Source organism: Manacus candei, unplaced genomic scaffold, assembly GCF_025592945.1.
Source record: "Manacus candei isolate 608988 ecotype Guabito, Panama unplaced genomic scaffold, ASM2559294v1 h1tg000008l, whole genome shotgun sequence".
Taxonomy (NCBI): Eukaryota; Metazoa; Chordata; class Aves; order Passeriformes; family Pipridae; genus Manacus; species Manacus candei.
The window spans coordinates 10,774,642-10,880,165 of NW_026138056.1; the positions used below are offsets into that span (position 1 = coordinate 10,774,642).

General features: G+C 42.9%; 1 protein-coding gene across 3 annotated transcripts; it reads left to right on the forward strand.

The window, feature by feature from the left end:
* The first annotated feature begins 30,128 nt into the window (after positions 1–30,128).
* On the forward strand, positions 30,129–103,015 carry CABLES1 (Cdk5 and Abl enzyme substrate 1). Of its 3 annotated transcripts, none has more exons than XM_051775298.1 (10): positions 30,129–30,998; positions 65,436–65,507; positions 67,787–67,879; positions 74,683–74,760; positions 85,482–85,581; positions 87,079–87,235; positions 88,027–88,130; positions 97,456–97,562; positions 98,461–98,668; positions 100,246–103,015. In XM_051775298.1, exons 1-10 carry the CDS (start codon positions 30,478–30,480, stop codon positions 100,384–100,386), a joined length of 1,581 nt encoding a protein of 526 aa, XP_051631258.1. In that variant the 5' UTR covers positions 30,129–30,477; the 3' UTR covers positions 100,387–103,015. The 3 variants fall into 3 exon arrangements, with proteins under 3 accessions (XP_051631258.1, XP_051631263.1, XP_051631270.1); XM_051775310.1 differs by lacking the exon at positions 30,129–30,998 and adding an exon at positions 46,369–48,412; XM_051775303.1 differs by lacking the exon at positions 74,683–74,760.
* The last annotated feature ends 2,509 nt before the right edge of the window (positions 103,016–105,524 follow it).

A 105,524-nucleotide genomic window follows, 5' to 3' on the forward strand; every position in this document is an offset into this window, starting at 1 on the left:
TACGATATAGGGCATAGACCTAAAAAAAAAATTAAAAAAAAATGTGATCAATTTAACTGTAACACTAAGTAACACAAAATCCTCGTAGGTTGAAATCACAGACCTTGCAGAAAGACAGAAGAAGGTATAACAGTAGGCACTGTCCCCATCCTACTTGCTTAGTTGATATATTTACTTTAGCCTTTCACAGGGGTATATCCTAAGGCATACCAAAGGCATAAAGCCAAATAACAATTAAAATCTTTGGTCATTCCCATATATTATAACACGTGCTGACAATAAATGTTTACACACTGTAGAAGTTCATTTCTTGGAGCAGGCAGTCAAAGAACCCCTGCCAAGGTAAGTCTACTTTCCTGAAAAAACTTTGAAGAAAATTAATGGGTGCTACCAAAAAGTGGAATTCTTGCAGATATGTTGAAAATTGTTTTAAGACAACTGTTAAATGCTCTGAATAAATATTTATCCTTAAAAAAGAAGTTTTTAACACAAAAAGAAGGGTAGGAGACTGCTTTCAACTGGAGTGAATCTTTACAAAGTAGTTGTGTCCACAATAAGAAAAGTTGGAGGCACATCATAACTCATCAAATGTAAAATTTGCTATGAAATAGGCTGTTTGAGAACATTTCTGAAAGAATTAATTATAAATCCTATTTTAAGGAACTATGAGAAAGAACAAACTTCACAGTAAGTTTGTAAAATAAAAGATCAAACAATAATTAGAACATTTAAAGGTAAGATGATGAGAAAAGTGGGATTTTTACAGCTGTGTTCGTTATGGAAGTGCGTAAGAACCTTCCTTTGTAGGGTGGGTGAGCAGAGCTGTTGTAAACTGAAATGCAGAGAAAGTCAATGGCAGCCAGGACTGGAGCCCACTCCCATGGATTGGAAAGTGAGAGAAGAAACTATTAAATCCCTCACTGCAGCATGGAACCTGGCATTCAGAGCAGCTTTGGTGGTTAAGAAGAACAAAGTGACAGTTCTGCCACCAGGCCTTAAAAAAGACTTGAAGGAGATCAGTGGTACTGCAGCCTGAAGAGTTTTATAGAGTACTGGAAAATGGGCTAATTGGTAAGAGTATAACAAACGAGATTTTCAGACCTATGGATAAGTATGATGTGAAAAGATGACACTTTTTAAAGGTGCCATTCTGGTGGTCTTTTGGACTCTGAAGGTGTCAAAGCACGATGCATCTGACAGCTCACAGGAGAACCAAGTCACAAGTCATGGCACAAAGAGTTCTTTCCTAGATATTACCTATTTAAAGGTACATAAATCATCACAGCAGGAGGAAATTACGGTGAGGTTCTGCTAGGTCCCATTTCACTCAGCCTTTTTATGTTTTGAGAAAGGATGGAGGGCAAAGAAGAAAGTTACATTATTCACTGTGCAAGTCGAACTGGGATATAGAAGAGGGGGGAATTTGCAGAGCAGAACCCCTTCACACACAAGGAGGACTGTGAGAGATGCCAATGAAGTCATGAAGTGTAGAAGCAGTAAACAGGAAGGGTTGCTTACCAAGGGGCAGCAGGTTTAGTTACATGCAGAAAGGAGCAAATATTGTCTGTGAGGATATTACTACTCCACTAGAGGACAGTAAGGAACTGCTTTTGTGTTTCAAGCAGTGCAAGAGCTACCCTTTCCCTTTTAGTTAGCCAATTTTTTTAAGACTTCAGTTGCTTTTAAAATTGTAGATTTAAAAACTTTAGATCTCTTGCCTAGCTCTTCTAATGACAGAAAAAGTGTTTCATCTTCACAAGTAAGAGATCACTTTAAAAAATATCTAGAAACAAGAATAGAAGCAGACTGATTTCCCTTCCAAAAAATAAGAGAATATCCTAAAGAAATATCAGTAGTCTCAGGAATGTTTGGGTACCAAAAAGATGAGTGAAATTTGTAAATTTTAGAAGTTCAGTTAAAGACTATTATATGCAGTCACTTCTAATTACAGTTTACCTGCTTTTTTAGCAAACTCTTATAATAGCATGTCTTTAGCCCAGAGGAATTGAAGGAAAAAGGGAGCCAGTCAAGAAAGTCTGCTAAAAAAATAACTTTAAATATTGTTACATTTATAATTAACATTGGCTGTCTCTATCCTCTTCATGGCACATGGCAGCACATTGTCATTGCAGTCAGCTGTGCTGTCAGAGGAGTGGACTGTGGTTTTAGGTGGTTTTTTCCACATCTATAAGCACTGAAAAAGAAAGGAAATTTGGGATAAAACTTGTAGCCTGAAGTAGACCTGTCTCTTTAGAGGGGATTGGGACAATTGCCTGCTGTCTTACATGAAGACAATATTCAGAATTTGAGAGAGTGGGAGAAATTTCTTCAGGTGTGAGTATGCAAAGGAGAATCTCTGAATAGCAGCCTGTTGGGTCATGCATCCATCATCTGGTAGAACAGCCAGGACAGCTGCAGATGTCTTCTAGGTTCCTCTTCTTGTCTGTGTCTTATGAGATAAGGGGAAAATTAGCATAATTGATGCTAGGATTTGTGCCTCTTGTAGATATGTAGATAAATAATGATATGACATTAGCCATGATTGGAAGAGCTTGAAGACTTGACATTCATGTAGTAATAACCCTCAAAGAAACAGTAATACCTAAGAACTCATCCATTTGACATTGAAAACAATCCTCACTGGAAGGGGCTGAAGTGGCTTCTGAAAGTCAGTTTTTCCAAACTCGGTAATTCTCAGGGGTTGCAGCAGAGCTCCTTCTGGACTAACGGAGTACCGTGCATCCATTGCCCCTGGATTCCTAGTGATACTTAGCCTGTGATGTTCAGACACTGGTATGGGCCCAACAATTGTACAACCTTCAAGTCAGTGGCTTAGTGTCATTCCCAAAAACATAAAGATGGCAAGGTGATGGCTTTAGCACTTCCAGAGTGTTATCTGCCGGGTCTGCAAAGGGATCTCAGCCTGAGAAGCAGGCCTTTGTTTAAAAGCCATTTTGGGAGCTGCTTGGAGCACAGAAGTCACACAGATTGTTGGTAAAATGTCCACAGGCAAACTGCATTTCCTGCAGTGCCTTCGAGGCCAACTTGATCATTAGTTGCTTTTAATTAGTTGTGCTTTTGAACTTTGCCTTTCTCATGCAGAAAGGATGAATGCCTTGTCCCTAATGAAGCAGGAGGAAAACAATATCTGTTTGCTGGTAATTAGAAACTCCTGTCAAAAGAAAAAAGAAAAACAATAGAAGAGGACAAAATCACAGGCAGGGGAAGAACAGAGGAGGGAGCAGAAGGGAGTGACGGGGTGCTTGTTGATGGTATCATCATGGTATGGGGTATCAGTGGACTCTTGTTTTTAGAAATAATAAACATTGGCCCCAATCCTCAGAGAAAGGGATTTGCTGTATTCAAATCAATCAGTTGTGAAAAATTTGAAAGGAGCTGATGATTCCTGTGTCTTTTGTGTCTTAGTGCAGAAAGACTGCTCGATCTGAACAGAGTCGGTCTTTGCTTTGTTCCTGCACAGAGTGAGCATAAAATTTCCAGGAGGATTCTCTGTGTGCAAGTATGAACACCTAACTACCAAGGGAGGGAGTGAGACAGTGCAGAAATAAGCCCAAAGTTTACCTCAATGGAAGGTGGACCATGCTTGCTTTAGGTCCATGTAGTTTCTTTGGACAAAAACAAATGTAAAGCATTTTCCTCAGAATTCCTCTTGCTTCTTTAGTCTGTGCTTTGCAGTCTGTGTTCCTGTCAGCACATGGAAAAACTATGTGCTGTAGATGATATAAACAGTGTTATCTTCTGTGAATTATGTTACAGGCTACAAAGTGATGGGTCAGCACAGGTTGGGTTGCTGTGTCGTAGGACAGGGATGTATTATAGCAATACAAAATGCATTTCGATCATCAAGTTTGAATTTATGAGTCCTGTAAATATAGATAAATCTCCCCTCGATGGTCATATCGATAGGAGATTTTTTTTCTGGGTTACAGTTGTCTTTCATCTCCCATTCTTTCAAAATCTGCTTCTCCTCTTCAGAATATTTTTGGCATACGTGTGTGGCTAGACATTTGGCATCCTGGGCAGTGCTTGAGGTGCAAGCATCATCACAGCAGAGCCACATGGACATCCAGGTGGCTGGGAGGAATTACTGTATCATCGTCATTGTGAAGAGAGGCACTAGGAGCCTCCAGTCAAGGGCAGCAGCGCATGTCTCCCACACTTGGCAATGGTGGGAGATAACCCTGCCCAGCAGGAACTTGGAGAAGGACATTTGAAGACCGCTTGTCCTTGGGTGGCTTTTGTCTGCATTCCAGCTGCAGCCATGAACAAGGCTTATCAAGTCTCATTTATAGCCAAGGCTCCTTTTTAGTCACTTATTAGAAAAATTAGTTGGAGCTTCAGGTCAACATGGGAGAAAGGTTTTTCATTACAGAGGGGAAAGCTGATTTAGGCTGAAAGCATGTATTTGTTAGGAAGGCATTTTCAAACCAAATCAGAACAGCAACATTTGGTACATACTTTCTACACCAATAAGTGACTACACTTGGAACCAGCCAATGCACCAGCAAAGTTTTAAATACAATCTGATGACATACATGATATATTCAGACAAGAAAAGTGAGGAAAATTTCCCCAGAAATAATGGTAGGAAAACTTCCCCATCTACCTCTATTCCACCAATTTCTTCCACAAAGATTACTACTTCCATGGGGTGATGACACATATTAATATATTTCAGCTACTGCACCAGAATAAATATAATATTAACCATAATTTGGAAATACAGAAGATCTCTTTTTTTCTCCCTTCTTATTTCTGAGTGGTTTACATTCTTACCTAGGATTTTAAACTTCAAAGTAGAGATCAGTTAGGTCTTTGGATTTGGTTTTTTTTCATTTTCGATAGTCACCAACTTTCATAACTGTTTTGAATGAATTCGTTTTCACTTACTTAATACCTTACCTGACATGGTTTCTACTTAGACAACAGTTTTGTATGGAGAAGGCTTTAAGAAAAAAGCATAGTGATAGAAAGGACAAAACCTTTACATGCCTGTACTCCAAAGCCAGTAGGAATAGACAGGAGACTGTGCTGTGGATCAGACACACATGAAACAAGAAGCAGAGGAGAAAAAATTCAGATCCAGTCATCAGCTCAAATCCATGTGGTGATAAAAGCTGCTCAATTCCCTCACAGTCAAAATTACCAACTCGATGAGTCTTTTTAGAGCAATTTTAAATAAAGTGAGAATAAAATAAGGCTAGATAAGAAAGAAATAACGATTTAGGGACCTTTAGGAATATGTTTCATGTGCTTTACTTGTGCCCTTGGGTAAATCAGTTGTGGGAAAAGATAAAGAGATTAAATACAGTCTTTGAAATTACATTCCTAATGACTCACCATTTCAGAGAGCTTGGGAATTTAAGCAGCAATTGAAAAGAAGCATAAAATGAGAAAAAAAGCTAACATTATCTTGGATAATGTGTATCAGATAATGAGTTGATACTCTTTTAATGTTGAACAGATGTCCTAGAAGAGGCAATTATTTTAATTCAAATTTTCTTTTACTTAAGCTAGTTTGCAAAAATACAGGTGCTCTCTCACACAAATATAAGGATGAATATAATGAGAACCAAGGCACTAATAGTTGCAAATCAGAAAAGCTAATTTCTTATTTCTATTACATGGAAATATCCAGCATCTTAAGTCACAGTAGTGTTCCACTTTGGAACAAAAAGGCAAAATTTTCCATGAAATTAAATCTAAAATAATTGGATTTGAAATATTAGACTTCTTGAAGTATTTCACTCTGTCCTAATGAAATTCAGTTTATATTATTACTGTCAAATTAATAGAGGCTGGCAAGAAACTCAAATTCATCATGACAACCCTCTCTGAAATCACTGTGCTCTTTATATGCATTGCTAAAATGTTTTGCTTGCTAGGTATCAACTGAATACTTTACAGGTTGTTCGCCTGCCAAGCACACTCTATTAATTGCTAATAAATCGTTAAATGCTTGGAAAATAATTCAGAGACACCAAGGGGACTTTTGAAGTTTAATTCTAATACTTTGACACTTAAGCAAGGAAAAAAGGAAATGTAAAAAGTTACAAAGAATATTTTTTTAGCCATACTTCCCTCTAGTTCTCTTTTGGTCTATAATAGAGAAGCACATGAAATCATTGGAAATACGATTCTCTTTTTCTCAAGCCTGTGTTGAAAGAGTTAACTGGTGGTGAGGTCTGTCAAAAAACCCTTTTTATTGCTCAACCTCTGAATATTGAGTATTTTCTTAGTGATTACTCTTGAAAAGTATTATGCATTCCTGAGACAGGAATTGCATATATGTCTCATCTGCTCCATCTTCTACTTTAGTTAAAGGATAGCACTGAGCCAGGGGAGTCGGGTTAGTGGTGCTTACTGGTAAGCCCCTCCACAACTGCACTCATCAAGAGTTAGGCTCTTTGTTAAGGCTCTTCTCCACCCTAAGGATAAACAAAGGAGGCTTTTCTGAAATTTTTGTCAAGACATCAGGTGACCAAACTGTTCTACCATAGCATTATGGAAATATATGGAAATATATGTCTTATTTTTAAGTCATTAAATGTGATCAATATTTTTTTTAAAAGACAGGTATGCGCTGTGGAGACTGGTGGTCTCCAGGCTGTGCCAGCTGTTTAAAGTTACTGCATACATGATCTCCTCACAGAAGGAGATTTATAAAGGCATTTATGTTAAAGCAAATGTGAGCTGCCACTGAAACAATTGTTTGAAAAGTATATTTCCCTTTGTGATGTAAAAAAATTCCCATTTGGTATAAATAAAAATAAATCTCATGGGATTTCTCAGAAGAAAACTTCTGCAGAATCTGTTTATCTCAGGACTGAACTGGGAAGGACATGAGAACAGGAACACTAAGACTTAAGGCATTTATAAATTACCCAGAGAGACTACAAATGATTATTCCAAATGGGTCTGTAAACTCGACATGACCTAATCTAGGGGCTCTCACCCATGTCCCCATAACCCGCGGCAGCTCTTTACACCCGGCAAAGACACCCACTAGCTGTAGTAAGCACTGAGTCATTCTCCTAGAGGGAACTGCCTTCCAGATACAGTTATGAGACTCACAGGAGTCTCCCAAAACCAAACATTTCTTCTGCCGCTCTAATTTGCTACCTAGAGGCAGCACCCCTCTTTAATCTGCTCAACTCTTCCATGTCCTAGATGTACATACCTTTCCAGGAACAAAACTGATGCTTGCCAGCCAAGGGCCATCACCTGCATTCCTGGTGGTAAAATATTTTCCGTAGCAATTTCCCATCTCTCTCAAAATTCTGGATTCAGGCTTTTGGTTCAGACTAACTTGAAAGGTTTTCAAAAGGGGATCTTGTTTCAAAGGGCAAGAGACTCAAGACACACTAAAACATGATGGAGTTCAGCAATTAGAAAGCTGTAATTCTCATCCCGGTGCAGAAAGCTCAGCTGTAGGTTGGGGTACTGGCAAAGGCAATCCATGTGTGGGGAGTTTTGTGTGAAATTACTCCATTTCCCCAGAGAAGCATGTTAAGGATGGCCCAAGACCGTTCTATCAGATCCTGGCCTATTCTACATCCACTTTCAAAACACATATCTGTATTAACCTACTCTGGTGGCTTTCCTTGTACTATCATACAACTGGTGGCTGTTGAATCAGATATTTCAAATTGGCTTAGTGTATTTTAAATCTTAGTTGCCTCTTTTTCTGTATATTTTTACCACTCAGACAAAGGGCACTGCATCTTTTTAATAGATTTGAGCTACATACTAGCCAAGAATAAATCATGCAAGTGGGAAAATACCAGAAATGGAGCGTAGAAAAATAAAATAATGTGATTATGTGTGTGGCTGCTGTCTCTGCAGTTCTCAAGCAGCATGTCTGCTGCTATGCACATCTCATTTTTTTGAAGGTAAAAAAAAGCTACAACATAAAAGACCTGATACTCCTTGGCCATGGTTGATGCCGAAAGGAAGAATTTTTCAAGGAGGATTTCCGAGCTGCCCACTCACTAACCTATTCAGCTTTTTTAAGGCTTTGGGATAATATAGACTCGTTTATTGCTCAGAAGTGGCCTGCATGTAACTTTATATCAAGGACATTTGATGAATTTTCAACATGTGAAATTCCAGGGTTTTCCTGGCCTACTGACAGCCCTTCTGCACTCTTCCTCTTTTACTATTTATGTGTGCATTTAGGTATTTTGGTTGTGTTTTCAGACCATTCCACTTTCCCAAATTCATTGCTGCATCGCTTTTGGGGTCATGGCCAAGCCCACAGTTGTTGTATCAACAAAGCTGCAGCCCCTAAAATCAAAAGATTGCATAAATTTATGCTTTTATTTAAGCAAAGCTTTCAAAGTAACCTGAGACAGCAAAAAGTTTTCCATATGTCAGACCTCGTGTTGTTATGTGACAAAAGGTTCACCACCCCCTAAGAGGAGCACAGAGGGAGGACAGAAGGTGGGGAGTCCCTATAATCTCACTGGGAACATGAGTCCCTCCCTGCCCTTTGCAGAGCTGTCCTGGGGGAACCTCAGCCCCATGGGCCAAGGGTGACATCCATCAGGGTGTCACCTCAGGAGAGCCTCTCCTGAGGGGTTTGGCACATTGTGAGATGCAGGGAACAGCATCTTGGGGTGGAACAAACTTACAGGATGTTATGGGGAGGAATCAAAAGTGGCAAAAGGGAGGGATCATGGTGGTTTGGAGAATAACAAGTGGGGGAGAATTATGGGATATAAGAGACCAGTGCATGCTAACTGTGGCTGGTCACCATACTCATCTGGCTCACCCTGCACCTCATTGCTGCCACTGTCCTGTCTGCTCATTAAACTCTGTTTCCAACTATTTCCCTGGGTAGAGGGTCCCTACTGTTGCTGGCAGGCAAGTGAAATAGGTGGCTTGGAAGCCAGGTATCAAAGCAGAGATAGCCCGGGCCAAATGTTTGTCTGTCCCTGCCTGTGAGACAGCTGGAGGTATTGGCTACTGGCAGGGGCATGGGTTCCAGACCAAGTGTGAGGGAGAGTGTGGGGACTGGGGTTCACTCCGAGATCTGGGTAAGGGGTGTGCACAAAGGGAGATGAGAGCATCCAGGGCCAGCCAGGTAGGCTGTGTGTCTGTGACTGGTTGCTGGAGGGGTCCATAGTTGTGTGAGTGTGTGTGTGTGTGTGTGTGTGTATGTTTATAAACACAAAGGAAGTTTGTGTGCCTGCAGCTGAGTGGGCTGGAGCCCTCAGGGTGGTCCTGTGCCCCCCAGGTGCCAGCAGCTACCAGACAGATTGGATATGTGAGGACAGTTACTGCCTACATGGTGTGTATGTATGTATTTCCCACACATGGACCTTCACGCTGATCAGACACAGAGGAGGGCAGGACTAAAACTGTGCTGCTTGTGCAAGTGCTGTGTTTTCTGGGTGTGCTGGTTTTGACTGGAATAGAGTTGATTTTTTCAATGTAGCTGGTGCGGGGCTGTGTTTTGGATTTATGTTGAGAACAGTGTTGATAACACAGGGATGTTTTTGTTTTTCCTGAGCAGTGCTTACACAGTGTCAAGGCTTTTTGTGCTTCTCATTGCACCCTGCCAGCGAGGAGGCTGGGATTGCACAAGGAGTTGGGAGGGGTCAGCTGGCCACGACTGACCAAGGGTATATTCCATACCATATGGCATCATGCTTAGCATATAGAGCTGGAGGAAGAAGAAGGAAGGTGGGGACATTCAAAATGATGCCATCTGCCTTCTCAAGTCACTGTTAGGTGTGATGGAGCCTAGTTTTCCTGGAGGTGATTGAACACCTGCTCACCAGTGGGAACTGGTGAATGAATTCTTTGTGGTGCTTTGGTCCTGTGAGTGACTTTTGCTTTCCTATTAAACTGTCTTTATCTCAACCTATGAGTCTTCTCACTTTTAGCCTTCTGATTCTCTCCCCTATCATATCAGATAGGAGTGAGTGAGCATCTTAGCTGGCAGCTGGGGTTAAACCACAACACTGGCTTGTGCTGTTTGGCCACATGTGTACAGGTTTTGTGTGTGTGCCAATTTGGAATTCATGCTAAACCTGGCTAAAGACTATTTTTACCTGCTGGGCTGCTGGAGCCAGCAACCCCCAACCCCACATGTCTGGGGCTCTGCCCTGCTAAATGCAGTAGGAATGAATAAGTGACCTAAAGTCTGATATTAAATGAGTTTTAGACTATTTTAGACTATTGAGGTTTCTAAATGAAGGATTTTGTCTCATACAGGGAAGGCTTACAGACACAGGGTCCAGCCAGTCTCTGAGAGTGGCTGCTCAGGATCTATCTCTACAGGGGAAAGTAATTTCTGGCTGCTGCCCTGGCACCTCTAACTCAGCCCCTATGCAAAAATAAGAGAAATAAACTATGGAGGGAGAAACTTTGAGCTGCCACTAGTGCAGAGACTGCAGTTTCTCCCATCAGATTTAACTAGTGCAAGGCCATTCCTCCTGGATGGTTGTGCTTGTGGGTTTCATTGTCTCATGCTGTGAGGAATTGCACTGCTTCCAGCACATGCTCATAAGCTACATGACCTGGGGCTGCAGTTCCCTCCCGCTATCCAGTTACTAGGAATTTTCCAGTAAGTAAGACACCATAAGAAGGTGTCAGTGATAAAAGCCAACCTGAGAAGAACCCTCTCAGTGTCTGAGCGCACTAATAAATCATTTAGCCCAGTACCTTCTAAATACCAGCCCCAAAGCAGCAATATTTACATAAGTTTCTCCAGCTCATGCACAGATGGTCTCTCACCACTTACACTCTGAGAGACCTCTCAGCATGAGCAAGAAGTGCTCTGGATAGGGGACTGGCTCAGGCTATTCACAGGGACGATTTGCGTGCTTAGTTTTGAGTACTGAACAGTGCAAAATAAAACAGAGAGTATTTCCTATGAGTCTGGGAAGTCTGACCTATTTCTAAACAAACATCTGTTTGCTCCAAGCATCAGAACCATAAGCAAGCACAGTAAAAACCTTCTTGTGAAAACAGAGTGATGGAAGGCTTTCAAATCCTTTAAAATTCCTGAGAACCTTTAGAATTCCCAAGAACCTTTAAAATTCCCTTTTGAATTCCTGAGTCATGGTATCAAGTGGAAACATCACCTCAGCACTTGCTAGGATGACTGGCTGTGACTCTGCTTGGAACAACTGACCCACTGCCCGACTGAGACAGCAAACTGCACAGATGCCTTGTGTCCTTCCACCAGGATAACAAAAGACAGTGGAAGCAGGTCATCCTTATCCCCTTGTCTGTCTTTTGGTCCCAAGTGAGACAGTTTCACTTTGCAAGCATTGCTAAGTGTGAGTAGTTGGTCCACACTCTCCCTTTCCCATGCAACACAATTTTTTTAAGAACCCAGTTTTAAGCTATGCATTGATACAAGGCATTCCTATTGCAGAAGACGCAAGCACAGCTGGGGCTCTGACATGATCCTGTGCTGGAGGCTTCAGCTGCAGCCCTAGGTTGAAAAAAAGGGGTAAAAAAAATAAAGAAAGGAGGCAATAAACATGTCTGTTCCAGAGGGCTGTTTTGTAAGTGTCCCTGGGGACAAGCTTGTGTTTACCTGGTGATGTTTGCAAGGTGGGCATACAACATCATTTGGCCTCCTCTTTTTCTCTGTATTGGCATCTCCCGTTAGCTTCTGTCCAAGCTGTGCTCCTGCAGGTGCTTTGACAGGCAGAAAGCTCACTTGGTCAGAGTTCTATCTGTGACAGACATCTGTCCCCATCTGCATCACACTATACTGACATCCACCACCCATGGGCTACAAAAAAGCAGGAACATCCTCTGCCTCCAAAAGCTGTACCATCAGGAGTGTGGAGCATGTCTCAACATGATGGTCCCTCAGCAGGGACTTAGCCTTCTTAGCCCCCACTGACATTTTCAGCTCCCAGATGGATGTGAGTTAGGATTTAATTCCACCCAACAGCCTCGTGATAAGAAAAAGATTAAAACTTGGAGAGGCATACTAATTTAAAAGTCATAACACAGGAAAGGAGGATAATGCACCAGCTCCATGGAGTAAAGTGCAGAAGCATTCCTAGCCCAGAAAAATACTCCAGGGGCCAGTACCACTGTGTGACTTGCAAGACATCAGTCCTATTCTACAGCACTTTGCACACTTTGGACTTATCCTCCTTTTTTTCCAAGGCACCCCTTTCCCTGGCTTGTGCCTGTATCCCCAATCTCCTCTCTAAAGCAAGAGCATTTCTACCTTGCATGAACTCTCTTTCCTGGGACTGGGGGAAGGAAAAAGACCCATGGTCCCTCATCTCTCCCTATGCTTAGATATGCAGTTCCCTCTTCTTAGGTTAGTTCCTTGAGACAGCAGAGCAGCTGTGAACGTGGGTATAGTGAATCACAGAAGACAGTGGAGGGAAGGGAGGAAGGTGCTGTTCAGCAGCAGATGGGCACATGTAGCTTCCAAGAAGACCAACATACACAGGACCCCTGCTACCCCTTCTATTCCTCAGCCTCCTCCATTGGGTAAAGTTGCAATGCCCAGAAGAATTAGATCAGTGGGAAAATCAGAGTTAAAAATGCAGGCATCCCAGCCCTAAACCACTGATTCTTTGTCCCAGAGTTGAACAGCACTGAAAACCTGACAGCATGTGGCAACAAGCATCCCCACTGTCACAATAGGAGTCCTTAAAGAAAAGACGAGACATGGAGGAGCCGCTGGTTTTAGTAGTGGTGCAAAAAGTGCACATTTTGGTAATGGTGAGTGGGCTCAGAGAGGCACAATTTGCTTAACCCTCAGCCTAAAGGAGGCTGAAATGGGATTTCAAATTCAGGTCTGTAGGAGAAGGAGGACTGATTCATCATCTCACCAGTTCCATGCTGTGTGAGAAAGAAACTCTAAAGGGACTAAAGCAGCTGGGTGAGGGCAGATGTCGTCTATGTGTGTGTGTCATCTATGCTTGAGCTGAAAAACTCTCTGTATTGGGTTTGCATGGCAAGGTTTTGGTAGTGAGGAGTCTTCAGGGGTGCAGAAGTTTCCCCTGTGTCCAAGAGAGCCAATGCCAGCTGGCTCCAAGATGGACCTGCCACTGGCCAATGCTGAGCCCAACAGCGACCATGGTAGTACCTTAGGGATAACAAAGTTAAGAAGGGAGGAAAAGTTACTGTGCAAGAGTAATTGCAGCCAGAGAAGAGTGAGAATGTGAGAGAGCAACAACTCTGCAGACACCAAGGTCAGTGAAGAAGGAGGGGGAGGAGGTGCTTCAGGCGCCAGAGCAGAGATTCCCCTGCAGCTTGTGGTGCAGACCATAGTGAAGCAAGCTGTGCACCTGCAGCCCATGGAGGCCCATGGTGGAGCAGAGATCCACCTGCAGCCCCTGTAGGAACCCACACTGGAGCAGAGGGATGCTCAGAAGAGTCTGTGATGCCGTACAGATCCTGAATGTAGCTCAGTTGGTTAGAGCATGGTGCTAATAACATCAGGGTTGTGGGTTTGATCCCCATGTGGGCTATCCACTTAGGAGTTGGACTCGATGATCCTTGTGGGTGCCTTCCAACTCAGAATCTTCTGTGATTCTGTGGTAACTCCACACTGGAGCAGGCTCCTGGCAGGACCTATATCCCTGTGGAAAGAGAAACCCATCTGCTGGAGCTGTTTTGCTAGCATGACTTGTGATACCATGGGAGACCTGTGCTAGAGCAGTCTGTTTCTGAAGGACTGCATCCCTCTGGGAGGGACCCATGCTGGATCAGGGGAAGAGTGTGAGGAGTCCTCCCCCACAGGAGGAAGAAGCAGCACAGACAATGTGTAATGAACTGACTGCAGCCTCCCTTCTCCATCCCTCTGTGCCACCTGGGGGAAAGAGGGAGATAAATTGGGAGTGAAGTTAAGTCCAGAAAGAAGGGAGGGATGGGACAAAGGTGGTTTAAGATTTGGATTTTATTTCTCACTACACTACTCTGAATTGATTGATAATAAATTAAGTCAATTTCCTGAAATCAAGTCCATTTTGCCTGTGACAGTAGTTGGTGAGCGATTTCTCCCTGTCCTTAACTCAACCCACAAGCTTTTCAATGTATTTTGTTATATTTTCTCACCCCTGTCCAGCTGAGGAAGGGAGTGATAGAGCATCTTTGGTGGGCACCAGGTGTTGAGCCAGGGTCAATCCCCCACAACCTCTGCCCGTGCATGTCTTAAGAAAAGGAACAAGGACCTCTCTAGCCTCCACATAATATTCGGTCTGCTTCCTCAGCAGGTCGACATTTCTGGAGCAGGGATTTCTAAAGCATGTACCAGGGAAATGAACAGTGAAACATGCAGGTCAAAGTAAGCAGTCAATACCGTGACCCAAATGCAAAATGGTCTGGCACAGCTTGTTCCACATCAGTGCACTGACCATCCATGCAGGCTGCATGGACAGTCCTCCTCACTGAGAGCCAGGTCCTGACAAATCTCCCCTTTCACCCATATTGCAATTTTAAATCTGAAAGGTAACTTCAGATTTTGGTCCATGTGTTTAAAGATAGCCGTAGGAAGAGTAGCTCATCTAATAGGAGCAGGGGTCCACTAAACCACTGCTGTGACATGAAGAAAGAGTCTAGAAAAGACACGGGTAAAGTATAGCAAGCTTCCTACAGCACAGCATTCCTGCAGTTCGGAGATTTCCTGCACCAGAGGTTACGTGTGGACCATCATCTGAATATACAGCTTACTCTCACTCTCCATGGAGGAGGGAGGCTTGTTTTCATGTGAAATAAGCAGGCACTCCAGTGGAAGTACTAATGAACAAAACATCTCCGTGGGACTGCACCATCTTAAATGCCCTGACACCAAGATTTGGGAGCATCCTGCCACCCTGACAAATGGTCCAGCTTGGAGCCAGCTAAAGCTACAAGTCAATAACAGCATCCCTGTGCTGGGCATTAAAGGAAATATTTCCATATTTTCTCTTCAGATTGTGTTGGGACTGCCTCTATCCTGTAGGGCTGCCTTAGCAATACTTGCTTACAGTAGGAAAAATCCAGATCTCAGGTGATGTCAAGTCCCTCCTAGGTCTTGCTTTAGATCTTGTCTCTCTCAGGCAGAGGAGATGAGCTGTAGGCTCAGCAGCAACTTGAAGCCAGGGAGGAGGAGCAGGCCAGCCAGCAGAAGCTCACAGTGTTACAATGACTTGTGATCCACCTGGAGGTCCCGGGAGGATCTCAGGAAGCATGATGTTCAGCCGCAGAGAGGTGCTTTTCTCCCCGCTGACTACAATGCCAGCTTGGGGCACTGCTGCTTTCCACCGACTGAGCTAATGTTAAAAGCATAGACTGCTTCCTTGAAAAATCCTCAGGGAAAGCAATCTCCTGCCATTATGCTGAGGAGGAGGAGAAGGATGCAATCCCCAAAGAAGCCTTGCTGGTAGTTGAAGTCTGTGCACCAGACTTTACCAGCCAGATTAGGCCACGCAGGGGACTAAATGGGCTTCCTACAGCCCTTCATCTCCTTGGTTTGGCACATGCATGGCTTCAGACACAGGTTTGGATGTAGAAAAGCTAAGATTTGACTTTAATCATGTTTAAGAGAATATAACAAAAAGATGTGAGCATATTTGTTGGGGTTTGAATACCTAATGGAGCAAATAGCAACCAAAACTTAAACTGCTGTAATTAACCACTGTGTAACAGAGATTTACGTTCATCATCAGAGTACTTTTAAAGTAGGGAGTTATCTGCATGTAAATCGTGAGTATTTTTTAGAAAGGGAGTAAACCTAAAACAACTTGATTTGCTTGAGGAACACATTCTGGAAGCCAAATTTCTATTTATTTATAGACAACCAAAATGAAAATATTATGTCTATTTTCATGAGGCAGGCTTAGAAAGAGTCACAGAAAAAGCATTTGTGATGGAAATTTACTGTCCTCTCACTGGGACTGCTCAGACTGTGAGAAGACAAGGGGAGGAAAGGGATATATATGTGCATGTGTGTATATATACGTATATATTTATTGATCTATGTTTAGTGTGTGTTTATTTATATATATTTATATAGAGAAGTAAGAATCATAATAAGGAGAAACCAATATGAATATTTTAGTTAACATGAGAATAAATAAAACTGTTTCTTAGGCTAGAAGGGAGAAAGGTGTGCTCCACAAATGTGTACCTTCTTGGCAGGAGCTGGAGGCTTACGTACTAAAAGTTTTTGTGATGGCATGAATGAAAGACAAATAAATCAAGGCCCCAGTTTCCACCACCATAGTTACTAGCACATGTCCTGAAGACATGGAGAGCAGCTGGGTATGGAGGACCATGAGCAGAGGCCCCATGAGAAGCCTTCAGGGAAGCTATATGCTCTATAAAAACCTTATACGCTGCACTCTGTGTATGTGAAAAGTGATTATAAGGCCAGTTATAGTATTTGTCTCCTTTCCCTGTAATAAAGAGCATCCCTGAGAGAGAGAGAGCAAGAGAGTATCTTATTCAAACTCCTTTGTTCTGCTGTACCCTGTATTTCCCCAGCTTTGGCTGATCTGTCCCACCAAACACCAGCCCCGACCCCCTCTTCCCTCTCCATCTGACCCAGGGGCTCAGTGCCTCTGTAAGGAAAGCCACTGTTGCCTTGCATCCCAAAAAGTCAGCATGTCAAAATATCAGCTGGTGCTTTTTTACTTAAAAAGAGAGGCCCATCAGAGACTGGGTGGATTCTCGGTGCCCACGCGTGTGCACATACCCCGTGCCACCTGCCCGGGTGGAATGGCAGCGGGCAGCGAGGCAAACCTCACGTGCAGTGATGCTGCCTGACTTGTGGAGAACAAAACCCTCCACCAGCTCTTCCAGAAAAGAAAACAAAAGCCTTGAACAAACCATCCCCGGGCCATTTCAGCCAGCAACAAAGCTAACAAGCAAATCAAACAGAGAAATATCCCAGCAGACCTCAACTGGCTGAACAAACAAACGGAGAAACTCAGGTTCCAAAGAGCAGGGGAGCTGCATTATGAAACAAGATTTTTGATACAAAAGGAAGCTTACAGCTATCGCTGGTGATTAGGCACGGAAGAGAAAGGTCGCTCTGGGCGTTAGACCACACTTCACACACACACAGAGGTTATTCAATCAATATTTGTCCTGGAATCACATGCGGCGGAAAAAATTTCAAGTGAATGGTCAGCAGAATTTAATGCTCGTATTCATTCATGTTGTGCTCTTGGATGAACATGTGTTTTTATATCTAGCACAACCTAAGCTTTAGAATCCAGTAGGTTTTTAATCAAAATACAGGAAAATCTTGGAATTAAACACTGTATTTGTATATGCCTTTCAATTACATTTTCAGCAGGATGGGGACCTATGATTTGAGAAGGGAATCTGTGGTAGGAGGGAGATTACTCGCATCTCCAAGTTCTGGACCTAATGAGAAAAATAAATCAGTTAAGGCTCCAGAAAGACAACAGAAAACTGGCCGTCCACAGAAATCTCTCCAAAGCAGAAGGGAGGGATTTATTCCTGCCATCACTGTTCTCTGGCCATGCTTCTGCGCTGACATTAGAGGTTTTATTTAGGGTCACAGCAGTAACAGCGAGAAGATATAATCCTCTGATGAACAGGCAGCTGTTACCCCCCACCACTGTAAAAACGATGATCTCAGGTTGAGGATATTGTTGCCTTGAATCATCATATTTTTTTATCCCCCTCCCCCGGTGAGTTTGCCACAACAGATTGTTTGCTTATATTCAGATCATAAGGCCATGGCTCTATTTTCTCCCCTCAACAAAAGTTAAAGGAAATTTGACCGTAGGTACCCCAACCATGGACTTTAGAATTTGGGTGCAAATAGTGATGATTAAAACACAAATGAAACAAAACAAAACCAGACAAAACTCAACCCTCTTGCCTAGTAACTTAATGACAAAATATGCATGAGGCACAGAACAACATCCATTTCACTTCAGGTTGTTATACACATGATGGGTGGCATTCAGATAACTATCACAGGGGCAGGATGCCTCTAAGTCCTTAAGATTATATCTTTGTGTGAATAAAGTCAGATATTAGTGCTCTCTAGGATTGCATAGGGATTAATTTTAGCTGCATAGGGGATTGCTTGGGAGAGGAGAGTCCCATTCAACAGCGCAGAGAGTTATAGAACAAAGGGTGCTTCAAGGCAAAAGCTTTCAGGGAGAAGTTTATTTTAATAGTCTAGCGGGAAATTCACTGGAAAAACAGCTCTATCAGTCCTGGTCAGGAAGAGTGAGGGAACAGAACATGTTCCTCTGGCAGTCTGTCCTGAAGAAGAACCCGTGCTCCAGCACAAGACGAAGTGTTGCCATGTCCCACATCCAATGGATGTGCTGTCTTCCTTACACAGATAATGGAAAAGAAAAATAAGCTTTAAGTTGGTCACACCGTGTTAAAGATCACTTTGATGGACTTCAAACAGCCTACTGAAATTATCTGCTGTGCTTGAAGTGCCGCTCTGCTTCCAGAGGAGATGCTGCAGGAAGGCAGAGGGCTGAGTGAGGAGCACTGCACAGGTCAGGTACCCCATTCATGAACATGGGAAAGGCACTTTGTTCACATGGCGGTGGAAAACTGGTCAACCCCATGCCAAGGGGGTTTGTCATAGCACCATCCCAATGCATTCACAGGAAAAATCAGTCCTATTTCTCTTGCAAACCATTTTCCTTCACCTGTGCAACTCCTCCCCTCTGAAAACACTTATCCTCAGGGCAGTAGTTCTTTGGGGAGATGAAACTCCCTATTCAAAGTGGGGCACTCTGGGACAAAACAGGGTTTATCCTGAAAAAGGGCTGGCAGGTTTCACACAAGGACTTGCTCTTTCTAGGTTTCACCTCCAAAAGGCTATTGCATTTATATTTCATAACACTTGTAAGGGAATATTCAAAGCAGAGAGGGAAAAGAAAGATCCCCCATTAATGTGATTTGCTACTTTCAGGGCTTTGGCTCTCAGTCTCTTTGGCACTGAGCACTACAGTGTCCTGTCTCACTGCCTGCTGTCCTCTGGCTCTGAACTGGGGCAAAACTGTACAGATTCAGGCACAATTAAAATGATGTTTCATAGGAGTCACTTTTAATGCTCTGTAATGTATTTCCTTAGAGAGCCATAGATTTGGGCTAAAATTACTTGGCTTTAGAAATGTCCACTTCAAAACCAATTGCATACTGAATTTGAGCATTTGAAGTTCTGGGACAAATGACCCTACCTGCATTTCTCTTCCTCTTACCTTAATGGGCCATCATCCTCCTGCTTCTCCCTGCAGTCCAGGTATGCTTTGTACGGAGCAATAAAAACAACATATCCCTCACCTATCTTGTTCTCTTTGGCAAGGAAATACTTAAGACTCATGACCAGCAGATAGCTATTCAAACAAATTCACAACTTAGCAAGCCTACAAAGGATTAACACACCCATGTTTTCACTGTGTGGCTCTCCTGTGAGCTGTAAGTGTTGTTCTAAAGACAGAAACTGCAAATTGTTGTTTCCAAGGGCACAGTATGCTTCATGGTGTAGTATTAGATATTATATTTTGTCCAGCAAAATGCTAATAATGTGTCAGCTAGTTTAACAGTCCTGTACCTTATTAAAAACAAAAACAGGCAGAGGTGACAACACATCACTGCTGTTTAGAGCAGCATGAAATTTAAACCAGGCAATTTGTTGATGTTAGAAAGAGGAATTTCAACAGTAATTGAAATTCTGCAATTTTTTCTCTATAGCCTGTTCCTCTTCACTTCCTTTTCTCACAAACAGGCTTTCTACTCCCAAAAATAAACAATTACTCGGGTGAAACTGTACAGGGAGGGGAGACCACATGACCCCTTTTGAGCTGCTAAGGTGGCCCAAAATACCAGTACCACATAAACCAGTGAAGGCAGCAGATCTCTCCTGAAATGTGCTTCAAATTTCTCAACACCAAGTGTCAATCTTACCATATTGTGACCAAAACCTTTCCTTGGAGATTTTTACTAGTGCCTTAAATGTAAAGGTTTCTTAGGCATCTTTAGAAGTTCTTCTTAGGGCTACATCATCCCCATCTGCCGTAAGGCTGTTAGGGGAAATGGCATTCACAAATGGTCTCCATGCCTTTAGCATGCTGATGGTTCACCCTGGCCACTCTCTGCACCTCAAGTGAGATGCAAGAGAATTTGTACTGATGTCAGAGCAGCAGCAAGGGAAACCAGCTCCTCACAGGGCTTCCCCTCTTGGCCCTTCACCATCTTCGTTGCCCTCCTTTGGATACTCTCTAATAGCTTAATATCTTTCTTACATTGTGGTGCCCAAGACTGCACACAATATCCAAGGTACCAGCGCAGAGCAGGGCAGGACAATCACCTCCCTCGACCAGCTGCTGATGCTTTGCCTGATCCCCACCCTGGGACACAGCTGGCCCTCCTGGCTGCCAGGGCACTGCTGACTCATATTCAGCTTGCCATCGATCAGGAACCCCAGGTTCCTTTCCGTGTGCTGTTCTCCAGCCTCTTGTTCCCCACTCTGTATGTACATCCAGGGTTGCCCTATCCCAGGTGCAGAATCTGACACTTGTCTTTGTTAAACTTCATATGGTTGGTGATTGCCCAGTCCTTTAATTTGTCCAGGCCTCTCTGCAGGGCCTCCCTGCCTTTGAGGCAGTCAACAGCTCCTTCCCATTTAGTATCATCAGCAAACTTACTTAGTATTCCTCCAAGTTCTGCGTCCAAGTCGTTTACAAAGACATTGAAGAGAATTGTCCCTAAAATGGAGACTTGCAGAGCCCCACTAGTGACCAGTCACCCTACCCACTTTGTGCCCAACCCGTGAGGCAGCTGCTCACCCGCTGTGTGATGTGTTTATCATATTCAAGAGAGCTTTGGAGTTTTCTATAAGCATTGCTCCTGCTGCAAGTCAACATTAAGGCAACATAAAACTCTTCAAGTATACAACACACGACTTTGTTCTTCAGAAGACATCTGCATTTAAGGCAAACATTAACATAAAGTCAGACTCTAGAATGCTCCCTCACACAGAATAGTGCTTTAATAAGTAGTACTTAGTAGTACTTTAATCAGTAGTCCCATTAAAGCCTATGGGATTACTCCTGCAGTATGGTGCTTTTCAAAAGGGGCAGCATCATCAGAGTGCAGCTCTGAGAAGTAACACTGTGGTTGCAAGGAGGATGTGAACAAGCTTTTAGTACCTGGGATGTCCTGATTAGTCCTAATGATGGTTTGAATGTAACATTGCATCTTGCCTCATTGGCAGAGTAGAAAAGAACTCTTTCAATTAGTTTTGAAAGTGAGTGAATTTAATCCGAATATTGCAGAATACTTGATATTTACAGAATATTTAGTTTTTTGCTAAACACCAAGTTTTTAGCCAGGACTCATTTGCTCTTGCTACAGAACCCTTTTGCTTTGAGGCAGCCGGTTCTCATAGGAACACAGTCACACTGGCATCATGGAGACCACTACAACATTTCCAAAACCAGCCAGCAGAATAATTCTGCTATGTATTCCTTCTACTGCTCTAGTTGGAGAGTGTATATTATCATAGAATCATAGAATCATAGAATCAGCTGGCTTGGAAGGGACCTCCGAGATCATCAAGTCCAACCCTTGATCCACTACCGCTGCGGTTACCAGACCATGGCACTGAGTGCCACATCCAGTCTCTTTTTAAAAAGTGACCTGCTAGATCTAGTTGGAATTACATCCCCATGGGGCAAAGTTAAATATATATACACATACATACACATATGTACACACACACATTCCTACATAGATAGAGACCCAAAATCTTGTTAATTCTTTCTGGTGTGTATTTGACCTATTTCCTTCTTTTTTTTTTTTTTTCCCCTGAGGGACTGGACCAAACACCAGCCATCTCCAAAGACATAGCAGTAAAGTAGAACTAAACCACTCATTTTTACTTTGGAAGAAGGAATTGCCAGTCTGTCAAACATTTCAACAGAGACACTTGCAGATGTGCCAAGTATGTAACAATTAGCATACTAGGAGAGCCGTACCCTCCTGCTACATGGCCATTTCTTTCAGTTTGCCTTCTGCCCCCTAAGAAAGTTTTATTTTATCATAAGTTTTAGAATGGATCTGACAGACTCTTTCCAGCTCTTATTTCTTCACAACTTAATGGATTTACCCTTTCCTTGGGGCTCAAGGAGGCTTGAATTTTAGTCTTTCAATATGAATGCCGTTTCTCTTCCCTTATTTTCTTCTACACTTGAATGCTTAATTTATTTAACGACCTCATTGATCTCAACAGGAAGATTATTATACCAAAGTGCTAGTCAGTTTGAGCAGAGACAGCAGAAGACTTTGGATTTGTCTTTCCAGGGGACTGCCTTTCTATTTATGTCATTTTCATTTGTTGCTCAAAAATCTTTCCTGCCAAAACATTCAGAGGAAAAATGTATCCTGTTTAGACCAATTTTTAGCAGCTTTAATTGCTATCAGATTATGCAAAACTTGCATGTGGCAAGTTGTGATTATTTGGGGTAGGGCTGAGCTGCTGTTTTCCCCTACAGTGGGAGCAAGCCTTCCCCACCCCACAGGTAGACTGTCCCGGCAGACCCCAGTGAGGGATTTGGGCACCTGTGGTCATTCCTCTGCAGGTAAATTTGCCGTTCCTCAAGTGGGTAGCTGGACTCCCTCCTCTTGCAACGTGAAGGCAAGCAGGAGTATTTGGGAAGTGCAGGCAGTGGCCCCCCAAGAGCACCACAGTGACAGCCCAGGGCTGCAGGGAGCAGTGAAAGACCTCCAGAGGGCTGTGGTGGGAAGGCTGCGACTTGACCTAGCTGTGATGAGAACACCACCCAGGCACATGCTGGCATCGGAGGTGCACAGTCTTTGGCATCTCAGAGGTTTGGGAGGAGAGAAGCTGCCCATCATTCTACTCCCACCCAGCCCGCAGCTGAGGCTGACCCCATATCACCCCACCACCAAGGTCACTGCCAATTCACCTTCCTTCTCAGGAGCCCAGTCACTTGTACCAGCTTTTCTGGTCACCCTGGGACAGAGGCAGAGCTGACCTGACTGAGTTTTATCATGTTGGAAATTTGCCAGTGACAAATATTTATCTGGGAGTATTGCTCAGGGGACCCAGGCAGGACCCGTGCCCCATCCTGGGGGCAAAGTAAAATGGTTGAAGCTCCCTTGAACTCCTGTGCAGGTGGCCCAAGGTGACAGGACACAAGGATGCAGGCACAGGTTTTATTTCCCCCTTACGGTTGCCAACCTTCCACATCAGCCTGCAACGAGCACTACCCACTGAGGATCTCCCTAGTTAAAATGGCTCTGAAACCTTCCCTGAAATTTTGGAGCAAACCAAGTGTAGTGCTTACAGGATATCATGTTGCACAGAGATCAGAAAATGCCATTTTGCTGAATGCAAAAACCCAGCTCCTGCCACCAGTTTTCCATTTACTTCTTTCGTCCACCTTGGAGTCACACTCCTTGAATTTAATATTTTCAAGAGGAAAAAAAAATCCTTTGAAAAAATTTTTTTTTTTGGATATTAAACATTTCCAGTCAAGCTGAACTCATAGGAGAGTCTCTGAAACACTCCACCAGCATGTCCCTCTGGGAACTTCAGATTCTATTTATTTAATGTTTTTACTCATTGAAGACTGTGTCTGAGTAGGTGTCAACAGCATTTACTTTCTCATCCAGCTCGTTGGTCTCACTGTCCTGTGAACTGCAGGGTTTTCTAACCCTCAACAGCCAGCAAACTGAAGGACTTGCCTATGTGAATGTTCCAGAAACCTGCAGCCTGTTTTAAAATTATCCCGAGGCGATTAAAAATTAACAGACATTGTGACGAAGACAGATGTTCTTCCAGGCTTCCCTCTGAAATCTTAATGTCCAGTGGTTCTGTGCTTGATTACAAACTGCCTCAAAATGGTAAAGAATAGGATAAATCATAGCTGTCACTTAATGAAAACCTTAAACCAGCTCTTTTTAGCAACCAGTCATTCTGTTCTATTGCAGTTAAAAGTTGCTTTTTACTTACACCACTGCCTAAAGAGATTTCCAGGTAGACGGGACATTTGCCGATTCCTTGTTTCAATAAAGATGACTCCATTTTGAACCTCACCCCTATATTAATTTATTATGACACTGAAAAAAAAAACCCCAAACAAACTCTGATTTCAAAGAAGAAAACTACAGCAAGATGAGGACAAACAGAGGCAGGGGTTGTTTTCTGTACAAGTGCCCACAGTTTTTGTTTTTTAAGGGAGGGAGGAGCTATGTGGCCCTGTTCCCATTTAATCACTCCAGTAGGAGCCAGCAACAGCCACATTCCAGTTGCAGTTCTGACATGGCCACCTTCCTTGTTTTGTCTACTTATCCTGCAAGCTCACTGAGGCATGGAAGACCATTTTAGCAGCACCCAGTAAAATGTAGCTCCTGGTTTAGTAGGGGTCTTTAAGGGATCCAATAGTATACAGAGTGAAAAAAGTGAGCTGAAGTTGAATGAGGAACTTTAAAAATTCAAGCATGCAAAAAAAGTGAGGAGGAACTTATGCTGGATACGCAAGCCCTCAGCCCCCACACCGTGTGCATGCATTTGACCCGAGAATGGCATTTTTTCCTCCTGCAGTTCATCCTCCACTCTGCTTGTCTGCTCTGAACCCCCAGTCCAGGAGCTGCCTCCAGTGTGCCACAGAGCAGCTGGGAACATCCCTCTCAGTGATCCTGTAGGTCTGGGGACCATATGTGCTCAGCCCATTCAGCAAAGGTGGAAGCCTGAAGTTTGCTCCATGAAGGTATATCCTCACTGTCCGTTTGAGCTGCTAGGCAGAAATAAGTCCCTAACTAGCATATGCAAGCTATGATTCAAAAGGCTTAAAACTGGACAAAGGTGGGTAGATTTCGACAAGAAGGGCACCCCCTCCTCCTTCCCCAGCCCGACTTCAGAGACAGAAGCCCATCTCCTGAATTCTTATCTCAGTGCAGGGGTGCTCAGGTATTTCAAAGGAGAGGCGACAAGAATTTCTAACGTGGGCGAAGTGATGTGTTTTTCTTGGTCTTGCCCCTGGAGCTCGCATATCCATTTTGACCAAAGAATTCCAAGAAATCCTTGGCCTGAATCGGATCTTGCATGGATCTAGCAATGGAAAATGTTAAGTATTCTTAATAAAGGTACAATAAGTTGGAGTAATGATACAGAGGCCAGTTTTGACTTAACTAGACCGCCCTAAATTCTTCAAGAGACAAACAAGTATTAAATTGGCTCTACCACCCATATGTGCACTACTAGCTTACTGATGATCTCAGGAACCCTTCAGTGCAAACACAAACACCACACATGCCGCACCTCCGACAATCCAAAATAATTGGCAGGTTGGGTGCCCTGACCATCCACACCTCAGCTGATTTGCAGAGACACTGTTTCATCTTTACTGAGGGGCACCTGCTTCTGCATGTCCTGCCCCACAGTCACACACACTACTCCAGCCACGATGTTAGGTGGTCACAGATCTCTCCCACTTTCCCACTGCTGTATATGAACTTGGGTTTATGTTAACTTGGCAGTGTTCACACCTGGCACTCTGAAACGATACAAGCAAAGTTAGGTTCTTCATAGAGAGGCAAGTGTGGATCTACACCTATCCAAGGAATGGTACTTTTGGACAAGGTGACACTCTTCTTAGTGTCAAACTTTTACATTTCAAGGCTCATAAAAAATCACCAATGGGAAGCACAAGTACTTAGCATTTCTGAGAATCTGTCTAAATTTACAACAGACTGAAGGTTTGGGCCTGGCACCGAAACAGGCCTTGCTATCCAGATGCAGTATTAGTCTTTTGTAAAGAATTTGTACTGTCTTTATCCAATTTCCATTCTTAACTATAGCTTTCAGTGAAATGTGTTCAAACTCCCCTAACTCTTTTTCTGCCAGACACTCCTTCTAAGCAGGATTTTTAAATTCATATTCCAAATCTTTCTCCAATTTTACATCTGCTTTCCTCTTTTGAAGTGCAATTCTTTTCTGCAACAGAAAGAAAAAAAGTGTTTATACAGATTGCACATTTCTTGTTTCTCTGAAGTCTTGCACAGCAGAAGTAGAGTGCTCACAGGCTATGGGAACTCTGCATGACTGTGGGGATCTGATAGTGATATCCAAGACCACCAGTAATACTGATCTCTGTTCTCACCTACAGGAGTACAGAAGCATTATCTCCATACTACATCTTTGCTGAGCTTTGCATAATAGTGTTACCTGACTGATCACGACAGTCAGAAAACAAGCTTGCCAAAATTACAAGAAACAATTGCATTTACTTTTTCTTCCCCTAGCTGCCTCGGTCTTGCAGCTCTAACAAGTACCAGTGACAATAAGAAACTTGTTTTTGTCACCAAAGCAGGCATACACTGTGCTGAGGCCACTCAAGAACTAGCCTGGTGACTCACGCTGGTGACTCAGGACCAGTTATTCCCGCAGAGTTAACTCTTGGTATAACACAAATCTTGCCTCTAACTCAAATACCGGATGACGTTTTCAATTCACCTGAAAAGATATTTTTAAGCGTGACTTGACAAGCCACTCAGGAGCCCAGCTTTAGCTCAAGGCCTGTGGCCTTTGGGGCTGGCTCTTCATGTCTTGCTGGCTGCATGCTTGCCTTGCAGCAGGACTGCCCTCACACTAGCTAAAGTAAACCCAAGACAACACAAGAATTCCACACTTGGGTTAACCTTCCTCTGAAGGCAAGTATGCAGAGGTATCACTTCTCCAATCCCATTCCTGAGACTGCTAAATTGCTGAGCTTTCATTTTCGCCCAAACTCCCTCCACCCTCTTCAATCTCCTTGAAGACAGCCTTTCCATCACCTGTGTTAACAGGTCCCCCCAAATTCCATGCTGCCTCTGAACACCCACAACTGACAAGCCTCTCTTGCAGCTCTTGGTGTACTGGGTGAAAAAGCCATCATGCTCTATCACTCCCATTACCATTTGTCATCCAACCGCTTACATAAGCCTGTGGCCTCTGAAATAAAAACATTTGCTTGCACTTGAGTCGAACTGGTTGGTTGGAAGAGAACCTGGGGAGAGAAATGATTGGAAAAACAGTCATAGAAGCAAACTTCCAGAATGTGGCATTTTCGTTTTCCTTTCAACTTTCCTATTTCCTTTAGTCAACCACTGCTTCCCCATCAAACAAAAAAGTTTCAACCAGCAAAGTCAACTTGTTTAACATTTCCACATATCTTCCAGCAGACAGGACTACCATAGCGCATTGTAATCACCTAGAGTTTTGCTCAGTACACATCAAGACAACATAATTAACTGGAAAAAATTCACCCTATGTTGTGCACATTCATTTAAATTTGCTACTAAATGCATAAATAGGTTTCTAACATGCCAATTATGTTTGTACTGTGGCACCTCACTTATTATCAAAAATAGCTTCACTTTAGACTGAAAAAGTCATGCTTTTCTTCTTGTATGTGGCTTTCTCAAATTGGTTTATTCTCATGTGCAGTAGAAGGGATATTTTAGCTAACCTTCAGTGTGATTTTTGGAAAAGACAGTTTGTGCACATGCACAGTACTGCCAGAAGCGGTTAGACCATGGGCATCAGTTTGGGCCCATGGAAGTATTTAGGCTGGTGAGCACAAACACCTGGCAAAGTGCCAAAGTGACCCCACCTGAACGAGCCAGGCCAGGAAAGACCTACAATTTATTCCTACCACCCTAATTTTGATGTGACGAGGTTGATAGGCTCAACCATTCACATAAGCGTTCCTGATGTCAGAGACTGCAAAAAACAGTTTTGTGTGCCAAAAAATCAGGTGCCAAAAAGCATTTGGATGCACATGTGGACAAGGGAGGGGATAACATTTCCCTCTGGGACAGCTCGAGAGGAGCTCTAGAACAGAGGTTGTGGCTCCATTTAAAATAATGCTTCCAACAGAGAGTGATTTATCCCATCACAAGAGTAATTTTGTGAAGGAAGTGCACACTTCTGCACTCAAAAAAATTGTCCCAAGTTAAACCAACCTCTGGAACCCCACCTGCCATTTTGGCGGTGGTTCTCTTTCCCAGACCTGTATTTTGCAAGAAGTTAAATCTATAAAACACACTTCATCACTCAGTTGCCATACAAAGTTCTTGAGCTGCAGAGAAAAATACACACTGTTGCTGCTTCCCCTCAGAAATGCAAGAGGAAAAAATATCCCAGTGTATACCTTACGCCACTGTAACAAGGGAGGCCTGAGTTTCACCACCTATTTATTTACCCTCTGGAAGTAGTCCTTGGACCAGAGGTCAGCATTCAGTGAATGTACCAATTATCAGGCTACAGAGCTGTGACTTTTTTCAGTGGCTCAGGAGTCCTGCTCCAAAAAGTCATGAACTCTTTTAAAAGCGGTACTATCTTGAAAGGAGCATGAACTCATCTGTGGGACGTCAAGTGCATCGTTGCCCTGACATCTTGCCCTGACAGGTTGCCCCTGCAGGGTGAAGGCCTCTGGTCAGAAACAGGCATTGCCTGCCCCATCAAAGGATGGTGGCAGGCCTGAAATTCCTCAGCCTTCCTCTCAAAAACAGAAGTTTGAAGGAACCACTTTGCAACCACAGGAGTACAAAGCATCCTTCCAGCAGATGGGAAATGTCAGTTGGGCTTTTCTCTGGAAAGGAGAGTTTAGTACTCTGACCTTCCCACTTCCCATCCAAATGATTCATCCTTGAAATGCCACAGGGACAGGTACACCATTGCCTTCTGTTAAGAAAGACAGCACCAGTGTAAACCTCAAGAGATCTGACTGGTGAGAATGTTCATCTCAAAATAGCAATTACCTCTCTAAGAAGGTGTGATCTGGAAAACATTTCTTTCCTCCATCATTTCCCCTTCCCTTCCTCACTGCTTCCTGCTCAGGATGCTGCCCATCCAGTATCCTTACCACACAAGTAGCACATCCCAGGGACTGGGCCTCTAAATCTGGGGGTTGTTGCACTTAGTGTCAGTAGAGACCGAAGGTTCAGAGATCAGTCCAAGTCACAGAGCTCAGTTCTAAAGTCTTTGAATGCTCAAAAGGTCAGTTTTGAGAAGAACACAAATCTGGGTCCATAACTTCCTCCAACAATAGGATTAGGTTCTCCTTTCTGATCAATCTTTTTTTTTTTTTTAACATCAAACTAGCAAGGTTTTGATAAAATTGTAGGGGATATTGCCATATTTTGTGACAGTTTGGGATGGCTTTTAAATCATCTACCAACTGTAAATGGAATGTAATAAAAGTCACTGTAATGCTTTATGAAGAAAGCGCGTGCTGTTATCTTGCAACAACCATATGTTCTGCTGTTTGTATGTATCTGTTATCCAACCCTTACATAAGCCGTTGATGAAAGTATCATCACAGGACAAACACACTCCTAGCACGGTTGAGTTGATCAAAATAAAGTAATGAAGAAATGAAGCGTTTTGCTGAGGTGAGACTGGCCACTCACCTTCCCAAAGCCGCAGCTGCAGAAGGAGACAGCGTGCAGACCTGTAGTCAGCTGCACATCAGCCATCACTTTGGGGATGTCAGGGAAGACAAAGATTTGGGGCTTGGGCTATATAGGAGAAGGTAAAATAAATACCTGCGCTTTCTCTGGTGTAGGGGAGAGGGAAGGCTTGGGGAAGGGGCTGAGGGAAAGGTGGGAAAGGGGGTGCTTTATTAGCTTAGGGAACCCGTGAGATGTTACTTGCACATGCAGAGGCACTCGCACGCCTCAGACTGCAGCAGGGGCAGCTCAGGCTTGCTGCACCGTGGGACGTGCAGTCGGCAGCCAAGAGCATCCCCCATCCCCGCCTCTCCTCCCAGTCGCCCGGGCACCTACCGCCAGCGACTGCCCCGGGCACCAGCCCCTACCCGGGAAAACCAGCAGGCAGCGCCCGGGCTGCTTGTCGCGGCTGCATCCCGGTGCCGATCCCGGTGCCGCTCCCGGTGCCGCGGGTGGGCCGGGCCGAGCCGCAGCCCTGGGTCCGGTGCGGCCGGTGCGGGGCTCCGAGAGCCATGTGCCGTGTACTACGGGCACAGACTCCACCTTCCTCGGCTCCCGCCCGCCCCCACGCATCCAGGAAGGGAAAAAGAGGGGGAGGAGGAGGAGGAGGAGGAGGGAAGGGGGTGAAAGGGAATTTAAAAAAAAAAAAAAATAAAAAAAAGAGAGAGGTTGAAAGGAGGGAGCTCGCCGAGACCCACCCTTCTCCCTCCTCCTCCTCCTCCTCCTCCGGGCTGCTGGCCGGGCTTTTGTTTTCCTCCAGCGCCCCGTTTCCCACACGTGATTGCCGTGTTATTGCACAGGGCGCTCGGCGGTGCGGCTGCTGCACCTATAAATACGGAGCGGGCGGGCGGCGGGGGCCCGGGGCAGCGCGGCGCGGCCGGGCGGAGCGCACCCCCCGCCACCCCCATGCACCCCGCCGGCACCGCGGCGCCCCTGCCCCGCCGCCCGCCCGCCTGACGGGCCGGCAGCGAGAGGCAGCGCCCGGCCAGCGCCGAGGGGAGGGGGAGCCGGCCGACAATGGCGGCGGCCGCCACCGCCGCCAGCCCCGGCAGTCCCGCCGCCGGGCCCCTGCCGCCGGCAGAGCCCTGCCCCAGGAAAGCGCCGCAGCCGCCGCCGCAGCCGCCGCCGCCGGCGCGCAGCGACCCCCGGCGCAGGCAGGCCGCGCTCTCCTTCCTCACCAGCATCTCCCTCGACGGGCGGCCCCCGCCGCCGGGCAACGACGGCCCCGCCGCCCGACCCCGCCAGGCGCCGCTGCTGCCGCCGCCGCCGCGGCTGGGCAGCCCCCCGGCGGCGCCCGCAGAGCCCCCGGAGGAGGAGGAAGACGAGGAGGAGGAGGAGGACGCCTTCGCCGCCGTGCAGGTGCCGCCCGCCGCCTTCCTGGGAGCCGCGGCGGCGGGCAGCCGCGGCCGCCTCAACTCCTTCACGGCGGGGGTGCTGCCGGCACCCTTCGGCCGCACCAGCCCCCAGGGCATCGCCGGCGGCAGCGGAGAGCTAGGGCAGCCCGGCCCCGCCGCCGCCTTCGAGCTGCAGCGATCCCGGTAAGCCGCGCCGCGGGGATGAGGGATGCGCGGGTTGCGAAGGATGAGGGATGCGCGGGATGCGGGGATAAGGGATGCGCGGGATGGCGATGGGCTCGCCGCTCAGGAAGTACGGGCACGGCCGCCGGGGGAAGCCTTGGGGAGGGAGGCCCGATAGCCGCCGAGCGGGAGCCTCGCTCCGCGGAGCCGGCCGAGCAGCAGCAGCGGCGGTGATCTGCGAGGGTGCAGGGGAGGGTCGTCGGAGGTGCCTGAGCCTCCCGGATCGCACCAGCCGGTCAGTCAGTCGTTCCCGTCTGGGCGCAAGTGGCTGAAAGTTTCTCTCTTGCTCAGCAGTGCGGGCGTGAGGCTGTACAGCCACCGTGCCCCGCTGCAGCCCAGCCCAGCTGCGGAGCGGTTGTCACCGTGTTCTCATGGCTGGTGGCGGATTCAGCCCGCCGTGCTACCTGTCTTATAGGCAGCAGGCAGGGAACCAGCCCTGAGTCAAGTGCACTGCAGTCAGGTCTGTAGCCCACGCGGGGAAAGGAAATCTTTGCGTCGACATCCACGGATTACGGTGCGAGCGCATGGTTTAAGCAGCGTCTCGCTACCACCCCAAATAAGCTCTTTATCTACAAGCACTTTATGTTTCTCTGGGTTGTTTATTGCCGCTGGGTACTCTTTTGCCTTTTAATTCCCAAAGGAATAACCTCACCTGCTTGAAAAGCTGAGATTTTAGGCTAAGAAGGTGCAATCATGTAAAAATGTGCAAATGCATGTGGATTAATTGCTCCACGACTACAAAATCACCTTCCTTCACTTCCTCAACAGCATACTCAGATATCAAAGACAGGGGAAGGGGGGGAGAAGCAGAGAAGAAGCTGGAGGAAATGACTGTGCTCCCTAAGCCCACATCGGCTGCCACTCCCACATTCCCCATTTGCCACACTCCCTTCTTGTTCCTCCCTTGGACAAATAGGTAAACTTTGAGTCACATGTTATTGCAAGGGTTTATAAGGGTAATTGAGCATAGATCGCTGTAGAAAAGTCCCTTTCAAAACTAACCAGCTTGGAGAAATTGGAGGTATTCCAGGAGAAAGTTGTCTTAGCTGCATGCCCCACTGTTGGTTGGGTTTTGCCCCTCCTATTTGGATTTTATTGGTGGCTTTTCAGGTGCTGTGCTAGGGAGTCTCACATTCCCAAGTACAATGCCTGCTGGTGGGCTACCACCCTTCTTCTAGTCACGTGTCTCTCAAAACATTTTCTGCAGTGACAACCCTCTAGTTGTGCTGTGGATCAACAGCACAGCGATGTGACACACACAAGCTCGTGCATTTTAGTCTCTGCCCTCAGCCTTGTGAGTGAAAAGTGACCCACAGACCATGATTTGGGGATTGATTTTCTACTCTTGAACTTTTTACTTCTTGGTGATACTGCACATGGCAGTACCCTCTTAGTGTTCAAGAGGCTGTATTCTGCCTGGCTTTCTAGTTAGTGAGTTTATTATTGATGCCGGATTCATGCAGGTTACCTTTCTAGATTCCCAAGGATCCTCTTTGGTCTTTTGTGCTTGCAAGCTTTGATCCTGTGCTCAGCTCTAGGAGCGATGCTCAGATCTTAGCCCTTCCTCTTCAGGCCATTATTTTCCCTTACCCCTGTTTGCCTCTCTGAATGTTTTCTTCTACAAGTGATACTTACTTTTTTTTTTTCTGTTACATGAGAACAAGTTGGAGTTTAAGAGGGAAAGGTAATTACTGTTCATGTTTACAGCCTAGAAGTCCAACATCTTACAAGTTCAGCTGTACTGCTAACATGCAAACAGACTGAATGGATAGCCCAAGTCCATGGCAAGGGAAATCACCTAAGGAAACCTTGTCAGGATGCTCCTCCAGTCCTATAGCAGCCGTTGTTTGTGCTGTATATTTTATTGTGATGTAGGATATAAGGAAAGTGCTTGTTTTCTCATGCTCTTTTGTTTTCTTGAGAGCTAGATTCAGTTGTGGCAGAGACCTTGCATTACTCCACTGACAAGTGTGAAGCTCTCTATTGTAGCACTTGCTTACAGCTAACACTGGTACAGGAGAACTCTGGCTAATGTCCTTACCTTTACTGGCTGTTGTGGCCCTGCACATATGCAGCCCAGGGCAGACTTTTGCCTGCCTTCAATAGCTTTCTTTCTGTTCTGGAAAAGGTATATATTTTTAAACATCAGGATGGACAGCTGCAGACCATGGAGGTTGTACGGAGTGTTAGCTCCTCATCATCTTAATGAAAAGATGTGGTAGAGGCTCCAGTTGCTCGGTTCACTCTTGGCTGCACAGAAGATAAATCACAGGCATGCACCAGGCTGGTGCAAGCCCAAGAACAGAGAGTTCGAGCAGACCTTCTGCTGCTCTCTTAATGGAGAGGAAGGAGCCAAATCCCCAGCACACTGCCAGCCCTTCTCAGGGTAACAAGGTGGAAGTCATAGCAACTGCCCAGAGACAGGTATCAGCTCACCTGAAGGATGATGTGGAGAGAAAAATCAGAAATTTTTTTTTTGGTAGTTTGTTTGTGCACCTGCTGCCTTTCCTCATACCCTTCTGCTCTCCTTGCAGTGAGCTTGAAATTGAATATGCGTTTGACAGACTCGTCCTCTATGTTGAGGCAGATAGGTTACAATGTGAAACCTTTTTCTCTTACAGTATCAGGCAAGACAGGCTGTCTTATGTTGTTATTTTCATTTAGTTTTCAGAAACTGTTGTGAACATATAATCAGAGTTTCCTGGCTTTTTTGTTTGTGTTAGCAGTTTGTTTAATTGCATACTAGTTTATATTTAACAAGGTTATCATTAATGTGGTTTGGGTCTGTGCTCTATGTGTATTCATAAGAAACAAACCATACAAAAAAAGAACATGGAGCTTCTAGCTGCTCAGAGGCTAGAGTATAATTATATGTAAATGGCAAAAAAAAGGTTTGTTCAGAAGTCAGCTTGTTGGTGCCAAAGGCTCCTGTCTCGTGCAGAAGGAGTTTGTTTCAGTTTGTGGTGAATGGGTGGATGAGGACATGAGGTTACTAGAAACTAGGGCCAGGTTCTGCCAGGGTTTCTTTCATGTCAAATTATCATTCTTCATAGCTTCGTCTTAAATTAACAAGGGACTCTGTGAAGCAAGGTTTCAGCAACATTGGTTTAAAATCATTTCACATTCTCTGATGTGATGGTCCCAGGTACTTGTTTCTGTGTATGCCTAGAATTTTGGTTGCCATAGTTTTCTTTGGGGAAAGTACTGCTGTTTCTGTATGTGGAGTTTCCTTTTCCAGCAGGCCAGGTGGTTAGAAACAAGCACATGCTTTTTTTGAGTTGTTTGTTTTGGTTTTGTCATTTTGGTTTTTGGTGGGTTTTTTCCCTGTTTTGCTAAGGAAGCAAATTGGTGATTGGATTTAGAGTCTAAACATTGCTTACAGTTGCATTGTCTGTGTCACTGTGTTAGGTTTGAATGCAAATGGGCAGGAGAATTCCTTCTGGGAGCAGCAGTTGCTGGGAGGAAAGGAGAGAATATCTGCTGAGTAATTGCTGGGGAGAGGTCCACTCAAAAGGACACTGAAGTTATCAGGGTCAAGTAGATTTTTCTTCAGAATTTATTGACCTACAATAAATCTCATTTCCTGAGTAATTCTAAAATAGTTTTATGATTAGTAAAGCTTGTGAAGATTCAATTTATTTCTACCTATTGGAAAAGACAGAGCTGCATATGGCCTTAGTATTTATGTTCTGGAAATATGTAGTGAAGGGGGATGCTGGAATAGTTCACTTGCCTGGTTTTTGTAGAGCTTGCAAAGTTCCATGAGTTGTTAGTGCTGGAGGAAACCTTCAGGAGTTGAATCCTACCATTTAGGATTTGTGGTGGAGGGCTGAGAGGTCAAAACTCTGTTCTCCATGGCCTTGGGCAGGCAAGCAGTGCAGTCTCAGCCCACCACAGAAGATGCCTCCAAAATGAACACACCAGAGACAAAAGAAAAGTCTCTCAGAAACAAGTGTCTTACAGGCAGAGTCCTGAAAGGGGAGCAGAACAAAGAGCTGGGGGCACCCTCCACACCATGGGGTCATCCCAGCATCAGGAGTTGGCTTGTGAGCTGCTGGAAGCACCGGATCTTTTGTGTGTGATGGACACTCTCCATTCACTGAACGTAAAGCCCTTCAGGCAGCCTGAATTTCAGAATGATGTATACAAGCATAGCATGAAAACAGCAATTTAATGGTCCGAGAAGTGAATGGGAAGTGCACATGCTGAACTAAGTCTTTTCATAGGTGTGTGACCCTGTGTACCACTGATAACTGCTGCCTCTAAAGCAGGGGATGCTTATTTACTTCGGCTGTCGCTTCAGGAAGCTACATGACCATCCTGTGCCAGCCTGAAGGGGGAATGTTCAACAACAGGGTTAAGACTCAGGTAATAAGGGCTGTTTCAGTAGTAGCACACAGTGTACAAGGTCTTCCATGAGCCCTGTAAGGGACACTGAGTACACCCACATCCTTTAGCATGAGCACACTGAGAGGCTGGATCTTCATGGTCACTTAGAGCTGTGCAGGAGCAGTCTCTGACTACTGGTGGGTTTTCTGAGCTGTGTGCATGCTGAGCATGGCCAGCCCCACATTGCATGGACTGGCATCCACCACCATTGGTCTCTGTCAGCCTTTTTGCTTGTTCAGGGCACAGGCTTGTGCCTCCCTCTGTTGCTTCCTTTGAAACTTGTGGAAATGGGGTCATCTTCTAAATATTAGTTGATGTTGACTGGTGGTTCAAGAGTCACTGGTGTATGACGAACAGCATAGATGCATCGGCCTTGTTCCCTTACTACCCAGAGCTTTTAAAAACAGATCCCACAGAAATTTGCTCTGGCATATTTTGGCTCTTACTGTATTATTTAGCAAGCATCTCTGTCAGATAAAAAGGTAATATTCATCAAACAAGGAAAAAAACCCCTTGCTGTCAATTCTGAAGAGTAGAACAGTGGGACAGAACATGGTGTTCATGAGTACTAGGGAATTAATTAGACACCTTCACAGAGGGACAGATCCTACGAGGGAGCTGTGTTTGCAAAGCCTCAGGACTCTGCAGGTTTCAGAGTGAGACAACATTGGAGCTGGATGGGTGAGAGGAGTCTGCCTGGGGGAGTGCACATTAACCCCCGTGAGAAAACCCGAGCTTGTAACACATGAAAAGTTCTGTTTGTGTTGGCCGCATTTGCTGGCCACCAATTCAAACCTTGCTAGGTCCAACTCTGCTGTGGAAGTCCTGTGGTTATACCATGCTGGTGCTTAGCTGGTGTGCTGTGACCCCTCATTAGTTGTTGGGAGAGCGGAAGGAGTGAGACACTTTAGCAGGTTTGCTTATGTGGTTGGTGCATCTTACTTGATCTTTCTCTTTGCTCTTTTCTTTACCAGCAAAGCTCCTGTGCAGGCAGCCAGACTGGCCCTTTTCCTTAGGGGTGTGCTACCCAGCTTTCCTCCTCATGATAATACTGTTGCAAGCAGCTTGAAATGCTGAAGATCGGTAGCAACCATGTGAGTCACCAGCCCTACAGACCATCGCGAAAACGTAGTTTGATGGTAGATAAATAGGATAATGACAGATCATAGTTTGATGACAGCTTTTGGATAGGAAGTATGCTTTAATCTGTAGCTATTATGACTTCAAGAACTCTTCTGGCAGAGGATAGAGCTTGGTTTGGAACAGTTCAAAACACCTAAAACACAAATATGAGTTTCCTAAGTGTGCTCCTTGAAAGGAAAAAAAAAAAAACAGCCTTCTAGTTGTTCTGTGGCTTCCTCATTTCAAAGAAGTAGATACCAGGTGGGCTGTACGGAGGCTCCATTGAGCAGTAAGATGGAAGGTCAAGATGAGAAGCCGGGCCAAATCTTTATTTTTTAAAAAAAAAATTCTCCTCTGTTTTCAGTTACTTGTAGTCTCTCAGGCAAGTTTTCCACTACATGAACATGAAGACTCATCTTCATAATTTAACCTAAAAATGCAGAAGTTTGGCTTTATATGATGGGACTTCAATACACTGTAGGCACCAGCTTGTCCCATGAGAAGTGTGGGAAATCAGATTCTCTTTGCAAATAGGAAAACCTGGTGTCTACAGAAATCTATATGCAAATATCCACAGAATTCACCCCTGAACATTTGCTAGTACCTCTGAGGGTGTACAAATGGCAAACTCTCTTTTCTGGACCCAGAATTGCTATGGACGACTGGGGGGCTGCCACCAGATACCAGGCTTAGCAACACAGCAGGTGCAGCAAGACACAGAGCTGGCTCTTTCATAACCCAACTGAAAAAACCTTTGCCAGTTTGCTGTGAGAAGTGTTCGTTCCAGAAAATGAAAATGACATAATTTGGCATATGGAGAGTATCTGTTTGCTGGCCTGTCATTTGCAAGTAACATGCTGAGAAATTTAAGGAATGGTATTTGTTTTCATAAGAAGGGCTTAGCAGAAGTTTGCTGCAAGGGTAGAGCAGAGAGCTCAACGGAGCATTTAGGAGAAGAAAACTTCACTGGTGGTTGGAGAAAACATGATGTGCCAGTGGGAGACTTTTAGGACTCTAAGCATTTGTTTCTCAGGCTGCAATATGCAGATTTAGAGGGGTACATATTTAAGGAACAGTAAGGTTCCTTTACAGGGGCTACTGTGTTTTGTTCATAGCGACTGCTTTCCTGTCATCAATGCTAAATATCTTTTCTGTTCTCATTATGTATTTCAAAGCCAACACTGCTCTTAGAAGCTGCATTTCAGAGTGTTTGCCTAAGGAAGGTTTTCTATTGTGGAAAATTGACATAAGAATGAAAAGTGAAGCAGAGGCTATCTTCTTTTCTAGAAGTATGTTTAAAAAAAATAGGCTTTTCCCTCATAGATGAATATAAAGGACAAATACATCTTCTTAGCAAACAGTCGTGTTTCCCCCGTGTTGTTACAGATCAGGCTAACAATTTTATGAAATTGAGGTTTGAGGAAAGATTCACTCACCACAACCAAAATGTGTTTTACCTTGTTTGTCTTGGATAGCAGAGGAAGGTATATCCTTTCTTACACAGGATCCTGCAAAGCCTGTACTGTATATTTAGATACATATAAAATTGCTCAGTTAAATCAAGCATCAGTGTATAAAGTTATGCTAATAAGTAAATTTTGCAATATCAGAGATTTTGCTGTATAGTATTGGTGGGATTAAAAACCAGAAAGCTAGATAAGTTTATCATAATTTTTCAGTCAACAATGGATTGCATTTTGGTGCTCTAGAGATAATCATATTACCAAGGTAAATATGATTAGGTTTTCAAATCCTCATGCTGTCAAGGCAAATCAGACATAGGCACATCAGTTTATGGGTAAAGTGTTTAAAAAAAGCATAAATTTTCCCCCAAATAAAAAAAATCCCCTGATTTTGTGTAAAAGGACATGATGACTATCATGATGACTATCGGGGGACATGATGATGACTTCTTTCTGCTCCACATCATGTAGCTGGAACTTAGCTGCATGAAACAAACAGGGATGAAGCTCTTGAGTGTGATTTTCTCTTTCTCTGGGCTTTGGGCAGGATGCTGAGCACCAAGAATTCAGCAGTGCCGTTCAGTTTACAGCCTGCTTGCAGTAAACTGTTTTTTTCCAACCATCCGTGTGCTGTCTGCTGTTTGTGGCTTCAACCATGACCTTGCAGGTCATACCTGCAGATTTTTTTGTGTACATAAGGGACAGAGAAGTGATACTGGGATGTGGTGGTGATGCCAGTGCAGCCTCAACAGGTACCAACCACAGGTGCTGTTGCTGTCCTTGGAGTTGAGCTTGTGTCTTTTGCAGAGTGGGAAGGCTGGTGATGGGTTTCCCTCTATCTTCTTTCTTCTGTGGGGCATTGTTTCCTTTCGCATTGCAGGATGGAGGAAGAACCACTGCAGGTACAGGGTCAGTAATTCCCAGCAAGGAAAGTGGATGGGGGAACATGCGAGAGGCTCCAGTATTCCCAGCATCATTGTTTGTGGTGGATCTGCCACAGGTGGAAGTGCGGGGTGAGGACTCAGCCCTCCAACAGGGTTGGATCACACAAAGGTTAGTGTACCAGAAAGGGGAGAGAAGGAGGTGAGAGACCCTGAAGTAAGCTGTCTCTCTTTTCGACAGGAGGTGTAGATGCTGGCATATTGGCACGGATTTTAATTTCGTCACAATTAAAGGGTCAGATATTATTACCATTGCTTTTTACAGAAATAATTCACAGCACTGGGGCAGCCTGTTGCCCACTGTGGCTGCTATCAGAGGAGTGGATTATATCCCCAGCCAGGTGGGTGCAAGCAGCACAGCTTTGCCAGTCTACTTCAGAGGGAGGCCTGCTGAGTTTGAAGTTTTTTGGGTTCATGATGCTGGAGGGGAGAGGAGAGCAGAGCCTCACTGCCCCAAGGAGATAGGATGTGTTTGGCACTCAGGGAGGATGGTTTTGTCACCTAGAGGAATGTCTGCTTTCATCCATTACCTCCAGCACATGTAGCGATGGAGAAAGAGGAGCCAGGAGATGAATGTCACATAAGGCCCTTTGCATTCAGGCCTGTTTGGATCACATACATACTTTTGTGTATATGCAGATGCAGACCATACCTACAATTCAAGAAGCTGTCATTATTCCTTGTTGACACTGGCATGTGCTATGAACCTGCACTGCCCACCCCGCAATACTCAGCCTGTCTGAAGGATGTAGCATAAAGCAGAAGCTAGATGTCAGCTGTGGTCTGAAATGTGTCTTGAAAATAACTTACTTTTTTTTAACTCACCAACTTTATTCCTTGTGTTTTGTCAGTCATGGACAAAACTTTTATTTTCCTGTTGCTTCTGCACTTGTGTTAGCACCTACAGATCCAACAGGAAAGGATATTTATTTCCTCATTTTTCAGTCAAAGTTGCAGTCAGCTACACCCAGACAAATGCAAGATGACAGAAGGATTGCCCACGTGTCCATGGGGTGTGGTGGATGCACACAATAGGGAGTGTAGTCCTTGTTAGGTGACAGATAGCTACCTGAAAATGAAGACTCTCATCTTGATACCTGGCGTGTGGGTACAGTTGAGCAGGCCTGGTAGTTACAAGCAAACTCCGTAGTTCTCTGAATTTACTTAAATGAATTATATTATTTCCTAACGTAGGACATGGAGATTTTTTTGGATAATAGGAAGAGAGGAAAAACAGCTTTCAGATACTACAGTGCAAAGTACGGTTTAATCGCTGAAGTAGGTGAGTTGCACAGGTGCTGCTTCATGTTATGTAAAAAGGTGTGGAAAGCTCTCTGTCAGCTATAAATACTCTGGGAAGCTTGGTCTGTAAAGCACAAGGGGTTGTGTTTGTGTTTTTGAAAACAGAGTTCACGTAACCTCCTGTCTTCAACCCATTGTGTGTCTTAGGAACCTCCTTAATCTTATGAGACTGATTCTTTAAAGCAAAACTGTGTTTGATTTTTAATTGGTGAGGTTCACTGCTTTGTAAAATCCCATCTTTTAGCATAGCCTAATTCAGAAGAAGTGGCAGCTCAGAGGTGGTTGCTTAAATAGGCAAAATTATTTACAGCGGAACACAAAGTGCCACTGTCAAGTACCTCCATCATGACCTTTGAGATTTATTTGAAAAATTCATATTTTTCCGTGTGCATGACTCGCCTCAAAACAGAATGCTCTTCTATTTTAGAAGGCACTCCAGGTACTGCAGAACTCAAGAGCAGCCTTGCAAATAGAAAATATCTGCATACATTTGTTTTAAGGAACAGACTTCATTGTACGAGGTTTTTTTGCTTCTGTTTGTTTTAAAGAAATTATTATAAATATTGGTTTCTTGTTTGTTAATTAGTTTCCTTATTGATGTAGGGCTACTCAAGTCAAAGGTAGTGCTAGGGTGTAACAGGGAGAAGAGTTTGAGCAAATGCATTTAAAAATATAAAGTGCACATTGTATGAATTTGCCAGCACCCTTAAATAGGCACTTTTAAGGCAGTATTTTCTGTTGCTATCCTTGTACTCTGTGGGAAGATTGAATGGATAATGTGAATGAAATGTGTATTTTCTCACAGTGTGTTTGTGAGCTTGCAGGCTCCCTTCTCCTGAGGATGTAGCCTTGCAGCAGGAGTGAGGATTTTTTTTTTACGGTGCAGTACCAATGCTGTGCTCCATGCTGTATAAAATGCCATTACTCCTCCATATCCCTTAGGACCGAAGCCCCAAACCCACGACCTGTTTTGTGCAATAGGGCACTGAAGAAGGGTGTGGGTTGTAGCTGGAATTCACTCCGTTGAGGAGGATGGCGGGGGGAGCAAACAGGCTGACGTGAAAAAGCTCTTGTGAGCCACTGCGTGTTTGCAAAGATCAGAAGCATCTGAAAACAAACGGGTTCTGAATTAATTGTAGAGTTGCTCAGGTAAAAATGAGAACAGGATTAGGCCTGTCTTTTCTATTTTAAGTGCAGAGGTAATATTTCCAACCTGTCAAGTGATTGCATATCTCAAATATCTCACTGGATAAATGAATGTGATATCAAGAGCTGAGGGTGGCACGATCTTTTGTGTAATTGGCAGCTATCTTGCACTTGTTACAGTTCTCTGTTTTCTATGAATCCGCAGGAATATTTCAACATGGTCTTGTTTGAGGTGGGATTTTTTCCTGTATGTGTCATTTACATATATTAGAAGAAATGCAACTTTTGAGAGGCTCTTGACCCTTGCATCCACTTTTCTAAGATGTTGGGTTATGGTGATGAAGACTCGACTTCACTTCCACAGTGTTTGTTCTGACTTAGGTGTCTGTCTTGTGTTATTCCAGCAGAAGAGAGTGGAGCAGTAGAGCAATTCAAGCTGGGATTTTTGAAGGAGCCTCTGAAGCATGAATTTTGATGAACTCTCTGAGCTTCTTTGAAAATCCCACTTTGAAAAGACAGCATTTGCTTTTTCTTTGTGAGTTTTCGCAGATTTTGCTTACCTCACTGTGCAGACCTGCTCCCATTTGTATACTTATCCTCCCTGGTGTTTTTCTGGGGAGCGGATGGTGTTGTGGACTGCAATTGTGGTTCTGCTTTTACTGAAGTTAACGACACACCTCTGGTTTAATTACTGGGTCAGACCTTCAGACCAGGTCTCACCTGGACCTGTGGACTGAACACTCAGCAGTAGTTGAAAGACAGGTGCTGTGCTCCTACAGCGTGTCACCTGGTTTTCTGCTGTTGGAGGGGAAGCCTTCCTGCTCCAGGGCTGCTCCATGCTGCAGAGAGCAGCATGTTGTAAGCAGACATGGTCAGGAGGCTTGCTTCAAAAGCATGCTTTTGAGCCAGCATCAAACACAGTGGAGTTATGCCCACAGAGTCTCAGTTCCCTGCTCCGGAATAAAGGGATTCATAGAAGTATAGCATAATTTAGGTCGGACAAGACCTCTAAGATCATCAAGTCCAACTGTTAACCCAGTACTGCCAAGTCCACTACTAAGCTGTGTCCCTAAGCACCACATCTACACACCTTTAACTCCAGGGAATGCCCCTTCAGGGAACTCATATCGAGCTAACTCAAATATCTCACAGCCTTCCTTCACACTTGGGTTAGTACACATTTTGTTTGACCCTATGAATTCAGGTGCCTTTCCCCTAGTCATTTCCATTGGAAATTACTGACTTCCCTCTTTCCACTGGAGGTTTTAAAAAGATTTTGTAGGAAAAACATTTTTTATTACTTGTTGAATCAGAGCACTGGGATCTGTTTTCTTTTTACTGGTCAGTTGCAGCCTTTCTAAATTTTCGTTTTGTAATGTGGTAAATTCTGCAAAAATGGATTTTTTTTGTTTTATTCAGTTATTCACATTAACAGACATCTTTCCTGTCTGTTTAGTGGAAAAGGTGAAACAGGAAAACCAAAATTTCAAAATTTTGTGTCACATGTTGATGGCAGTTTATGATCTTGGTCAGCGTAGAGGTCTAATGTCATACCCAGCATGGTTTTACCCTTGTCCTGGGTTGTTTTTAGACATGAACATGCAGTGACTGAGGAAGTAGTGGTTTCTGTTTGTGTGCTCTGGGGAGGAGAGTTCATTTGTTTAATCAAAGAGAGAAAAAAGCACCTCTTTTATACAAAGTATAGCTGATTTCACTTTCAGGGGAAGCAATAAGGCGAACTTTTGCCTGTGACTTCTATGTAACTAACTACCAAATGAGCTTTCATGTTGAATCCTTCCTGAGATTTGCCAGAGGGAACCACACCAAAGTTTTGCACAGAGCCAGAGGGTTGTGCTCTTCCTCTGGCCCCATTGTCTGCAGCTTCTCACCGTTGTGCTTCTTCCCTTTCCCAGCCCAACACAAACAGCTTTTGGCGAGCATATTTATGCATCTGTCTGCTTTGACCCATCCAAGCACAAAGCCATTCCCCTCTTTCCTCCATGTTAGACAAGCTCATTATTGTTCAGGTCTGAGGCGGCAAAGGATGACAGAAGCAAAACAGTACAAGTTTTGTATAATTTGGTTTTTATCTGCTGCTGTGGGGGCCATGGCCCTCGTATAGTGGCACTTTGTTCACCCTTCTTCCTTTGCAGAGACTTGCAGGGAGGAGGGAAAATGCTGCGGGTGCCTGGGCACTTGGAGAGACAGCAACAGAAGTGCATTTTTGGTTCCTTTGCTGGACAGACTCTTAAGGTCCTGCTGCTTCTAAAGCAAAAATGAAGACATATAAATCTGCTGTTTTCCAAATAGCAATTAGCAGATCCTGCCCAAGAGAGGAAATATTCACAGTTCTCATTGTCACTCTGGTAACTGAATGCTGCTATTTTACCACTTGCATCCTGCATTTTACTTGTTGAATTTGTAGAGATAGTTTCCCGCTGTTGGGATCGAGTATCCAAATTACCACTGATGGGAGCACTACTCACTACCCCAAGATAGCGCCTGTGGGAGAACCTCAGCATTGCCTGCAAATCCCTGGTCTGCTCCCCTCCTCACCACTGCTGCCTCCTGACGCCTTCTTGACATGGAAAGCTACACCACAGGCCCACATGGCCATCCCTTTGCATGCTGATACTGTCCTTGCAGTCTGTGAGGCTGTGCAGGGCCAGTTGGAGCGTGGCAGAGTGGCTGGAGCTGTCACTGTGAAGGCTTTTGATGTGCTTTACTTCAAACAATAGCTGTGTGTCTGCATTATATTTTCCTTATTATTACAATCAAGGATGTTTATTCTGTATTAATAGCTGTATTTATTCTTTATGAAGTGCAGGAATAAGTTTTCCCGGTTGCTAAAACACAGTTTTTCCTATCTAGAACCGCAGCTGTTTTACTCCCAAATTTGGGTTTCAATTTTTTTCTTTTTCTTAAAAAGCTTCAAAGCATGTATACTTATTGTAGTTAGGTGCAAAGTTCACATATTAAAAAAAGGGGAAGGAATTGGGAAGGAGAAATACTCAGTCCTAGGACCTCTTTCTCTATACCCATTCTGTCTAATATGAATACAGAAATTCTTTTGTATGCAAGCAAGTTCTAAAGCATGCTAAACAGTTTGTCTTCATTGTTATGTTTGTCTTCATATGTTCTTGCGTTGTTGTATTGTCATCAGGATACTGTTGTCTATGTATTACTTACCCAGATACTACATTATATATAAGTTACTAAAAATATGCTACAAAAGTGTATGCTTCATGAGCTCCTACTTAAAGCCAAAAGAGAGAGATTTACAGATGTAAATTTACAGATGAGAAATTGTATTTTTTGGAGGAGGATGATTGCTTCTTTAATTGCCTGTCTGATATCCTCCTTGGAAGATAAGTGTTTTTGGTATCAGCTTTGTGGTCTGTATCCTCTTAGCTTAATATCTGTCATAAAATTACGTAGCTGTTATTGGTGCAGGTAAAATTGAGCTTGCATTCAACTCCCCGGGAGGGTGTTGTGAATGGGAAACTGTTGTGTATACATAATCCCATTAGTCAATATTGTTGTTCAGAATCCTTTTTTTTCCCTCTCTCCTCTCACAACAAAGCTCTTAGGTCTGCGGTGAAGTGTTTTGTGACACATTTTTGAATGGGCCTTTTGCCCTGCTTTCAGTTCTTTAATGCAAGAAGCTTTACCAGGAAACAAAAATTTCTTTCTTCTCTGTCTGTGTTTTTTCAGCTTGGGGCTGTGATGCTGAATATGCAGACAGACACAGGAGTCAGATGATCTAAGATGTGTGATATTATGAGGTTATCCATTTCACATGATTAGTATCTGTATTGGAGTTTCGGTCTGCATTTCATGTCTGTGACATCTAAATATGCCCTGATCCTTTTTAAAAGGTAGATTTTTGTGTGTTTTCACACCCCCACAAGGCTGTTATAAAGTAAATCTTCCTTGAGTTATATTTAGTGGCATCTCTTGAAAGAGGTGATTAGTTTGAAAGAAGTATTTCTAAATTAGATTTTATCATTGATAAAAGGCTGTATAAAAATAAAGTCTGATCCTGCAAACACTTGCAAATATGTTCAGTCTTACTTTCCCAGTAGCTTGCTGCCTTTGGCTCATAAAGACATTGCCTAACACAGTCAAAGTGAGCAGTTTTGTAGTTTCATTTGAGCATGAGCCCCATCAGCTGAGGTTTCTGCAGAAGTGCATCATTAATCATGCAGTTAGTGCCTTTGTTAAGATTGCTGAAGTGCGTGAGTTTTTACACGATCAGTTCAATTTATTGGTATAAGTGACTTTTATACATCTGTTAGTCTGGTATATTTTAAAATCTCAGAGAGAATGTGCTTTCAGTGGTCACCTTTGAGATGTTTTTGTAAATGAATGTGTGCATTTAGTTCTTCTAATACTGAAAGGCGCATATTACCTTGGAGAGTACTGGACACAAAATCAGTGAAATCTGTGACAAAAAATTATTTTTATCCAAAGTGGTGGCAAAAATGAGCCTTTTTTCAAGGCATTTCATGCTTTATGTTCTCCTTCATATACTTTGTCTTCTAAGGAGGCATGATGAGCTGCTGTCAAAATTTTCTCCCTCTGGTCTTCTGGTTTTTTTGTTGTCCACCTGATGCTTCTTATAGAGCAAAGGTTTTTCTGGCTGGAGGTGCCTCCAGGTGATTTGAGGCAATTTAAAGGGGTTACTGGCCCCAAAGGAGAGGCTGAAGCAAATACGGTCACAATTCCAAGATTTTATTTCACAACCCGAGGTATCACCTTAAACTGAAATAGCTGCTGGTTTAAGCTAGCACACAGGTCTGCTTCTGCTCTCGTATTACCTCGTGTTTGGGTTTTTCAGCTTTCAGAAATACATGGCTTTTTTGATTGCATGGAGTTGGAGGGCCAGATCCATTTTATCTGTTTTCAGAGACTCAAACATATTTTCTTTTGTTTCTACGTATGCACGTGCCTTCAGCAGAACTCAGTAATCATGTTTGAAAGGTAGCATATGCATGCACATCACACTCCTGGCTTGGGGAAATGGAAGAGCAAACAACAGACACTGTGAGCCATGGCATAGCATTTTTTAAGATTTTTAGTATGTGTTTTCATGACAGTTGAAAGCACTAGCAACCTTTCTAAATCACGTGATCTCCTCTTCATCTTTGTTGCTGAGGAAATTATTCCAGTATCGCCAGCTTCAAAGTCTTGCAGTATATGATAGAGGCTTTTTAAGGTTCATGGGCTGTTGGGATGAGGTGGAGATGCTCAGTCTAATCTCCTTGTGTTCTGTCTTTTTTGACAAAGTTCCTAACTTTCAAGATCAAAAAAAGATTTAAAAAGATGTAGTCCTAAAGAGCTGCATTCCAGAAGGCAAAAATAAGACTCTTTAAGGATTCATAGAAATTCATTAATTTTTAATACGCTTTTACTTTGTGTTTGTTGTTTAAACAGGTAATACAGTGTCACAGGGCTCTCATGCCTTCTGCTTTCAGAGAATCAGCAATGAGTACTGAGCTCAGCATATGCACGTGCAGAGTCCTGGTGTATCCCATGAGGCTCTCTGAAAAATGCCGAATACCACCATGGAAGTGCCTGTTGCCATGTTGCTTTTAGCATCTGCTGAGGTCCTGCTGGTCCTGGGAAGATGCAACTTCTGAGGCAGATGTGGATACAGTGCAGCTGGGCTGGGGCAGCTCGGTCACCTTGGTACCTAAGCATGTCCCAGGAGCAGGACTGTGTGGAAAACAAGCCAACACACCCTGATGATCAGAAGTGTGCTTCCTGAGTTTAAAGGAGGAGTGTAGAGAAATGCAAGGGGAACCATACATCCTTCTGGCTGCTTAACTTTGTTCTCACATCTTCCAGCCCTCCAGTAGTATTTGTGGTAAGGGTCTGGGTATGCGGACCTCCTTTGTCCTCTTCTCCCAGAAACTTGTGATACTGAACTCAGTCAGGAGGGACTTCTGACTTTTTTAAAAATTATTATTACTTTTCTTTTTCAGCAAGGCAATTGCCTCCTCTTTCAAAATTGCCTTTCTTCAGTGAATGTGTCCTGGGGGCACCACTGCCTGTCTCAACAACACCAGCCAGCTGCTCTGGGATGTGCTAAATCCCTGACAGGTTGTTAACCTGTCATGAAATGGGGTGTCATCTCCTGCTGGATTGAGACGTTCAAATCCAGCTCAGAGCTTTTTCAAAATTAGCTGGTTTGCAGGAGTACAGGTTTTGTAACAGTGTTTTATGGTCACACCGGCAGCAGTGCCTGCGAGTAGCTCATCACCAATTCTTGCTGAAACTCGTCCCAACAACAGCTGCTTGCTTGGGTTGTGGTGGCTGTGGGGCTGACAGCTGCCCACAGCCCTGGCTTTGGGGTATGAAGCCAGCTGTTCAGTGTCTGATTAAAATACCTGGGTTTGGTTGACTTAACAGTTTTTGACAATGACAGATTTCCTGACACTAGTAAAAGTACCTTGAAAACCAAGGAGTGGCACTGTCAGAATTGTCACAGCACATAATGTTGGGATGGGACAGAGAGCTGCCCCTTGTACCTGTGAGCCTTTTTTTTAAGAATTTCTCTCCAGTTGTTGCTCTAGTCTGTGAATTGAAATAAGGTTGTATCTCCTCCCAAATATTCATGAAATTAGGCAATTCCATGGCCAGCTTCCCAGTCCCTGAGTTATCGGCAGTAGTAGCTTGGGAGATTGGTATTACTGAGTTTTCTTTCGGTTTCTGATTTTTTTATGTATGTATGCCGAATCATTTGCTCATGCAGTCAGAGTTTAGAGTGAAAATCTTCAGTGATCCAGATAAATATTTTTAAAATTAAAGGCTTGGTTCTGTGAAAAGCTTAATGGGTATTTTGTTATACTCTAGAGTAGTTCACTGGGCTTCCAACGGGAATTAAAAATAAATGCTGGGAATGAAAGTTGTCCCTGCACAGGACTCTGCAGCCCAGTGAAAGATGTTGCTCCAGCTCTCCAGCAAATCTGACAGGGACAGAGTGGAAGGATTGCAAGAGTAAAGAAGGGTAAGACTTTTTTCTCTATTTTTTCCTACGACAGAGGAAAAGAAAGTAGCTCCTGTTTTCCTATATATTTTATGGGGAGAGCAAAGCTTTCAGAGCTGGTTGGGAAGAGGAAGCAGCTGTTTCCTTCCTCCTCTCACTTTACTCTTCACTTCCCTGTCCTCCCCCCCATTGCTGAGAGGATCTCAAAATTCTGTGAAGATTTAGGCTCAGGACTTGTTTTGTCATGAGATTTGGATTGTGAAACTGGTTGGGGAATACAGCTTCTTGTGATTTTCTTAGGTTTGCGTTAAGTACAGAGCTAGGGGCAACATTCCTGAAGCCTGCCCTGGAGAGGCAGGCTGTTGTGGTGTCATCCTTGTGTTGCCCTGGGAAACTACAATTACATTGACGTAAAAAAGTGTCTCTTGACTGTTCGTGTTTAAGAGTAGGATAGATAATTTGGTGTGCCCTGTTTCAGAGAGTGGGTGCTCTGAGTTGCTCAGATGATTGCGCTCCTTTGACATGAAGACTTGTGGTTTTGGGGTGTGCACACTGTGTGCAAATGAAATTAGGCAGATTGCTCAAAAGACCATCAGATAGGTCTTACTCTTTTTTCAAATGCTTGTGGCAAATAATTGGAAGAACTAAATTCAAAATTACTCTTCCTGAGAGAGGTAGGACAGCTCAGGAAATACAATCCTAAAATCTTAGAATGGTCTGGGTTGGAAGGGAACTTAAAGATCATTTTTTCTAGCCCCTCTGCCATGGACAGGGACACCTCTCACTAGACCGAGTAGCTCAGAGCCCCTTCCAACCTGACCTTGAACACTTCCAGGGATGGGGCATCCACAGCTTCTCTGGGCAACCTGTTCCAGGGCCTCACCACCCTCACAGGGAAGAATTTCTTCCTAATATTTAGTCTAAATCTACGGTCTTTCAGTTTAAATATGTTTTTATTTGTTTATCTTTCAGGATAAATATGTTGGTTTAATGCTTTGTTATAGAATCACACTGTGGCTAGATGGGCAGGAGGAGGGAAACCTTGCCACCTCCAAATGTTTGGACTACTTTGCAAAATACTTTGAGATTAATTTTTTCCCCTTTTCTGTCCTCCCCTGGCTTGCCTGACAGCAGTGGCAGAATACCTCCTGCCCCTCCTTTGGTTACAGCCTGGAAGCAGCTGCTGAAAGAACTTCTAGAGAATAAAATTGAGGGGTAATAGAGGATAGAGAACAGCATGGCCACGCTTCATATGTTATCTGTGATGCCTAACAGCTTCTTTAATAGAAGTTATTTCTTCTCTGCTGTCCTTGTGTTAGCGGGGCACAATCCTACAAGAGTGAAAAATTTGATACGTGAATATTGATGAAATCTGTCATTAATTATTGCCAGAGCAGACTCTGGGAGAATTGGGTTGCATTTTCAGTGGATTTAAATATAACTTTGCTTATGCAATCCTGTTAAACATTGTTGCAGTATGTCACTGAGAAAGGTTATTATATTCGCTATATAAAGATTACGACTTTGGGGGGGATTAAAGTTTTAGCAGCAGTGGCCGTATTTCTTATGGTCACAACTGCAACCTGTTAAATGTGGAACAGAGGGGGAAAGCTGTGGGTAAGCCAGATTTTCTGTCTGGAAGCACAACCTTTAAAGCTCTTAAGCCAAACCAGAGGAAACCCTGTGAACTTTTTTTTCAGGAACCAAAATTCTTCAGAAAGGTGACATGTTTAAACAGCGGAAAACAGGGTTTTTCTCCTGAGTATGAGTCTTCTATGTCATATGCAAATGAATATATATGCTTGTGCGTATATAAGAAGAAAAAAAATTCAAAGTGAAACATGGGCTTTAAGCAAATCAAAATGCTTTGTTCCCCATGAAATCACAAATTTTTTGATTTTGCTGAGAACAGTGGCAAAAATTAAAAAAAAAAAAAAAGCTTTTTTTGTTTGGGTTTTTTTTTTTTTTTAATTGAGTCAAACCCCTGACCCAAATGACTGCAGACCCCCAGGGCTGTAATCCATGTTCCTGATGGCTGTAGCTGTGTGGCATTTGCAGCCCTTAGAACCATGATGTGTTCCTTTGTCCTGCTCATTTCTGCAGCAAAAGTCTGAGCTTGATGTAAGAGAAGGCATGTCTGCCTTTGCTCACAGCTTTGGTGTGCTGGGGTATGGCCAAGGGGCTGATGTCCAGACACTGCTCTGCAATGTATTTTATTCACACCAAGCAGTGCTTGTTTCAACAAGTCATTTGCTGACCTGAGTTACAGCAATGTCTGCAGATCAATAGCTCTAATTAGACACTAGGCACCTGGTGTACCAGTGATTAAAAATAAGAAACATTATGACTAGCTATTGTACAACTTCCTTGAAACCACTGTATAATAATGGTACATTTGCCATCAGATTAGGTCATGAGGCAGCTTTACTGCAGCTTGGAAAATGAGGATCAAAAATAGTCCTCTGATTAAAACTTGAGCTTTTGAAAGCTCTTCAGAGAAGAAAGATCTACAAATGCAGATGTATGGGAGAAATTAAGCAATCTGGATATGCATGATTGTTGAATTTAAAGAGTAATTGATGTAACCACTGTGCTAACTCATTTCTCTCAGGCACACTGTTTTAACAAAACTAAATGAACTATCAGAATGATATGGGAATAAGTTGCTTAAAGTACAGTCCATAATAGCTCAGTGTATTAATGTAGTGAATTTACGAGTTTCCATGGTCATGCATTTGTTCTGCTTGTACCAATGTCAGCCTGCAATAGCAGTTGTCTTGATTTAGATTTATGAATTTCTCCCACATTTAAAAAAATATTCATCACGTATTTATCAGCAGTAAAATAATCTCTTTGAAACAACATTTGCTTTCTGATATCATCAGGGATTGGTCTCTTCCTCCTTTGCCCTTTCCTGCAGCAGCATAATTCCCTCAACCTCAGGGCATCCTTATGTCCTGTCAGGCCATTTTTATACACCAGGAAAAAAAGAATGTTTCAGCTGATAAAAAGAAATTATTAGGTTCCAAATCCTGAATGTGATCAGTATTGGTCACAGGCCTGTTTGGAATCTATATCTGTTGAGCTTGAAGGAGTCCAGTCTATACCTGTTCCCTGTGACTGTTTTAGATGCCTGCTGGCTGGCTGAGTTGAAGGAGAGACCTGTAGCTGCAGTGGAGGAAGGCTTGGAGTCAGAGAGCAGCTATGGGAGCATCCTTCAGGGATGCAGGAACAGTTAGTCTATTCCTGTGATTTGAGGATTGTTTTGGGCTGATCCCATCGAGGACAGCAAATCTTTTGCTCCCTCACAAAACCCAATAAAAGCTGATCACTAATCATTTGTGTGCTTGTTAGTGGGATCGATTCCCTTAATTGGCCAGCTGCTGGAGACCTTCTGCTGCTGTGATGCAGGGGGTGGTAGATGGCTGAAGCAGCACGGTGCCTTTTGGTCACAGCATAAGCTTATTAGTATAAATGAGGCTGTTTTAAACCAATTTGAAGCCACAGTTTGCAGGAGGTCTATTCAGGGGCTGACCTTTACTTCATTTAATCTCATTTTGATGTCAGGACGTTCTGTAGGTCTCTGAAGGTTAAGTTGTCGACAAGGACAATTTCTCTGCACATGAAGCCTTCAGTTGTGGGCTATTCTGCATGTAAGGCACCAGAGTTTGGTAAATCTTGATGGTGTTCACTTTTTAAAACGTCATAGCCATTTTAGACAAAATTCAGTATTGTGTTGATTGGCATCTGTTTAACTGATGTCTGTTTATACCTGGCCTAAGCTTGTTTTTGTGTATTAAAAATGATGCTGGGTTGAAGTAGGTCTTGACTGTTGTCTATGATGTGGACTTGATTTATGGTACTGATAAAGGATTACGATCACAGTGAATCCAGTTGCTACCTGCTCCCTCTGCAGCAGCTCCACTGGCCTGCACACCTACAAGTGTCTCAGTCTTGGAGATAAGCAAGGAGCAGAGAATCACGGGAGAACATAAAATCGACTAATGACACAAAAAAGCAGTGTCCAATGTGATGTACCCCAAGCTCAAACGCCAAAGTCAGAGGTTAGCAAAAGCTTTGTGCCTATTCAGAAAATTGCTGTGGGCTCAGCTGGAAAGCAACAGCAATGCTTCTGGCAATGAGCATGGTCCAGGTTAGCTGGGGCAGTCAAATTCCCTTGCCTGTTTATCAGTGCTCCCAGGCTGAAAGGCTGAAAGAAAGTGCTTCCTGATCAGCATGATAAATGGAATTTTACATGATAATTATGTTTACAGGAGGACAGATGTACTAATAACACGTTCCCTAAAGACTTCAAATGAGCTATAAAAGAATCAAATCTCTGCTGAAAATGCTGGCAGCAGTAGTATTAATTGTGTAAGTTACAGCTGATAATTGTCTTGTTTCATTTGAATGAGGCAGTCAGCTATTAATGCCTTGTGCTCTGTAGTACCAAAACAGCAGACTGTGCAAAATTTGTCAGTGTGGATAATACAGTTATATATTGGCAATGCATCCTAGTGGACATACTCTAGTGGCTAGGGAAGGGAAGAAGTGTTACAGTGAATTTCTAATGCTGTTTCATCTTTTCTATCAAAATACTTGCTTATGTGCCTTCAGGAAGAGAGCTGATTTTTCTTATCTACAAATTGTTTGATGTAAGACAATGCCTGCAGTAAAAATACAAGCTCTCTCTGTGGTTATTGAGGATTGAAATGGAGAATGACTAATTAGCTGTCTTGTTCCACTTATCTCTTCCATAGTGGTGATATGAATGAAAGTCTTACCCTTGTTTTTATGTTTATGAAAGATCCTACTGTTGTGCAGATCTGTTACAGAGCATGCATAAGTGTGCAAATGCATAGAGATATACATATGTATCATAGAAATATGACCTGAAAATCTGTTAGAAGTTATCAGGCCTAATTTTTAAAATAGCAGAAAAATGAATTTCAAATCAGTTATCATACTATGTATTGTACCACGCTTACAGTTAAATAAAGATCTTGTAGGTAACTAACCAAATTCAAAACCCTGCTGGTGCAAATTGAATTACTTTTTGTGACATCCTAATTCATTTGCATTCCCAAAGCGTGTTTCATTTCATCTGCAGTAAGTTGAGCTGCAGATAATATCCCAGAGGGGCACGGTTGTATCAGTCCTAACCTACATCCATGCTCTGGTTGATTAATCTGTAAATCCTTCAAAATTTCTCTCCCCTGCTATTACATCAAAGCATCCCCGAGTAAAAACACGTGAGCAGAATCCTGAAATGTGTTCCCTTAGCATGAGAAGGACTCTTTGTGTCTTTCATTAGGCGATACTTTGGGATTTTTTTTATGGAGAAACAGGCGCTTGACTTTCTAAAGAGTGCAAGATGTGTTCCTTGGTTAGCAAAAGAGAGCTGATGGTCTGGAAAAACTGCCTGGAGATGCTTTGTAAAAATTGTCCTTGGTTCCTTGTGACCTTTCATCAACTCAATTCATTGCTAATGAGCTGCAAATTCATTGCAATTTATTGCAGAGCTTTAAAATTGCCACTGAGTCAGATCACAAAGTGCCTTGTTTTATGTTATCAAGAAAAATCCTCCGGTTGAGGGAGGACTAAGCAGTAAACACAACTCTGAAAAAAAGTCATGAGCTCTTTGTCTCTAAAGGCTGCCGGTGGAAGTGCAGAGATTTTGAGAAGAGAAAGGAAGGGGGAGAGCAGAAAAACCAGAAAATCTTATGTCTGCATGGATTCTATCCTTATGCCTGTTCACCCTAGGGAAATGATAATGTGACTAATTTGTTCCACACAGATAGGCAGAGCCTTAAATATCAAATATATCCATTCCTGCATTGGCTTAGTGTTTTTTCTTTCTAAAGCTGTCTAAAAAGTGCATGTGTATAAAGAAATAAAACACCAACAAGGAAAAAAAAAAGAGTCTCAGCTAAAGAATAGCTAAGTAATTTTTTGCATCTACAGTCACAGCATTTGCCATCCAAAGCTCTGCCTAAGGTTGTACTTAACATAACGCCAGTTGCAACACTGCTCCTGTCAGACCCTGGAAATCATTCAGACTAAGGGTGCCACACCTTGGCTTTGAAAGAACCGACCACCACATCAGCTCAGGTTCCCGTGCCAGGTGTTTTTCAGGTCTGGTGCCATGATTTGCTCCTGTGCTTCCCAGATATTTGGTGCTTTGGGCAGCTAGCATTGACTGCTGGGGTGATTTGGAAATGTTGAATAATGCCTTATACCCTTCTAAGTGCTTTTCTAGTAAAGCTTTTGACAATCCGTATTGACAAGGGAGATGTCCATCATCAAATGGGGAATTACGGAAGGCATCCTGCCTCTGCTGAGACTTGGAAGCGGAGGAGGGAGATCCACTATCAAACTGCCTCTCCTGGGACTTTACTGGCATTTTTAGACTTTTTGCCCCTACCTTCTATGTGTATAGGCACTTGAAGTAATGTATAGGTTATATAAACTCATCATAGGCAGCTTAACATTTGCATTGGTTATTTGTGATGGAAAGAGCTGGGTAACTCAGATCTCCCAGACTCCACGTAAGGTCAGGGTGTGAACCCATTCTCAGTTAATCATCTCTACCAGGAGTTGGGTTGCAACTATAATTAGTTATTAATTATTTCGCTTTAATGATTGCTTTATCTATTTGTTTGCTTATATGCACTATAGATTAGATCAGGTTGAGGGCTCAATAGACATTTGAAGTGGATCACTGCGAACGTTAGTGGTAGGTCAGCCAATCTCTTCCCTTATTCATTGCATAATATGAATGCAACATGTCTTTTGGGTGTGCTGGGGAGAGACTGAACATCTCAGGAGTCATCACTGGAGTTATTTGATACAGCAGTCAGTGTACTTTAAGAGGGCTGCCTGCTCTTGCATCTGCCTGAGCTTCTGCCTCTGTTTTTTCTGGCATGGCATGGCTGTACATGGAGACAGTGAACACAGCAGTGACATGGGTGAACCAAGGCAGGGGAACTTGGCAGGTACAGAAAAGTGAAATTTGAGTCTTGTGCTGCCTTCTAATAATGCTTATCTTGAAGCAGTCCCCTAAATTGCACTTTTTTGGCCAGATTTGTCACTATGAGGTGCTTTTTATTGCTCTGATAATATAAAGTATCAGTAGATTCAGTCTAGCAGAGTGCTCTGTCAGCTTTCCTCACTTTTGATGTGTTAATGGACCTGCTTTTAGAATAAAATATTGCAGTTGGAAGGGACCTTCAAGAATATCCAGTCCAACAACCTGACCACTTCAGAGATGACCAAAACTTTAAAACATGTTGTTAAGGGCATTGTCCAAATTTCTTGATTGTTTTTTGTGTTGGGTTTTTTTTTCCCAAACTGATTGGAAACTAATATCTCATTACAGAGTGTTTGCTGACCAGCAAACTAGTTGGCACCCAGAAAAATTCAGTCCTCTAATAATTACATAATTTACTAAGCAGGAGATTGCTCAGATTACTAGAATAAATATTATTTATGTACATCTGATAACCTATCTCTGTGACAGTAGATGGGGAATATAGGAATAAGAAAGACCATAAATTTGTGGCAGAACAGCACATGTTCCCTGTGTGAGTGGAGATGGTGCCCTTGGAAGAGGCTGCTTTCAGCAGGGAGTAGGGAGATGCTTTCTGAGCCTTGGACTTCTGCTGATGGCCATGTTATGCTCTTGGGGGCATATATATCCCGGGAAAGGCAGTTCCCCAGACTACAGATGTAGGCTGCATTTGCCAAGTCAATGAAAATTTCATTGTGGTGACTGCTGGGCACTCTGTTGTGAAAACAGATGGGGAGGCTTCTTGGCCAGCTCCTCTAAATATTGGACACTACTACACCCACCGTACCTTAACAGTGAGCAAATACAACTAGACAACCAAAAGTTACCAGTATTATGAAGATTCCCACAATACTTGCTTACTGGGAGCTGGGGTAAGTGAGGATTCTTCGTGGAAATCCAGTCTCTTAAATGTCACCTTTTAAACCATGATTAATTTTTGTATGGGTACTTGTGATAAGCTGAACCATTGTGTTTGGTCTATAGCTGGTCTTTTGCCCTGCAGAACTAAATATTTGCAGTGGAGTAAACTGGTTTCTGAAAACATTTTACTTTTTAATAGAGATCTGTGCCAGGGAAGAGCAACGGAATGTGCCAATTACCATATACCACATTGAGCAAGGGACATCAACAGAAAGAGAAGAAAATGATCTAACCCTCTGCTACCACCTGTAAACGCAGTGCCCAGTACCAGGAAGATGCCATGCCCAGTCACAGTGGCAGGGATAGAGGGAAAGAGGAGGTAGTTTGCTTTTCCCAGAGCAATTATGCTGGGTGGCTTCAGGATCTGTCCTTAGTGAGAAGAGCAGGGAAGAATTGAGCTCTCCCCCTTCAAGTCCCAGGTCTGCAAGCTCACAGGTAGGTTGAAGCAGTTCTGCTGGACAGTAAGGATCTGCTATTACCCTAATAATGGATCTTTTGGTATTGTTTTTGAACTGTGTCCTAGTGTTACAAATACATTTTGTAATAAAGCATAAGCAAATGCAATATTTTAAGCAAATATATATTTTTGTACTCAAATGTCTTTGGCATTAAAACTGACTGTGCATGAATTAACAGGCAAGAAGGCATTAATTCCTGTGGATGTAATAATATTTAAAATAGTATTTAAATAATATTTAGAATTATGACACTGGACTGTCTCGCCTTATCAGAGATATCAGAAAGTTAGGATATCTAAGCTGTTCAGTATGATAGCTGATTTTTGAATGCTCTGAATTGACTTGTTGGTCGTTAGCAATGCAGGCTAGGGAAAGCAGGATATTAATGACTCTTGGGTATGTAATGAGAGGCTGGGAAAAATGCCTGATCCTAAGGGAGTTTCTAGGAAATGTAACCAGAACTAAATGCAAAGTATGCACCAGTAAACACTCAGATTGCCACCACCTGTGCAGCATTCATATCTCATGCATGAAGTGCCCTGTGCTAGCTGTCTCCTGTTTGCTTTAGTCTTTATGCCCTACTCACATAGGGGACTTTCCTTTCTTCATCAGGCTAACTCTATCCAGACAATTCACAGTGTCTAGGATACATTTATTTAGCAGTGAGATTAAGTGTCTGTTCAGATCTCTACTAAGAATGTTAAGATATGAGATTGCAGAATATGTTTTCCCAGATAGCACGTGTGCATCTGGAATGAGACATGGAGATGATGTTGGGCTGTATTACAGTAAAAACACCACAAATGAAATAAAGGAAATCAAACACAGCAAGGCAGCAGTTTTAATTGCATGGTTATGTATGCAGGCTAGAATTGAAGTATTTTTTTCAGATGATTTAGTAGTGCATGTGTGTATTTCCATATGTTATGGTATCTCCTGCATATAGCTATGACTTGCAAGCAAATTTCTTAGTTAATTCCAGAACTTTGTTCTGAAATAAAACATTTTGTGGTTTGATACTTTAAAGACTTGCACTCTTGCAGTGTGGTGTCCTCAAGTGCTTGGTTTAAATGTTGATTCTTCATTTCCTTAGGTTGTGATGTTTAAGGAGAAACATAGCTTGTGGACAGAACTCAATATTCGTTGTTTTGCAATGCACAGAGTTTGTCAGACAGGAATGATACATGAAGAATCTGTTAGATTAATGTTGAGGCAAAGGCTATTATGGCAGTTTTCAAACAAGATCTGTCTTTGATGAATTTGGAATCCAGCTGGGGAAGGTGAAAATTAGATGTCCCCCAGAGTCAACAACATATGGTGATAGCTCTTCCATTCTACCTAGAATAAACCCTGTTTTTTTCCCTTCACTGGAGATTTCATATCAGTGCTTAATTTTGAATCAATTTCTTCCCAGAATCTTGTCTTCTAGGAAGACTAATACTTAGTATATCAAGTTGAATTGTGCAAAAGTCCAAAAATCCGGTTCTACCATGCCTTTTTTTTCTGCACACCTGCATATACACATTCACACTATATAAATGCTTTGTCAGTGAACATCTTGCTTCTCAGCAGTTCTAGTTAAAGTCCGTTGTCTCTTTGCAGTGCTCGTACTCCTGATTTTATATCTGATATAACCAGACCCAGGTGATCCCTCTGGGGCATTGGGACAGAGCTGTGCTAGAATTTTGTGGACTATTTGAAGGATCCCATATGCAAAGCTACATAATAATTTGTCAACAGAGCATTATGTTGCATTGGCAAACTGTGAAAGGTCAGCAGGGTACCTCAGTATTGTCGTGTTTATTTTTCTTCATTGTTTCTTCCCTCTTTCTTCTTTCTTACTTAATTCTTACTTACATCCTACCTTCGGGATGACAATGAGATGTTACATGCAGACAGGTCAGCAGGCAGCATTTTGAGTGCTGTATTTCAAAGCTTGGGTGTTGTGGGAGGATGAGGCTTGGAGAATGAGTTGGATGGCAATACAGATGAAATACTCAGTGCAAAAGAGACCCCTGGTTTAGGAGGAGTATGTAACATAGAGCCATGTTCATGCCGTAGCTCTCCCTTCATCCCCTTGTTGTCTGTCCATCTTCCCACTTACCCCCAGAAAGCTGATGGAGACTGAGGAGACATTTGGCAAGGCATTATTCTCCTAATTATCACACAGTCTCTCTCCTTGCAATACATCTCCCAAGAGAGCAGGTTGTTTGGAGTCCTGCTAGCTCAGGATTTCTGCATCGGAGACTTCCCTTCACAGCCCGCTGTAGAAGGCTGTGGTCTTAGACCATGTTGCCATCCTGTCTGCACGTAGGTGACAGCTAAGTGGAGGGCTCTTGGTATGTTCTCTGTGTATTTGGGTTGGGCTGCTGAATTAACAAAATAACCCATTTTTGGTGTGCACCAGATGCTTTCAGCTCCCACTGTGGGCAGCCTTGACAATATGCTGCGCAGTGTGGAAGTTCTAAATGGAGTTTGATGTTCTTTGCAGAGAATTGCTCTGCTGCATAATTATGATAGCATACAATTAGAAACTGCTTTATATCAGTTTGGGTAGCTCCTGCTTCCCTTAATAATTTTCAGTAGTCTCAGGGTTTGCTTTTCCTGTGTTTGTCTTCCTGTAATATTGGCAAAAGATAGGAAGAAAATGAGCTGGGACTTAAGAATCCCAGTACAAACTTCAGAGGGAGGGCGAGAGGTTACTCATTAGCGGATCTTTCATCTGGGTTCATGCTGGGTCATGAAGTCAGGGGTCAGGAAGTGAATGGGGATTCGTTCACAGCTGATGTCTTGTATAATATTTCAGAAGAGTGTATTAATTGTCACAGCTTAGCCTGGGAGTTTGGGTAGAGGCATTCAGCTTCTCAGGAGTTGGAGAGAAGTGGCACTTTGGTTTCCCTGGGGTGATGTCCTGTGGGCATGGTCTGCATCTGGCAGATCTGCTGATACCTGCTTCCTTGGCCTGGGGAGAGCAGCAGCTGCACTTGTGTTCATACCCAAACCCAACTCCAAAGGAGTTAGGGAAAAGAATAGTAAAAGTACCTTATTCAAAACTCAGAGTAGCCTCAAAGATATGTTTGTAACCATAATATTGTAATATATCATATATTTTTTAGTATTTTTTTCATTTTAGCACTTAGAAGCCTAATCTTACATCTCATTTAATACTCTCCTTGTTTTCCTTTTACTGTTCAAGCCATTTTGGTGCTGGAGGGAACAATATGAAGCCCAATATAGGAACAGCCCTGGGGTTGCTGTTCCTATAGAGGTAGGATCAGAGTGATGCTTTGCCTGGTTTGACCTATGGGAGCTTCAAAACAAGCTCAACAGAGCATGTTTTGGTAGCTCCCTAGGGAGTGCTTGCAAAGGACTTAGGCTGGCTTTTGAGCAAGACCTCCTCTTTGAGTCTGGAGCTGGCACCTTTCAGAAGGTGGATGGATGGCAGGGGGAAACCCTTCAACACACACCTCTAGGTGGTCACTGAGGTATCCTTATGGGTATCCTGATCTCATTCCCAATCACTGCAAGTTCTGTGATTGCTTTCTTTCCGCTCCCCTTGTGTACCTATTCAGGCTAGTATGTGGTTCTTGCTCATTCTCCCTGGCCACTGGAAGGGAGGAGGTGACCCAGTGGACATGTGAGCTGCCAACAGTCTTCAGCTGTTTTATCCTCCCAAGTTCTCCCATCAGTGTAAATGCAGCCAGCGGGTGTTCAGATGATGTGTCCCATCATCACTGCATCTCTGAAGGGATGCGCTTGTCCCAGACAAAGTGAAGAAGCTTGGCCCGCAGGGATGTATTCTTTCTGTGAGCCAGCAGCACCCACATTACTGGCTTTGTCTGTTGTAGGTTTGTAATCTTTGTAGAAGCAGGGGAGAAAATACACCCCCACTTTCGCAGAAATGAGGTGCATTTAAAATGCAGCTTTTTCCTCCTGATTTTGTAGCTATGCTAGAAAGTCATTACACATGGATTTATTTTTCCTTATCTCTTGGATTATCATTGGCTTCCTTCCTTCCTGGATGAGTTTATCCAGTGTTCTGATTGCAGCTCCTTTTTTTTTATCACCTCCTGTCTATATGGCTTTAAGATTTTGTATGTTTAACATAATTGAGTTGAGTATTTTGCAGCAATTGACAGTGAAGATAATTTTCCACTGATTGATGGGGTAGTTACGATGAATATTTTTGCAGTTTACTTGCTTTGGCTGTTGGCTGTTTTGGTTGCAGACCTGCTGTATTTTATTTGTCCTTGTAATTATTTTATTTTTTTTTTTTGCCCTTGTATTTTATTTCAGTTTTGCAACTGAGCCACATATTAATCTGACTTTGGAGAGGGGAAATGAAGACCACATTTTAGCTTTTAAGAAACTTCCACAGAGATTCAGACAGCTGGTCAAAGATAAATCCAGTATGCAAACAGGGTCATGAATATCTTAATTAAAAGGTAACTAAGAAACAGGCCCCGATTCTCTAGGGTCTTTTGATACAAAAGCCCAAGGTCAGCATCCACAGAGTGTGCCATTTAAAACACCAGGGCATCAAATATCTCTTTAGTTTCTTTCTTTGGACTGGACTTGGAATTTGATGGTAGGGTAGTTGTTATTTCTGGGCTCATGCACCGGGAACAACAGCAAGGAAACAGACGAAAACTATTTTAGATAGGTTTTTAAGGGAACATGATATTACATGGTTTTTAAACAAAAAATTGTCTGTGACCTTCATTGGGACCATCATTGTCCTACAGGGGCTGATCATTAGAATTAGGAGGTCATCATCTTTCCAGTGCTGAACTACTTTTTTCTGTGTGCATGAGGCTGGGGGGAGAGAGCTGTGAATTTGGTATACCTGGAATGTGGTGATTAAACTAGGAGAAATTTTTTAAGGCTTTCCTTGAACTAGGAAAAAATTTTTATTGAAACATCTTTAATTTGGTTATTAAGAGCAATTGTATTTTAGTGTGCTAGCTGGCTGACACTCTACACAAGTTTTAAAGCATTTTATATTGAAATTGTATCTGTTTAAAGACTGCCCAAAGCCTGAATCCTGCATGAGTCACACTGTGCTATTTTGAATTGTTCTGCACATGCTCTTCCTCAACAACAGGAGGATTTTCCCCTAGTTATTATTGAAATAGGACATTTTTTGATATAAAATAGGTGTTAACGTAGCTTTACATCAGAATGATGTTGATATGTAATATAAAATAGTTTAGGGTTATTTCAGTGCAAGTGTCTGCATATACCAGCTGCTATAGCATGTTAATCAATTTTTGAAAAGTAACCCTTTTAGAAGTTGTATAGACAAACCCTGGGTGCTTGCCTGAAGAAAGAAAGATGATTAATTTAAATATTAAACACCAGTTGAGATGATTAATTCTTAATGAAGTCAATGAAAAAATTATTTTCCTTGTATTCCCTGGAAGACCCTTTCAAAAGCTTTGCTTTCCAAAGCTTTCCAAACTTTTATTTTTCCTTTGTGTGTGGCACAGGATGTGACTTGGTTCACAGCAGGTAGCTTCGTTAGTTGGCATTTCTGGTATAATATCCAGCTGTGGAAAGATTATAAAATATTGGTATTTAGGTCATCTTAATTAGGCCTTGAAGTAAAGATTTAAGATAAACTGGAATAATTGCACATACTTCATTGCGGCTGAGCTTCTTCACTGAAGAGGGAGTGATTCCCAGACAGTATGAACTGATTCCAACAGAGTTGCTTCAAATCCTTCTCTTTGGTGCTTCTTTGACAGTACAGGGAGCTGAACTGATTAAAACTAATAATTCTGGGGTGAGTTGAAAGATGTGGCAGTTTTCAGCTGTGTTGGGTGCTGGGCTGGATATCCTTGGTCTCACTGCTGCCTATGCCAGTACAGGGAGGGGATTTGGCTGGTCAGTCCCCATTTATATCACTGCAGGCTTCTGTGTGACCCATCCTTCTTCGCTGATTTGGGGGGGACTATCTGCTTGCTTCCTTCCTTCCTTCCTGGATAAATTTATTTGAAGTTATGCTTGTGTTATGCACTAGTTGAGAGGGAGCTCAGGTATCAGTGCTTCTCTCCCAAGCTTGGGTGAACAAAGAACTTCCCCCCCTCCTTTGTGCAGATTCACTTGCCGTGTTAGATACCCAAAATACTGCAAAATCACCACCAGTGAATATCAGTGTGACGTCTTTTGTACCAAGAGGGGTGGTAGTGGTTTCCATCTGGGCTGTGTTGCATTTGAGGTCAGCAAGCAAAAATCAGGAGGCAGCATCCCCGGTACTGGATTTGAGAATTTAAGACCAGAGAGGGAAGCCGGAGGAATCTTAACAGTCAGCAGGCAACTGGACGACCAATTGATGAAATACAGTTGTGTCTGTTTCTGCCAACCAGCATGTCTGCCTTAATGTGACAGACGCAAATGTAGGATCTTCAGGTGCATGTCTGCCAAGTCATTGGCAATGAAATTGAGGATGGGGCATAACTTTGGGCGAGAAGAGGCTTGGAAGAGGGTTATAGTGTCATCTGGAATATGCATCTGGTGTTGTATAAGCACCTGGCATCTCAGAGGCATCTAGAGAAAATACAGCGTGACTAATGTGATAAATTTAATAAGAAGAAGGTGGCAAGGTTGTACTGTTGTTTATCTCTCTTTGACTAACAACATGCCAAGTATGCTTTTGGCATTGTAACACCACAAGATGGGAGAGTGCCATTATTTGTGTTATTAAGCTAATGACGTATAAAGAGGTATTAAAAAGCCAACAGCTATCATCTGCTGCATCAGTAGTGCTGGTAGCTGAAACTTCCAACTTTTGCTTATGGATCAGTGAAACTGAAAATGGAACAGGAGCTACTCCTGCTCTAAATTTCTCCCTATAAGAGCATTCCTGTGTCCTCTCTGACTGTGGATGGAGCCAAGGGAGTGCCCATAGGTGCAGAAGGCAAATGTTTGGTCTCTTCTTGCTTGTCTATGGAATGCAGATTTTATTTTTTCTTAGCATTTTGAAGGTGTATCCTATCTTGCACCAGATCTCCTAAAATCCTAGTTTAGACAAAGCCTGAGAGGATTTAGGTTTGCATATTTTCCTAAGAGGATTAAGCTTCACACTTGGTTGATCTATAAGTTGTTTGAGATTTTTTTTTTTTAATGATTTTCTATGTACACAAGAAGCCACATACACATTCAAATTGTCCTGAAATCTGTTGTCTAGGGCTTACCGATAGAAATCTAGTGTTTGAATTAATAGCAAACTGAATCAATCGCTGAACCTCAGGGTCATTTTGAACTGAAAAACATTTTGGTAATCAGATTTGCAGCACGGCTGCAGGAACAGTTGTAGCAGCGCAACTGAAGGGGCAAGGGAATTGCAAGAAGGATTAGAAACTGCTTACACTGGCATCAGAGAAAACAATTTATTGTGAAAATACAGCCCAGGAATAAATTAATGAGCATGCTTCCAAGCATAGGAGAGCTCATAACGCTCTGGAAACTCTTTGCTTGCAGATCAAGGGAGTAAGGCAGCTCAGTGGGAATTGGGAAAAAAATAATGGTAGTCTATGAATATTTTTATCATTTAAGTTCATACTCATTAAATCACTGGAGAGGTGCTCTATGCCTCAGCAGTGGCCCCTGGGAGCGATGGGTGCTGGCAGTCCTCCTGCCAGCCGGGTGCTGGGGCACACTGCCCTGGCACTGCTGGCTGTTGCAGCTGTTTAATGCCCATTGACGTTTTCATGATTGCCAGCTTAATTTTTCATTATGTGTCTGCAGCTGGGCTGTACCTTACACATTCACTTTTGGTATTTACAGTGTTTTTTGGAGGGCTGGGTGCAGTTCCTTGGTTTGTGCTGCTGTCAGGGTGTTTGGAGGTTGTGGAGCAGCAATCGCTACTAAACCAGGCCTGTACTGGGGCTTCTTCCCTGCCTGCTAGAACAGTTGGAAAACTTGTAATGCTAGGATTTCCATACTTCAATTCACTGAAGGTAGAGGAAGGATCTGACTCAGCCATAGGAAAATGGTTTAAAACAGAACTAAACTCACCTGTGCTGCTCACAAGGATGGTCAGAGCTTTCTTCTAAACTGCTGGTTTGTGCTCAGTGCTGCCAGCACTGTCATCTTCCATCTTTCTTCAGGCACTCCTCACAGGAGTGATGAGATTAACATCACTGAGAAACAAGAGGCATTTATTTGGTAAAATGGGCAAGGGGCAAAGAGAAGTGGGGCATTGCAAATGACAGGCAGTCTCCGTAGATCTACATCTGCATTATTTTATCAAAGCACTGTATTTGTAGCATTGCAAGCTGTACCACAACACATGTGGGAATGGTGTTAGATGGGTATTAAACTCTTGAAGGAAGGGATAAGGAGCTGAGCAGGCGCTGTTGTGAAGTTTCAACTTCTGTTTTGCTGTAGAAGCTTGTATGGAGTAAGTTTGCTTCTGGTTGGAATCAAACAGATTAAGATAAGCAGAATGGAACAAAATTTATTAATATCCAGAGGTATGGCTTGGCTAGTGAAGGGTGGTTTGTGATCTTTACTAAATCTCTCTGAGATTCTCTGGGGACTTTCTCGTGCCCTCTAATCAGTGGTGATGTTTTGTGTTCTGTTTTCTCTGCAGACGTCGGCTGATCTCCCAGCGATCTTCTCTGGAGACTCTGGAGGACATCGAGGAAAATGCCCCATTGCGGAGGTCATTTTATTTACTCTCTCTCTGGCTTCTTATCTGTAAAGCACATGCATGGACAAACTTGCTGTTCCCTCTCCATGTAGCTGGGGCTTCACATTAAGATGTTCTTCATAGTGAGTAAAAGTGTTGAAACCTCTAATGCCCTGCAAGGTTGTAGGTGATATGAATTACACATTCCCTGGCTTTAGGTCATTAAACAAAAAGTCAGTATTTAAGTGAAATGTCAGGAATTAAAATGTCAGATTTGATTAATAGAAAAGTGTAATTGTCACTAATATGAATGGCTAGCCCCTAACATATGTGGTGCATTTAAAAAAGTAAGTACAGATGGTTTACTGTAGGGAGTTTTTGAAGGCTGGTATTTTTAGTATTTTTATTTTTTATGGATTTTTACTGTGTGTTCTCTCGGCACATGCAATCTTATTTTGGTTACCAGCATTACTGTCTGCATGTTGGCTGGTAGGTTTGTGACTGCTACCCCACTAATAAATCTGCCCTCATCCTTATTATATCAGCAGCTTCAGTGCGGTTTTGTTTCTGCATTTGGGAGACCACAGCTTACTTCTCTGGGGACCGCAGTAATTAGTCACTAGGCAATCCTCTAGGGTAATGCAAAATGGAGCAACTGCTTAACAGTTCAGAAACTGGCTGGTCAGTAATCCGACCAGTGCATGGAATCCTTCCAGGTCAGCTGTTCGGCAAGACGGCAGCCTAAGTTTGACTGACTCTTTATCTTAGGACCTGTAATTCAGCTGGTTTAAATTGTTGTTTAGCCTATAGCCTTGTTTATCCACATGCAGATTGGCTGTCTCTCCCTACCTCCAAGCAAAGACTTAATAGCAGAGGCTGTACCAATTGGCCTACTACCAAGGCTTGATTATTTTTACAAAGCTTACTGTTGCATGCTTACCAGCATGTTATGAAGCATTCTCGTAAGTGATTCAAACATGTATAATTGGCAAAAGATATAAACAAAGTATGGTTTGCCAGGCAGTATTTTTACTTGCTAATTTGCAGAATTGGTGGTAGAATGTCTCTCTTGCTGGTATTTTCCTGTGAAGAAGCTAACAAGACTAATTGCAACCAGAGTGTGAGGGAATCTCAAGGATTTTTCTAACAGGAGGAAGGCAGAAAAGGCAAAGGGATGGGGTCCTCCCTCTTGGGGTGTGCCTGGGCAGTGTGGTGGTGTTTTGGTACAGTAACAAGGACTGGCAGTCCCTGGTGGCTTGGGACCAGTGGTCTGTGGTTTCAGTCCAACAAAAGGACTTTTCCGGCTTGAGAAGCTGCTGAACTCTGCCTATGCAGAGGAGAGGATGGGAAAAATAGTTTAGGGAAGCTTAATGCGGAGGGGCTGTACTCATCCTGTGTGCCGGCAGAGGATGCTTGTCCCTTAGCTCCCGTGGAGGACGCAGCAGCCTCGGTCCAGCAGCCCTGGCTGTGCAGGGAGCACAGGAGTTGCGTTATCTGCAGTGCCTGCCCATCGTGCCATGCCTTGTAACAAAACAACACTGAGATGAAACAGTGAAAGCTTTCACATGCGCTGTGGTTTCAGCTGATTAGAGAGAGGCAAGGGGGGGGAGGGAGGGGAGGATATTGCTGTTTGTCTCATCTCTCCTCCCTCTGGCAATTTCTTTCTGTAACTGCAATTTATAAAGTGCATTCAGATGTAAAATAGATTTAAGGCTTAATGTTTTCAAGATAGATTATTTTTTTTTCCTGAGATAATTTATTTTCAGTTGTTTTGCATACTATCAGGGATATGAAAAGTAATATTTAAAAGCAAATAGGAGTTATCCTTGACAATGGGAGATTTTAAACCTTTCTAAAATTAAAACAAGAAAGAACTTTCCTTAATGACTCCTTTATCAATAGCTGAGGAGGTTACAAAAGCGTGGGTGTTGATGCGAGTGGAAAAATGGCATATTTACCAGTTTTGGCTTAGTTTAATTTTTTCCCTCTGGAAGCTTGGGCTAAGCTGTCACGGCAGATTACAGGAAGTTTTACTTTGCTGAGGTTTTTTTATGATTTTTTTTTTTTTTTTGCATGAAGGGAGAGGAATGGTGCCTTTTCTTATTATTATTTTAAATATTTTTTTGTTTGAACTGTCTAGTTTCCAGACTTATTGTCTTTATTGTTCTTGCTGATTCCTAACACAGGGTGACTTGAATCATTTGTCTCGTCTTTCCTTCCTGCTTTTGTGTAGGCTTCTTGGCTGTACAGCAGGGAACTGAGTACTTCTATTTTTTTCTTTCTCCCCCCCCCGCAACTGATTTATTTTTCAGATGTCGGACACTCTCAGGATCACCCAGACCAAAGAACTTTAAGAAGGTTCATTTTATCAAGAACATGCGGCAACACGATACCAGAAACGGCAGGTACTGTGCATGCAAAGGCTGCTTCTGCAAGGCAATCCATGGGGCATGAGGGAAGGGGCAGGATCAGCATCCCTGTGCAGGAGCACAACGTGCCATTGCCACGCACCACATACTGATGGCCTCTAACACAGTCTGTGAAGGTGCAGGCTGCAGGGCACACTCCTTCCTCGAGGGAAGTACATGTCAATGGAAGTGCTATAGCCCTTAGATCTTAAGACCTGTGTCTCCTTAATGCAAATAACCTGCATAAAAGGAAAATCTGTGGTGCTGTTGGAGTAAACTAGGCATAATCTGGTTGCATTTCTTTGAGAGTGTTGCCAGGTTCTAAGTGTGAGAGGGGTACACAGATGGGCAAACCTGCCTGAACCGGGTTTAGCAGTGGTTCAGTGCTACTTCATCTGCATCTATTAGTGGATACAAAGTGCCAGTTGGTAAATGCACAGCCAAGGATGATCATGGCAAGGTGAGGCGTGGGATCCTGGTTTTCATGGCAGATGTAGGCAGAGAGTCTTCCAGGGGATGTGTGAGGGGTGCAGCTGTGACTGCAGCACACCCCGAGCTGGGACATGGACTTCCCAGGTTACAACCACAGGCACCTGTGGGACCTGTACAGCAGGAATTGGCTGGGACTTCACTTACTGCAAAGGCCTGGTGTTCCCATCAGCAAAATGGATTCTTTATTGCAGTATCATCCAGCTCAGAAGTAAAACTAGTTCCTCCTTGTAAAGAAACTACCTACCCTCTCTGATTTTTCCAAAGACAGTTTCTCCATGTGCCGTGTGATTTTTTTTTCTTCATGTTCTTCCAAACCTGAATAGGTTTGAACTGGGCTACCTGAAGAGGTTGCATGTAGACTAAACTGGCCCACGGAGAGTTGACCCTTGTATATACCTGTTCTCATAAAACTGCCATGGCTGAGAATCATGTATGTTCTGGTGGACTGATTTGTGCATGTAGCCTTTTACTTCCATCAAATATGGCACCATGTCAGTAGAAACTGACACTGCATTGAACCACAGGTGTTATGAATTGAATTCTGGTAGGTGTTACTTGGATCACGAAAAATTTTCTTCACTTTTATTCTCACACATACAGTTAAATGCAGTACAAGGTAGTAATCAACATAAATGTTGCAGAAGGTGACCCTGAGAGATTTTAGAAACAGCTTTTGTATCAGACACACACAGAACTATTGACTTGACTATTGTCTGACTAGCGGCTGATTATTGTCTTTACAACAAACGCATGTGGAATCAAATGCTGAAAAGCAGACCTCTAATTTTATTCCACTTTGTGCATAAGTAGATGTGTGCTCTTGGAATTTCTTACAGCAAAAAAATACCTATAAGGTATTATACAAATTGCACAGAGAACGAGTAATTTCTGAGCTGTGTGTATAAAATCTGTGCATAAACTTGATAGAAATACTATCTGCAAAAGAATGAATAAATATTTGATTAGTAAACTGTTTTCTCCGTGTTTTGTAAAAAAAGTATTTGTAGCATGTATGCAAAATTTTATCTTAATTCACAGATCAGTCATTATGCCTGACAATAAAACTGACTATTTTTCTTGTTAAGAAAGCAGTGAGGAAGCTTCTGTTATTCAACTGACTTCTTATCTTTATCAGCAGGCACAGTTTTCCAGAATATTTCCACAATTGTAATAAAGATCTCTTTATGTAGAATGCAGATACAGGTACAAGAGACAGTTTTGGAAATAGCTTTCATCCTATGGTTGTAGAACCACAACGATATTAGCTAAAAATATAATATAAAGTTAACACTTTGTGTCAATTCTATGTCTACAATAATTAAGAGGAGCCCAGACTCTGTTTTTCTAAGGGGTCTGGATGCAGTTGCAGTCGCTGAAGTTAATAGGCATTCTGGATGAAAAGGACCTCTAGAAATTCAGGTGGATCTGCTTTATGTGTTTATTGTAAAATCAACAGTGTTTCTGAGTACCTTAAGATCTTTAAAGCTGTGTCCTCCCCAGTTTCCTGTGACACTGAGAAGCCCAAGTATTGCAATGGATAGAAAACCCTCCTGAGGCTCCTTTCCATGCCTGAAACCTTGTCCCAGGGGGCTCATGCATGGTTGTGCAGGACACAGGCGCTGAGCTAGGCTGAAGTCAGGCTCTCTGACTGACTCTTCTGTCACAGCATGTCAGCCTTTCACTTAACTTGAGGAACCCAGCTTTGAAAACATCTACACTGGATATATTTTGGGGCAGTGAATTTGGTGACTGGGCTTTAAAATAGCTAGCATGTAATTGTTTCACTGGTTTGTGACTGTGAGTGTCACAGCAAAGAAAACTGCAGTGTGGGTGATAGCTCAGGGCTCCTCTGCCTGTTAACTGCCCTTACTTGTGGCTCTCAACCTGTAAAGTGATGTGTCCTTTTCCTGCGGCACTGAGAGCTCTTCCCCTCTCAGCCTTGTGGATGACACATGTGGAGTGATGATGCTCTGGGTCCAACCTTTGTCAGTCCAGCAGCAAGGCAGGATTAGCTGTGATTGAAATAAGAGTTCAGCTATTTAGCACAGAGAAAAAACACCTATACTCAGACCAGAGCTTATCAGCTAGTCCTTGTAAAGCTTCCTGTTGATAGCTCTGTGCACTGGTTAAACCGGTTTCTTTGGATCTGTAGTATGTGGCTTATTAAAGGAGGTAGAAAATTAGGTTTCCTAGACTGTATTATCAAAGCAATCTTGTAAAATAGCACAAAATAAACTTTCCCATGCAAAGACAAAGACAAGTCAACCATAACATACAAACTAGCACAGGTAGTCACCAGCATGTGGTTTTACCCACTTCACTCAGCAGGTTTATTGGCGATATCCTCCATAAGCCCTGAAACAGAAGATTAGCAAAAACAAGCCACCTAAACAGCAACCTGAGCCAGCTGAACAAACAGTTAATGGTGAAAATGGGACAAGAACATTTCTATAGTTATCATATAAAGCAAATATAAAAAGCAGTAAAACAATATTCCTCTCCCACCCCCATGCCATTACTTTCTCAGTTTGTTAGTGTACACATCTAAATAAAGGCCAAGCACCATCATGAAAGATCTCTTTTGCTGCCCTTTTAGTTGTGGAAATGCAACACATGCAGTAGAGGCTGACTATTCACAGCATCCTCACAGTTCATAATTCTCCTCAGCCACCTTCTAATAGCCCTTGAATTTGTGAGACTCCAAAATGAGAGCTGCTACCCAGCCAGCATCTGTGATTTGTGTGTTTGCCTTTGCGTGCTGGGCAGCAGGGCCCTGGCTGTCAGATATCAACCAACCAGGAATGAGACAAGAGGCTACAGTATTCCACATGTGATTGGTGTATATGGTGTATATCACATATCCTGATCACAGCCTTTTGGTGCAACACAATGAAACCTAGACAGACGCTGAAGAAAGCAGACATTATTCTTCAAGTCAAGCAAAGTACTGATTCTGTTGAGAACTTTGTGCTCAGTAAGTTTTTTCATAGCATACACCTCATAAAGAAGTTGGAAGATTAGCTTTTATAGTCTTAGACCTTTGCACATTGTCAGAACTCTCTTGCAAAATAATGGTTGCTCTGAACCCTAGTAATCAGTACAACTTTTCGGTGAAATGTGAGAATTAGAGACTGAAAAGCTTTTCATGAAGTGATTCTAAACATGTCTAGGTGGGACAATTGGAATCAGGGCACATAAACCCACTCTCAGCCTGCTTTTGATGTCAGAGAGAGCTCATTCAGAGCTGCACAGGATCGTAGATGCCCTTTGTTGAAGAGCTGAAAAATGCTTTTCTTCCATAAGCAATAATTCGGTTTTCTTGAACAGCAATGGCTTCCACCATACCTTCTTGTCCAAAGCAAACTTTGTGACAAGTTTATGGACTTTCTGCTCAGTACACCTTTGCAGGCCTTCAGAATATTTTTGTTACCATGCATGTCATCTGACCTCTACATAAAATGCTGGTTTATCCCTCCGTGATGAGCATCTGACCACTGCCTTCCCTGCTTTCCTTCCAGTCCAACTCCTAAGGCTGTTTTGCATCAACCTCCTCCAACAGCTCTGGTTTTGTGGCATCCTGGCAGTGGAGGCCGTGGGCTCCTCTCATACTTTGTGTGGGAGATCTTTGTGTAAAGAAGGTCCGCTGGTTTATGGAAAGAGAGGCAATGCTTGGGTCCCAAGGGAAAAAAATCTGAAAAAAATACAGGCTGGGCTGGTGCTTTTTATTTCCTTTCTTGTCTGATTCCTTCTGATACACACAGTTCTGTGGTAACTTCCTACTGTTGTCTTTGCTTGTGGACATGGAAGCACCAGTTTGTTTTTCTTTAAGTATTAGGAGTTGAATGGTATTTTTAGGGAGGTGTAGGGTGTTGGTGGAAGAGCTGTATTTCCAGAAGCAACCAGAGGGAGGGGGGTAATATGCTTAGTGGGTACTGTGGTTTTCCGAATTCAAAGATGCTTTCTGATGTCAGCCTCGAAATCTGTGCCAAGTTTCATACATCAGCAAACAAGGCTTCCAGTGAACAAGCAAGCTGTTGTGAGTAGCAACCATTCAGCAATAAGCAGTGGCAAGCACAAAATTAATCATATGTCAGGGCTTTTTTGCTTGTGGATTGCCGTTCTCAAATGTGAAAAATTATTCTCCCCTGCTCTTTAACTTACTGCTGCACCATGAGACCATCTTACAGGATCTGAGATATTTACCATAGATCAGCAGTATTACAACATTCAGACAACAATGAAATCATACTTCATCTGGTGCAGGAGAGATTCCTGAACATGTGTGCATGTTTGTTATTAAAAACCCTCCTTTATTATAGGGTAAATACCCCTTTGCTTTTAAACATGCCTCTGAGGGAGAAAATAGGATTGCTGTAACAGAATGATCCAAGAGAAGGAAAATCGATCATTCTGCATTTTTCCAAGCATTATGTGCAGTGGCTCTCTTGGGGAGCTAAACCTTTTCCAAGAATAATGACTAAGCTGGTCACTTAAGGAAACAGTGTTTTAATAACAGCTGGTATGGGATTTATAGGTGCTTATGCTGGTTTTCAGATAGTAAAGAACAAAATATCTTCCTAGGGTTTCTTGTCCAGCTTTGGCCAGTGCAGGACAAAGGATGAAAAATTCAGGTGAAATCCTCACATACAGATCTGTGGGACACAAGGTGAGAAAAATCAGTGTTGGAGAGCAGAGCAAGGAAGTGCAATAGCCCTGACAACCAACGTAGCAGTAGGTTGTAGCATTTTGACCACAAGTGGAGATTTTTGGAAAGGTAAACCAGCAGTAAATTCTAACACTAATCAGGTCAGAAAATAGCACAAATTGCCATCACTTAGAGGAATTTGTCATGGTGCAACCTGTTGGCCAACTTTAGAGGGAAGAGGGGTCAGCACAATTGTACAATTCTCAGCATCCTGAAGGTAATAAGGAAAGAGGGTATATTTATAAACAATCAGTTATTTATTGGCATTTTATATCTTACATCTTCATCAAGCTTCTCTTGGCTTCTTGCCAATCTGCATCTCCCAAAAGTATAGTAATGTAGCTATGGACAGTCCATGCTGTTTTATGGAAAGTAGGTCTTCACCTCAAGGTGGTTTTGATGTTGCTTACTGATATGTCAGAGCTTGATGGCTAAAGCCAATAGTGTGACTTTGTAACAGATAGGTTCCTCCAAGCTATTTGATTTAAAGAAAATGAACTCTATCAGAGCTGAAACCAGGACACTATCACACAGTGACTTTGCAGATGTTGCAGAGATTTGGAGACTGGTTAAAAATACAAGGCCTTTGCTCTAAGAGTGTCCTGGATTCTGAGATAAGCTCTCTGCAGGCAGATAATGTATGCTTTCATATAAACAAATCTTGAGCTAACTCCCTAAGGAATTCCTGAGGAATAAAGGCAAGCCATGTTTACAGGAGGAGGAATTCAGCACTGACAGTGACTGAGACAGACATTGGGCTGCAGGAGAAATGGCAGGGTACTGTGAGATCAGTCATGCCTGAGTATCAATGCAACATCATAACCAAGAAGGCTAATGTAATTATTGAGCTCAGAGGCTGGCAGGTCATCAGGGCTAGACACTGATCTTAAAGGTAAGACTGGAAGATGTGCCACTGCTGAGGTCAGTGATAATTCCCAGAGACCAAAAGAGGGTGATGGGGAAAAACAGAAGACTCATGGAGGAGCCTTGAAAACAGTGAAAGGATCCGAAAGCTTATGACAAGAGCAGACTTAACCTGATTTCGTGGATGAAGTCTATTTCAGAAACAAGAAGCTGAAAATCAAGGCAGTCCTTTCTTTAGCAGAGGAAGGTCACAACCAGCAGCCAGAAGTTCTTTGTCCAATAAATGCAGACTCCAAGTCAGCCACAGAATTGTGGTGTGTATCACCAGTAGTTGTTGGTGTGTATTACTTGGGATGCTGCTGGATTTGTCTCTTTAGTTTCAGCCATCGTAGTGAGTTGTCAGAATGGTCCCATGCCTTTCTGGGTGGACTCCTTTCACTAGAAAAGCATCTATCCTGGATTCCAAGTAATGTATTCAAGGTAGTTTTCCTAGAAAGCCTACAGAAGGGATGGGACTGCACTACTTGTTTACAGCTTATTTGCTATGGCACAGGCTTCAGCACTTCTGTAAAGACACCATAGCATGACTCCTGTGAGATAAAAAAGAGGAGGGAGGAATCATTCATTATGGAAGTTTATGATTACGAATTCCTCAGTGGTAACATCTATTGCTTTGCTTATTGTGGTGGGATTTTTAAATTTTAGTCTTTGATTTCTTTTATTTTCTTTTATATTTTAGAATAGTCCTTATCAGCAGCAGAAGATCCTTCTGTAGCATATTTTCAGTGCTGCCATATCGAGACTGTACCCAAGTCGGGTATGTATATTTATACATGTACTGCATAGTCTTTCTGGGCCTGCATGTGGACCTGATAACAGACGACAGCATGATGGAGGATAATGCTTTTAGATATCCGTTCTGAGAAGAGTTAAATGCACTTAGGTGTGTTTGCCTTGTGGAACATTACCAGGTTAAAACTACTGCTTTCAGTCCCCAGTTTATTTATATGTGTTGTGGTATCTGGGATTATTAAGCTGGAGAAAACTACCCTCCTGAAATTGATGTTCTTGAAAAATGCACTGTTTTTATTGTTTCTTCTTACTTCACTCATCTTTGACAAAACAAATACTCTAGACAGCACAACTTCAATAAGTCATCTTAGCTTTCTCGTTCTCCCCTGCAAACATGGTGCTACTGTATCTGTATTTCCAGAACTATGAAGAAACATTTGGATTTAAACAGAATACCTTTTTGTTGTACTTTTAGCCATTGTTCAGATCATTCAGTCACTGAAAACAGATTATTTTGGACATAATACTGTACAGGTTCATAGCTGGTATAAACAATGTCCGTGCAGCTGCCTCGCATCCCTTGACATGCTCTGAGACACTATACCTCTGATAGAAAAGTTTCTTCAGAATCAAGTAGTTCTCCAAAGACTGAGAAAGCTTTTCACTCTTCCACTGAAACTACAGAAGTGGAAGAAACTGGATTTGGCTGGAGGATGTTGCCTGGCAGGCTCTGACAACCAGCTGGATGCCTTCAGAGGTGCAGTGCAAGGCTGGGAAAGGCAGTGCTGGTGGGCAGCAGCTCAGTGCCCCTGGGACAGGGGAATGAAGTGTGTCTACCATGGCCACGTTCCAGAGAGCTGAAAAGTCCTTGTAGTTGGGGTTGACTCAGTGACTGCAGGGCACAGAATTTGTGGAAAACAATCAGCTGATATACTGAGGTGGGTTTGAAAGACCCAAAAATCATCTAGAGTCAAATTTGGCTCATACTTTTCAGCCATCTATTTAGTTCTGGAGAAAGATTTGTCACAAGCTGCTTGTGCATCAGTAATTCAAAGCAAAGGGAGATTATTTTTAATGCACAAAGGAAGGAAGTACCTTTGTAAGGGGGTTGACTTGGCCTGCTGTCTCTTGCAGTAAATTTTTTCCCTTAATTAAATTGTGATGACACATCAGGCAAATTCTTGACAGACTGGCAGATTTGCTCATTGTTCTTGAGTATACTGTCATTCATTTATGGTCATTGCCCCGTGGAAATTGCCTCTTTATTGAAAACTGAATATATTTTGAAATGCTGATGACTGGTTATACCTTCTAAATAATAGCAGTAATGAGGCCAGCTGCAAAACTAAATATTATTTCAGCACGTCATGTCTTGTACCATGCTCGCGCAGCAAGAAGGGCATGGGCCGAGAAGGTAGCAAGTGCCAGTACACAACAATCCAGCCTTGTTTCCTTTGCTAAAAAGCCAAGATTTAAAAAAAAAAAGCCCTCTGTCTTTCTTCCAGAGCATCAGAGGAAGAGAGAAACAATTCAGTGGCACCTCCTTCCAGGAACAGCTGGAGCAAAGAACAGATGAGGCAGTATAGCATAAACTGTAGCCACTCTGTTCAGGCTGCACAGTGCTTGCTTACTTCATTGCACATTCTGGATGTGGAGGAGGAGGAGGGAGAGACATCGGATGCTCTTTTGAAGTACTGTGATGACAGCATCCTTTAGCTTTGCTTTCTCTGAATCTTTGGATTGCTGATGTCCGTCCTCGGGCAAGATGTCCCAACTGGTTTATATTCTGCAAACATTACTGAATAGTTAACAAAAAGAAACAGATCATTACAGGGAACCATGGGCACATCTGAAATTTGACTGGAGAAATCATGGCAGGAGTGGGACAGTAGGATGGATGAGCAGGCAGGAAGAACTGTTCCATGTGAAGAGGAGCACACAGTGGAGCTGCTGCTGCTTCTCCACCTCTGCTCTGACTCACAGGCGCTACGGCCAGTGAGGAAATCAGCAGGCACAGCTGTGTTTTGTGGAGGCTGCCAGCTCCTGTTGCACTGTAGTCAGTGCAGAAGAGCTGTACTCTATCGATGCTGGCAGATAACTGCAGGAGCAGATCCATTATAAAAACCTGTGTGAAAAACAATTCCTGAAGTCACAGCTAAACTCTGTGTACTTGCCCAGGGTGGATGGGGGAGCATCACCCCTCACCAATGAGGTGCAAGCAGTGTACTCTAGACTGTGTCCCTCACTTGCCCACCCTCCATGCAGAGGTCAAACTACAACAGCAAGAGCCCTTCTCAAATCTCCAAACCATGTTTTTAAGTGGTTGTACTAATACAAATGGAGGTCTGGGGATTGCAGGGAGGAGAGCCATAGAAGTATACACAAGAGGATGAAGTTTGAGGTGTCCCTTGGAATACATTTCCCAAATCTGCCTCCCCAGCAGCTGGGCAGCTGCCAGCTCACTGGAGTGAAGCTGACAGGAGGCTTTTGAAGGGAGGTGTAGAGGCTGCTGCTGCTGAATGACAGGTTTTTCTCCCTGAAGTTTCAGAAGGCCAATCTGATGGTACTTGCTGAGGCTGAGAAGGAAGGACACTATGTGCCGGGGGAATTACTTTCTTTAGTCTTCTCTGTTATAATGAAGAGAAGTAAAATGTATAAAGCAGACACTGCTATGGGGAGACAAAAAAGTCACGTACAGATCTAATAACTAGAATTTTCAGTCCTCAAAATTTTGTCCCTATCTTGAGTCTGATGGAAACCTAATGTTTTAGCTTCAAGTGCTTTTATACAAGGGAAAGGGGGAGAACCAAAACTAAATTGATAGAGGTTTTGAGATGGATTATCTCCTGCTGGAGTCACTGAGAAGCAAGTACTTTTGTGGATCTGGGACATAAATTCTCTCCAGATCTGACGACATTAAGATTGTCAGCATCTTTGCTAGTGACATGAATGCAGGCACAGTTTTACCTGTTTTCATGGCCAAGAGTAGGGGAATGGAGTGGACCAGAGCTTGCTTTTCTAGACCAGCAGAGTAGCTGTGAGAGCAGACATAGCCAGGTGAAAGTAATGTGAGGAAAGCTACACTGCAAGTCAGGAGCTGAAGGAGGTGCTGAGCATCTTGCCTGCTGGCATCCCTTGGCCCCCAGCATCTCTTGGTGTTACAGCCCAAAGTCATCAAACCCTACACAGGGTTTATTGGTGGCTAAGAGGAGTGATGTAATGATGCAGGTTGTCCTGCACCTGTGAGAACACTTGTAACAGTGTTATTACCTCTGTTCTTAAATTAAGAAACACGCACAGAGAAATTATCATTATAGGCTGATCTGCAGAGGCAGGTAGCACCTACAGTATCCAGTAACACAGAAAATGTTGTCTGAATGTTTGGCTTTGATGATGTCTTTATGACATATAAAGCCACTGTGTGATGCACAGGTTAGAGGCAAGGCAGTTCAAGTGCTAATGCTCGTACTGCAGGTTTGGTTTGTGCTGTTGCTATTCCTTTTTTCAATATATTGGAAACCTTCATGGCTAAAGGGTATTCACGATATGAATTTTTATGCTGAACAAAAATCTTGGTAACCTGTGCAGCAAGCATGCTGTTACCACACAGAGATTTTTGCAGTAATGTTTACAAACAAAACACGTGCATGAGGAGAGGCAGCAGTGACTACTGAACATGTTTTTACCATTGTGGAGAGATACTTGTGCTTTAAAAAAATTGTTTCTCCTCTCCTTTTTCACTGTTCACCGATGTTATACAATGGATCATGCTGACACCCCAATATTCTTTAGTAATACTTGCAAATTTGAAGAATCATATGTAATGTTATGCTAATACTATTCTTCAAGTTCTTCTTTCTTCTTTAAATATAATATTGCAGAAGATGAAAGAGCTACTTTATGAAGGGTATTGAAACCAGATTTCTGGCTCAGCATCCATTTCATATCTTCCTTGCTGCAGATGAGAATTAACCCCCATCTAGTTCTGCAGATGGGCAGAAAATTGGAGGTAGTGACCTCCCATTTTTATCAGAGGTACACACCTTGTGCATCCCCTGAACTGCTGTGGCACACACCTCCTTTGTCAGAGGTTGGTTGTCACAGTGGAAGCTCGCAGCAAGTGGAGTTGAGCCTTGATACTGTTCCTCTTCCAGGACAGGGGAAGATGCCTCAGGTCAACAGCAAGTAGCTGCCCCATCACACACACACTCAGCACAGGCATATACACCCGCATGCTGACCTGCTTGGGGCCCTCAGAGGGGATTTGTGTCACGGCAAACCAAAGAGTGAAGCCGTTTGCCAATGGATTAAACAAGACTTGAAGGAATTATTCATTTGGAAATGGGCTCCAGATAGTTTGAGGTGAATTGGATTTCAGCCCTTTGAGACAGGAGCTGGGGATCAGACACAGCAGATATTAGCCTTTTAGCCATTAGGCAGGTCATGCTCCGGGCACTCAAGTCCCTAAAGAGGAACTGTTACGGCCAGACTCTCCAGGAAGGTGTCTGCAGGTTTCTGCCCACCCCACTCCCCAGCATGATCTGTGCAAGGGCACTCACACAAGGACACTCACACAAGGACTCACCGTGTGACCCCAGCCAGAATGGAGAAGGACCAGGTTCAGCTTTGCCTCCAGACATATATCCTGGGCAGGGAAGAAGGGAACCCATTCTCCATTACTTGCCTCATCTTGAAGCTTTTCTAGGCACCACTTCTCCATCAACTTCCAAGGAGATGGTACAAGTCTGGCAGTTCTCACAGATGTTGTCAGAATTGCTCCCTGTGGTCTGCAGGACATGGTGGCCTGCAAAAATGCTCTGCATATGCTTGCAGCCAAGTGAGAACAGTCCAATTCTCATTAGTATTTTAAGGTGCCTAAACAATTTCAAAAAAAAAAAGGTGATAGAAATGTCGCTGTCACTGCCAGAGGTGTTTTATCAAGGAGGAAGAAGGTACCGAGTTGTCTTTCCCCCCCAAGAATGTCAATGGCAAAAGCATTCACGGATTGAAATCGTACCTATTCTGTTGATATTTTTTGTGATGTAAGAACCTTTTAAGAGCTTCCACGTTCCTGTGAAGTCCTGTCCAGAAGATGAATCTGGAGGACCTGGGGGGGAGGAGGAAAGCTGGTGGTGTCACCAAAATGCAACATTGCAGCATGGTTAGTCTTACATTGAACTCTCAGCCACCAGGCTAACAGTGACTGACTGATGGCAGGGCTGGAGGTGGGGAGCTACAGGACGGAAAACTCAGAGCCTCAGATAGTGCACATCCTTATAAAAATGGCCAATTCACCTCATCTTTTATTCTTCATGGCATTGAATTCATTAAGGAGTTAGAAACGTATCTGCAGCAGGCATAGCTGCTGAATATTGCTGCCTTGACAAAAATATAGGTATTCATCTGACGAAACTTGCCTCCAGCTATGGGAAATAATGCAGTATGAGTAATCAGATGGATTGAAGCCCAGGAAGCAGACCATTCTTCTGAAGGAAAGTAGCAAGTCGTTAGATAGAAAGAATTTGTGTCCTTCTCAAAAATGCTACTAACTAGCTTCATCTAGTTTCTAAATATAAGTCACTGCTGAATTTAACTTTGAATTTAACTGAGTGCTGGCCAGAACAATAATGAGTTCAGTGATGCCAGGAGTGAGAGGTTTTCAATACTGTCACTTCAGATAACATCTAACCACAATGATCAGTTAGTTCCTAGACCTGGCATTTCCAACAGCCTTCTTTACCTAAACTGTGCAACCTTTGTTCATCTTTAGTGTTAAACTGGGTACGAAGGTCGTATGCAAAATGAGGCAAAAAAAAGAAACATTTAGGTGAGGTTGTCTTGCACCCCTGACACACCCCTGCCATCAACTATTTGACAGGTCAGTGAGCGTGGAAAACAGGGCAATATTTACAGGAGAAATCAGAGCATCTAAATTGCCATATGGATAGTAGCAATAAGCAGACAGCAGACAGACATACTCTGTTATGTCCTTCAGATTTGTTACCAAGTTCCTTGCTGTTCTTCCCCAACAGATTTTGTATGTGAGGCAGTTTTGATTAAGTCATCAATCTTTAGTTCTTTTCCTGAGCATTTGTCATTCTCTAGTCCTATCATTCTTTTAGCCTTCTCACGAATTGAACAAAAAAAGAAAACCAAGCATGTATTAGCTTTACAGAAAGACACAGAAATCTGAGGGCTTTTTTCCCTCAATGGGACATTTCAAAACTAATCATCTCATGTATGAATTTTATAGAGCCACCATTGCTCATTCTTTTGAATTGCCCTGTTCCCTTTAATTGAAGTTAATCAATGAATCTTCCTAATACTTTTATTCTGTGTTGGGCAAAACATCAGGAAAAGAGGTGTGCTGACATCTAAATATCTTTGGAGAGAGAAAAAGGAAACTGGCCCATTATGGCCATCTTTCCAGGAACTTTTCTACACCCCTCCCCTCTAAACTGCAGCTGGAGTTGTTCTGGCAACACTAATGGCATTAGGCTCTGAAAGCTCTTGATCAATTATAGCAGGCAGTTTCAGGCAGTGGGAAATCTGCTGCTGGTTAGACTGGCAGTGCATCTTTTCCAGAGCTGTCATTTCCCTTGTCCTTGTAAACAGAGATTATAAGTCGAAATTATTTACAGTGACGGATGAGAACAGCATCTTTTCTTGGTGTCTCCTGAACTGCTTTTGCTTTTAGAATAAATCTTAAGAGTCAGGAATCACTAAGCATAAAATATAGGTACAGAAGGCTGACATCTCTATATAACAATTATCAGATTCCTTTTTTCAGTAAGCAGAAGGCTTTTTCATGTATCTAGAAATCTATTTAATATTTCATGGACTCCTAAATTATTCACAGGTTAGAGTGCTCAACTGTTACTGTCATTTAAAGAGCAAGTGCCCAGCAGGAGTCTCGCATGGGACTTTGTAGATCACGTCAAAGCATAACATTTGGTTCATAAAAGAAATGTTATAGTTCCAAAGGTAACAGCATCCAATTTATATTCTGTTAATCCTGGCCTGGCTAATAAAAGACATGATGAGATTTCTTGTTTTGATCCTTATCTATTTGCTCAGTAAAACTTTTCACCATCCGACAACAAATCTGGGATCCCAAGTCACCTGGTGTTCTTCCAAGAAAATCTTTGAACTCTGTTAGAGTGAGAAACTTTTCGTTTTTTCCTTTTTAAGGAAAGTACCCAGTCTGACCACTTATGAGACTCTACGTCAGTCACACTACCAAGTCCAGAGACTTTAATTGCTGGGACTGAAGCCCCTTCACAACAGGCAGCTCCAGTGATCCGACAGGTGTCCCACTTCACTCCCTAAACTCACCACATGCACACTCAGTCAGACCACAGCTCCCTACCGGTTCAACCCCAGATTTCCCTTAGCAGAGCCCGAGATGTCTCATTCCATAAAGCCATTTACTCATGGCTCAGTAACACAGAAACAGCTCAAGCTGGTGCCACTGAGAAGCACCCCCAGCAAAGGAACTTCAGAGTCTCCCTGAGCAAAAGTCTCACTCTACCTCCTCTTCAGCTCCTTCCCCCTTCTCTGTGTCCATCCACCTCGCTGTCTTCATCTCCTTTGTTATCCAATAGGTCGGCAATTCCCGGCTCCTGCTGTGTCTCTCAGTGTCCACTCACTTACCTGGCATCACCCATCTTCATGCCCTTTGTTGTCACAAAGGTTGGCTGTTCATGGCCTCTTGTCTTGGGCTCCCATCTGGAGTCAGTCTGCATTTCAATCTGCATCTCAATCTCAGCTACCTGGACCAGATGTATTCCTCAACATTCTGCAGTCCTGAATAACTAAAATAATATGCTTAATTTCAAGTGTAATTTATAACACTCCTCAGCTTTCTGGAAATGGTATGCATGAAGAGAATATCTAGAGCTTGACATTGATGTAAATCAGAGTAACTCCCTAAACTTTGACAGCAACTGGGATCTAGTTTTTTGCCTCCTAAAGAAATGTTATCCCCAATCCTCTCATTTCCTCAAGCTTTCCCTGCTCAAAGTGAAGGTAGTAAAAGTTCCCATGATTTATTTTTGCTTTTCTGTGTCTGCTTGAATCCCTTGAAAAGTTTGTTAAAAAGCACTTTTGGAAATAAAACAGGAAAATCAAAACTGAGGAAGAGGAGGAAGGAAGTTTTCTTCCCTTTAAAACCTCTTTGGCAAGGACCATCTTTCCTACTCTGCATTTTCTAAGCACCATTTACTCCTGTATTTTGGTTCGTGCAATTCCCCAGTCCCATCAGTAATCTAAATAACTTAAACACAGTGAAAGTTTGGCTGGTTTTTATACAAAGTGCCTGTCTTCTGTATGCTCCTCCCTTTCGGGGCCCCTCGGCTGTGGTGCCATGCGAGTGCATGTGTCCTGAAGAACTTGGTGGCAGTGTTTGGCCACACTGGTGCAGTGGCTGTACCCAAACAACCATCCCAACTCATCCCTAGGCATGACTTGCCATTTGGAGAGGGCTAGGTGAAGTCGTCCCCCAGGTCTTTCCTAGCTGTTGCTATTGGGATTTTGGGGGTGTGGGGAGGAAGCAGTTGTGCTGGAGCTCTACCCAACAGCAGGGTGGCGACCCTGGGGCTTGCTCTCCCAGCAAGAGCTTTGCTGAGGGGTCCGTGAACTCTTTTGTCTTTAATAGGAGGGAGGAAAAAAATCAAGACCTGACCTGCAAAAACTTGGCTAGCTTGCTGTTGATCACATGATAGGGAACTCAAAAAGGATACAGTAAAATAGCATAGGAGTTCCATATTAGATGTTCACCGAGGTCTTTTATGAGTGAGAGGAGGATGTGTATAAGCCAGGATGAGCCTTTCCATTTTCATGCTCATAAGAAACTGCACATTGTTTGGTGCTGATTTTCCTCAGGAGAGGAAGTTTAATTCTCTGTTTTATGGACATATTTCTCTCCAAAGAGTAATATTTTATTACTCCATTTTATAACACAAGCAATCATATACTACCTAGAAATATAGAGCATATGTGGAGGAGGGGAAGACCCCAAGTAACCTTTGCAAAACACCTAGGATGAGGGAGAATGACTGCAATGTTGTTCACAGGGTCCTGAAAGGAGAGTCTTCTTTAGAAACATCAGAAGTATACAGAAATGGAGGCATTAGTGTCCATCTATCTCCAGCTGATGTTGAGGAATGATCCCCATGTGTGCTCGCACATGTCAGCTGACCCTGCTCCTTGCTTCCAGAGCACTGATTTCTTTTCAGTCCCCAGAACTGCTCTTTAATTTTTAAAGCTGTTGTGCTGACTCTTCAAAGGTTGATGGATTTCCATTTGATGAATTACAAAGTTATCTATAATTGCATGGAAAAATTTCTGTGTGACTTGTTTTCAAAGTTGTAACAGCATTATTTCTTGCTCTGTGTCTGTAAGGTCTTGAACGGAAGGAAACTAAACTGTTCTGCTTTCAGGTTATTCAGATACTTGTTTTCATTTTTGGGTTCAGGGGCTTCTTCAGGTTGTGCATTTGTTTCACAGATAACACCTGCTGAAATGGTTACTATTTGGCATTTATCTCTATGAGAAATAGTTCTCTTAAGCACTTTCTGAGCAAGAACGGAGAGGCTAATACCATGACTCTCACAGAGGGTTATTTTTGTATAATTATTTGTCCAACCCCTCAGTAACATGATATCAGGAAACGAGAATGATAATATGACACTATGCTAAGTGAACTCTAATGAAGAAACTGTGTTGGGATTAGTAACTTGATACAGTCTTTTCCTTTGTTCCTGAAGCATGTTTTCCAGCACACAGACGTGTTGGATTTTTCCAGCAGTAGGGTACGTGATTTACTGGGGACTCAGGATTGCCATGTTTCAGAGAAATAAAATGTGTGGTAGGTTGGAAAGACAAGGAAACACGGTGTGCAGAGACACAGCAGGATATAGCCCAGCCCTGCAACTGGATGAAGAGCCTGCAGGGTTTCTCCCTGCCTCAGCTCTCCCGCACAGATTTTTAAGCACATAGTTGGACCTCAGCGGAAATCAGCCAGGAAAATATTGCAAGATAAATAGTCTGGAGTTGTACGCAGCTGCCATTTGTGGAGCACAAATTTGCTCAGTCTTTTTTACCTCAGCTCGCATTTTAATCATGAGAATAAAGCATGGGATACAGCCTGCTTGTCTCAGGGATCTCATTTATGTTCAAGTGTAAGATGCTGGGTGGGTTCGTCCTTTCAAAGTAGATCCCCAAGTTTCCATTCCAGGGTGATGGAAAAGAGGGTTTCCTCCTGATGGCCTCCACCAGGAGGACTTTGGGCACTCTCCTGTGCTTGGAAGAGGAGAAATCCCTCCTGGAGGCTTTCATGGAGGCTTTCACAGGAAATTACCTTTGTCTCGTGTAGGGGAGCGCGAGGTATGTGGCCTGGGAGCATCTGTCTGCTGGATACATGGCAGTTAAATGTTCAGTTAAATGTTCAAGCTGGATTGTTGTATCTCACTTGAAGTGTTTATGACTTCCAGTTCCTTCCCAGCGACAGGTTCTGTCAGGGGTGCCTGACAGGTGGGGAACCTTGCTGTGCACCATAGGTGGGGTATGAGCTGCAACCTGTAATATGTTTTAGACAACACAAGTGCTTTTATAGGAAAAGTTGTCTGGTCTGTGCTTTGCGTTGGCATGTTTGGATTAATGCTGCACCTTATTGCAGCACTGGGTAGTGGAAGGTGAACCAGGCATGTGTATTGAGATATTTCTGTTCTTGTTTCTGTTTCCCAGGGATATGAAGCTGGATGGTGGACGCCAGTGCCATTCTACTGGAGTGTGTCTGAAAGAGATAATTGGTCTTGAAGGTGTGGAGCTTGGAGCAGATGGGAAGGTGGGGATGCTTCAGTTCCTACTCCCTTTAATTTTATGTTATAAGGGAAAAAATGGCTTGACTAATAATGAGCAGAAATAGAAATTATAACTAGCAGTGTAACACAGTAGTTAAAGTGCAGTATGTGCAACTGTAAATAAGCTTAGCAAAAATTCATGAGGACTGCCAAGCTGTCAATGCAAACAACTCTGCATCCTTGAAGAAATTTGCCTCTGGCAACATCTAAATCTCCAAAGCATTACTGAATTACACAGCCTTCCCCTGGCTCTAGCAGGAGGTATCACTGCAAAGTATATTGTCAGGAGTTTGAAAATAATTTCTGGTAAGAGTTGTAAGCTGTAATTCTGTTTGCTTTCAATTGTATTTAATAAAATTTTGCTTAACAATATGTTTTTCCAAAGAGCAGGAAAATAGTAGGACAAATCTGATGAGTCTTTCAAAATCCAAGAGTTCATTCACTTGAATAGAATAAGCAATTATGAATCTTTAGGGAAGTGATCCATTTTAAAGAAATATGTAGTGGAGAGACAGTTTTAATCATAAAAGAAAACATTTCTTGCTGAAAGCCTGATTTACTGTCTACAGTTCAGTTTACCCAGTCTGCTGTCATATATGCATTTAAAGGTCCTAGGTCAATGCTGCTACACATGGTGTGCTCACCTAACCAGGTGTCAGGCCAGACCACAGGCTGTAAATTCTTGAGGGCAATCTGTCTGCTTGTAAATAAATGAAAGCTCACGTTTTATTTGATACCTGTTCTGACCTCCTCATAAACCAGTCTAGAGTCTGAGACTCATTTTTTTTCTTCAATACAATGTTATTTTTGGAAAATAAACGGACAAGAAGCAAGGCATAGCCTATTCCTGGCCAAGGGTACAAGCAGAGAATCAGTGCGCTCTAAAAATAATTTTGTCACAAGTCACTCATTCATGCTTAGTCCATGTTTGGGGGTAGTAAATGATCTCCTACAACCATTACTGTGAACTGGAGCTCACTTGTTACACCGATAAGATTCTACCAGATGAAGTCCTAAAGAAGAAAAATAGCAGAGAAAGTGCTTAAATTAACAACCTTCAAGTGGTATGCCTCTGGCATCTGTGTGCTGAGGGACCCATATAGATGATCATAGTTAGTAAAGAAGCTGCTGAAATCTGCTACAGAGAAGGCCCACTGAAAAAAACCTGACCAAATTGACATATTTTTAAATCTGACCCTTGAGTAGGATTTTGTAAATCCAGTGTATTAGAGGTTGTGTGTGTGTGTTTGTTTTGCTGAAGAATTAATGCCTTTGCAAAAGCATTTTTTTGCATGGATAAACTGACTGCACTGAAGCAAATGTAGGTGACTGGTGTTTATTCATCTGTGCCTAGCTACTAAATCCAGAAAATCCTCCATTAATTTGGCTTCTCTTTCTTCCAATTGGAATGCACCAAAGGCATCCCACTGCGGCCGAGCTGGGCTGAAAGTAACTGTCTGTCCATTCTGATTTTGTTTTAGACGGTTTCTTATACACAGTTCCTATTTCCCACCAATGCTCTGGGAACTCGGAGAAACACGATAGATTCCACCTCATCTTTCTCCCAATTTCGCAATGCAAGCCATCGTAGCCTTTCTTTGGCAAGAGCTAACAGCACCCAGGGGAGCATCGATGCAGGTAACTTCTCAAGAAGCTTGTTTTAATATCTGTGGGTACACTGATGATGGGCAGTTATTGTGAAGGATGGGCACATGTCTTAGTACCAGTTTTAGCTTAAATTAAGCAAAATATAGTCTCATGTTGTGGGTGGAACACAGTTCATTCCGTATTTGTTTAGCAAAGCTTGCTTATGGGTGATGGAAAGTTAAGTAAACAAGCGTGTTGGTCGTATTGACAGCTCCTGATGGCACTCAGTGTGCCTCCTCCTGTCATCACCATCGTTTGTTCCTCCTGCATCAGGCTTATTGTTACCTTCCTTTGCTATGGAAAATTTACAGTGGCAACACAGTAGTCATAAGCTGAAGGTGTAAATTCCACTTGTGACCTTTATTAGGCTGGAATGGGTTGTGTTTACAAAACTGGACACAAAACATAAGCCAAAGCACTATATGCTTAAGATATTTTGGCATGATAAATGAAACAAATCAAGACATTTGCATAAACAGATGAAAACTTGTTGCCAGGAATAAAAGTCATTGTGGAGCTTTATATAATTTTGCAGTTCTCTAAGCCCTAAGTTCACATTTACCAGGTAATTCAAAAGCTGCACGCCCTCTACATCTTTGCAAATCACATTAGAATAGAAATATTTAGAGTTTTCAGCATTTAGAGCAATTTTTCATCTCTGTCAAAAATCTTGAACAAAGACAGTATTGTGCAATATCTGTAAACTTGTTTACCACTTCTGTTAAGTCTAGAGATTTCTTGATGTAATGAATTCCTTTCTTATGTTTACTGTTGTTTTATAGGTAGTGACCTGGGAGACTTTGTTGAATATGACCCAAATCTTTTAGATGATCCCCAATGGCCATGTGGCAAACATAAGCGGGTTTTAATATTTCCTTCCTATATGGTAAGTGATTTAGTGTAGCTCAGATAAATTTTGGTAACAAAACTTTGAAGGTTGAGGTTGCATTTGGCTGTATTTTAAGAAGATTATTATTATTTTTAATCTAGTAATAACAGCTGTTTGGAATGCTTTGTTCTAAATGATAGTTACTTACCAGGACATGTTAAAACAAACTCATGGAGGTATTACAAAAGTAAATGCTTTTATTACCACTGTATTTCATAAACGCTTTAGATGAAAGGCTTGTTCAAACAATGCGTTCATTCTCTCGCGTTCAGAGGAACATTTATACTTCCTCGAATTGGCTTCTATTACAAAATAGGAGGATGCCCATTGGGGTTTCTCTGAAGTCATGAAGCTGCGCTGTGTTTTGATGCTTATCATTCACTCCTCCGAACAGCTTTTTTTCCCAGGTATTAATTTCACCATGGGATAGTCCTTCCTTTAATTCCAGTAATTACGAGTAGAGCCTGTATATTTCTCACTATATTCAAACCCTTAACGATACAGACACATAACTGGTCCTTGCTCTATGCTCTAACTCAGTGTTTTCTGTGGTGAGACACTTCTGTAGCCTTTTCTTGGTTGCATCACACCTGTAGACTTCAGTGTGCTATTTTGGCAGGACTGCTGCAAGATGCAGTGCAGTCATACACATGCGAGCATGTATCTGTCTGGATTATCCGGAGCAGTAGTAGGCAGTAGAGAAAAGATTCTTGTTTTTTTCCCTGGAGCACTGACCTAGTACTCTTATCTACTGACATCTAAAGTGTTGTCCATGTTCTTGCTTAACTTGGAGCAGAAGATATTATTTAAGAAACTACTAATGTATGTAAAGATACGGTCTTTCTGTGTTCTCATCTGCCCTCCATCCTGGGGGTAATTTTGCTCTTGAGTGCTCCTTCTTCAAAATGAATTTTAAGTGTTTCATGTAGATTGAAGATTATCGCTGTGCTAGCAGGAGTGTTCAGCCTGTTGTACACAGAGGCTTAATTGAGCTCCAAGGTTGTGTTTGTGCTAGATTTTCAAATGGGAAGTCCAGAATGTCCTCTGCTTACTTTCAGCCAGTTTTCCTTTAAGGGTTGGCAAGTTATTTTTTACCTGGCAGCCCACAAAGTGACAACCTTTTCTGGCACCTACATCTGTGTGGGAAAATATTTGTCGGGTTTTGATGTGGTTACTGTCATACACAGGGAACTGTCTACCCTCAAAGAGAAAGACATTGTTAGCCAACATCCAAAGTGAACATAGCTCTAGCAGTCATGGTTGTGTTTCTGACCTTCCTCAAGCTGCTAATGTGCACCAGGCAGTATGAGTCCTGTAGCATCACCTGGGATCTTTGATCCCTTTTCAACTTGGTGTCGTGATGGAGGTGGTTGGGTGAGTCAAAATAGGGCAACCAGGATAGCATCCTGCAGGGGAGGTCTCCACCCAGAAGTGGTTGTTCAATACCCTTCTTTTCCATTTGCTGGTTGACTACAGCATTTTGAGGTCTATATTTGTATTTTTATTGCAAAATGGAGCTGACAGGGAATTTTCATTGTGACAGAGGTATGATTAAATACTTTAAAGGTGAAAAATGGACTTCAAGGGCAATTGTTAAAATCAGTGTCATCGTTTATCTAGAATATATCTGCATTGACAGAGATCTCCCTGCTTTTTCTTTTTCTCTAGGTGTTAATTACTGCTGTGTCTGGAAAAATGTCTTATTTGACATTCTGGGGAGGGGGCGTTGCCTGAATTTGCCTTCCAGATATCACTTCTTCAGCACTGCCTGAGGGTCCATGCACTCCCATCTCCCTCTCTGAAGGCAGGCATTAATCTAAAAAAGGGCTGAAGAACATTAAGTGAGATGTTTCTTTTGTTAGTGGGAATCACAGGAATGTGCCAAGAGCTCTCTTGTTCTAGGATTTCGCCTGCCTGTGGTTAAAGCAGCGTAGCTGTGATGCCACATAGGAGCTTTGCAAGAAGCTAAAAAGTGGGTGGTTGTTCCTCAGTGTTCACCTGAAAGATTTCCTTAGCAGCTGGTGTTTCCTTCAGCCAAGAAAAGGGAGAAAAGGTAGTGCAGGAGTGTCCTGGGAGCTTGCAGGTAAATAGGATTTTTCAACTCAGGCAAGGAGGACTTGTGCATAGAGCTGGCGAATATAAGGCCATATTGGCTATGTAGGAGACTTTACTCACATCCATTTTAGACTTTCCTGACTCAACTGGCATTCCCTCCCCCTGCAGTTCACATCAGTGTTAGCAGCAATTTCAAGTCATTTTCTTCCCCAAATATAAAAATCGGCGTATGCTGCAATTAAAGCAAATTGCAGTCTGGGGCCATCGAGAAGCCTGTGGTTTTTTCCTGACCGTGCACAGCCGTTGTGGTAGTGACAGACCTCAGCCAAATGACCGCAGAGCTGTAGAGCTGCTGAACAGAGACTGAGAGCAGCCGCTGGTCCCGAGCGGAACACAGCTGTAATTACTGCCTCTCTCAAGCCCCGGAGCAGCTGAGGGCGTCTCTGATGTCAGCACCCAACATTTTGTTGTGCGTGGAGAGCTGCAGCTTGTAATTAAAGTTTTGTTACTTGGCCAGGATTTAGCATTAATGCTTGACAGCTGCAACCTTGTAGATACTCCCCTCACCCCTCCTTATGGATGTCAGAGCAATTAATGGGGGGAAGGTGTGCGAGAGGAGTGGATGCTGGGCTGCGGCACTGACTGCGGGATAGAGCTACGCGCACTGATATTACTCCCCTGAGCCTGGCTCGTGCTTGGCAGGCCAGGATTTCTCCGCTGGGAAAGCTCTGTTGAGGTGTGTGTGAATGCTGCATCAGTAAACACTGCAGGCTTTATCCTGAGGCATAAGATGGACAAAATGTGTGGTCCAGTGTGGATTTCACTCAGAAATTTGTGCAACTGGCACTCGATGTGCTCCATTTTTGTGGAGCCCGAGTTTATCATCACTGATATTGACTTTATAGTCTTTTAATTTTACTGAGCTGAATTAGTCCAGACTTGCAGATGAGCTTTAACTGCAAGTCCTCAGCCGTTTTAAAGGAGGAGCTGAGCTTTCTCCTTGAAGACAGCTGTGGGGAAGAAGAAGTGCTTACAGTTTGGTCTTTTTTTTTTTTTTTTGTAGTGAAATTCCTGGCTAGAAAACGTATACACTTCCCTGTCGCATTTCTAAGAGTAATACCCACAAATTGCCTGTCAGGGAACAATTCTAAAAGTATTCTTCATTTCCCAACACAAACTCTACAGCTTCTATTAATTGTATTAGTTGTATTTAAACTCTGGTGTTCACTGGAGATATTATTTAATTTTGTGTTGTCTTTGTAGGAGTCTGTAATGTCTACAATATAAATAGTAAGAGGTAGAAAAATTTCAGTCTGAGGGGTGGGGGGGAGGAGGGAAGCATCATGTCATGGTTAACAGATGTCTTCCTGGCTGATACTGCTGAAACAGGAATTCTTTCGGATCCTTAAATCTCTCTAGAATAGGAACTTTATCTACCCAACAGAGCAGTAATTTCTTTCCTAGAATATCACGTTGACTAGGAAACGTACAGAATCATCAGTGTCTCCCTAGTCTCCCTGCATTCTTTCCAGCAGAAACTCCTTCTGTGCAGAAGTAGAAAACTCACTGTCAACAGCTGACTCCGCAGTCCTGCTTTTGTTGGTAACACAGAAACACAGAAGCATGTCAGCTGGCCACTGTGCACTGCAAAACTTGCAGCAAAAGAAGAAAAGCCCAGATGAGTTGTACCTGGACTTTGAGTGATCCTTCTGTAATAACATCCCTGAAATATCCATCTATCTGTGCCCATGGGATAGATGTGGAACTAGGTTTGGATACTGAACTATAATTTCAGTGTATTGTTTTAATTATATAAAAATAAATTAACATCTCTACACCACTAATAAAAAAAGCATGTCACAGAAGTCTGCAGTGCTGTCTGTCAGTCTGCATTTGCTAGGTACTGCACTAGCATCAAGCACAGCCAGGCTGTGTTATTAAATATTAGTCCTCCAGTATGATTTTAAAATTAGAACTGCTTGCTGTCCTGGCCATTTGGTCTAACAAAAGCCCTGCATGATGACATAATGCATTTGGTCTCTCACTCCCCCATTCTGTCTTTCACAAGGAGCATCAAGGTCAGGAGGACTCTACTACTGCCAATGTCCTTTGGTGCTGTCACCCTATTCTTCGAGCCACTTCCATAGCTGTAAATTAAGTATCTCCAGACTGCTTTTTTATCAGCTGCTGACCTTGTACCCAAAAGTCTCAGGGAGCAGAGTATTGCAGTAGTGGTAGATAATAATATTTAAACCCTGTGCTCTATGCATTTGATGCTATATTTGTCTGAGACTCCAATAAGCAACTATTTTGTAACAGTGACACACTGTATTAATTGAGAGTAATTCCAGTGTGTTAACAGTATAAAATAAACTGGCATCCTTTCATGTACTTAATTTCAAAGAGGCAGTTTTGAGATTATTTGCTTTGTGAAATTTGAAATCTTTCAGTTTAAGATCCTTGAATGTTAATAACTTTCTAACAACAAAAACATCTTATTTTAGTCTATCTTTAAATTATAATAAGCAGTCTGTCCCATTTTCCATCACAGTTTTAAGCCTCTGCTCTATCAGGATTTCCCATATTTATGCATCTTCAGCAATAAGTATATGAATTAGGTTACTGGCAGTTAATAGGTACGTAGCTGGTCATCTATGGTGTTTGTTAAGGTAGCCTGGCATTGCACAGTCATTGACTTCTTTTCACTTCTTGTTTGGCTGAGAAGTTACCACTGACCTACCAAAAGTCTGTTTCAGGTATCAGTCTTCTGTCTGGTCTCAGTAAAGTAGATTTATCAGGGGTACACAGTACTGACAGCTGAAGAGAGCCTGTCATATATCTTTCATTTTATTCACCTATTTTATTCTGGTTTTATCCTTCTTAAGCAGGAGGTAGAGGCATCCAAGGCTAGATCATCTTTTACTGGTTGTGTGCCAAAGTAGGATTTATTTTCAACAATATTTCATCCTGCCAGTCTTTCTAGCCATTTCAGGCATCCTCTCTCCTCTCATATTTATGAAACTATATATACAGCTTTCCTATGAGAAAGCAGCTGCTTGAAAACGCTTGTGAATAACACACAAGCTAAGCTCCAAGTTCAAAACTGCCAGCCATGCAGAAAGCGTGCAGAGTACAGGCTTGGGCTGAAGCATTCATCATGCTGTCCAGGCATCTGTCAGCTACCATATATCAAGGTTTTCATTAGTCTTGTGCAATTTCCATCACCAAACTAAAATATACATACAGAGATTTGTATACAGAGAATGTGAACAGAGCCCACGAAGGAGTATTGCTGAATACTGAAGTGTGTTTTGTGCAAATAAGCTGTGAGAAACAAGACAGACGGTTGTGGATGACAGAAGTTAGAAACATTGAGATTACAGTATGAGAGAGACAGTTTGGTAGTTCCCAGTGCCTTGCTCTTGTGTCTGACAGTTCTGAGAATACAGAGTGCTTGCCTGGTAGGGAATAATATTATGTATAAGAAAGTATGTTTGGATAAAAAAAAAAAAAAAAGCTGTGCTCCTTTTAGGGAACTATTTGCAAACCCTTCACAAAATTTGGAGCATCAGTGTTGAACAGTGCTCCGACGGACAATACCAGACTCATCCTGGACAGGCAGTCATGTATTCTCCTCCACCCGGGACCTTTGTTTAGGCAGGCAACTCAAGTGCAACAACATGGCCTAAAACAGAGAAGAGAAGTGTAAATGCTGAGCAGAGAGAAGGCAGAGAAGGATAACGTTGGGTCTAAGCCCTGCCCTGTCAGATCCCAGCTGGTTTTTGTGGGTCACTGGGCCATCCCAGAGGTTTCCTCTGCTCCATTCTTCATGGGCAAGGGCAGCAGCAAGGGGTTGCTGCTCAGTGCCAAGCCATTTGCGGGATGCATGAGGTGCCCTGGGCTGGAGCCCGACTGGGGATTGGGATTTCTCTGTAGACTTGTGAGTGCTGTGCCCCAGCCAGGGCATGAATAGCAAGAGGGGTGCTCAGGTTCCTGGTCAGAAACAGTTTTAGGAGGTAGCTGATCTGATCACTCAACAGATACTGATTCAACATTGCTTTTAAATTACCTCTCAACTATACTCTTTAGGTGTTTTTTGCTGCCTGCCTTTCTGGTGGGCAGGGTCCCGCATGCATAGGATGCATTTCTATAGGCACCAGCTGGGCAAGCAGCAACCTATTATTGCTCAAAGTCCAGCTTCTTCAGCAGCTACGAAGGAAAAAAAATCAAGGCGGGGGGGAAAAACTTGCACAAATCCTTTTCTTGAGAATAAGGGCAGTTAGCTGAGTTCTCCAGCATGGCACTGACAAGATGAGGCAGTCGCCTTAGAGCCAGTGTGTTCAAACATGTTGCCATTATCCTGTTACATGAATCAAAACCAGCACACACCAGCTTTCATCTGGATTTCATTATTGTGATTTATGTCGTAGAGACTGTTGTCTTGCAGGAAGAGGCAGTATTCAGAGTTGGAGGGGGGAGATTCTTATCAACAGGACAAAACTGGCAAATCTCTGTGTTTAAAAATAGCTGTACTTCTTTACCATTTTCAGTTTTAAGCTGCCTGCTTAGTGTCCAGCGTCTGAGTGCTTTGCTTTAAATGAAAATTTTTAAAAGAGCTTTTCTCCTTCTAAAGAGAATTTAGCTGAATTCTGGCAAATCTCCCACAGTCTAGAGAAGTCCCAGGTAAAACAAGTCGGTGCCTGCAGAGCAGCCACAGGAAAAGGTGCACCCCGGGGGGCTGCTGCTGCTGCTGTGAGGCTCACTCCTCCTCCTCTGCACAATTGCCCCCAGAGCTGGGGTAACCCTGGCACCTACTTGTTAGAAGTGAAAGCAACTGCAACTTGCTGTCTGGCATAACTTCTGTGCAGCCTGTCAACTGAGCCTGGAGGATGGACAGGCCCTCCGTCCACTGCTGTGCCCTTTCTGCTGAGAGGTGGTTTTTGTCATGCAGGTGAGGTTCCTGTGTGTTGCATTCTCCTTCTGGGCAAGAGAAGAAGATAACCTGGAGAGAGCCAAAGACAAGTCTTCCAGAAAAACACATGATCACTTTGAGGGAGATAATTAAGATGAAACTACAGAGCTTGGGAGCTCCGTGGTAATGAAGAACAAACAATAGGCATTTAGGTTTGTAGTGAAGCATGAAATAAGCTGTCAGGTAGCTTTGCACAGTAACACTGAGCTCACTGTTTCTAGGATTGCCCAAGACAACCAAAAGTTGTCTGGTAGTAACTGAAATCATCTTTGGATTTAATAGTGTGTAACCTCTATGTGCTTAGTTTCTCTTGACTCTGTAAGCAAGAGCAGCGTGGCCTGATGTTTCTGTACCTCGAGTAGCAGATGGCACCGGTCTGAATTATATGTGGCTTGTTTCAGTGCCCTCTTATAGCAGTACCAAGAGGAACCCTCTTAACACATAAAATTCCCAGCATATCTGTACATCAGAAGCACCCAGCTTCTTGATGATCCTTTGACAACAATGCTGAGGAGTAGGCAGGCAGGCAGTGATGTTCCAGGGAAAGAAAGGAAAGGAGGAGTTGGTAAGATCTTAATTCTTCTGCTTCAGAGGGCTGAGCCGTGCCAGGTGAGATGAAGCACGTGAGAAGCTCTCTGCAGTGAAAAGCCACAGTGTGTGCATACATCCTTCCAACCTCAGCAGGAGGAAGTTTTCCTCCCTGTCTTTTCCTCTCTTTGTTTTTTTCAGGTGTGGTAGCAAATTGCCTGCCTGAGCATCAAGGCTGCATATGAATTTCTAACCTCAATGGCACTTCACTATCTGTCCAGACACGCGCTCACGTTCATCCGTACACATGCAGAGCAGCAGGGGTGGCTGAACATGTGGCTTTCTCCTATTTGATGATTTCCTATAAGGGGCAGCTTTCCTTAATAGCGCTGAATTTCCTTAATAAATTATTCCCTTTACTGAGCAAAATTTGGACTAGTGCTTAACACCTCAGTGTGTTGGAGGGGGCTCACACAAGCATTTATAGTTAAAACAACTTTAGGCGACTGTTGTGTGTGACATGCCCAGGAGAATTATCTGGCAGGACGTAGTGGGGAGCAATTTATCTGACAGATGATGCTTCCCCTCACTGCAAATCAGATAGCAGAATGGCCCACATTTTAAAACATGTATATGAACATAACAACACCCCATGCCAAGAAGTTGGTTTTTTCTCATTGCACTACGTTTACCTCAGATACTGCTGTGTGCTATTCAGGGGAAACACATGCTCTGCTTTCTTTTAAATTCCTATAATTATCCATTATTTCAGTACCACAGCTCCTAAATAAAGTGCAGGAAAAGGGAGGTATGTTTTACTCCCCTTCATGCTTATTTTGGAACCAGAGGACAACATGACTGGATAAAAGGAATTGTCTGCTTTCTGTCTAGAGCTGTGGCACTCTCCTCCCCCAGCCCTTCCATATACTATGGGTAAAGTATATGAATATTTATGAAAAAAAATGAAAACCTATACAGTCAGTCTGTTTGGCTGATTTAGATTCCCATGAGGATATGTTACAGCAAAGCTCCATGTTCTATAAAGGCATAACATGCAGCAAGAGTTTTGCATGTCTCTTTCCACCTCTTGTTGTTACTAAAGGAACAACAGAAGTGTTGAGCACCATAGATGAGGGCACTGGCATTGCAGTATTGGTCTGGAGAACCCTCTGCAACATGGGGATATTCCTTAGGTTGTAACAAAAAGGAATAGGAAGCTCAAAAGAAATAGGTTGTACACTTTGAATGTTGTCCTAACTCTTTTGCCCACTGTCTTATTAACTGTCTTGCACTCCACTGAAATGACCTTAGCTGTGTGGGCTAGTTACCTGTTTTATCACAAATGTATGCTATGGCAGTCAAGAATTTGTACCAGCATTTTCTTTGAAGAATCAATTTGAGAGAAACTTAATATGTCTCAGAACCTCATGGAGATATGCACACCAGCTCTGGTCATCAAAACAGTTATTATGATGGGTTTTTTTGTTGTTTTTCAAGACTTTTCAGGTAGGTTTCCTCCACCCACATTTATCTTAAACTCACTCTTCAAGGACGCTAATGAGGTGTGTATTGTTCAAGAATTATGTTGAAGGTCACTTGTTTTGATGGAGCAGTCACAAATTGTTGCCTTAATTCAGATCTTATTTTCCTATCTCCTGAAGGCATCGGGACTGACTAGCACCTGTTTGGTATTCCTTGCTTCTGGGAACTGAGTGATCTTGTTTTTTACAAACTGAAAGAGTAATTCTCTTTTGACGTGTATTACAGACCACAGTCATAGACTACGTGAAGCCATCAGATCTCAAGAAGGACATGAATGAGACCTTTAAGGAGAAGTTCCCTCACATCAAGCTAACCCTCAGTAAAATAAGAAGGTACGTTTCAAAGCTCAGTAAGGCTGCAACGTGACACAGCTGTCTCACATTTCAGTGCAATTCCTGCTGTACATGAGGGGAAGCAGAGCACTGATAGATCTTCCAGGAGCAGTGAGCAGCAGAGGTGCAGAGTAAGTCAGATGATTGCTTTGGTCAGTGGGCTGAGTAAACAGGATAGAGGAATGTACAAACATGCACCAATCAGGTGTCAAATGGGAAATCTAAGGGATGAAGATGAGAGCTGGGCATGCACTATACTAAAATACCCAGAAAAATAACACAACAGAGTCTCTAAGCTTATGGCACTTAGCTTAAAAGAGACTGAGGAAAGAGAAGTGTTTTTATGCCTTGTGGAGAAAGCATCGTCAGAAGCAAAACAAGTGGACAGCTTCACAGCAAAGTTGTAATATTTCATCTGTTTCCAGTGAGCAGGCATACTGCTCCACTGAAGTAATGACAATTTACTTCGACCCTAGTGGCCAGAAGGAAACTTGAGCCATGTTGCTCTGTAACCAGACAGTGCTGCAGTACATGGAAAGACTGGCAGTTTGTATTTGACCAACCATAACCAGCAGCAAAGCTGCATATAGAACACCAGTAATAAACCTGTTGTTACTAAACAAATTGTATGCAGCATAAGACCTCTGATGAAATATTGTAACTAAAAATGTCAAAGCTTTTCAGTTACTTTTCTAGTGGAGGGGAAGGGTGAGATGGTGAGATCAAAACGTGCCATGAAATGAGCCCACAAGACAGAGCATAAAGATATCTGCCCAGTAAATTATTATTATTTTCCCCTCCATTTGACTAAGCAGGAATCTCCAAAAAGATGACAGGGTGAAATGCGAAACGCTTTAAAACTCAGTTCACATCATACTTGTCTGGTCTCTTTACTCAGCTTGAAGAGAGAAATGCGCAAGCTTGCTCAAGAAGAATGTGGTTTTGAAGAGCCCACAGTGGCCATGGCCTTTGTCTACTTTGAGAAGCTCGCTCTCAAGGGGAAGCTGAACAAGCAGAATAGAAAGCTTTGTGCTGGAGCTTGTGTTCTTTTAGCAGCCAAAATTGGCAGTGACCTCAGAAAACATGAAGTCAAGCATCTTATAGATGTACGTATCCATAGGTTTCCAATGTTCCTTCTACATGAAGTGCCAAGTGTGGTCTATGCAAGCCTGCTTGCCAGTGGACTTGCTCTCCTTTAGGTTTCCAGATGTACGGCCAGCTAAATGTACTTTTTGTTACATGTTTTTGTGGCAGCAGTAGTGATCATTGTCACTGCAGAGGCATGGGAAGCTTGTTTGATGTGATAGAAGGCCCTGGTGTCAGATTCTGTGAGGTCTGAGAGGTATCTGACCACTCTTCTGTCAATAGAAGTCAAAAGTGAACCCTCAGGAAATTTATTTTGCTTTTAATTATGTTTTCGAGAGTGTCAGTAAGGACTCTCCTTTGAGAGGTAAATGCATATACTAATTTCAGATGGTGTTTAGTAGACATCTGTATTTCTATCATCATGTTCAGCTTTTGGGCAAAAAAACATAGAGATGTTCCCACTGGGACACCTCATTCCAGCTGCTTTTTGTGCAGTAAGGTGGGTTTTTTTGTAGAGTAGGTCTTCCACCTACTCTGTGTGAAAGAGTTAACATGGGGGAGTGTTATTCCATAATCCTTTGGAAGCACTGAGATACTGATCTGATTTAGTGCTGTAGAAAGTTAGGCAGGTAGCTGGGTATGTGGCCATAACCAGCTCACTTAATGGAAGATACATGAGAACTTGGATGGGGGACAGGGCTGGACTCGTGCCATTCTCCCACAGTCACAGAGCTGGGTCAACAACCAGCTTGTTAGAAAGTCCTCTGAATAACCACCAAAAAAACCCAAGCCAGTGGAAGTTGGAAGAATCTGGCTTCTCCTGCTATCCTGAAACATTGGTCCATCCATAGGACACGTTGAGCTTTTGAGTAGGCTCAGTGGACAGAGAAGTAGCAAGCCACAGAGATCATGAGAAGAGGATGAGGGGTGGAAATATCCCTGAATAGCTAGTTGCCTACTTGTAGCATCCAAATCCAACAAATACAGCAGAGCAGATGGGAGGTTTAGTACATTACAGCAGAAAACCCACTATAAAACCCATCTCATCCCCCTTGAGGACAGTAGTTTCTATTACTCACTGTTCTTATGGTTGTTGCAGATGACACCTCCTGCCTCTGAGGTATTAAGATCAAGTGTATTTAATTGTGGCTAAAAATAATGTCCCCAATAGGGTGTTGTAGCACAGTCTAATGTTGGAAATTGGTGATTTCAAGCAATGCAGGAAATTTGTGGACAGTTACAAGATGCATGCCTTCCATTACACAAGTGATTTTGATGTTTGCATGAAGCCAGGAGTTTCCTGTTCCTGCAGTGGTAATCACTGTGATCATTAGAAGACGTATCTTCTAGAAGTGGAATGAGTGAAATGACAAATGTATCAGAAATAGCATGGCTGACTGAGCTTTGTGAGTTCACCTTCACAGTAAGGAATCAGTACATCCAGTTCACCCTGCTCGGAGTTGCTAAACCTAGAGCTACGTGAGTCGATCAGGACAGAAGTTTAATGACAACAGCATGCATGTTTTGAAAAGCACTAGAAAGGCAAATCCTCATTCATTTTGTTTAATTTATTTTTTTCCCTCGGCTGTGGTTGCAGAAACTGGAAGAGAAGTTCCGGCTGAACAGGCGAGAGCTGATCGCCTTCGAGTTCCCAGTGCTGGTGGCCTTGGAGTTTGCTCTCCACCTTCCTGAGCACGAAGTGATGCCTCACTACAGACGCTTGGTGCAGAACTCCTAGCGCTGGCTGCCCTGCGGGGAAGGGGCTACCGACTGTTCCAGCTTGGCTCTCCTGAGCCACAGTTACTACTGGAAATGCAAAATCAGACTCCTTACAGTTCACTCTCTCTCTCTCCCCACGTATAGGAAACACTGCATCAACGTAAGACTCTCAGCTTTGACAAATTTACGTATCATTGCTTTCTCAAAGCAAGTGAAGACTGAGCTGTTGGTAAATGGTTCACATGCTGAAACTGAGTGGTGACTGACCCTATCTGTAGGGACTACAGCTATAAAAGTAGGCAAAATTTAGAAGGGCAGCCTCCATGACCACCCCTCTCTGCATCACACAAACCCTGGAAGCCCACTGAGTGCATTCTCATAGCGCTTTTTCTACAGACCTGCTGCAAATTCCAAGAGGACTTCTTGAAGTGAAAAAGCTTTTAGAAGATATCTTCACTGTGTCAAAAAGAATGTGCCAATCTATTTTTGTATCAGCAATTGAAAGTGCACTTTTTCCTGTGGGGTGTTTGTGTGTGTATCTGTGTGTGTGTGCGTGTGCGACACCAAACTGATCTCAGTCCCGGTGGTTGGCTTAGCTGTTTCCAAGTGTATCAGTTACTGATGGTGAAGATCAAGGTGACCTTACACATTTACTTCTTGAAAAACATAACTACTGGAAAAGTGGTAAATGGGATCATTTTTGGACACTTGGTTTTTTTATTCTCTGATCTTTCCAATATTGTACCTTTGAAAGCATTACACTACTACTACTACTGCGAGAGAAGGATCAGCAACTGACCTTAAGTTTTCAATCATGTTTGTGGTAAAGATGGAAGCATTAGTATAAGATTTCCATGTCATGTTTTTTAAAAATATCTTGTGTTAAGCCACATGCATATTTTTAACCTTCGCACTTTTCCCACTGTGGAGATGGTTAGACTTGCACTCTGTAGTGTTGTATTTCTGTGCTCTATGTTAGAGTGCGTAATAAGCACATTTATTGTGCTCTATCTTAAAACAGTGTTTTATTAAAAAAAAAAAAAGAGTAGGGCTCAGCATTATAACAGGTGTCTTAAGGCTCCAACAGCAGGGGCATCAGCCGTTAAAGTTTTGGGTTTTTAATTAGAATTGACTGTGCAAAACCTAAAATCTGTGCCCATTGAAGTTAGAGATGCAGCTCCTTTAGACATTTCAGTACTGGAGTTTTACAGTAAAACTTCTTACAGCTTCCCTGGTTCTGACTGGACACTTGAGGGCTTCATCCAAGCTCCCAATGCTACATACACACTAAGCTAGTGCCATGCTTACAGACATTGTTCAATTGCTGTTATCATGTGGGATTACACCCCTATCCAATCTTCTCCTGTGCTGGTTCACTTAATAAGCCTTGCCCTAACATGCCCCACATGGATCCACTAAAATCAAATTATTACATTCATGGTAATTATATAAAATAATGATCTCAACTGTGAGATTTTAGCTGAAGCCTTACCTCTCTTAGTTTGAGAGTGCTTGCTCAGAGTACAGAAAGGGCTTGTGAGAAGAACGTAGAGAAGTGGGACATACCAGAGGATGTAAACACACTAATGCTTACTTTCTTTTGCTCTTACTTAAATCAGTTTTATTATTTCCTTCAGTTAGGCCAGGACATATCCGGTTTCTTTACCAACTTTGATTCCTTTAAATCCTATTATTAAAAAAAAGCCTGTATGTGATTGCTGTACAGGATCTGGAAAGGTTGCACATGTCAGGACAAATGGGAATTTGTTTGATGCTGTTGCTCTCCCCCCATTTTATAGGGGAGAGTGACTATGCTAGCTTACAGTTATTATTAATACTTATCTGATTACTGATATAGATACATTCCAACAGGTTTGGGGAGGACGGGGTAAAGAGAAAAGTGTGCACTTAAACCTTCCCAGTGTAATGCCCCATGTCGCTGCAACCCGCGCATCACTTGGCCAGCTGCAAAGTGAGGGGAGGGGGGCCCTTGACAGCACTCTTACTCCCTCCTCCTCCTCCTCCTCCTCCTTCTCCTGGCCCCCACGCAGCCAAGGAACAGAGGAGCCAAGAGCCTGGAGCATGCCTGGAGCCTACACAGCTGCCCTGCCAGTTTATTCAGACCAAAAAGGCAGTGTAGTGTTGACCTACAAGCCAAAACAGTCTGTGGGTCTGCTAGGAGGGCTTCCATCCTTGGCTGTATCCCCTTCCACCGAAATTGTGTGTATATATGTTCAAGATTTGTTTCTGATTGCAGAGATCTGTTTCTAATAGCGACTACTCAAAGTTAAGCAGAAGCTTTACCTTTCTGTAAAGGCTTCTACCTTTTGCTTTTGAGTCTCATTTTTTTCTTATATTGCTTTATAGCATTGCAGGGAAAAAGAAAATTGTGATTGCAAGATGCAGACTAAAGAATGACAGTCTTACAGTAGTCTTTAGAGACGCTATTGAATCATGCTGTCACATCTTTTGTCTTCTGTGCTGCTACCCAACCCTGATCTACAGTTTACACAGATTTCTGGGAGGAAATCTGATTGCTGGAGACTTTCTGCTTTTCATTATTGTTGTTGTTGTTTTGGGGGTGGAAAAGTGTTTCAGAGTGATGTTCAGTTACAGTTTGAATGTGGAATAAACACTTAAGATGGTGATGATGTTGCACTGTTCACTTAGGAACGTATATAAAGCCATATGATGCTAGATTTCAGAGCACAAAGCTTGGTCAGTACAATTATGATTAGGACAATGGGCAGGATTTGCCCCCTGTTTCTCCCCAACCCTGGGAAAATTCAGGCTGAAGTGGTAGAGAAAATCTGTACCAAACAAAAAATGTGTTGATTGTTTTCCTTTGTCTTACATGGCAACGAGTGTTGATTTACAAATGATTTTAGGTTCAACCTTAAATAGTTTGGGAAAATAATCCATTCCATATCACTTGTTCTGTTTTGAAATTATATACCGTACACTCTACCATGCAGAGTTTATTCATTTTCTAAAAAAAATAAATAAAAGTTTTAAAAAAACTTGAAAAGCTCATACTTTTTCCACCAGTATATAAAATTATTCCATCTCTCATCTGTATGTGTACAGGGTTTTGGTTTTGTCTTCCTCTGGGACACAGAGCTGCTTATTAGTGAGCCAGTAGTGGGATTGCCCAATGGCCCTCGCCGTCTCCTGGCATTCAACTCCCTGTAGAGCCCTCAGGATCTTTCCTCCAGGCAGATCTTAACCTCCATTGTTTTGGGTTTGTTGGGAGTTTAAGCTCTACTTTTTGGCACCAGCCTCTCCTCCTGGAGTTGTCAGGACCAGCTTTTCTGAGTCCAAAGTCAGTATGCAGAAGGATGAGGCACAAGCAGGCTCCTCAGCATTGTTCTTATCTCATGACCCTTTGTGCACAGGAGAATTTGGAATATGCCATTTTGGTTTAGTCCAGGTGGTAGTAAAATTTACAGCTGGTCCACCTACCAGTTGTAGTTCACAAGAAACTGCTTTCTCTTCAGAGGTTGAAAGTTCAGTTTTGGACATTCGTGTGTGTGCACACCCAATTGTCCACCACCTGTTAGCATTCAAACTGTTTTTTCACCTATGATGCCCCCTAAATCCAATACCCATCTAGGTGGTCTCAGCAAACAACACCCATTTACTATGCATTTTCATTCCACATTAATAAAGTTTGGAAAAGGTTTGGCTCCCCACCTTCACCCATCACTCCAGAGACCCTCAACTGTAAATCGTATTTGTGACAATACAAACATTAGCATGATTTACACTGACCCCAGAACATACACACATACAGAAAAATACTTAGCAATCATTTTCCAAAACTACTTATTAACAGGCAAGGGCTTCTTTGGGATAGTTTGTAATATATTTAAATTATACAACCTCAGGTCATTGCTCCAGCCTTCTAAAATATGCTCACAGCATAACTTCCACTTCTGTGGAAGCAGTGAGGAGTAATTTTTTAAGAGTCGATTACACCTTCCCACGATGCTAAAGGATTTTGGCACCAGGTCCCACAGTAAACATTTAAAAAAACCCCAAACCAAAACCAAAACAAGGTAAAAGTAGTTTAGCGAGGTGAGAGACTGAGCAATCACAGTAACAATGCCAACATCACTAGCTGAGAATGAAATCTGTCCCAAGTTGCACCTTTGGGAAGGGAGGGAAGGAGTGTGGGAAGCAGATTGGAACTTCATTTGCTCATCTTTTATTGTAAACTCTGTAATGAAGAGTGGGAAAAAGGAGGAAAAAAGGAACGTTAGGTGCATCCCTTCACAGAATGTTGTATGCAAAGCAAAAAGGCCTTTCTGAAATCCTAAACCATAGTCCTTCCCACCAACTTTACTGTGAACCCATACAGCCAGAGACCCCCTGCCTCAGCCTGGAGCCTGCAAGTGCAGATGAGTTCAGAGGAGAGCTTTTCAGTCACTACAGAAAAACCCGAACACCTTGCCCAGACCCCAGCAGCAAACACCCACACCAACAGTATGACACAGAAGCAATGCTTACAGCGTGACACTAGGAAAGAGCAGGAACTGTGATCCTGGAAAATGGCCGGCATACCTTCAAAGCAAGGCAGGGGTGAACCAAGAAGTTACTGAAGTTGCTGCTGACTTGAGCAGCAAACACTTCCACCCCTTAGCAAGAGCTAAATATTGGCTACTATCATAATTTTCCCTTTCTACACATTGAACTAGTCTGTCATACACCCCTTCCCGTAATACTGCTGAGCATCATCTTAAACCACCTAGGACCCTTGCCTCTGCTACACTGTTTAGACAGATGCTCCAGGCCTTAATTCCTCAAACCTGAAGAAACCTTCTAGTTTGCAGTCAGATTTCATTGGTGACCAATTTATAACTTGTTGAACTCATGTCAGTATCTCATCTCACTTTGTGCTGGTTTAAAAGTAAACCGGTGGGAGAAATGAACCCAACTCTAGAGAGACTGTAAGTCAGAGTTACAATTTACTAAAAATAAATTACAATAGATTGCAATGATACAGAGAAAAACTGGTTTTAACCCACAAAACCAGATGTATAACCCAGCGCCCTGGGATAAGAACAGAACAGTGTTGGCCCCTGTGGTGAGCACCACATGGCCCCCCGGGTGCAAAGTAAAAGGAAAGGAAAACCTATTGGTCCAGATGATGGTGGC

Excerpts from the sequence above, each read along its gene's own strand:
- CABLES1 (XM_051775298.1), top strand. The coding sequence starts at position 30,478 with ATGGCGGCGGCCGCCACCGCCGCCAGCCCCGGCAGTCCCGCCGCCGGG. Across the intron at positions 65,508-67,786 it reads GAAAATGCCCCATTGCGGAG|ATGTCGGACACTCTCAGGAT; the intron begins GTCATTTTATTT and ends TTTATTTTTCAG. Across the intron at positions 88,131-97,455 it reads TAATATTTCCTTCCTATATG|ACCACAGTCATAGACTACGT; the intron begins GTAAGTGATTTA and ends CGTGTATTACAG.